This window comes from Suncus etruscus, chromosome 2 (assembly GCF_024139225.1).
Source record: "Suncus etruscus isolate mSunEtr1 chromosome 2, mSunEtr1.pri.cur, whole genome shotgun sequence".
In the NCBI taxonomy this organism is placed as follows: domain Eukaryota; kingdom Metazoa; phylum Chordata; class Mammalia; order Eulipotyphla; family Soricidae; genus Suncus; species Suncus etruscus.
Window position 1 is genome coordinate 129,537,925 of NC_064849.1, and position 144,179 is coordinate 129,682,103.

At 41.0% G+C, this 144,179-nt stretch overlaps 2 protein-coding genes and 1 non-coding gene across 4 annotated transcripts in view; all 3 read left to right on the forward strand.

The window, feature by feature from the left end:
- The first annotated feature begins 12,652 nt into the window (after positions 1-12,652).
- Positions 12,653-106,166, forward strand: FCHO2 (FCH and mu domain containing endocytic adaptor 2). The gene is made up of 25 exons (XM_049768836.1): positions 12,653-12,859; positions 31,939-32,030; positions 33,661-33,735; positions 36,730-36,871; positions 36,959-37,111; positions 41,389-41,493; positions 50,688-50,786; positions 51,348-51,444; positions 61,026-61,070; positions 64,209-64,281; positions 68,352-68,376; positions 70,418-70,475; positions 71,069-71,247; positions 74,806-74,830; positions 77,940-77,976; positions 79,237-79,313; positions 81,327-81,430; positions 84,729-84,858; positions 91,730-91,841; positions 97,052-97,207; positions 97,560-97,692; positions 99,809-100,008; positions 100,858-100,922; positions 103,260-103,424; positions 103,741-106,166. Exons 1-25 carry the CDS (start codon positions 12,653-12,655, stop codon positions 103,761-103,763), a joined length of 2,577 nt encoding a protein of 858 aa, XP_049624793.1. The 3' UTR covers positions 103,764-106,166.
- LOC126003230 (U6 spliceosomal RNA) lies at positions 41,135-41,241 on the forward strand. The gene has a single exon (XR_007493763.1). It is a non-coding gene; the product is annotated as a U6 spliceosomal RNA (small nuclear RNA).
- A 31,370-nt stretch (positions 106,167-137,536) lies between the features above and the next one.
- TMEM171 (transmembrane protein 171) overlaps positions 137,537-144,179 on the forward strand; it is an 11,347-nt gene continuing 4,704 nt past the window's right edge. For both annotated transcript variants that reach the window (XM_049768806.1, XM_049768805.1), the window contains exons 1-2: positions 137,537-138,185; positions 144,162-144,179. The exon at positions 144,162-144,179 is cut by the window's right edge and continues 124 nt beyond it. In XM_049768806.1, coding sequence (XP_049624763.1) covers positions 137,537-138,185; positions 144,162-144,179 — 667 coding nt within the window. The remainder of the gene's footprint in view (positions 138,186-144,161) is intronic.

Consider the following 144,179-nt stretch of genomic DNA (forward strand, 5'->3'; position numbering starts at 1 on the left):
GTATAGTTCCGATAAAATTTAAATTAAAGGGGACCGGAGAGATAGCACAGCGGTGCTTGCCTTGCAAGCAGCCGATCCAGGACCTAAGGTGGTTGGTTTGAATCCCGGCGTCCCATATGGTCCCCCGTGCATGCCAGGAGCTATTTCTGAGCAGATAGCCAGGAGTAATCCCTGAGCACAGCTGGGTATGGCCCCAAAACCAAAAATAAATAAATAAATAAATAAATTAAAAGATGATATTATAAAATACAGTATATAGTTTTCTGTAATAGTAACAAGCTATTCAATGTAAAGGATACTGTAAAGGATATTTCAGTAGGAAACAAAGAGTGAGATTTTACAGAAGGAAATGGTTTAACAGCTTTCTTTTTTGAGAGAAGATATATTTGAAGATAGCTTGAATAAAGTAAAGAAGTGGTTTTAGCTGATATGTGGGATGCGGGAAGAAAAATAGCAAAGATTTTTCTGGCTCTAAATTTAAGAAATAACGGGTGACAGTTTGTTCTTGAAACTTTATTTTTAAAAGTATGCCAAAGCAGTTGGCTTTCAGTGGACTTTTAAGGCTAGAAACAAAGTTGAGTCTCTTCATCTTTGGATATAGCCAGCTTGGCTTCATCTCATTACCACCTGCAAAGAGGTCATCCTATTTTATGGTCTTTTTGAAAGATTTGTTAGAAAACATCGCAATCCTGTCTACTGGCTGATGTGGAAGCCGACTTCCTTCTGCTTGTTTAAAAAAAAAAAAAAAGTAAAGAAAAGAAAAAAGCCCTGTTATTTAATACAATGACCAGATGTCCTGTTTAGGGTGGAACAGCCTTAGATTTTGATTAGAATATGAGTTTTTTTTGACAACTATACTTCTTGCATGTTTTAAAGTTGACTTTGAAGAGAGAAAAAAATGTAAAGGCGATGTAAAATAGTCATTTGATTTCATACATAAGTCACGCTAAAATACTTTTTATTGAGTAAAAGGCAACATATATACAGGGACTTTTAATTACATTGGCATAATTAAATCAACAAAGATAAAGGAACCCTCTTCAGGTGATCCCAGATCTTATGTTTACCAGACTGATGAACTTCCTTTGAAACACAGGTGACCAAAAAAAATAAATAAATAAAATAAAAGGAGCCAGAGAAATAGCATGAAGGTAAGGCATTTGCCTTGCATGCAGAAGGATGGTGGTTCGAACCCCGGCATCCCATATGGTCCCCCGAGCCTGCCAGGAGCAATTTCTGAGCATAGAGCCAGGAGTAGCCCCTGAGCACTGCCAGGTGTGACCCAAAAAAAACAAAACAAAAAACAAACAAAAAGAAACACAGTTGAATCTTCATCTGATTGATAAGACAGAGAAAAGGTATACTCAATATTTAGACAGGCTAAAATAACCAGTTATATGACTAAATAGAAACTTTTCTCACTCCAGTTGGATATGGTGAGTTTCCGTCTCTGAAAGGGTGACTGTAACTATTCAGGTCCAGTCATACCTGTAGGAGCAACAACAGCAAGTGCACTGGCTGTCCTGGATTTACTACTAAAATTCAAGAACTGATCAAACTCATTCAACCACAAACCAATCTTATTTTATTTAATTTATTAATTTATTTGTTTTTTGGGTCACATGAAAGATGGCAGGGGGTTACTCCTGGATCTGCACTTAGAAATTACGTCTGCCAATTTAATTTAAATCATGGCTTTACCCACCAAAAATGATTCAGTCATTCATGATCTGAATTGTACACATTCAAAGTCATGAAACATTTATTTACTTATTTTGGTTACAAATGGTTCATTCTGTACTTAGGAATCACTCCTGGTGTGCTCAGAGAACCATATGAGGTGTCTGGGATCCAACCTGAGTCAGCTGGGCTCTTTGCTCAAGGCAAATGCCCTCCCACTGTACTGCCTCTCCAGGCCCATCGTCAAACCACTTCAAAGTATCAGCACTTGACAAAGCCACCTCCAGCTTGCTGGATCTAATGGTTGTTTCTCTTATTTGTCATTTTGTCATCCATTTACCAGTTCTTTGTTGTTTGGTAGGGGGTCAGCTGGCCATACCATATGGGGTATCAGGGAATGAACCTAGGCCATCTATGTTCAAGGCTCCCAAACTACACTCACACCTACCTACTGTATAATATCTCCAACCACTAATGTTGGGTTTTTTTTTTTTTTTTTTTGTGTTTTTTTTTTGGTTTTTCGGGCCACACCCACTTGTTGCTCAGGGGTTACTCCTGGCTAAGAGCTCAGAAATTGCCCCAGGCTTGGGGGGACCATATGGGACGCCGGGGGATCGAACAGCGGTGGCGATCTTTCCTTGGCTAGCCCTTGCAAGGCAGACATCTTACCTCTAGCGCCACCTCATTGGCCCCCCTGATGTTGGTTTTATGATTGTTTGTTTGTTTTTTGTTTATTTTTGCACAGGGATCTCTCTCTCTCTCTCTCTCTCTCTCTCTCTCTCTCTCTCTCTCTCTCTCTTTCACTCACTCTTGTTTTTATTTGGTTTTTGGGTCATACCCAGCAGTGCTCAGGGGTTATTCCTAGCTCTATGCTCAGAAATCACTCCTGGCAGGCTTGGGGGACCATATGGGATGTCAGGATTCGAACCACCGTCCTTTTGCACGCAAGGCAAATGCCCTACCTCTATACGATCTCTCTGGTCCCTCACAGGGATCTCTTAAGCAGAATTCCAACTACTGTATTCCTTCCTCCCCATCCCATTTTTTTGCACAGAGCTGTCTATATGATCTTTTAAAATATAATCAGACTTTATCTCTGCTGCTTTAAAACCCTCTACTGGCCTCCCCTATCACAGACTATAAACCACCCTCTCTCACCTCACCTCTCATCTTTCCATTTATGATCCTTGCTCTCCATCTATGCTGACCTCTTTTCCATTTATCTCAACAAATCCAGCTTATTGCTCCCACAAGGGCCTTTGCCCTTTATGTGGACCTCTCTGCAGATGTTTGCAATACTGCTACTTTTGCTTCATTCAAATATCTGCTTATGTGGTATTTTCATAGGGACCTTTTAGACCACTCGAGCTAAGGAGCCTCCACACTCCCTGTAAGTGGAAGACCATGATTTACCCAATTGCCCTCCACAGCATATTTCACTGCTCAAGCATCTAAGCTACTTACATGAACTCCTGTGTCATGGAGCAAATGAAGTTGCGTCATTTACCGCTGTCCACTACCCCAGCGTTTGCAAAAGAATCTAACTTGTTACAGGTGTTTTATAAACATTTGTTGGAGCCAGAGAGATAGTACGGGAGATAAGGCTTTTGCCTTACACATGACCAGCCCCACATCTCATATGCTGTCTAAATACTGCAGTATTCATTCCTAAGCACAGTACCAAGAATAACCCCTAAGTGCCATCTGGTGTGGCCCAATTTCTTTTTCTTTCAAGTAGAGCTACAAGCTTCCATTGTGCAAAGTGGTCGATTATTATGTGCTATGTGAAATATAGGAGGAGTTCATGGAAGATGTAATAAGATTTAGGCTGGTGGCATTTGTATTCAAATACAAAGGGGCTGGAGAGATAGCACAGCAGTAGGGCATTTGCCTTGCACACAACCGATCCAGGACAGATGGTGGTTCAAATCCTGGCCTACCGTATGGTCTCCCGTGCCTGCCAGGAGCGATTTCTGAGCACAGAGCCAGGAATAACCCTTGAGTGCTGTCGGGTGTGCCCTCCCCCCCCAAAAAAAAAGCCAAAAAAAAATCCCCCAAAATCAAATACAAACAAAGCCCAAGGCCCGGAAAGCGATTCTAAGTGTTCCCCCAATTCTGCTTGCTGCCACATCCCAGATAGCCCCACACGGGACTTGCATGAACTTCATATGTGCCCCCAGCCTCCAAAGCCACCTGGGGCCAGACCAGCCTTGCATGCAACCACCTGGGTTTGGTCTCCAGAATCCTATATCCCAAATCTCCCAAACACTGCCAGAGAAATTCCTGAATGCAGAGCCAGGAGTAACCTCTGAGCATTGTTGGGCATGGCCCCAAACAAACAAACAAACAAGCAAAACTAACTCCAGAGAATAGTAATTGTTCTTTAACTCACACATTACTTATTAAAATGCAGTTTAAATGTTTAATAATTGTCTTGATGTTATCACCTATACATATATTTTCCCTTTTTTTATTCATATTTAAATACATATTTGACATACTTATAACTTTAATGTAGTTTCTCATAGCATCTTCTGCCATACACACATAACATACATGTCAAACCATTTTTGTTTTCACAATTATCAGCACCTTTATGACACTCTGTAAGTTCATCACTAATTATTTTTATTATTATAGTTTTTGGAGTTTGAGACCACATTTATTATGCTGAGCTTACTTTTGGCTCTGCTGCAAGGGTCACTCCTGGTGGTGCTCAAGGGACCATATAAGGTGCCAGGGATAGAATCCAGGTCAACCATATGTAATATATAATACCATATGCAATACCTGCTGTATTCTTTCTGACCCCCTGTAAGTCCATCATTTTTCTTTCTTATTCCTGAAACCTCTTGTAGGTTTCTTATGGTTGTTTAGTAGTTTAAACCCATAAACAATGTGTTATGTATTTTGGTGCTTTTTCTTCCCTGGCAAGACCCATTTTGGACAAGGAGATGAAGCCACACCAAGATGCAGGCAGGCATTCCTGTGTGACCCACAAGAGAAGGTGTGTCTCCTGAGCTAATCTGAACAGAAAATTGTCTAAGGGTGACATTTAGTTCTATTCAGCAGTTTGATTAACATTTCTCTGCCTCCTGGTCTCAAAGCAGTCTGCCTGGCTACCATCTGCCGCGCATTTGCTTATTCTTTTTGTTTTGCAGGAAGCTTTTGCTTTCAATATGCTGCTGTGAGTAGGAAAAAACAAGGACCTCAGACTGCCTATTTCTCTTTTGCCTCTTAATAGAGCTTAGCCCTTTCCTACTTGCTATTGTCAAGTACAGATAAAAACAGAGAAGGGCCATTGCATTGGACACAGGATGCTACTCTCATGAAATTAGCAGGAAGCAGCAGAGATTTAGAGAAGTTTCTCGTTGGCCATGTTCTTGGAGACAAGAAAGTACATCTGGAATAGAACTAATTTCAAGTGATGAAAAAATAGTTTTTGTGGTGCTGGAGAAATAGTATAGTGGGTAGGGCACTTGCTTTGCATATGGCTGATCCAAGTTCGAATTCCCGGAATCTCATATAGTACAGGGAGCACTGCCAGAAGTAAATCCCGAGTGCAGAGCCAGGAATAACTCCTGAGCATTGCTGGGTGTGGTTCCCCCAAACAAAAACAAACAGAAAAAAGAAATAGCCTTTGTAACTAAATGTTGATAAATGTGCTGGAATCTGTGAGCCCAAGAATAAAAATGGAAGATCAAAATAAGAACTAAAAAGGGGCAATTTTTTGGTGCCTTGCTTTCAAATCTTGGAGACAAACCATCTATGCATACATAAAATATTGTGTGTGTTGTGCTCAGGGCTTCAAATGCAAGGCAAGTGCATCTCCAGCCCAAGACATATTTTGTAAACTGGTGAATTTGTGTTTAGATTATTCTGGCTTCATTTCCCACTCTTACTTGCACACTTATTTATATACTCTTCAAGGTGTATAAGTTTTAGATGTCCAGTTTGCTCTAGTGACTAATGTACATTCCTGAGCTAAAGTTCCTGGTAACTGACTAACTGCCGGAACAGCCAGCAGCACTCTGATGGCAGGTATGAGGGGGAGGGAGGGAGAGAGGGAGGGAGAGGGGGAGAGAGGGAGAGAGAGAGAGAGAGAGAGAGAGAGAGAGAGAGAGAGAGAGAGAGAGAGAGAGAGAGAGAGAGAGAGAGAGAGGGAGAGAGGGAGAGAGGGAGAGAGGGAGAGAGAGATGGAGAAAGGGAGAGAGAGAGGGAGAGAGAGATGGAGAAAGGGAGAGAGAGAGGGAGAGAGAGAAGGAGAGAGGGAGAGAGAGAGGGAGAGAGGGAGAGAGAGGAGAATAGGCATATGATGGCAGGTGATCACAACATTGTAACAGCATCCACCTGCCTAATAGGATATCTCCTGTTTGTATTTGAGGTATTTTAATTTTTTTTTCGGTATTTTAATTTTTTTAAATACAAGAGGTAGAGTTTATTCTTTCAGAAGTATACTTTAGTCTAAGAGAATGTCAAAATAGAATTAAGTAGGACTTTAGTATTTTTTATGGGGAGGGAGAATACTCAACAAGGTTCCTGGTTCTGTGCTAAAGTGTGATCCCTGCTAGTGCTCAAGGATCAGATGTGGTGCTGGAGGTTCAAACTTGGGTCAGCACATGCAAGTCAAAGGCTTGCTGCTGCTCTATCTCCTGCTCTATCTTTCTAACTTCTTCGTTGTCTTCTTCTTCTTCTTTTTTTTTTTTTTTTTGGTTTTTGGGCCACACCCAGCGGTGCTCAGGGGTTACTCCAGGCTGTCTGCTCAGAAATAGCTCCTGGCAGCCACGGAGGACCATATGGGACACCGGGATTCGAACCAACCACCTTTGGTCCTGGATTGGCTGCTTGCAAGGCAAACGCCGCTGTGCTATCTCTCCGGGCTCTCTCTTTTTTTTTTTTTTTTTTTAATCAGAGACCATATCCTGCAATGCTCAGGGTTACTCTTAGCCAAATCTGCACTTAGGAATTACTCATAGAGATGCTCCAGGGACCATACGGGATGCCAGAGATTAAACCTGGGTCAGCTACATGCAAGGCAAATACTCTGGCTGCTGTATGATACTGCTCCTGCCCCTTTTTAGCAACATTTTATATCTTCTAAAAGCTAGCATAATTAAAACTTTGGGTAAAAGAAGAATGGAGTTATTGCATATCCAATGCCTTAATCACCTTGCCATTTCTATGACAGGTTCAGCCAGTCATTTATTATTTCACTGAACATTTGCTGAGTGGCTGTTAAATACCATGTACTAAAGGCAGTGAGTAGGAAATTTACTATCTTTGTTAGCATGAAACATTTTCAGAATTTTTGGATAAGTAAGATCTGAGTGTGGGTGGCACAAGTACTTTAAGGCATGTGAGTTTCGGTTTCAGGGTCTTATCTGCACTCTGCCAGAGAGTATATGCATCTAGGCAAACCTCACTGGGAGAACAGAAGGTGGCTGATACCACCCATATTATTCTTATTTGACACCATCTTGTCAGAAATTTAGTCATTTAATCCCTCAATTTAAATTCCAGGCAATTATAGCACATGGTGTTTTGGCCCTAATGAACTTTCTAAATACCCCAAATACAAAATATATCTTCATGGCAGGTCTACCTCTATAAAATCAGAGGTAAGAGTACAAATGGAGGGCAGTGTACCATATGCAGCTATTTGAGTTCTGTGCTAAAGTGTCTTGTTGGAACCACAAATTGAAACATAAAGAGAAAGAAAATTTGCACTTGGTACCAGTTTGTTTTGCAAAACAATACTTTGTTATGTAAGACCCTATCTTATTGCACTCATTTTAAAAGGACTCTACAAGTTAACTCATTCCTCTTCTTTCTTACCTAAGTACTTTTGCTGCTCAAGGTCTGCCTGAACTCCAAATATCAGTTTATTTCTGCTATGAGTAACCATTAACACCTACAAAATTATTTCTCTGCACCTGGAATTGACTTATGTTTTGAAGACTTTGGGCAAGAAATAGAAAGACATGTTTCCTGAATCGATGCGATAGCAGAGTGGGTAAGGTATTTGCCTTGCCTGTGGCCAGTCTGGGTTCAATCCCCAACACCCAAAATGGTCCTCTGAGCCCCACCAGGAGTGATCACTGAGTACACAGCCAGGGATAAACCCTGAGCACTGCTGGGTGTGTCCAAAAAACCTATAGAAGAAATATGTCAAGAAATGTTTCCTGCCAGGGATATGGCTCAGCAGTAAAGCATGTGCCTTGGGTTTGTTTTCATGCACCACAAAGATGTATTTCTCTAAAGAGTTGTAAGGCTGAACACATGCACTGCATGTTGGAAATTTTTCTCCTTGTGTCCAGTACTGCTGATAGTGACCCTTGAACACAGAGCTGGAAGGGGTCACCTTACTACCACCACCAAGTATGGTCCATCATAATGCCCCCTCTCACCCGTAAGTGTTTCTATGGAGCCTGAATGATGTTTAATGGTCATAGGTTTTTATAGTTGTGACTCAGTGTTCAGAGTCACACAACATGGGAGGCAAAAATATGCCATGCATTTGAAAATAAAGGAATGTGTGTGTTTGTGAGGTGTAAGATCCATTGAAAGAGAGCCCAAGAGAGTGGCCTCTATTGCTTAGGTTTAAGGGATTCAGTGATCAAACTTAAGGCTCCATACATGAAGCATGAACTCATTAACTGAGATTCATTTATTTCTTTTTTTTTTTTTTTTTTTTGGTTTTTGGGCCACACCCGGTAACGCTCAGGGGTTACTCCTGGCTATGCGCTCAGAAGTTGCTCCTGGCTTGGGGGACCATATGGGACACCGGGGGATCGAACCGCGGTCCGTCCAAGGCTAGCGCTGGCAAGGCAGGCACCTTACCTTTAGCGCCACCGCCCGGCCCCGTGAGATTCATTTATTTCTGATATTTAGGAATTTAATGCCGTGCTCACTTGCAGGTTGATCTAGTTATAACAATTTTAACTTCTTGTTATAATTTCTCAGCATCAAGAGAGAGAGCACTAGAGTATGTGAGAGAATTCTAGCATTCCTAAATTTGACTTTCTCTCAAACTAGGTGTAAATAAACAGTACTATATATTTTTAAGTAGGGTAATGTGTTTGTGTGTATTGTTTTGGGGACAAGTGGGGGGGTGATGATGTGGGATCAGAGGTCATTTCCAGTGATGTTCAGCTGGAGGTGTATATTTGATATTTAGTGCTGGGACCATGAATACTTGGGATCCATCAAAGTCACACCCAGACATACTGGTACCAGGGATTAAACTCAGTGCCTCACACATATGCTTAGCATTTAACTCATCTCCTGCGTCCCATGGAGGTATTTGAGAGAAAGAAAACAGGGGCCCCCAATGTGACTCATTGGCAGAGCATTGCAGATAGGAGGTATCTCAGTGGCTCTCAGGCATAGATCTCAGCTGCACTGCTATTGTGATACTGATGCCACAAATGTGTGAGCTCCTGTATACTGCAATCAGTCAAGTGTGTAACCTTGGGGCACTGCCAACAACTGCAACAAAGCAAAGGGAAAATATAAAGACAGTAGTAGGCATAGCCCAACAAGATTACTATGGCAGACATCTTGCTTCCATTCCATGCGCCAACAACTGTCAACTCATGTGCAATATTGTAACATCTATATCCCTACTCAAACTCCTCCTTTAGTAACATTTTATTTTATTATTATTACTTGCTTTTTGAGTCACACCTGATGGCGCTCGGAGTTATACCTGGCTCTGCTCTCAAGATATCGCTCCTGGCAGGCTCGGGGGACCATATGGAATGCTGGGATTTGAACCACCGTCCATCCTGGGTTGGCTGTGTGTAAGGCAAACGCCCCACCACTGTGCTATCTTTATGGCCCCTTTACTAATTTTATATAAATATAATATATATATACATATGTATTGTGGCTATACCCAGTGGTATTCAGAGTTACTCCTGGCTTAGCACTCAGTAATCATTCCTAGCAGGCTCAGGGGACCATATGGGATGTCGGGGATCAAACCCAGATAGGTCATATGTATTATTGCTCCAGCACCCTCATTTGTAAAATCACCCCAGGTGCTGTATATCCAATTTCAGATCAATGAGTCTGAATTAGGTTTGCACATGAAAATATCCAAACTGGGTTGAGGGTGAAACATGGATAGTCTGGCAGTCTTCTTCTTTTTCTTTCTTTCTTTTTTTTTTTTCAGGGGGGGGTGGTTCACACCCGGCAGCACTCAGGGGTTCCTCCTGACTCTATTCTCAGAAATTTCTCCTGGCAGGCTCGGGAGACTATATGGGATGCCGGGATTCGAACCACCATCCTTATGCATGAAAGGCAAATGCCTTATGCTATCTCTCTGGCCCGGTCTGGCAGTGTTCTACCTTGTATCTCCCTCAAGCTGCCTGCCAGAACTATTTTTATTAAATACAGAGCCCACCCCCAGGTGGGACAGTAAAGACATAGTAAAGACAGATAGCTCAGGCTATCCTGAGCCTGTCCATCAAAGTTTATACATGAAACAATCTTTGTTTTGGGTGAAACCAAGTTGTAATCAAACAGATACAAAGAAACCAGGGATGGGAGAAAAAAAAAAAACCAGGGATGATCTTTGTTTTAAGTAAAGTAAGGTGTAACTTAACACTTAGTGACATTTTAACAAATTACGGACTGGAGCATAGTACAGTGGGGAAGGCACTTACCTTGTACATGGCCAATCCTAGTTCAAACTAGCCATCCTATATGGTCCCTCCAGCAGAACAGGTGTAACTCCTGTGTTTCGAGCCAGGAGTCAGCCCTGAGCATTGCCAAGTGTGGCAACCCCACCACCCAAATTTAAAAAAAAAAAGTGACTTTTGAGGGGCTGGAGCGATAACACAGCAGTAGGGCGTTTGTCTTGCAAGCAGCCTATCTGGGCCAACCTTGGTTCAATCCCTCGGCATCCCATATGGTCCCCAGAGCCAGGAGTGATTTTTGAGCATATAGCCAGGACTAACCCCTGGTTAGTGTGACCCCCACCCCCCAAAAATGTGACTTTTGGATTTTGGCTACACCCAGCAAGCCTGGGGGCTACACCAACCAGGCTCAGTGCTGGGGATCACTCCTGGTGATGCCCTGGGGGTTGCAGTGTTGTGTGGGGGACTCAGGACTTTGGCACACTAAGTACATGCTCTCCAGCCCTTGGATATAAGGACTCTTAGTGAATTGCTTAACAAGTAAATCCTAGATGCTTTTCATTCCTCACATACTATATAATATCTAAAAGATGTTCTTGAAACTCCTTAACTACCAATCTACTGTTCCCCGACCACACTTCATTTCATCCCGGTGACAGACAAGATGGAGCATTTCATCCCGGTGACAGACAAGATGGAGGACAAGAGTTCTCATGTGCTGTCTGTCTCCTTGGATGCCATAAAATCTGCTGTGACACTGCATGCATAAAGCCATTTCTACACTTTTTATGGAGCTCGACTTACAGAAGGGTGGATCTGGAAAGACCGGCTTACCCGGTTTTCCCAGTGACAATGAATTTGAGCTCTCCCTACCAGAGTTTTATTTCCCCTCCTTTACTTTGGAAGACCCAGGCGGTGGGAAGGGAATTTGGTTTCGGTTTTACGCAGGAGGCAAGTTTAACCTTTTATGCTCTCCCCCAAAATGTGCCCTTTTGTGGCTATGAGAACCCAGGGTAGTAATCTGAACAGGCACAACTAGCTTCTAGAGCTTTCTTTCCAGGGGTCGGGCTGCGGGCAAAGGCCTGCCTGGGGTGGAGAGGAGAGGTCGGCGCTAGAGGTCAGCGCTCGGTTCGGTCTCGGTGCCCGTTCTCGCAGCTCCCAGCGACTCCAGGGCAGCACCCCTGGGCGTCCGTAACCTCCCTTCCGGCCGCAAGAAAAGTTCTGTTTTGGTTCTTGGTTCCCAGTCAAGCAAAGGCGCCCTGCTGATCCAGAGTCTCCCCTGAGTTGTTCCCCCTATTTCCCCGGTGGCCAGAGGCCGGTCTCTTCCTCCTCCGAGTCCAGACTTTGGTCCCTTCCACGTCCATCCTAGTAAGGCCAGGAGGGTGCGAGCCGGGGCTCAGGAAGGGAGCGGACAGGGCAGCCTGGCGGCCGCCACTGGCCCAACCCCTTCTTGGGCCAGTCTCATTTTTTTTTTTTGTCCTGCAAAGGGTGTGTGTGTGTGGGGGTCTCCTTCTCGGGGACTTCTCCGGGACCCGGTTCCCCACCACCATTCCCAAAAGGGGAGAAAGGGGGGAGAGAGAGAGAGAGAGAGAGAGAGAGAGGAGAGAGAGAGAGAGAGAGAGAGAGAGAGAGAGAGAGAGAGAGAGAGGAGGGGGAGAGTAGGAGAAAGAAGAGAGAAGAGAAGAGAGAGAAGAGAGGAGAGGAAAAAGAGGAGATTGGGAGAGAAAAAGAAAGGAGAGAGGAGAGAGGTGAAAGAAAGGGGGATAGAAAGAGAGAAGGTGGAGAGAGAAAGAGGAGAGAGGAGAGAGGGAAGAGAAAGAGAAAGAAGTGAGGAGAGAGGAGAGGAGAGAGAAAGGGAGAGGAGAAAGGGAGAGGAGAGAGGGGGAGAGAAAAAGAAAGGAGGAGAGAGAAGAGAGGAGAGAGAGGTGAAAGATAGGGAGAAAAAGAGAGAAGAGAGGGGGAGAGAGAAAGGTGGAGGAGAGGGAGAGGGGAAAAGAGGGGAAAGAAAGAGAGGAGAGAAGAGAGGGGAGAGAGAGGAGAGGAGGAGAGGAGGGAGAGAGGAGGAGAGAAAGAGAAAGAAGAGAGAGGAAAGAGAAAGAGAAGAAGAGAGAGGAAAGAGAAAGAGAAGAGAGGAGAGAAGGGGGGAGAGAGGAGAGAGGAGAGAGGGAGAGATAGAAAGAAAAGAGTGAGAAAGAGAGGAGAGGGGAGTGTCAGCTAGTCAGGAAGGAGGGGCGAAAAACCCGGGGAGGGGAGGGGCGGAGAGGGGCGCGGGGCGCATGGCGCGCAGCCTCGAGGCTCGGCCCGAGGCCGCCTCAGCCGCTAGGTGGCGCATGCGCCCTGGAGGGTTGCGTGCGGGGCCGGCCTCCGGGAAGAAGCGGCGGCGGCGGCGAGAGGCGGCGAGAGGCGGCGAGGGCGGGGGGCGCCGCGGGGGGCCGGGCCGTGTTTACACAGCGGCGGGCGGGCGGGCGCAGACGCGGAACCCGGCGGGGCCCGGCGGCGGCAGGATGGTCATGGCGCATTTCGTCGAGAGTTTCTGGGTGAGGGCAGGCGGGCGGGCGGGGGTGCGTGCGGGAGTCGGCTGTCGGCTGTCGGCCCGGCGGCGGCGGCGGCGTGCGTGGCCGCGCGTGAGTGCGGACGCCGCCGCGGGGTCGGGCCGGGTCGGGCTTGCGCGGGCCGGGCTGGCTCTCGCTGTCGCTGTCGCTGTCGCTCTGGCTGTCGCTGGCGGGGCGGGGGGCGGCTGTCAGGCGAGTGGCGCCGGGACGGGCGGGCGGGCGGGCGGGCGGGCGGAGGGCCGCGGGGCCGCGGGGACAAAGCGCCGGATGGGCGGGAGGAGACGGGACGGAGACGGAGACGGAGACGGAGACGGAGACGCAGACGCGCGCTCGCTCGCTCGCTCGCTCGCTCGCTCGGGGTCGCGGCGGACTCCGGCCCGGCCCGAGGCGCCGGCTTGGAGCTCGGGCACTCGCAGGGTGTGTGTGTGTGTGTGAGATTGTGAGTGTGTGCGTTCAGGCACTGTGTGTGTTGTGTGTGTACTGGGTGTATGTGTTCCTGAGCTCAGGCACTGTGTGTGTTCCTGAGCTCAGGCTCTATGTGGTGTGTGTGTGTGTGTGTGTGTGTGTGTGTGTGTCTGTGTCTGTGTTTGAGCTCAGGCACTGGCAGAGAGTGTGTATGTGTGTTCCTGATGTGTGTGTGTGTGCTCAGGCCCTGCGTGAGTGTTGTGTGTGTGTGTGTGTACTGGATATGTGTGTGTGTGTGTGCTCAGACACTGTGTGTGTTCCTGAGCTCAGGCTCTATGTGGTGTGTGTGTGTGTGTGTGTGTATGTGTTCTGGAGCTCAGGCACTCAGTGTGTGTGTGTGTGTGTTCCCTTTTCCTTCAAACACGTTCCTGTGTGTGTGTGTGTGTGTGTGTGTGTTCCCGAGCTCAGGCTCTCAGTGTGTGTATGTGTTCCCTTTTCCTTCAAGCACGTTCCCGTGGTGTGTGTGTGTGTGTGTGTGTGTGCTTGCTCCCCAGTTCCTTCAAGCACGTTCCCCCACCTTTAACCCTCTGCATTTCCTCAGTGTGTGTATGTGTTCCCTTTTCCTTCAAGCACGTTCGTGTGTGTGTATGTGTGTGTGTGTGTATGTGCATGCTCGCTCCCCAGTTCCTTCAAGCACGTTCCCCCACCTTTAACCCTCTGCATTTCCTCTCCACCCCACAGCCCAGCTGCTCCCGGGACTTTGCCTCCTCCAGGCCCATTCCACCCCAGGGACTCAAAAACTGGATTTTCTTTTCTTGAAATAATTTTTATTGGGACCCAAAGTGAATCACAAATCTTTCACATGAAATAGTGAAGGTCTATAGTGACAGTGAATCAGGGCCATTCCCACCGCTGGGGTTGGCCTCCCTCCTCCAACCCTTTTTTTCCAGCCTCTTAAAAGTTGATTTTAATGTTGGAACTGGACTAGAACTGGGCTGAAATTCCTCGCCCTTGCCGACTTCCTCTTGTGTTACCCCGGGCTCCTTCCCCTTCCTCGTTCTTTTCCACACCCCTCCTCTCAACTGCAGATTAGTATTAAGTTCATTCTTTGGAGAATGATTTTCCAAACTCTCCCCCCCCCCCTTCCCCGCAGTTATTATTTGTTGGAATAGAAAAGGGACAGTTTCAAGCCATGCCCGGGACTCAAACCAACGTTAACTCAGGTGTCTTAAGATGAATCTCCTTTTGGAAGTCTCGGCCCCTTTGCAAGTGGCAGAAATTAATTCTCTTTTCGTTTTCAAGATCAGAGCGATTTACAGAGCAATGAATGGTTTGGGGAAGAAGGAGAGTGCCTGGATTTTTCTAAGTGTCTCAAAGCCCAGGCTTGCTTAGTAATCCGATCGGCTTCGTTCGTAGTTGTTTTTAAAGTGTTCCTTGCTTTGCCACAAGCGACGTATAATACCCAGACGTTAAGTTTTTAAAATGACACCACATCTTACTAAGGTAGAGTCACATAGTATATAGTTTGGTGAGTTTCTCCAACGTTATTGCCACAGTAGTTCCTCACCCATAGAATCCTCCTATTGGCACTACCCCTCCCCCTTAGGCACTCATCTTGGATTTTTGCGCCTGGAGGTTTATATAGCATATAAGTGGACATGGCATGTAAGTCGGGGTCATTTGACTAGTTTCTTTTTGTAGCACGTTACTCAGGGTTTCATCCTGAGGAATAGCAAATATTAAGACAGACCTGATTGATGCATCGATAATACTCCATTGTATACTCTGTGCATATTTTTATTTATTTTTTTGCCACTAGTGGACATTTTTGTTCGTTTTCACATTTTGGGCTATTATGAAAAATGCTTGCTGTGAATATTTTTGTGCAGGTTTGGTTTATTTTTTGGGGGGGGGGGCGTCATACCAGCAGTAATCAAGGACTTCGTGCTTGGTCCATGGGGACAGAGGGATGCCAGGGATCCATCCTCTGCTTCTGGCATGCAAAGCAAGCCTTTCATCCCCCCCTTTTTTATATTTTTTATATTTTTATATTTTATTTAAACACCTTGATTACATACATGATTGTGTTTGGGTTTCAGTCATGTGAAGAACACCACCCATCACCAGTGCAACATTCTCATCACCAAAGTCCCAAATCTCCCTCCTCCCCACCCGACCCCTGCCTGTATTCTAGACAGGCTTTCCATTTCCCTCATACATTCTCATTATTAGGACAGTTCAAAATGTAGTTATTTCTGTAACTAAACTCATCACTCTTTGTGGTTAGCTTCCTGAGGTGAGCTGGAACTTCCAGCTCTTTTCTCTTTTGTGTCTGAAAATTATTATTGCAAGAATGTCTTTTATTTTTCTTAAAACCCATAGATGAGTGAGACCATTCTGTGTTTCTCTTTCTGACTTATTTCACTCAGCATAATAGATTCCATGTACATCCATGTGTAGGAGAATTTCATGACTTCATCTCTCCTGACAACTGCATAATATTCCATTGTGTATATGTACCATAGTTTCTTTAGCCATTCGTCTGTTGAAGGGCATCTTGGTTGTTTCCAGAGTCTTGCTATGGTAAATAGTGCTGCAATGAATATAGGTGTAAGAAAGGGGTTTTTGTATTGTATTTTTGTGTTCCTAGGTTATATTCCTAGGAGTGGTATAGCTGGATCGTATGGGAGCTCGATTTCCAGTTTTTGGAGGAATCTGTATATCGCTTGGCCTTTCATCCCTTTAATGCAGATTTTTGTGTGGCTGTGTCTTAGTTTTGGGATGAATGGAATTGGGTCATGTGGTTTAACTTTTTTATTTTTGGCTACACTTGGCTTTGCTCAGGACTTGCTCCTGGGTTTGTGCTCAGGGATCACTCCTGGAAGTGCTGGGGAGACCATATGTGATCTGTAGATCAAATCTGGTCCATTGCATGCAAAGCAATCCTACTTGCTATACGTGTGTCTCAATTCCTAACATCTGGGGCAGGGATCTTCAAACTATGCCCCGCGGGCCACGTATTGTATTTATTCCCATTTTGTTTCTTCACTTCTAAATAAGATATATGCAGTGTGCATAGAAATTTGTTCATAATTTTTGTTTTTACTATAATCTGGCCCTTTAACAGTCTGAAGGACTGTGAACTGGCCCCCTGTTTAAAAAGTTTGAGGACCCCTGAATTCTGGGGAAATGCTAAAGAATACCTTACTGTAATTCCTCCAGCAATATCTGAAGATTCTAATTTTATATGTTGGGCAGTGCTTATTATGTCTTTCTCATTCTTTTGTTTCAGTAGTGGCCATCACTGCAGTGTGTAGGGCCACCAGCATTACATCCAGTGGGACTGGAGAGCAGGGTAAACTGTTCTTGGGATGGAAGTTGATGCTTGTTTGTGCTCTGCTCTTTCTTGAACTATCTCACTGGCATAATTTGTTTTTTACCTCTTCAGTTTTTGGGCTCAGGGCTTCTTTTTGGCTCTGCTTAAGGATCACGCCTGGTAGTGCCCTGGAATTGAATCCGAATGGGATGTTTTGCAAGGCAAGCACTTTACCTGCTATGCTATCTCACCAGCCTGAGTGAGTGAGTGAGTGAGTGAGTGAGTGAGTGAGTGAGTGTTTTTGGGTCAGAGCCTTCAGTTTTTAGGGCCCTTCCTAGCTGAGGAGGAAGAGAAGGTGTCACTTTTGGCAGTGCTCAGGAGTTGATGATGTTGGGGATTGAATCTGAGCCTCCAGCTTCTCCAGCTTATTGATCTCTCTTCCACCCCTCAGTCAGTCAGTCAGTCAGTCAGTCAGTCAGTCAGTCAGTCAGTCAGTCAGTCAGTCTGTCTGTCTGTCTGTCTGTCTGTCTCTTTCTTTTAATAATATCTTTATTTAAGCACCATGATTACAAAAATGATTGTAGTTGGGTTCCAGTCATAAACAGAACACCCCCCCCTTCACCAGTGCAACATTACCACCACCAATGTCACCTATCTCCCTCCTTCCCAACTTCCCTCAGTCTATTTTTATTGTTGATAGATGGTGTGAAGTTGTGTTTCATTGTGATTGTTTTGATTTGCTTTTTCTCTTTATTTTTGGTGTTTGGGCCACATCTAGCAGCGCTCAGGGCTTACTCCTGGCTTGGGATGCTGGGGATTGAATCCGGGTCCGTCCTAGGTCAGCAGCATGCAAGGCAAATGCCCTAACATTGTGCTATCTCTCCAGCCCCTGCTTTTCTCTTAATGGCTAGAGGTGGTATCTTTTTATGTACTTCTTGCTCATTTATGTATTTTTCTTTTCATTTATGTATTTTTCTTCAAAAAGGTGCATTCATATTCATTTTCCCTTTTTAAAATTGGGCTATTTTATATGTTGTGTTTTAAAAATGCCCTTTTTTGTTTTTGTTTTTGGGTCACACCTGGCAGCGCTCAGGGGTTACTACTGGCTCTAAGCTCAGAAATCACTCCTGGCAGGCTCGGGGGACCATATGGGATGCTGGGATTTGAACCACCGTCCTTCTGCGTCTAAGGCAAATCCCTTATTGCTGTGCTATCTCTCCGGCTCCTAAAAATGCCTTTTTTATAGTTTGCATATATGTCTATTATGAGGTGGGTGATTGTTTTGTTTTGTTTTGGGTCACACCCTGTGGTGCCCAGGAGTTTTTCTTGGCTCTGCATTCTGGAATCACTCCTGGTAGGCTTAGGGGGACCAACCATATGGGGTACTGGGGATCAAACCCTGGTGAGGCAAGTGCCCTACCTGCTGTATCAGCACTGTGGGCCGATAGGTGTTTGATTTTTGATCCACACCGGGTGACGCTCAGGGGCTTACTCCTGGCTATGCGCTCAGAAATCGCACCTGGCTTGGGTGACCATATGGGATGCGGGGGGATCGAACCACAGTCAGTCCTAGGTTAGCACTTGAAAGACAGACACCCTACTACTTGTGCCACTGCTTCGGCCCCATGGTGTTTGATTTTGTAAATATTCTCTCCGAATTTTCTGGGTTTTCTTTTTTTACTTTGATGGTACCCTTTGAAGCACAAGATTTTTTTCTTTTTGTTCACACTCGGCAGCGCTCAGGGGATTACTCCTGGCTCTACGCTCAGAAATCGCTCCTGGCAGGATCAGGGGACCATATGGAATGCTGGGATTCGAACCACCCTCCTTCTGCATGCAAGGCAAATGCCCTGCCTCCATGCTAGCTCTCCAGCCCCAAAGCATAAGATTTTAATGCTGATGAGGTTTAGAAGTTTCATTATTTTTCTGTTATCAGTAAGCTTTTGTACTATTCTTAAATACTCAAGTTTATAAAGGTTAATTTTTGTGCAGGAAAGAGGTAAAACTTCATTTCTTCTGCATATGGATATCTTGTCTTAGCCTGTTATTGAAAGGCACTTATCCATTGAGGTTGATCCTAGGTGCATGAATTTGATTTATTTATTTGTTTGTTTGTTTTGGGTCACACCCTGCAGCTCTCAGGGATTATTCCTGCTCAGTGCTCAGAAATTGAGTCCATCCTAAGTCAGCTGCTTACAAAGAAAATGCCCTACTGCTATACTATTGCTCTGGCCCCCAGGTGTATGGAATTTATTCTTAGATTTTCAGTTGTGTCTCAATGTCTACTCTATATGTTATTACTACCTTGTTTTGATTATTATAGCTTTTAGTAAGTTGGGAACCTAGAAATATGAGACTTCAAACTTTGTCTTTATTTTAAAGATTGTTTTGACTATTCTGTGTCTTGTATTTCCATAAAAATTTTAGGTTTTATTTATAAGTTTCAAAGCTTATTTAGGCCTTATAATGGCAGTTTATGAAACTTTTACAACAGTCATTTAGACATTGACATGTTTGGCATTATTTTTGGTTGCATGAGTGTTTTTAAAGTTTGCTGAATTTCAAATTACACTATAATATTTTTGTTTGTTTTTGTTTTAGGGCCACACCCGGCCGTGCTCAGGGATTACTCCTGGCTCTGAGCTCAGATATCGCTCCTGGCATGCTTGGGACCATTTGGGATGCCAGGGATTGAACCTGGGTTTGTCCTGTGTTGGCTACGTGCAAGCCAAACGCTCTGCCGCTGTGCTCTGGCTCTGCCCCCAAATTACACTATAATATTTGGACTTGTTTTCTGTTAATTGAGGTTGATTTTTTTTGGGGGGGGGTCATACCTGGCAGTGCTCAGGGGTTACTCCTGGGTCAATGCTCAGAAATCGCTCCTGGCAGGCTCGGGGGACCATATGGGATGCCAGGATTCAAACCACTGTCCTTCTGCATGCAAGGCAAAAATGCCCAGGTTGATGTTTTTTGTCTGTTATGAAAATGCATCCCTGAGCAGTTTATTTTAATTCAATTTTTGTGTGCCTATTGTTTTAATAGGGGAATAGGAATACATCTTTGTATCTGAATTTAGAATCACATATCTAAATTATTGTTTTTTTAATCTCTCAGCCTTTATTTTCACTTCCAGTATGGGGAATAAATACTTTGGACAGTGTTTTATTTTATTTCCAAGCCTGGAATTGGGATTGAAAGTTAGGGCTTAATTTTTGTGATTTTGATACCTGAATATTATTTCAGGGTCATTAATCAAGTTGTTTCTGCTTTTGTTTTGGTGGGGGTTTGGACTAATCTTGATTATGCTGAGGCCCTACTCCTGGATGTGTCAGAAACTGGTGTCAGGGATTGAACCTGGGATTGCTGCATTTACGGCAAATGTTTTAACTGTTCTGTACTACCTCTCCAGCTCTAAAATACCTTTTTTTTTTTTTTTGTATTGGGTCACATTGTAGCACATTGTAACAGGGGTTACTCCTGGCTCTACACTCAGAAATCGCTCCCAGCAGGCACAGGAGACCATATGAGATGCCGGGATTTGAACCACCATCTTTCTGCATGCAAGGCAAACACCGTACCTCCATGCTATCTCTCCAGCCCCTAAAATAACTTTTGTTTTTGGGCCACATCCAGTGGCACTCAGGGTTATTCCTGGCTCTGCGCTCAAAAAATTGCTCCTGGCAATCTTAAGGGACCATATGGGAAGCAGGGAATCGAACCCGGATCTGTCTTGGGTCGGCTGTTTGCAAGGCAAATGCCCTGTTGCTGTGCTGTTGCTTTGGCCCTGAAAATAACTTCTTAAAACAGAATTTTTAATATTAATTTAACTTTACTTCCCCCAGTATTTGAAGTGATACTGTCAAAACAAAACTTGTCAAAGTGAGTTATGAGGAATATCTAAAGTTTTAGTTTCTAATCAAACAACCCATTTTTTTTTTTACCTATATGTAAAAACACAAACCTTTTTGTTGTTACGTTTCGTTAGAGGAAAGTTTGAATCATTTACATTTTTTTCAAACTATGATGAAAGCAGCACATCCTGCCTTTTTAAAGTATCCTTTATGTAGAACAGTACTTTAAAGAGAAAATTGAATTTTAAAAAATCATATGCCAGATGTTTTGTTGCTGATAAGTCAATTTTTGCTATAAAGTATAGTGCCATTAATAATGGAGTTGAAAATGTTTTTCTTTTTAAAATTTGATGACAAAATAATTTTGATAGCAAAAACTCAAACCATTACCTTCCATATATAAAACTCTTATTAGCCCTCCAGAACATTATGTGACTTTAAAGGTATAGACTAATATTACGAGGGAGCATTTATTTTGCTTTGTACCTTTTCCAGAGTTGAGTACTAGTTTATAATTTTCTTGAAATTAATTACCTTGTCAAGTACTATACTTTAGTAATTAGAATGGCTATGTATATTTTTGGGGGAGGCATACCTTTTAGTGTTGAGACTCTGCTCAGGGCTGACTTCTGACTTTGTGCTCAGGATCACTCCTGGTGGGGCTTAAGGGGCCATTTGGTGCCAGGGCTCAAACCCAGGTCCACAGCATACAAGGAAGAAAACCTTACCTTCTTTCTCTCTAGTCCCCAGAAGTTAATTATTTTTTAAAGACTCGATTTCATAGATTATTAAGTTTGGCGGCCTTTTAAACAGCACTTAGGCCAGGGGTCTACTCCAAGTGGTCCTCAGTCAAATGTATTGGTTTAGCCCAAGGATATGGTTTTGTCTGTACTGCAGTGCTTAGGACTAGGAGGGCCACAGCCTGTGTTGCTTGCTCAGGATGCCCCAGAGGCATGTGCCCATATGTTACATGGAATGAACCCTGTGCTATCTTCCTAGCCCCTATACTTAAAAATTTTTTTTAATATTTTAACATTTTTAATTTTTAATACTTTTAATATTTTATTTAATATTATAATATACATTTTTTAAATCCAGTGGTGTTCAGGGCTTGCTCCTGACTCTTTTTTTTTTTTTTTTTTTTTGGTTTTTGGGCCATACCCAGCGGTGCTCAGGGGTTACTCCTAGCTGTCTGCTCAGAAATAGCTCCTGGCAGGCACGGGGGACCATATGGGACACCGGGATTCGAACCAACCACCTTTGGTCCTGGATCGGCTGCTTGCAAGGCAAACACCGCTGTGCTATCTCTCCGGGCCCTGCTCCTGACTCTTTGCTCATGAATTTCTCCTATGATGCTCAGAGACCATAGAGGATATCTGGGGGAATCAATCCTGGGTAGGCTGTGTGCAAGACAAGCTTCTTACCTACTTCACTACTCTCTCAGTCCTAGCCCATGTTAATTTTTCAAAATGGTTTAGTGATTTATTTAAAATTTGTTTTGTTTTGTTTTGTTTTTGGGACAGACCTGGTGATGCTCCTGGCCCAGCACTCAAGAATTACTACTCACAGTGGTTGGGGGATCATATGGGATACCAGGGACTGAATCTAAGTGGGCTGCATGTAAGGCAAAAAACACCCTACTCATTGTGCAATCTATCCAGTCCCTGGTTCATTGATTTTTATTTATTTTCTCGCTGTTTCCTGCTATTGTTCTAGTAACTTGGGGTCATACACATGCTGAGTTCTGGTTCTCATAGGAGCTCTTGTGCCAGGTTGTATTCCTTGTTCATGTAAGGCTCGCACACTTGAGTCTGCACAGAGAAGGCACAATTGCCCTTCAGAGCCACATACTCTGCTGTGTTTGTTGTCCCAGTCAGTAGGGGGAGGAGGTGTTTGGTCACACCTGCAGTGTTCAAGGGTTACTCCTGGCTCTATGCTCAGAAATTGCACCTGGCAGGCTCAGGGGACCATATGGGATGCTGGGATTTGAACCAATGACCAAATGCCTTACCTCCATGTTATCTCTCTGGCCCCAGTAGGCAATTCTTAAGGGAAAAAAACTTTTGTACAACACATTTGATTTAAATAAATGATTTAAATAAAACTTCATTTTACATAAATCCCAATTTTTATGAAGTAGGAAATGGTTTTTATTGGTATAAGTAGTATTCTCTAGTTTACATCATGCTTTATTGAACTGACATTTTTAGCTTGGTGTTGTTTTCCAAAGATTATTTCCAGCCTGCACATCAAGAATGAATGACCACTGGTTATTTTAGGTATTTTTATCGTCATTTTTCCCCCTATTTCTTTTTTTTTTTTTCGGTTTTTGGGCCACACCCGGTGGTGCTCAGGGATTACTCCTGGCTGTCTGCTCAGAAATAGCTCCTGGCAGGCACGGGGGACCATATGGGATGCTGGGATTCGAACCAACCACCTTTGGTCTGGATCGGCTGCTTGCAAGGCAAACGCCGCTGTGCTATTTCCCCGGGCCCACCCCCCTATTTCTTTTACTTTTAATCATTACATAAGTTTCATTCCATTTGTTGATTTCATTGGTAATGATATACTTTTAAATAAAATTGTTACGTTTGGTCATATATCCAAAATTTGATTTACCCTTACCTGGAAAATTTAGAGGGCTGTTTTTTTTTTTTTAAAATTTGGGGCCAGAGAGATAGTACAGCAGGCAGGACATTTGCCTTGCATGCAACTGACCTGGGTTCAATCCCCTGCATTTCATACGGTTTCCTGAGCCTGCTAGACCGATCTTGTTTGATCCATCTGTAGTTCCGATAGTTCCCTAATCATAGAGTCAAGCATAAATTCTGAGTATCACTGGCTGTGGTCCAAAGGACCACCCTCCTCCACCCTCCCAAAAGAGGACTTTGTACTATAAAAAGTCTAGTTTTGCTTGAGTAAATCTTAATATCCTAGGGTGAAAGGTGTAACAATTATGCAAATACTTTCTCATTTATTCCCATATATATATATATATTTAATAAGACTATCCTCGTGGTTTTTTTTAGGGTGTGATATTCATGGCCCTTTCTGATGATGTGGCTTGATTTGGTCTGGCAGTGTGAACCTCACAGTTCAGCCTTTGGGCAGTAGCCACTAGGACTATTGCTAGCAGTGATCTGGGGGTCACAGAGTAGGCATGTGTGTGCTCTACCACTTGTTATCTCTAGCTCTGTTCATATATCTTTGAGGTAATTTAGCCTTTTTATTTTGTTTTGTTTTGGGTTTTTTATTTTTGGGGGGTACACCTGATGACAGTCAGGGGTTCTCCTGGCTTTGTGCTCAGAAGTTGATCCTGGCAGGCTTGGGATGGGATGCTGGAGATCAAACCCAGGTTGGTTGCATGAAAGGCAAACACCCTATCTGCTATGCTATTGCTCTGGTCCTGAGAGATAATTTAATTATTAAAAATTTATATCTTGAAAAAAGTAGTTGAAGTGATCATAGAAACCCTGAATATAGACCTTTTATTAACTGACATTTCAAACTACTGCAGTTTGGGTTACATGCTTTGAAAAATTATTTGATTAGGGGGCAGGAGCGGTGGTGCAAGTGGTAAGGCACCTGCCTTGTGCGCTAGCTTAGGATGAACCGTGGTTTGATCCCCCAGTGTCCCATGTGGTCCCCCAAGCCAGGAGCGATTTCTGAGTGCATAGCCAGGTGTGGCTGAGAAACCAAAAATAAAAAATAAAAAAGAATATTATCTGATTAGATGATATGCCAGAATTTAAAAACAGCTTACTTATTTGCAATTTATATGATCCACTATCTGAAAGATGTGAAAGGAAATATTGTTAAAAATCTCCTTTTCGGGGCCGGAAAGATGGCATGGAGGTAGGGCATTTGCCTTTCACACTGAAGGACTGTGGTTCGAATCCCTGCATCCCATATGGTCCTCCGAGTCTGCTAGGAGCGATTTCTGAGCATAGAGCCAGGAGTAATCCCTGAGCACTGCCGATGTGACCCAAAAACAAAGACAAAAACAAAAAAAAAGAAAAGAAAAAAAAATCTTTTCATTTATTAGTATTTCTCCAAAGCAGGCACTGTTACCAGTTTCTTTTTTTTGTTACAAATTTCTTTTACAGATTTTCAGATAATGACCTGTGTGTATATATGTAAGCAAGTGATGTCTATAAAATAAAAAGAATACTGTGTAGCTGTTAGCCAGTTAAATCATGCCCAATTTGTTTTTAAGGTCATCTATGATAATGCAAACTGCAGATTTCTTTAACTTGATTCAAGTAATTTTGACTGGCAGATAGATATTACAAAACATTAAATTTTATTGAGAGGCCCTTAGATGTTTTGGGAGGTGGAAGGTGATTTGGATTTTTTTCCTTAGTTGTAGGAAAAAACTTTGACATTGGGAAATTAACAGTGATTTAATTAATTAAGTTCAATTCAGGGAAAGATTTAAGGATATTGATGTAGAAAGGATTTAAATAAATACTGGATTTGTTTCTAGTCTTAGGCACAAAAAATCTTAAATATTCCAATTATTTTAGAACTACTCAAGTTATTTAGTAAAGTCTCGGTAAAATAGATGTGCTTTCTGTCATTCTGCATGATTGGTTAACATTAGCTCTTTGGAAGTAGGTTTTTGTTTTATTTTTAATTATGGAGTTACTTTCTACAGCTAACTATCCTAATAACATAATTCTAGAATAATTATTAGAAGCTCCTTAATATAACTACATAGAAATAAAAGTGCCACAGAGACTTACAAAAGAAAAAGGAATAAGGACTTGGTTTTCAGTTTCCCAAATTTGGAAACTTAAGATAATTTTAGTAGTGATATGATTCATAAAAATATGTCAGATGTAGGAGGAAAGAAAAACAAGACAACATCATGTGTAGCCTGTGAGTATAACTATTGGTTAGTAAAGATGCAAGAGACTTCTTATTGGAATGTCAGAGTTAGAGTATTTCAACTTAGGAAGTTTAGTGAACTGTGTGATGAACTTGAGGTCCATAGACTCATCAGCAGGTACATTGCTGCTGTTAATTTATTTCTGGTATTCTGGGTCACACATGGTGATACTCAGAGGCTCCTCCTTACTTTGTGCTCAGGGAACCATGTGTGGTGCTGGGAATTTGAACCATGTGGCTGCCACAGCTACAGACAAAGCAGGTGCAGTCCTTCCCGTACTGTCTGACCCAGACCTTAATTCTTAGTGGAATTACTGGAGTAAGAGATGCAGAAGATGCACTTTACTTTGGGGAAAAGATCGGAATTTAGAGTAAAAATAATCCAAATCGGCATTGCCAGGAAAGGACTGATGGCCCTTCATCCCTCTTCTCTCCCTTTCTCCCTCCTTTCTCCCTCCCTCCTTCCCTCTCCTTTCTTAATTCCATCTTTCTCTCTTTCTTCCTTTCTCCTCCCTCTTTTTTGCCCCCAAAAAAATAAATAAAAGAAAAAAAATTTTAATCACTGCTGCTGAGGCCTTAAACCTAAGAAGTTTTATTTATTATTTGTTTTGTTTTGTTTTTGGGCCACACCCGGCAGCGCTCAGGGGTTACTCCTGCTCTATGCTCAGAAATCGCTCCTGGCAGGCTCGGGGGACCATATGGATGCACCGTCCTTCTGCGTCTAAGCAAACGCCCTACCACTGTGCTATCTCTCTGGCCCCAAGTTTTAATTGATTAAAACAAGTGAGGAATTATTTCCCTTTTTAATTATAACCATTATTTTGTGATAGATAAAGCAAGAACACAGAAAGAAAATAACTTTTCTATGTACTTTCCCTCTGTCCCTTAGGATTTTCTTTAGAAATATAAAATTCAAATGGGCCCTATGTATAATTATGTTTCTTGTTATTTTATTTATTTATTTATTTGTTTATTTATTTATTTATTTATTTTGGTTTTTGGGTCACACCCAGCCGTGCTCAGGGGTTACTCCTGGCTCTATGCTCAGAAGTCCCTCCTGGCAGGCTCAGGGGATCACATGGGACGCCAGGATTCGAACCACGGGCCTTCTGCATGCAAGGCAAACACTTTACCTCCATGCCATCTCTCCGGCCCCATAACCTGCTGTTATTTTTAAATATTTCTATTTCAAGCCATTTTCTCATATGATTAATAAAATCTTTTCTGGGGATATGTTTGCTCAGTAATTGCACCTAGAGCCTGATACAGCAAAATATGTGCTTCTAGTGAATTATGTTTTAGGTTATTAACCAGTTTTGTTTTTTTCCATTTATGAACTAATGAGGACCAGAATTTTAAATATTAATGTGAACAAGATGCCAGTTTAAGAAGTTATCCTTCTGTGTCTTTGCAAGCACAGATAGGAGATTTTTTTTTTCGTTTTTGGACCACACCCAGCAGTGCTCAGGGGTTACTCCTGCTATCTGCTCAGAAATAGTGCCTGGCAGGCATGGGGAGAACATATGGGACCCCGGGATTCAAACCAACCACCTTAGGTCCTGGATCGGCTGCTTGCAAGGCAAACACCGCTGTGCTATCTCTCCGGCCCCAGATAGGAGATTTTTATAAAAGCTGATAGTTTTGGGGCCAGAATGCTACTATAGTGGAAAGGGTGCTTGCCTTGGATTCAGCTGAATCGTGTTCAATACCCAAGACCACGTATAGTCCCCCTCTGTGCGGTGAGTTCATGATCCCTGAACTGAGAGCCAGGAGTTAAGTCCTGAGCCAGGTGTGGCTCAGAAACCAACTAATCAACCAACAAACCAACCAAACTAACCAAAAACAAACAAACTCTGATAGTTTTTATTTTTTTCACTTATTAAAGTATAGTGTTTTTTTTTTTTTTTTTTTTTTTGGTTTTTGGGCCACACCCTGTGACGCTCAGGGGTTACTCCTGGCTATGCACTCAGAAGTTGCTCCTGGCTTCTTGGGGGACCATATTGGACGCCGGGGGATCGAACCGTGGTCCATCCTAGGCTAGCGCAGGCAAGGCAGGCACCTTACCTCCAGCGCCACCGCCCGGCCCCTGGTTTTTTTTTTTTTTTTTTTTTGCTGACTCTTAAAAATGTGAAAGGTATAGAAAATAAAAATTATCTCAGCTAACATTTTATTGAATCATATAATATCTGTTTAGATGGCTTTAAGGACTTAACTGGAGAAGGTGAGGTATAATTTAAAAGATTAGGAGGGAATATCTAAAGGGTGAGAAAAAATTTTCCCTGTTAGGAAATTTATTTATTTTTTTTGCTTAGCCAGCAGTCTTGTTTTAGTGACTTGTATCAGTACCAAGTAGTTCTTCTGACTGCTGAGCAGTACTCATTTTGTATCTTACAGCTCACTGTTCTGTTTTAACAGAACCTTGTTAATAATTTTACAGGGTGGTTTTAGAGACCAGATATGAAAATTTCAGTGTGTAAACAGGACCTTAATTAAAATGAATTGTTAGCTGGTAGTTGAATGTTCTACTTATAGGTAGACTGTGCAGGCTAGAGGGATAGGACCAGGGGTTAAGGTCCTTGCCTTGGTATATTGCTGAAACTGGTTTGATCTCCATGGCTATGTGGAATAAGGAGTGACCCCTTAGCACAGAGCGAGGAATAGCCTCCGAATGCTGCTAGGCAGGGCCCAAAGTACCCTTACTGTCCAAAGTAAAACGTTTATTATATTTTTTGTTTGCTTTTGTTTTGTTTTGTCATGTTTAATCTATGCCCAGTGGATTTTTCTGGCTTCTGTCTGTTCAGGATCACTCCTGGTGGTGCTCAAGGCTCATATGGTACCCTCACAAGGAGTGCCAGGGATTGAACCCAGGTGGACCAGCACCCACTCACTGTACTATCACTCCAGCCCAGTGTTGCTCAATTATATTTTATTATATGGTTAGAATTCATTTTATCTTTATATTTATTAGTTTGATTGACATTAGGTTTTTCCTAATGTTTGGTTATTCTTGGCTATTATGAATTATCGTATTTTGCCCCTTTTTCACTTTTATATATCTGGGTAGATTTTTTAAATAATACTCAGAAGCCTGTTTTGTGTGTGTGTGTGTGTGTGTGTGTGTGTGTTTACTGCATTCATTTAAAGAAAATGGTTGCATTTCATTGTAGAATATCCTGTTATTTATTTACTAATAATGTTAATGTCTTAGAGTTGTTTCATGATTATAGAGAGCACTGCAATAACTTTTCCCACATTTTCTGTGCCAGACTTCTAAAAGTAGAATTGGTGAATCAAAGGGCATGCATCTAGTTTTAGTAAAATTTTTGAAGACCTGAGAGCCTTAGTTGTAATTTTACTTGATAATAAAGCCTGTTATCAATATATATATATATATATATTTGTATTTAGCCAAGGAAAAGGAAGTTATGCTTACTTTCATTAATAGCAAATAAAATATTTTTGAGTTGAAAATAATAGGATCTTATTTACTTCAAATGCTAGGGTCATAAAATAGTTAAATGTAATTCAGAAATATCTTTAATCTCCTTAGAAATATGTCATTTTTATTTCTCTAATAAACTAGTTTCTTGCTATATTAGCTGACAAAGTTTATTAATGATTTTTTTTCCAACAGAACTGGAAGTTTTTCTGTTTCCTGTTTTTGGCCAACAGGAAGAGTTAGGCTCCAGATTATGTAATACTTGCTTACAATCATCGCTTTTTATTTTCAACAAGTATATTTAGTTTTCATTATTTCATTTTTATTGAAGAAAAATGTTAACTGAAAAATCTTACTATTTTGTGTCTAATATTTACCTAGTTTCTTGTGTGACTTGCAATTTTTTGGGCACTTATTGGCTTAAATAGCTAAAGGTTTTCGAGGATTGTTCTGTCTGGGTCTAATTCTCATTAGTTTCTTTTGTTAAAACTTTACATCCTTTCTCACTTCTCAATTTTATTAAATGACTTATTTGCAACTATAAAGTGTTTGTGGTTTTCAGCATATAATCATGTGATTAGTAATATGTCGTCTTGACTCAAGATTTTATAGTTATTTTTTTCCCTACCGTCCTCTGTAGTGCTCAGAGGTTACTCCTGGCTTGGTACTTAGGGGAACCTAAGTAGGACATTCATTCTCTTATAGGCAAAGCCTGTCTTCCAGCTGATTTCTTCCAGCTTGGTAAAGCCTTTCTGACCCAAGATTTACGGTTTGTGTGTGTTTTGGGGGGCAGGATGTGTTGTAGATTTGGAGCCACATTAGTGTACTGCAGGGGCTATTCCTAATTCTGCTCAGAATTGGTACTTGGTACCATTTGTGGGTGCTGGGGATTTAAACCAGGTTTATGGTCACAGCTGCTGGCAAGTAAAGCTTATTTTGTTTTGTTTTTGTTTTTGGGCCACACCCGGCAGTGCTCTGGAGTTACTCCTGGCTTTACTCTCAGAAATCGCTCCTGGCAGGGGCCGGGTAGGTGGCGCTGGAGGTAAGGTGTCTGCCTTGCAAGCGCTAGCCAAGGAAGGACCGCGGTTCGATCCCCCGGCGTCCCATATGGTCCCCCCCAAGCCAGGGGCGATTTCTGAGCACATAGCCAGGAGTAACCCCTGAGCGTCAAACGGGTGTGGCCCAAAAACCAAAAAAAAAAAAAAAAAAAAAAAAAAAAAAAAAAAAAAAGAAATCGCTCCTGGCAGGCTTGGAGGACCATTTGGGATGCTGGGGATTGATCCTGGGTTGACCAGGTTCAACTGTCCTACCTGCTGTGATTTTGCTCCTTCCCCTGTATCTTTATTTATTTATTTATTTTTTTGGTTTTTGGGTCACACCCGGCAGTGCTCAGGGGTTATTCCTGGCTCCAGGCTCAGAAATTGCTCCTGGCAGGCACGGGGGGACCATATGGGATGCCGGGATTCGAACCGATGACCTCCTGCATGAAAGGCAAACGCTTTACCTCCATGCTATCTCTCCGGCCCCTTTATTTTTTTTTTACCCCCCCTGTATCTTTCTGGCTCCTGATGATTATTTTCCACTGGTAGGTGTGGCCCACAAACTAAAACAAACAAACAAACAAACATAATTTAGGGGTGGGTTTTTGTTTTGTTTTGTGTTTTTTTGGGGTCACACCCGGCACAAGGGAACATATGGGATGCCAGGATTTGAACCAGATTCGAACCACCATCTGTCCTGGATCAGCTGAGTGCAAGGCAAAAGCCCACCACTGTGCTATATCTCAAACCCCTAGGTTTTTTTTTTGTTTGTTTGATTTTTTTTTGGGGGGGGTCATACCCAGCAGCACTCAGGGGTTACTCCTGGCTCTATGCTCAGAAATCGCTCCTGGCAGGCTCGGGGAATCATATGGGATGGCGGGATTCGAAACCACCATTCTTCTGTATGCAAGGCAAATGCCTTAACCTCCATACTATCTCTCCGGCCTCCGGTTTTCTTTTTTTTTTTTTGTGTGTGTGTGTGTGGCCACATTTGTGCCTAGTTTGAGCACTCAGGGATTACCTCTGGCTCTGCAATCAGGGTTTATTCTAGTGAGTTTCTTCTGGTGGGGCACAATATAGGGTGCTGGAGATAAAACCCAGGTGAGCTGCTTGCAAAGAAAGCACCCTACTTGCTGTGCTATCATTCCAACCTTTTGATTCTTTTTTTTTTTTCCGGTTTTTCGGGCCACACCCTTTTGATGCTCCGGGGTTACTCCTGGCTAAACGCTCAGAAATTGCCCCTGGCTTGGGGGGGACCATATGGGACGCTGGGGATTGAACCGCAGTCCTTCCTTGGCTAGCGCTTGCAAGGCAGACACCTTACCTCTAGCGCCACCTCACCTGCTACAACCCTTTGATTCTTAAGAACAGATTTAAGATTTACATAACCAGTAGTTCCACAGTATTTATTTAAAAGAATTAAAATCAGGGGCCGAAGAGATAGCATGGAGGTAAGGCATTTGCCTTGCATGCAGAGGATGGTGGTTCGAATCCCAGCATCCCATATGGTCCCCTGCCAGGAGTGATATCTGAGCGTAGAGCCAGAAGTCACCTGAGAACTGCTGGGTGTGACCCCAAAACCAAAAAAAAAAAGAATTAAAATTAGATTTGGTAATATATTACAGTTTTTATCTTTCTTGAATTTATCTGTATTTTTTTTTTTTTTTGGGCCACACCTGGGGGTGCTCAAGGGTTACTCCTGGCTGTCTGCTCAGAAATAGCTCCTGGCAGGCACAGGGGACCATATGGGACACTGGGATTCGAACCAACCACCTTTGGTCCTGGATTGGCTGCTTGCAAGGCAAACACCACTGTGCTATCTCTCCGGGCCCTGTATTCTTAAAATTTTACCCTATTGTCATTTTATCCATATGTATGGTTATAGAGTATATGTATATTTGTGAGGTTATGTAAGTCTTATAATCACACATGATACAAATAGATTACACATTAATAATCATAAATTTTTATCAAGTTACATTTGTTCCTTTTATTTAACTTAAGTTTATAAATGGGTGACAATGCTTAAAGAAAAACAAATATTGTAAGTAGTTAATGTAGTTAATGTGGGGTTATTTGTAAGTTATTTCTTTTATTTAACTAAAAATATTTTTAACTTTTAGGGTGAAAAAAATAGTGGCTTTGATGTTCTTTACCATAATATGAAACATGGACAGATATCGACAAAAGAACTAGCTGATTTTGTAAGAGAAAGGTATGTATTTTTTAATAAGTGTAAAAATTCACTATAAAGTTAAATTTTAGAATATAAGTAATACATATCAGTTTTTTTTTTTTTTTTTTTTTTTTTGGTTTTTGGGCCACACCCAGTGGTGCTCAGGGGTTACTCCTGGCTGTCTGCTCAGAAATAGCTCCTGGCAGGCACGGGGGACCATATGGGACACCGGGATTCGAACCAACCACCTTTGGTCCTGGATCGGCTGCTGTGCTATCTCTCCGGGCCCACGTAATCAGTTTTTTAAAGTACAATGAATACTTTAAAGGAGTAACAATCATTTACATACTGAGGATTGTTAAACAGTGGTTTCAAGTGATGCTCAGGTGTTACTCCTGGCGATGTGCTCAGCAATTGCTCCTGGCTTGGGGGACCATATGGGACACGGGGATCTAACCCAGGTGTGTCCTGGGTCAGTGCATACAAGGCAAATACCCTACTGCTGTGCTATCGCTTTGGCCCCCTCCTTGGTAATTTTTATTGAACATAGTTAAGATCTTTAACTTGATAATATGAGACTTTTGCTTTTAGCTATATGGTAATTCTTTGTTTTCTTTCACTTATCTCACATCTGTAAGTCTAGATATTTGTCTTGATTGTGGGATTATAGTGTAAAATACAGCTTCTAATTTTAGGAGCTTACAAATTGGTAGGAACATTGAGTAGATTATTTCATGTAATACTAATTCTCTTCTGATGTTTACCCCTCTACATTTTTGGGGGGATGTAGCAGTTCTTAGGGCTTCACTTCTCTACTTTTTTTTTTTTTTGACAGGAACATGTAAAGTTCACATCTTTACTTTAAATTTTGTTTTGTTTCATGGCCACACCCATCAAGGCTCAGGACTTATTCCTGGCTCTGTGCTCAGGGTTCTCTCCTAGTGGGCTCAGGGGACAATGTGGGGTGCCAGGGATCAAATCTTGGTTGACTGTGTGTGCTATTGCTCCAGCTCTTCACCTCTCTACTTTTAAGGGGGAGTCTCAGTGTCATAAGGGCTTTTGTATAACACTATTTCTTCTGGCTTCTGCATCAACGTTGGCAGAAATTGTAGAAAGAAAGCAGGAACCCCAGAACTCTTATCTCCTTGCATGTTCTTTAGCCTTGGCATGACTCCTAGCCTTTCTTTGCCCTGGACTTCTATAGTACTGTATTCCAGACTGATTCAGATGACTTTCCACCTACAATGAATTGAGGGCTCCTTTTTTGTTTCGTTTTGTTTTGGGGCCATACCTAATAATGCGTAGGGCTTACTCCTGGCTCCGATCAGAAATCACTACTGGCATAGGATCAAATCCTTTTTGGCTGCTTGCATGGCAAATGACCACTTCTTTAAATATAGTAAAAATAGGCTAGAAATTCAAGACCACTTACCTACTCACTTAATTTTATTTTTGGATTTTTTGGACTACACCTGGCAGTATTCTAGGAATTGGACACTAATCTATACCTCCTGCATATAAAGCAGGTACTCCAGTTTGTCTTTTCAACTCCTTAATTAATTTTAGCAAATGACTTGGTTATCTTTTTGTCCCTGTACTTTAATTGATAATTTGTGTGTATGTGGTTATCAAGTAAAGGATAATAGTATATGGAAATTTGCTTTTACAGAGCTACAATAGAAGAGGCGTACTCCAGGTCAATGACGAAGCTAGCAAAATCTGCAAGCAATTGTTCACAGCTTGGGTGAGTTGATTTCTTTGAGGATCTCTTTTCAGCCATTGATTTAGGTAAAGTACGTATGTTTATTAAATTTCTATTGAGAAAATAGTAAGTCATAAATAGCTTATCTAGTAAATATAATCTTACCTAAAATGTGTCTAATGTGAGGTTTTTTTGACTGATAGAAATATAATTGAACTAGTTAATTCAATGAATACAAAGTAATAAAACAGATTTTCCCTTTTAGTTAAGCAGAGTCACAGGTAGCTTTTAGAGTTCTATCTTTTGCATGCTGTTCTAGTTTATTACATTTCATTTAAATTATGATGATTAGTAATCCTTAGAAACTCACTAAAATTAATTTTATTGTAGACTGTAGAGATAATACAATAGGTAGGGTGTTTGCCTTGCATGATGAGCTCAATCCCTGGCACCCTATGTGGTCCTTCAAACCCATCTTGAGAGCCAGGCATGAGCATTGCTGTGTGTGGCCCCCAAATAAAACGAAACAGAAATTAATTTTATAAAAATGCTGAAATATATATAATAATATATAAATATATAATGATAGTCTTGCATAGACACCAAACCTTTTTCCCCTCCCTCCCTCCCTCCTTCCCTCCCTCCCTCCCCCCTCCCTCCCCCTTCCTTCCTCCCTCCCTCCCTCCACCCTTCCTTCCTTCCTTCCTCCCTTCCTTCCTCCCTCCCTCCCTCCCTCCCCCCTCTCCCCTCTCCCCTCCCCCTCCTTCCCTCCTCTCCCCCCTTCCTTCCCTCCCCTTTCCCTCCCTCCCTCCCTCCTTCCTTCCTTCCTTCCTTCCTTCCTTCCTTCCTTCCTTCCTTCCTTCCTTCCTTCCTTCCTTCCTTCCTTCCTTCCTTCCTTCCTTCCTTCCTTCCTTCCTTCCGTCTTCTCTCCCTCCTACCCTCCATTCATTTTTGTTTTTTTGTGCCACACCTGGTGTTGCTCAGGGGTTACTCCTGGCTCTGCACTCATAAATAAATAAATAAATAAATAAATAAATAAATAAATAACTTGTGATAGGCTCAGGGGACAAGATGGGATGTCAGGTATCGGACCCTAGTCTGTTGTGTGCAAGGCAAATGCCCTACCCACTATACTATCACTCTGACACCCTAAACATTGCTCTTAAAATTGTTTTTTTTTTTATATCTTATTTAAACACCTTGATTACAAACATGATTGTGGTTGGGTTTCAGTCATGTAAAGAACACTTCCCATCACTAGCACAACATTCCCATCACCAATGTCCCAAATCTCCCTCCTCTTCACCCCACCCCTTAAAATTGTTTTTGAGGGTGCTGGAGTGATAGCACAGTGGTAGAGCGTTTGCCTTGCATGCGGCCAACCCAGGATAGACCTGGGTTCGATCCCCGCCATCCCATATGGCCCCCTGAACCTGCCAGGAGTGATTTCTGAGCGCAGAGCAAGGAGTAATCCTTGAGTGCTGCTGGGTGTGGGCCAAACCCTCCCCCCCAAAAAAAAGTTTTGAGGGGTTAGAGTGATAGCACAGCAGGTAGGTGTTGAATGTGGCTGATTTGGGATCTATTCCTGGCATCCCATATGGTCCCCTGAGTCTGCCAGGTGTGATTTCTGAGTGCAGATTCAGGAGTAGCCACTGAGATCTACTGGATGTGGCCGCAAAACAAAATAAAAAATTGGCTGTGAAAGAAATTTGTTCTTTGATATAAGAATGTTAAACAGTATATTTGAAATGAATTATGCTTGTAGTCAAACAATGCTGGAAAGAAGTAATTATATATAAGCTTATTGGTTTTTTTGTTTGTTTGTTTGTTTTGGGGCACACCCAGTGGTGCTCTTGAGCTACTCCTGGTTCTGTGTTTGAGAGTTATTCCTAGCAGTGCTTAGGGAATTATGCAGTGCCAGGCCGTGGCATGCAAGACATGTACTCAGCCTATTGAGCTATCACTTCGGGTTTGTATACAGATTTAAGCTGTAATAAGTGGAGTGAGTACTTAATTTAATTTTATTATGTAAAATTTGTGAAATGTGGGGCTGAAGAGATAGCATGGAGGTAAGGCATTTGCCTTGTATGCAAAAGGACGGTGGTTCGAATCCAGGCATCCCATATGGTCCCCCGAGCCTGCCAGGAGCGATTTCTGAGCATAGAGCCAGGAGTAACCCCTGAGCGCTGCCGGGTGTGACCCAAAAACCAAAATAAAATAAAATAAAATAATTTGTGAAATGTATTATTATATTTCATGGGGCAAGAGAGAGTACAGTGTGTAAGGTGCTTGCCCCAAATTGGCTAACCCAGGTTCAATCCCCAGCACTGTATATGATCCCACAAACCCACCAGGAGTGATACCTTTGTGTAAAGCAAAATCGAGTATGACCTGAAAACAAACAAAAGTTCAGAAAATGATATGATTTTAGAAGATCTTTGATAAGGAGTCGACCCATTTTTGTATACCAGAGGTAAAAAAATATTTAATATGAAAAATTAAGGGCTGGCATGATAGCACAGCAGTAGGGCATTTGCCTTGTACACTGACGACCCGGGATGGACCTGGGTTCAATCCCCAGCATTTCATATGATCCTCTGAGCCTTCCAAGAGCATTTCTGAACACAGAGCCCAAAATCCAAAAACCCCCAAACTGAAAACAACAACAACAACAACAACAACAACAACACCATAGTTATTTAAGAACCAGTGAGATAGCATGGCAGGAAAGGCACTTGCCTTGCACCTGACTTATCTGGGTTTGTTCTCCAGTATCACATAGGCCCACCAAGCCCTGCCAGGAACAGTCCCTGAGTACAGAATCAGGAGTAAGCCTTGAGCACAACAACTAAACAACCAAACCAAAAATGAAAAAATTAGTGATGTCTTCTAATTTCTTCTTTTGCTTAGCTAACTTGCTGAATATAACAATTTTTTTCTTTGGTTCTGTATTAGTGCCTTAAAAGTGTTTCTTTTAGTAAATTATTATTTTTTTTTTTTTTAGTAAATTATTCTTACGTTTTTTTTTCTCTTTAGAACATTTGCACCAGTGTGGGATGTGTTCAAAACATCTACAGAGAAATTAGCAAATTGTCACTTAGATCTTGTTAGAAAATTACAAGAATTAATAAAAGAAGTTCAGAAATATGGCGAAGAACAAGTAAAGTCCCATAAAAAGGTATCTTCTTTGTTAAAGGATTAATTGATTCAAAATTGAGTGTTTTAAAAGTTTAATTATTTTGGTGATTTATTTTCTATGAAACAGACTAAAGAAGAAGTTGCAGGAACTCTGGAAGCTGTTCAAGCTATTCAGACCATAACTCAGACCCTCCAGAAATCCAAAGAAAATTACAATGCCAAGTGTGTAGAGCAAGAACGTTTGAAAAAGGAAGGAGCTACACAAAGAGAAATAGAAAAGGTAATTGTAATAAAGTAATAATCTTTATGGTTTCAAAGAACTTTATGTACAAGACTGTATCTAATCTTCAAACTCTTCAGAATGATCTCCTATTTAAGACATAAATATCATGCTTCTTCGTATTAGTAATATATCTAAGTGAAACAGGTAGGTTTCAGAATATATAGGGTTAATAGATTAGCCAAGACAAAAAAAGGAATAATTTCTCTATTTCAGTGATATATTTACAGAACATTTTTATAACATTGAATTATTTCTTGGTGTAAGGTTTAGAATGAGGTGAGTCTTTTTGAAATAAGACTTTGATATTTTTGAGGGGCTGGAGCAGAAGGTGCACAGCAGTAAGGCGTTTGCCTTAGACGCAGAAGGACTGTGATTTGAATCCCGGCATCCCATATGGTCCCCTGAGCCTGCCAGGAGCGATTTCTGAGCATAGAGCCAGGAGTAACCCCTGAGTGCTGCCGGGTGTGACCCAAAAACGAAAAATAAAAAGACTGATATTTTTGAAAGACATACATATTTGTTGATAACTTTGAAATATCTGTTGTGGATGATATTGCTGATTTGGAACAAATTTCCATAGTATTGTGGTAAACCACAATCCTTTCACCCAATTTCATATGTTCTCTCCCCCCCCTTTTAAAACAGTTTAAACTAACCACTCACTTATTTGATGTGGTTCATCTCATTTAGGAATAAGCCATAAGGAATGATAATTTTAAAAGTCTTTTAAGTGTGTTTGAAATACCATTAGAAACAAATTATAACTATATTGCAATTAAAATTTATAAAGATGTCTATGGGAAAATACTAGAAAAGAATATGGATAAATCAAAACAGCTGATGCAGTTTGAATAATATAGTTTTTATTTTAATATTTGTAATTAAAAGTTGAGAGGGGAAAGGCCCTGAGAGACTACAGTAGGGCAGGTTATTTGCTTTAGATGTGCCCGACCTGGGTTTAATTCCTGGCAGTGCATTAGTCTCTCAGGCCTTGAGGAGTGCTTTCTTTTTTTTTTTTTTTTTTTTTTTTTGTTTTTGAGCCACACCCAGCGTTGCTCAGGGGTTACTCCTGGCTGTCTGCTCAGAAATAGCTCCTGGCAGGCACGGGGGACCATATGAGACCCCGGGATTTGAACCGATCACCTTTGGTCCTGGATCAGCTGCTTGCAAGGCAAACACCGCTGTGCTATCTCTCCGGCCCGAGGAGTGCTTTCTTGAGTGCAGAGTCTGGAGTATTTCACAATCATCACTGGGGGTGTCTCCAAAACAAAAGCCCTCAAATTGAGGCACAGTAAGTTCACAATTTTTATATTGTACTCCAGAAGCAGCAATTATGAATAAAATATAAAAGGAAAAATAAGCCAAAGTAAGAGGTTCCAGAAAGAAGAATATTAATTTTTGTGACTCAAAAATGAAATATCCAGAACCCTGGGCAAGAGAGAGAGAGCACAACAGTTAGGACGTTTGTCTTGCATTCTTTCATGTGATCTTCCCGGGTTTGATTGCATGTCATATGGTTCCTTAAGAACCATCAGGAATGATCCCTGAACACAAATTTTTTTTGTTTTGTTTTGTTTTTTTTTTGGTTTTTGGGCCACACCCGGCGATGCTCAGGGGTTACTCCTGGCTGTCTGCTCAGAAATATCTCCTGGCAGGCACAGGGGACCATATGGGACACCGGGATTCGAACCAACCACCTTTGGTCCTGGATTGGCTGCTTGCAAGGCAAACGCCACTGTGCTATCTCTTCGGGCCGTGTTTCAAATTTTTATTCTTTTTTTTTTTTTTGGTTTTTGGGACACACCCATGTGACCCTCAGGGGTTACTCCTGGCTATGCGCTCAGAAATTTGCCCCTGGCTTGGGGGGACCATATGGGACACGGAGGATCGAACCGCGGTCTCTCCTACGCTAGGGCTTGCAAGGCAGACACCTTACCTCTAGCGCCACCTTACCAGCCCTCAAATTTTTATTCTTAGACTCCTGGACATAACTGGTTATAATTACATTTTGACTATGTTTGACTTTGTATAAATTTCTTTCTTTTCTTAGATTAGTCCTTAGTATCTCCTAGCAACACTTTTACTCATCTTAGTTATTACTTATTGCGTCTTCCAAAGCCATGATTTTAAACATTTTTATTTATCTGAAGCTGCTACTGCTAACCTATTTAGTAGACCATCTCTTAGGTGGTCAAGAATTCCATCTTCAGAAAAGCATAATTTTGTTTTTGATCTTATTTAAATTCCTGTCTGCGAGGATGCCCCCAGCAGTGTACAGGGACTACCATGGTTCTATGCTCAGAACTTCCTGTGGTTAGCTCTTAATGGGAATTGAACTGTGTTTAGTCACATGCAAGACAAGTACCTTCGCTCTTATGCTATCTTTCTGGCCCCAGTCTTCTATAAATTCTGTTTTTGCTTTTGGGCCACACCTCGTGATTATTTGGGGGTACTCATGACTCTGCACTCAAATTACTGCTGGCAGTGCTCAATATTCTGGGGATTCAACTTGGGTTGGTTGCGTGCAAGGCAAGCACTCTATCCACTATACCATTGCTCTGGCTCTTTAAATTTGTACTTTAATACTGACATTAATCAGAAATGTCAGATATCCAAATTGATCAGTTTCTTTTCTTTTTTTTTCTTTTGGTTTTGGAGCCACACCCGGTGACATTCAGAGGTTACTCCTGGCTATGTACTCAGAAATCACTCCTGGCTTGGGGGACCATATGGGGCGCTGGGGGATCGAACCATGGTCCGTCCTTAGCGCACGCAAGGCAGACACCTTACCGCTTGTGCCACTGCTCTGGCCCTAAGAAATAGTCAAGTTTCTTAATCATATGTCTGCCCTAACCTACAAGTACACATATTTTTCCCATTCTCAAATGTCAATCTTTTGTAGAAGTGGACCAATTCTTAGTTGCTGCTTCTGTATGTTATATTCTTTTAGTTAAGCCTTTGAGAGAAATTTATAATCCTCACTGCCTCATATTGAATGTATTTTACTTCTAAAAATGTTAAATCTTTTTTTAACTTTGGCTGGCTTTAATAATTAATCATATTCATTAGAATATGTCCATGTTGTGGGAGAATGGGAGACTCACAAGGATATAAAAGTGTATAATATGTTCTCATAGTGCTGTTACATTTTTATACATTGAATTCTCTTTAATGTGTATCTGGATCATTATAATGTGGTTTTAAGGCCTTCCTCTGGGAGCCCAGTTCATGGCTCAGTACCAGAAAGCACCTGCCTTACAAATATGAGGCTGTGAATTTGATCTCCAGTGCTGCCTGCTTGCCCAGATTGTAGTTCTTGGTGGCTATGCTGTCTGGGACTCCTGGCACCCAGACACAGTGTGTGATCCTCCAGTGCATCATAGCCAGAAATGTGTGAGCACAAGTCACAAATGTTGTGACTTCCCAGTGGCCACCATAGCCAAAGATGAGCAGGTGCTAAGGTCACATGTGTAATCTTTGTTGCTCATGCCCAATAGTTACAATGTGCAAGAGCTTCACAGCTAAAGGGGTACAATACCTGGAAAGTACCGTGTATGAGTACCATAGCCAGATGTGTGGCACCCAGTAAGCATGATAGCTAAGTGTGCAAAGTGTGTGTGACCCTGGTCATTACAGTACCACCAACAAGAGGAAGGGAAGAGGATGGAGGGGAAAAAAGATAAAACTTATCTCAGGGGCCAGAGCGATATTATGGCAGTAGGTCATTTGGCTTGCACGCAGACAACCTGGGACGGACACGTGTTCAATCCCTGGCATCCCATATGGTCTCCTGAGCCTGCCTGGATCGACTTCTGAGCGCTACTGGGTGTGGCCCAAAATTAAAAAAAAAAAAGTGAGAACAAAAGTGAGAATATTTTCAAGTACTTAAAAAATAAAAATGTATCCTAATTTACCCTGAAAGATTAGCATAGTCTTGTAAGATGAGAAATAGATTTAGCACCAGTTGTCTGTGTTATCATCTTATATAACAGAAATATTGCTAAGAAAACTTGAAGTATTGTGCTCATTTCGACAGCACAGAGACTAAAATTGGAACGATACAGAGAAGATGAGCGTGGCCCCTGCGCAAGGATGACACGCAAATTTGTGAAGTGTTCCATATTTAGAAAAAAAACTTGAAGTATTGAAATTTGTTATTTTGAATTTATTATTTGTCTTGTTTCTTAAAATGCATTATATTATTTCACAGTAAATTCTACCAGAAAAGAAAAGAGATCATTTGTGAGGTTTAAAATGTTTTTATTTTGTTACAGGCAGCCATTAAATCTAAGAAAGCTACAGATACCTATAAACTTTATGTGGAAAAGTATGCATTAGCAAAAGCTGATTTTGAACAGAAAATGACGGAAACAGCTCAGGTTGGTATTTAAAAATATTAAAAGTGAAATTTAGGCACTGTTGTTTATAATACTGGGTTTATATGTATGTTCTAATACACACCTTCCAACAGAGAGTCTCCTTTTGATCCTCCCTGTCTCACCAGTTTCCCCTCTCACCTCCACCATAAAGTTGGCATTTTTAATTTTATTATTATTATTATTATTTTATTTTTATTTTTGTGTTTGGGTTACACCCGGCAGTGCTCAGGTGTTCCTCTTGGCCCTACGCTCAGAAATCACTCCTGGCAGGCTTGGGGACTATATGGGATGCCGGGATTTGAAACACCATCCTTCTGCATGCAAGGCAACTATGCTATCTCTCTGGCCCCTAATTTTTTTTATTTTTTATTTTATTTTTTTATTTTTTTGCATTTTGGGTCACACCTGGCAGCACTCAGAGGTTACTCCTGGCTCTATGCTCAGAAATCGCCCCTGGAAGGCATGGGGGACCATATGGGATGCCGGGATTCGAACCACCGTCCTTCTGCATTAAAGGCAAAACGCCTTACCCTCCATGCTATCTCTCCGGCCTCATTTCCTTTTTTTTTATTATTATTTTTTAAATAGGTACCATTCCCAGGGGAGTTTGACCCAGTGCAATCTGGCATTGCTCTCCTCTAGTTGAGCCTGAGGGTCCATGTGGACCAAACCTGATAGTGCTGGGGTGGGAGTGGGATTAGCCTCAAGATCTTATTTTTGGAAAGCACACTCTGCTGTGCTCAGAGCTTACTCCTGACTCAGCAGCATTCAGGGATCTCATCTGGTGGGATCAGAACACCATATGGAATGCTGGGGATTTAACCTGATAGGCCTAGTGCTAAGTAAGCTCCCTATTCACTGTACTATCCCTCTGACCCCCAAGACTCAACATCTTACACAGACCAGGCATGCTGCAGGGTCTTTGGAGTTTCTAAAGCTTCAAATTTAAAACAGTATTTCTGTGTACTTATAAGGAGTATATTTTTATGACATAATTTTTCAGTATTAGAATGAGACTCAGTGCCTTGAAATTACCTACCTTGTATTTTAGATTGAGGACCAAGTTTTGGATATTTTATGATAAGCAATTCATTCAGGTAGATCAGAAATGGCTTTTTGTTTTGTTTTGCTTTGGTTTTGGTTTTTGGGTCACACCTGGCAGCACTCGGTTTACTCCTGGCTCTGTGCTCAGAAGTCACTCCTGGCAGGCTCGGAGGACCATATGGGATGCTGAGATTTGAACCAGGGTCCATCCTGTGTTGGCCATGTGCAAGGCCTTACCGCTATGCTATTGCTCCGGCCCCAGAAATGTCTTTTAAAGAGAATGGGGAAAATAAGAACAGTGTTAGATGATGAAAACAGTGCTAATTATTAACTTTTATCAGCTGATTGTTAGTTTTAAAACATTGATTTCTGCATAAGAAGAAAACTTGGGATGGATTTAGTGCTGTGGATGTAGCAGTGAACAAAACAGTAAAGAAAAATACTGCTGTTCTCAGAATTTCCAATTTAGTCAGAGAATATAGTAGAAAGATGTCTGTCTCCCATATGCTTGAGATGAATTACTCTTTTAAAATTTTTTAAAAATTTGTTTATTGGAGCTGGAGCCCAATAATACAGTGGGTAGGGTGCTTGCCCTGCATGTGTCTGACTAGCATTCAATCCTCAGAATCCTGTATAGTCCCATGAGCACCGCCAGAAGTGATTCCTGAATTTGGATTTAGGAGTGATCCCTGAGCATTGCCTGATATGCCCCCATCCTCAACTTAAATTTATAAATAAATGCTGAGTATTAAATCCAGGGTAACCACGCTAAAGGGAAGAGCCAACCTGCTGTATCCAAATGTATCAGAATTTGCTGTAGCCCAAATTTTGAATATTTTAAATTTTAGCTGCCTGTGTCCAAATCAGATAGCATATAGGCAGTTTTGGAAGACCTAAGAAATCTAAGGTTGGGTCGGAGAGATAGCATGGAGGTAGGGCATTTGCCTTGCATGCAGAAGGATGGTGGTTTAAATCCTAGTATTCCTTATGGTCCCCTGAGCCTGCCAAGAGCAATTTCTGAGTGTAGAACTAGGAGTAACTCCTGAGCTCTGCCGGGGGTGACTCCCCTCCCCCCTCCCCCAAAAGAAAGAAATCTAAGGTCTACTGTCCACAAATCTTAAATCTGAAAACCCAAGTTTTTTTTGTTTTAGACTATACCTGGAAGCGCTTTGGGGTTACTCCTGTTCCATGCTCAGAAATTGCTCCTGGGGCCCGGAGAGATAGCACAGCGGCCTTTGCCTTGCAAGCAGCCGAACCAGGACCAAAGGTGGTTGGTTCGAATCCAGTGTCCCATATGGTCCCCTGTGCCTGCCAGGAGCTCTTTCTGAGCGGTCAGCCAGGAGTAACCCCTGAGCAACGCTGGGTGTGACCCAAAAACCAAAAAAGAAAAAAAAGAAAAGAAATTGCTCCTGGGAGCAGAATGATAGCACAGCGGTATGGCGTTTGCTTTGCATGGGGCCAACCCAGGACAGACCCTGGTTTGATTTTCGGCATCCCATGTGGTCTCCCAAGTCCCCCAAGCCTGCCAGGGGGCAATTTCTCAGTGCAGAGCCAGGAGTAGCCCCTGAATGCTGCCGAGTGTGACCCAAAAGTCGAAAGAAAAAAAAAAAAAGTAATTGCTCCTGGTAGGCTCTGGGGGCTGTATAAGATGACCAGTATTGAACCTTGCTCAGCCACTTACAAGGCAAAAGCCCTACCCACAAAAAGCTCCATCCCCAAGGTTTTTTTTTTCTTCCCCATAACTTTGGGTAGTATTAGTATTAGATATTTGTATAGATATTTATTAGTATTAGATAGTATTATAGGATTAGTATTAGCCCTGAGTTAATGTGATATTCATAGACTGAATATCCATGTTTTCTTATTAATGCCATTGGTAGTAGGGTGGCACTGCATATCTTTCTGTTGGTGCTATCAAACTAATGATAACATGGCAGTACCACCATATTAACCTTTATTTACAAAATTGTTTTCTCTTTAAAAATAAAAAATTTAAGATATCACCCTTAGTGGTGATTTGGTGATTTGTGGACTTGGAGATCAAACTTGGTTGCCCCATCCCCTCCACTTGGTTGCCCAGCCCCCCAACTATTCGTCATATGATTTACCATGTGAGCCATATCAGAAAGCCTCTCAAATAAAGAACTTTGAATTCAAAACACCGTTAGAATGAATGTCTATGAGCCTGTATAAAAATAGAACCTTTGGTAGTGCACAAAGACTTGATGATTTGACCTTTGCCTAGGGCAAAGAAGAAGACTCAAGCTCTGAGACACTCTTCAAGGCCAGCTCAGTAGATGAAGAGATGCCGAAACCTAAGCAGGAAAAGCTAAAGCAGAAAACAAACCAGGAAGTGTAGTATCTTGGCAGCTGGGAAATGGGTGTTTGAAGAAGGTTATAATTGTGTTAAGTGAAGCTTCAATTGTAGTGACTTAAGTTTCAATTTTTAAAAAAGTTTCAATTTCTGTAGTAACAAGTCCTCTTAGATTTCAGCAAGCATTCTTTTGTCTTTCAGTCATTGGAAACACATATAAGGCAGCTATTGTTTTATTTTGCATTAAAATAATTAGTTTTCTTCAAAGAAAATGTTATTTAGTTTGAAAAAACAGTATCAGAATTTGCTAAAATGATGGTTCTTTTGTCAGTTCTTACCTTTCTGTTTCCTTATATCTGTTTCTCATATTTTCCTCTAAATTGGTTTTGTAGTTGTTTTTCCTATTTCCAAGATGGAAACATTTATTGGAGCAGATGTTCAACCGTATTTAAAAAAATTTAATTACTTTTTGGTTCACACATAATGAAGCTCAGGGACTACTCTGGGCTCTGTGGTTGAGGGGTTCTCCCAGAGATGTTCATAGAACCTGTGCTGGCATTGGAACTTAAGCTTCCTGTATTCATGCAAGCATTCAGTCCATTGAACTGTCTCCTCGACCCCAAAATCATACTTTAAATTAAAGAATATGGTGTATAGCAGGCTAGTTAGTGTTTGTGAGCGTTCTCTGTCCTTGTCTCTTTGTTTCTATCACACACACAACAGGATAGGTTATTGTTCATAATAGAAGGTAGGCTTAATTTGTTATTTAGCAGTAAATTCTATTTCATTCCACTTTCCTTTTCCAAGCCAGACACGCTTAAGGAATGCCATTAGGAAACAACATGTCAGGCTAATGAGAATTCAGAGTAGGTGCTTTTACTAGGTTTGTTTACTAGAGAGCAAAAAAAAAAAAAAAAATATCAGGGCCTCAAGAGTAAATAAAGGTTTACTTGGAATTTACTTGGAATATTTAAGTTTTTTTCCTCTGAGTTGAATGTAACATAAGGTAATATTGTGAGACGTCACCTAAATTCTGTTTTTGTTTTGGGGTCACATCTAGAGATATGCAGGGCTTATTTCTGGGTCTGTTTAAGATCCATCCTGGTGGGGTTCAAGGGACCACATAGTGGGCTATCTGATTGAACCCTAGCCAACTGCATGGAAGGCCAGCCAGCACCCTACCCTTAGTATTTTCTCTTTTTTTGCCTCATGTAATTTTTTTCTTTTGTTTAAAATTTTATTTATTCATTGCTATAGTAATGGAAAATTTTAAATTTATTATCATATATTTTTTTTACAGTCAGCTAATGATATCTGAAAACTTGAAATAAGATTTTTATTTTAAACAAAGAATTTGAGAGGGTTAGATAAGCAATATCCTCAGATGAAGGCTTAAAAAAATTTGGGAGGGGAGGGGCTGGAGAGATAGCACAGTGGTAGAGTGTTTGCCTAGCAAACAGCCGATACAGGATGGATGGTGGTTCGAATCCCTGCATCCCATATGGTCCCTCATGCCTGCCAAGAGCGATTTGGTTTTGTTTGTTTGTTTGTTTGTTTTTGGGTCACACCCAGCAATGCTCAGGAGTTACTCCTGGTCCTATGCTCAGAAATCGCTCCTGGGATTCGAACCACCATCCTTCTGCATGCAAGGTAAATGCTCTATCTCCATGCCATCTCTCCGGCCTGGCCAGGAGCAATTTCTGAGCACAGAGCCAGGAGTAACCCCTGAGTGCTGCTAGGTGTGGCCCCAAAACAAAAACAAAACAAAAATACCCACCTTAGGTTGGGTATTCAAGTGTTACTCCTGATACTGCTCAGAAATCAATCACTCCTGGAAGTGCTCAGGATCCTGAGAGATCAAATCCTGGTCAGCTGTGGTGTGTAGAGCCATCTACTCTCTCTGGTCCAGATTAGAGAGTTTTTAATGTATCTTTATAGTGGCTGGCATGACTTTGGCTTTTTAAAAATGACTATAGTAATACATATTGACACAACAATTTTAAGTTTCAAGGAAAAACATCCAGCTCACTGATTCAGGAAAGTTTGTGTTAATATTCAGAAACAAGACTATTCCCATTACTAAGTTGTTAACTAATTACCAATTGTGAATAATGAAGATATTTATCAGTATACCACTTAATGAAAAAATAAGCTCTTTTTTTTTTTTTTTTTTTTTTTGGTTTTTGGGCCACACCCGGCGGTGCTCAGGGGTTACTCCTGGCTGTCTGCTCAGAAATAGCTCCTGGCAGGCACGGGGGACCATATGGGACACCGGGATTCGAACCAACCACCTTTGGTCCTGGATAGGCTGTTTGCAAGGCAAATGCTGCTGTGCTATCTCCCCGGGCCCTTAAGCTCATTTTATATACCACATTTGAGTGAGGTTATCCTGTCCTTGTCTTTCTCTTTCTGACTCTCTGTGCTTACCCTGACACCTTTTAGTTTTTCTGTTTGTATTAAAGGACACAATTTTATCTTTTTGTTGTTGTTCTTGGGCTACACTGGTGGTGCTTGCGGCTTACTCCTGACTCTATGGTCAGGAATTATGCCTGGAAGATTTAAGGGTCATCTGAGGTGTTGGGGAATGAGCCCAGGTTGACCATGTGTAAATGTCCTATCTGATGTACTATTGCTCTGACCACAAAATTTCATCCCATTTGATAGCTAATTAGTATTCTATTGTGTATATAGACAACAGTATTCTTTTTTTGTTCGTTTGTTTCCACATCTAACTAGTTCTCAGTGGTTATTCCTGGCTCTGCACTGATGAATCACTCCTTCCGGCTTGGGGGACCATATGGGATGCTGGGGATCATACCTGGGTCAGTTGTGTGCAGGCAAGCACTTTACCTGCTCTATTATCACTCTGGCCCCATTTTTTTTTTTTGTTTTGTTTTTTTGTTTTTTGGGGTCACGCCCGTCAGCGCTCAGGGGTTACTTGTGGTTCTACCCTCAGAAATCGCTCCTGGCAAGCCCAGGGGACCATCAGGATGCCAGGATTCGAATCACTGTCCTTCTGCATGCAAGGCAAATGCCTTACCACCATGCTATCTCTCCGGCCCCAATTTTTCCATTTTCTTTGTTTGGATTTTGCACTGTTTTCATGTGTTTAGGTCTTATTTCTGGGTCTTTAGTCAGGATTCACTCTTGTGCTTGGGGAACCATCTGGGGTACTGGGGATTGAAACTGTGTCAGTCATATGTATGGTAAGCTCCCTACCCCACAGTACTAGCAAGCTGTTTTGTGTGTGTGTGTGGGGGGGGGAGGGAGGCTACACTTGGCTTTACCTAGGGTTATTCTTGGCTCTGTACTCAGGGATCACTCCTTGTGGGGCCGAGGGGACAATATTCGATGCCAGGGATGGGATGTTGGGAATCTAACCTGGGTCTGCCTCTGTGCAAGCAAGCTCCCTATCCTATCTCTCCAGCCCCTAAACATAGTCAGCCTTTAAACCAATGTTAACTCAAAAACAAAAAGAAAAAACTCCAGTACTTTTTCAAAATAATAGATATTTTTGATAATTTCATGCTTCACGATATTTTTATATAATCTATAATCAGAAAAAAAAACATTTCAGAAAAAAATGAGAAGAGGGCATAGTTTTCTTGGAATTTGGATTTATATGAAATTAAAGATTGGATTTGGGCATCTCAAAATGAGAAAATATTTTGGGTGTATTTAATTGCTGAAATTTAAGCTCAGACTTACAGTATGAATATAAAATAGAATCATGTTCCTGCTGAATATTTGTTATTGAAATTAATTCAGAATCTTGTGTTGGGGTATGAGATGTGATTCAGCACAAAGAACTTATCTTGCTGGCATAGGACCTGAGTTCAGTCCCTGGCATTATTAAAAAAAAAAATAAATTGAGGGGAAGGCAAAACACACACTATTAGAGTGTTGAATTACTGTATTTTTATGCTTAAATTAGTCAATGACAAGCATTCTATTTCAACTCATTTCCCATAAGTATAATTGATAAAAATTTGTACTGTTAAGATTCAGACCCTTCTACAAATAATGGATATGATTATTTGGCTTAGTGATTTCTGATCATGTAATTCAGTGCTTCAGAAATTTGAATATTAAATAAGGAATGAAGTAATTTATATTATAAAATTAACCAGTCTGGCTGAAAATGGTAATTTGATTTGTGCTATAGAAATGACAAATGGGGCCCGGAGAAACAGCACAGCGGTGTTTGCCTTGCAAGCAGCCGACGCAGGACCAAAGGTGGTTGGTTCGAATCCCCATGTCCCATATGGTCCCCCGTGCCTGCCAGGAGCTATTTCTGAGCAGACAGCCAGGAGTAACCCCTGAGCAATGCTGGGTGTGGCCCAAAAAAAAAAAAATAGAAATGACAAATGTGGGGCCGGAGATAGCATGGAGGTAGGGTGTTTGCCTTGCAAGAAGATGGTGGTTCGAATCCCAGCATCCCATATGGTCCCTCGAGCCTGCCAGGATTAATTTCTGAGCATAGAGCCAGGAGGAACCCCGGAGCGCTGCCGGTGTGACTCAAAAACCCAAAAAAAAAAAAAAAAAAAAAAAAAAAGACAAATGTATTTTGTTTGAAAATGGCTATTTCAGAATTTCTCAGATTCTAATGCATTGTCTTGTGGAATTTTGTTAGATATTCAGAGAAGTAGAAAATCAAAAAAAGGGCCCGGAGCGATAGTGCAACTGTAGGGCATTTGCCCTCCATGCTGCTGACCTAGGGTGGACCTGGTTTTGATTCCCGGTGTCCCATGTGGTCCCCCAAGCCAGGATCGATATCTGAGCTCTTAGCCAGGAGTAACCCATGAGCCTCACCGGGTGTGGCCCAAAAACTGAAAAAAAAAACAAAAACAAAAACGTTTTTGTGGCCAAAGAAACTTGGAAAATACTGGGTTAAGCTGAGTGAAACAAGTTTTGTTATTTTAGTATTAGAGTTTTTGGTATGTTCTTTTTGAGAAGCCAAATGAAGCAAATGGCTTTCTTCCTGTGGAATGAATAAACATTAGAAGATCTGGGAATTTTTTCCAAATAACATTTTTTCTTCTTTTACCCCTGTTCCTCATGTTATATTGGAGGGTTTATGTGTTTTGTAGCTTAAATAATGTTCCCCACATCTACTGAAGCATCCCCATCTTCAGTTGAAAACTGCTGAGTTAATAGTATAAGGCTCCCAAATTTCTTTGTCATAGATTTCTATTTGGTAAATTATGTATTGACATTTTAGAACATGAAAATGAGTTTGAGAGTTTATGGACAAGTATGTAAAAATCTTTTGATCTCTAAAAGTAAACATTTTTTAATTTTTTAATTTTTTTGTTTTTTTTCTGGAGGGCAGTACCTGGTGATGTTCAGGGTTTACCCTGGCTCTATGTTTAAGATCACTCCTGGCAGTGCTAGGAGGACCAATGGGGGAGCCGGGGATAGAGTCTGGGTTGGCCATATGCAAGGCAAGTGCTACCCACTGTAGCTCTCTCTCTTCAGCCCCCCAAAAGTAAACTTTTTAATTTTTGCTCTACAGTTTGCACTTTCAGTTTTCAAAACATGAAAATTTGAAACTGTGACACTAGGTCTTCTAATTTTCTGACCATTATCTTTCAAATGCTGAGAAAGATTTAATTTTTGGAAGTGGCATAACAAAACAGCGTGATTTTTTTTCTTAGTGTTAATGTGTGTGCTGGATACATTTGTCTGGTGGCTTTGTTGAACATTGCATAATTATGGATTCCTTGCTAAATTTGGGCAGCAGCTGTATTAAGTGATTGGTAAAAAAAGAGGGCTTTTGATTTCAGGCTCTGTATGTTGTGTATTTATATATAAAACTTTTGTATTTGTTATCTAGAAATTTCAAGATATTGAAGAAACTCATCTCATTCACATAAAGGAAATTATAGGATCCTTGTCAAATGCCATAAAGGAAATTCATTTACAAATAGGCCAGGTAAACTTCTTTTGAACTGATACTTGAAGATTTTTATGTTCACTTATGACATTTAAGAAAATTTAAAATTTAGGCTTAGGGAAGATAAAACTCAGATGATAATTTATACTTTTATATAAAAGTATGTTAATACTTTTTAAATTTGAAGAACTGCTTCAATAAGTTGTAGGAATTATATTTATAAATTTTTTAAAAATATGAAAGAGGCTAAAAATATAAAAGAGGCTTTGTTAACTATTTGTATTGGAATACAAATAGAAGATGTTGAAATCTGTTATTTATTCAGGATCAAATGCTATTTTCATTGTCTATGTGCTTTATTTGTCATAAGAACTATGTCTCTGAAATATTCAAAGATGGAAATAGAAAGCGAAGCTGTCTTGACTTCAGCAATTCTACCACATCTTATGGCACTTATGTAGACAATATATCTATTGATACTTAAGTGAGAAGTTTTTTTAAAAAATAAATACTTTGGCCTAATGAATTTTAATTGCTATGTGACATTTTTGTCTGAAATATGAGTATGGTTACTTTAAAATCATTATCTCATTTTAATAGGTTCATGAAGAATTTATAAATAATATGGCTAACACTACAGTTGAAAGCTTGATTCAAAAATTTGCTGAGTCAAAAGGCACTGGGAAAGAAAGACCTGGTAAGTTGATGAACTCTGCAAGGAAATGTTTTCAATCTCCTATCTGTTGATGAGTGTTTGTGTTGTTAAATCCCCAAACTGCAGAATGAAAGTCTGTAAAATTCAGATGTCATTTATGTCCAGTGACATGTTTGTTTGAGATTATTTTCTTCCCATGGTTACTGAAAATGATCATTTAGACTCTTAATCACTATATTGTGGCTTATACTTTTGCAAATAAAATTATCAGAAGGTATCTTAGTAAGAGTGGGAGAGAACATTGAATTATTAGACCACTGAAAGTAGTGATGTGCTACAATCAGTGTTAATTAAACCACATTCAAGTTTGAGACATTTGCCAGTTAATAGTTTTTAATTTTTCCCCCCTTTTTTTTGTTTTTGTTTTTTTCTGTTTGTTTTGGTTTTTGGGCCACATCTGGTGGTGCTACAGGATAACTCCTACTTTAGCACTCAGGGATTACTCCTGGCATTGAGGCCCATATGGGTTAGCTGGGGATCGAACCCTGGTTGGCTTTTTGCAAGGCAAGCGCCCTGCCCGTTGTACTCTCTCTTCAGCCTGTTTCCAGCACTCTTGACTGAAGCCATCATGAATGTGTCTGTTTTCCAGTACATAGGCTCCCTCATATCCCCCTTTTTTTATGTGTTTGGTATCTTAGTTATTCTTATGCCCTTACTCTGAAAATGTTATAGTCTTTATTTTTTCTATTTCGTGTGTTTGCATTTGTTTCTAAAGAATAAGCTCTTGAAGAGCCAGATCAGGTGTTATTATTACTACTATTAAAAGTGCTTGAGAATTTTAACTGTTTTTTTTTGGGGGAGGGAGGGAGGGTCACACCAGCAGCGCTCAGGGGCTACTCCTGCCTCTATGCTCAGAAATCGCCCCTGGCAGGCTCGGGGGTGGGGGGTGGGGAAACATATGGGATGCAGGGATTCGAACCACCATCCTTCTGCATGCAAGGCAAACGCCTTACCGCTGTGCTATCTCTCTAGCCCCCTTTTTTTCTTTTAAGGAAGAGGGCATTATTTGTTATTTATCTTAAATTGTGTACTCACGGGGCCGGAGAGATAGCATGGAGGTAAGGTGTTTGCCTTTCATGCAGAAGGTCATCGGTTCGAATCCTGGCACCCATATGGTCCCCCGAGCCTGCCAGGAGTGATTTCTGAGCATAGAGCCAGGAGTAACCCCTGAGCGCTGCCGGGTGTGACCCAAAAACTAAAAAAAAAAAAAAAAAAAAAAAAAAAAAAAAAAAAAAAAAAAAAAAAAAAATTGTGTACTCACTAAGTAAAGTTTTCTCTTTGATATATGTGTGTTTCTTCTATGAATGTAAATACTGTATTTTTGTTGAAAGAGCAAATTGGCGTAATTTTCAAATCAGTTTAATATAATCTTATCTTTGGGATGGTAAGGCCAAGATATTAGAGATATAAACATGGATGACTTCCTGTTAAATAGTTTGAGGGGCTGGAGTGATAGTACAGTTAGTAAGGCATTTATTTATTTTTTTTTTTTTTTTTTTTTTTTTTTTTTTTTTTTGGTTTTTGGGCCACACCCTGTGACACTCAGGGGTTACTCCTGGCTATGCGCTCAGAAGTTGCTCCTGGCTTCTTGGGGGACCATATGGGACGCCGGGGGATCGAACCGCGGTCCATCCTAGGCTAGCGCAGGCAAGGCAGGCACCTTACCTCCAGCGCCACCGCCCGGCCCCTGCATTTATTTATTTACCTTGCACATAGCCTACATGGATTTGATCCCCCAAGCTCACCAGAAGTAATCCCTGAACAGAGCCAGGAGTAAGCCCTGAGCACTACCACATGTGCTCTCCCTCAAAACAAACAAACAAAAATTAAAAAGACTTGATATGGCAGTAATAAACAATTATGATTGAAGCACTGTTCTATGAAAGCCAATGTACAGGCTCACTTAGATCATCAATTTTTTTTTTTTTTTTTGGTTTTTGGGTCACACCCGGCAGTGCTCAGGGGTTACTCCTGGCTGTCTGCTCAGAAATAGCTCCTGGCAGGCACGGGGGGGTGGGGTGGGGGTGGGGGGGGGTGGGGGGGTGGGGGAACGACCATTATGGGACACCGGGATTCGAACCAACCACCTTTGGTCCTGGATTGGCTGCTTGTAAGGCAAACGCCACTGTGCTATCTCTCAGGGCCCCTATCAATTTTAATTAAATAACTCCCTCTTATAGGTGAGGGAAATGTTGAGAGGCTCAATCATTCGCCTGAGCTGTTACAACGCTGAATTGTGATTAAATTCCAGAATTCTTACCAGCTGTTCATGTTTTAGATAATATTAGAATATAACTAAGTTTACATGAATTGAGGAAACAAGGACTTAAAGTTAATGTACAGAGATTATAAGACAAGACCAGTTGAAAGGTAGAAACAATTGGTAAGCAAATAGGATGCTTTTGTAAGGCAGTTAGAAATTTTGAGTAAATAAAAAAGAATTGTGGAGGATACAGTGAAAGGGCTTAATACTACTTTTGTGACTAACTTACTGTTGGTGTCTAGTTAGCTGGAGGTCCAGTGTAGTGATGAAAAAGATTTGTATTTCTCAGAAAACAACAATCAAAATCTTAAACAACAGAACCCTTTACTTCATGATTATGTGAAATTATGAACTAAAGGTTTTTTTTTTTTTATAAAATGTAGTTATTGTCATATTGGTATTGGTTTGTTTTTTTTTTTTTGGTCAGTCATTTAAAAATGATTTGCTTACTGTACTTTGTAAGTTACTTAGTATTCTTATTTCTCCTGTTTTGTAAGAGCCCCCTCTGTCGGACTAATTTCTGCCTAAATTGTTTCTAGCCTCATGTATACTTTTAAACAGAAAGAGTCCCAATACATTAGTAAATACTGAAGTTAAAATTTAGCCTGTTCCTCAGAAAAAATATCACTTTTCTTTAGCCTTTTTCTTTCCTTTGACAGATATAATTTATAATTTTACCTCCAGTTTTTTCTAAGTCAATTGTTTTGAGAGTATTGAAGTTTTTTCCTACTCATTGTGACTCTTGTGTACTGCTCTTTTTTTTTTGGGGGGGGTCCCCACACCCAGTGGCGCTCAGGGGCTACTCCTAGTTACTCCTGGCTCTTCGCTCAGAAATCGCTTCTGGTGGGGTGGGGGGGGGAACGGACGGACCATATGAAATGCTGGGATTCGAACCATTGTTGGTCCTGGGTCAGCTGCTAGTTGCTAGGCAAATGCCCTACCACTGTGCTATCTCTCCGGCCTCCTTGTGCACTGCTTTTGATATACAGTGACATTTTAAATGAGTTTGTGTTGGAATATAATTGGCATATCATGGATTAGTGTATTGTCTGCTGCGTAATTATTTTATGTAAGTTGGTATTACAAAAGGACTTAACGTCTAGTCACGTATAGTTAAATTTATATATTTTTTAATTTTGATATAGTCATTTCTTTTTTTAAAATTTATATTAATTTTTTACCTTAAATTATGAGAACAAAGATGCAAAAAAAATTTATTTTCTTTTTATATGAACTTCTAAGATTTAGTTTAAAGAACTTTCAACAATATTGCCTTTTTGTTTTGTTTTGTTTTTGATTTTGGGTCACACCTGGCGTTGCTCAGCTCCGGGGTTACTCCTGGCTCTGTGCTCAGAAATCACCCTTGGCAGGCTCGGGGGACCATATGGAATGCCGGGATTCGAACCACAGTCCAACCTGTGTTGGTCGGGTACAAGGCAAATACTTTACCCTTGTGCTATTTCTTTGGCCCCATATTGCCGTATTGTTAACTAGACTCACCAAAGCGTAGTACATCTTCAGATTTTATAAGTGTACATTTTTACCCTTAAACACCATTACTCATTTGTTTTGTTTTGTTTTTGTATCACACCTGGCTCTATGCTCAGAAATTGCTGCTGGCAGGTTCGGGGGACCTTATGGGATGCCGGGATCCAAACCACCATCCTTTCGTGTGCAAGGCAAAACACCTTACCTCCATGCTATCTCTTCAGCCCCACCAATACTCATTTTGTCTTTCTCCTAATTTATGCCTTGGTCAACCATTTGTTCTTAGTATTTTTTTTTTTTTTGGTTTTGGGTTTTTGCACCACACCCGTTTGACGCTCAGGGGTTACTCCTGGCTATGTGCTCAGAAATCGCTCCTGGCTTGGGGGAACCATATGGGATGCCGGGGATCTAACCTTGGTCCGTCCTACGCTAGTGCTTGCAAGGCAGACACCTTACCTCTAGCGCCACCTTCCCGGCCCCTGTTCTTAGTATTTTTACAAATTCATTTTCTACAGAGGTTTCCTCATAGACTGTAACAAGTAGACTGTAAAGTATTTGTCTTTCTCCCACAGCTACCTTCAAGTTCCAACTTGACATAAATGGTAGAATTCTTTTTATGGCTGAATAGTATACCATTTTATATATCAACCCAATTTTCTTTCTTCTTTTTTATGCTTGCCTGCTTGTTAGATTATTTTGGCTGCATCAGCTGTGTTCAGGATTTGCTTCTTCTGGCATTATTCCTGGAGTGCTGGGAAACCTTCATTGTGCCACATGTAGGGCAAACACCTTACCAGGGGTCTCAAATGACTTGCAGCCATTGGCGGCCCTCCCTACAACATTTTGTGGCCCTGCCCTAGAGGAATCTTTTTTTGTTCTGTTTTGTTTTAGTTGTTTGGGTCACACCCCCCACTGTTCAAGGCTTGCCACTGATTTTGCACTCAAGGATCACCCTGACTTTGCCTCCTGCGGTCCCCAGGTAAATTGAGTTTGAGACCCCTGCCTCCTATATTTGCTTTCCAGCCCCAGCAGTCTTTTCAAGTTAGTGGTTTTGTTTTCTTCAGCTACCTGCCAGGAGTGGAATGATAGGACATATGTTTTTGATAATTGGAAATTTTGTTTTTAATTTTTGAGGAATCTCCATACTGTTTTGTTAGAACTTTTTGTTTATTTGTTTCTGGACCTCACCTGGTAGTGCTTAGGGCTTACTCTCAATTGTATTCAGGAGACCATATGTGGTATAAGGGATTGAGTCCAGATCAGCTGTCTGCAAAGTAAGTGCCTTACCCCTCTGTACTATCTCTCTGGCCTCTATTCCTTTTTTTTTTTTTTTTTTTTGCAGGGTGGGGGCACACCTGGTGACGCTCTGGGGTTACTCCTGGCTATATGCTCAGAAATCACTCCTGGCTTGGGGGAACATATGGGACTGGGGAGAGGGGGAGAAGGGGATTGAACCTGGGTCCATCCTAGGTTAGCGCAGCATGCAAGGCAAATGCCCTACCCCTTCTTCCACCACTCCAGCCCCTGTTATTTTTTTTTTTTTTTTTTTTGGTTTTTGGGCCACACACGGCAGTGCTCAGGGGTTACTCCTGGCTGTCTGCTCAGAAATAGCTCCTGGCAGGCACGGGGGACCATGTGGGACACCGGGATTCGAACCAACCACCTTTGGTCCTGGATCGGCTGCTTGCAAGGCAAACGCTGCTGTGCTATCTCTCCGGGCCGAGCCCCTGTTATTTTTAAGTGTAGTATTGCCTTGAGTCATTTGTAGAGGCTTTCAGTATCAGATTTGTGATATGAGAGGCTACAAATCAATAATAGTTTACTAATATTGAGGTAAACTCCCCACCCCTCTCCTTTCTCCTCCCCATGCCTCCTCCCTTCCATCCCTGAGGCAAATGCCCTCCCTCTGCACCTCTGCACTCTCTAGGTGTTTTTTTTGTTTTTTACAAATCTTTTCATTAAATACTTATGTGCTGCTGGGAATGTAGCTCAGTTGTAGGAGAGACCCTGTATTTGAACTTGTAGGAGAGACCCTGTATTTGAACTCAATAGATTTCAATACATAAGTGATTAATTAAATTAAAAAATATATTAGTACTCCTAAAATAAAGTGAGTTAACTTGGATATCACAAGTTTCAAATGATTTAGTAAATGAAAGAAAAACAAACAAACCATGTTCAAGGGTATGTATAATAAGAGAAAGAGAATGAAAACATGTAAAAGGGAGCCAGAGTCAAAGCTCAGTAGGCCAAATGCACACTTTTCATGGCACAATGGAACCACCTAGTTTGCCTAGTACTGTTGGGAATGACTTCCAAGAACTGAGCCAGCTCCTGAGCACCACTGGGTGTGGCCCAAAAAGCAGTAAAAAAGCCAAATAAGATATTGTTGTCATATCACCACAGAATTCTTAAAAATTTGACCTGTGTTCAAGAAGAGTAGATCACAGTAATCAGCCAGCAGACAAGTGGCAAAACCAGAACTTGAACCTCTGTGACCTTTGCATAACTCCTCAAGCTGGAATTAGATGCTCTCCTCTGGTAGCTTACCTGGTCCCTTGTCTCAGCATCTAGGAATGTGGCTCTGTTACATTCCATAGGCTCAGGAGCAAACTTGAAAATGAAGTCATTGACTTGGCCCATTGTTACAAGTTCCCTCCTTTCTGTTTTCTCCCCACTACACCCCATTCATTTTCAGCTTTATTTTTATGAGGATTTGGGGTTAAGGCATGTTAATATGTTTTTGTTGTTGTTGTTGTTGCTGTTGTTGTTGCTTGTTTTTTTGGGCCACATACAGTGACTTGCTGGTTACTTCTGGCTCTGCACTCAGAAATGGCTCCTGGCTTGGGGTACCATATGGGATGCTGGGAATCAAACCCAGGTTCGTCCTCGGTCAGCCACGTGCAAGGCAAACGCCCTACCACTGTGCTATCGCTCCAGCCCTAACGTGTTAAACTTTGTCTTCTAATTAGAACCAAGTGTTTGGTGGCTTTAGTTGGGCTTATGCAGAAATATTCTTTTTTTTTTTTTTGTGGTTTTTGGGTCACACCCGGCAGTGCTCAGGGGTTACTCCTGGCTTCATGCTCAGAAATTTGCTCCTGGCAGGCACGGAGGACCATATGGGACGCCTGGATTTGAACCGATGACCTTCTGCATGAAAGGCAAACGCCTTACCTCCTTGCTATCTCTTCGGCCCCAGAAATATTCTTGATTTGAGTACTTCAAACTTATTATTTTAGTTTGTCCTTAATGTTTATCTTTTGGGGAAGGGGTGGGGTGGGGGAACTCCCAATTCCGAGCTCAAGGGTAACTCCTGGAGGGGTTTGGGGACCTTATGGGATTGAACCTGGTCAGCTAGCTGCTTGTAAACCTTTCAATAGTAGTAGTAGTAGTAAACCTGCTCCCGCCCAGGTTTTGTTTTTGTTTTTTTTTTGTACCACAAGTGGCACTCAGGTTACTACTGTCTATGTGCCTAGAAATTACTCCTGGCACACCGTGGGGGGGGGGGCGCATATGGGAGATCAAAACTGGGTCCACAAATGCCATACCCAGTGTGCTATTGTGTCAGCACCTCCTGTCTTTTTTTTTTTTGGTTTTTTTGGCCACATCTGGTGACACTCGGGTTACTCCTGGCTATGCGCTCAGAAATCGCTCCTGGCTTGTGGGACCATATGGGATACCAGGGGATCAAACCGAGGTCTGTCCTAGGCTAGCTTGGACAAGGCAGATGCCTTACCACTAGCACCACCTCTCCAGCCCCCCCCCCCTTATTGGTTTTTCCTCTTGCTCATTTTTTTTTCTCTTGCTCATTTTTAAGTTTTGTTTTGTTTTGTTTTTGGCCCACACCCGGTGACGCTCAGGGATTACTCCTGGCTATGCGCTAAGAAATCACTCCTGGCTTAGGGGACTATATGGGATGCCAAGGAATAAACCGAGGTCTGAGGATCGAACCGAGGTCCGTCCTGGATCAGCAGCATGAAAGGCAAATGCCCTACCTTCGCGCTATTGTTCTGGCCCCTCCTGCTCATTCTTTTAATTTAAATTTTCCTTTACTGAAATTCTCAACTATGGGCTGGTCAAGATTGCCTCAGTGCAAGGTCAGCAGTGGGGATTACGTTCAGGTACATATGCCTGCCCTGAACACTTCCTAAACCACTGAGCTATCACCTAGACTCTTTCTTGTTGGGTGTGTATCATAAATTGTGGAACTATGAACTATCTCAGATTGTGCAGGTGATACTAGAGTTTAAACTTGAGGCTCTTCACCTGCCATTGACTCATCTTTGCGGCCCCTTTATTTGAGTTTTGAAACCTATTTTGAACTAGACAATGCTGTGAATTTTCTTAATTAACTGAGATTTAAAATTAGTTCCCAAACAGTGGAAATATTTAATAATTTATTTAATACTCTCATTTTACAAAACACTTTGTGATGGCTAAAGGTTACAGCTAGCTGCATCTTTTCCTACAACATTTTCTTAAAATTTGACAGAAATTAAGGGCTGGAGCATTGGCGCAAGCTATAAGGCATCTCTGCCTAGGACCGACTGCGTCCCATATGATTCCCCCAAGCCAGGCGCGACTTCTGAGCGCATAGCCAAGAGTAACCTCTGAGCGTCACCGGGTGTGACTGAAAAACCAAAAAAAAAAAAAAAAAAAATGATACAAATTAGATTTGTTTTTTTGGGCCACACCTGGTGATCAAGGTTGCTCTTGGCACTGCATTCAGGAATCACTGCTGGGTGGGGCTTAGGGGACCATTTTGGAAGATCAAACCTTGTTTGGCCATATACCAGACAAACACTCTACTCACTGTACTTTCTCTTCAACTCTTAAGAGAATATTTGAATATAAGAATAGTTTATGCTTCTTCCACTCCCTTTAAAAAATTGGTATTTCACATACATGGGATATCCCATATTTTGTGACATTTAAGACAAGTCAAATTAACTTCATTTGAGGACTGTTTTGTTTTTCAACTGATTTCTGTTTGATCATCTCTATAATCAATCATACAGTGCTAAATTACTTTGCTGTGTATCTTTTACCTCTCACGTTAAAACTTCCCATTTCTTGCAAGCCATTATTTAGATTCCTTGTTCTGCTTTGGTAGGTTAGTGCGATCTGGGTCAGAATTCTAGAGTCACTACTTAGTATACAATTAATAAATTTATTTACTCAGCAGGTATATATTGAAGACATACTATTTGCCAGTCAAGAGATAGAGATAGACTCCAAGCTTATATCCTAATCATATTTATTATCTAGATCTTCCTGTCCTGTCCAGGAACACAGCCAAGGATTTAGTAACTGCCTCTTTTGATGCTTATTTTCATTCTACTGTATTACAAAATCTTTGAAAGTAGAAGCACCATGTTAGAACTCTGTTATTTGGTATAATGTAAAGTGTTTTCAATAACTTGTGACTCTTATAAGTCTTTTTTTAACTGTTGTAATTTTTTTAAAAATTATTACTCATATTTTATACTTAAGATATGTATCGCATTTCAGAACATTAAAAATATTCAATCAGATCTGAACTATTGTATTTTTATTTACTTATTTATTTATTTTTGGTTTTTGGGTCATACCTGGCAGTCTCAGGGGTTACTCCTGGCTCTACGCTCAGAAATCACTCCTGGCTCGCTTGGGAGACCGTATGGGATGCCAGGATTTGAACCACCATCCTTCTGCATGCAAGGCAAATGCCTCACCTCCATGCAATCTCTCCGGCCTTGTACTATTGTATTTTTACAACCAGATTTTTCCTTTTTAAGCTAACAGTTATTCATTTTATCATTTTATTTTTTAGGCCTTATTGAATTTGAAGAATGTGACCCTACAAGTGCAGTTGAAGGTAAATAGACTTATATAGCAAGCAACTAATCTTTACTGTGTATTTAATAAATAAAGAGGGGCTACTTTCCAGCCTCTTTACTTGGTATGAACTGATGTAAAAAATGGGAAAGTAGTTTAAGGTACACAGATACGAATTATTACTTTAAAAAATATGTGACAGATGTACTCAAAGGAATATTTGTATGTTGGAATATAAATTAGATAAATGCTAAATTAGATATTATCACCTATTTGTTTTTAAATATACAGAGATTAACAACAGTATCTATTCTAACATACACATGTGACTTTACATTCATGTATAATTCATATTCTATAGTGGATTACTTTTTAGTAATTAATGAATTTATGCATTAATACTAATAGTACATACCATCATTTCATGAAAGTGATGTTTTATTTGTGATGTAGAAGGAATTTATGATCTCTTTTAAATGTTTTATTTATTATTTATTATTTAGTTATTTACTTTAGTCACACCCGGTAGCACTCAGGGGTAACTCCTGGCTCTATGCTCAAAAATTGCTCCTGGCAGGTTCGGGGGACCATATGGGATGCCGGGATTCAAACCACCGTCCTTCTGCATGCAAGGCAAACACCCTATCTCCATGCTATCTCTCTGGCCCCATTTTTTATTTTTATATGAAGCTTAGGAAATGCTTGTTGTGTTTCTAGCTGTTAGAAATAATTTGAATACACTTTTTTCAAGATCTGTATAGAAAATTAGATAAGTGGTTTGTTGTGTGTATATTTGATGCTATTGGAGTAGTCAGCCCTGAGATACAAACTTCTTAAGAGTTTTATAAGTTTTTATGAATTTCTTAGCCTTCTTGCAATTTTTCTGAGAAGTATTTAATTTTTATGAACCAAATATACTTGAGTATAAACCGATCCCCCTAATTTTACCCTAAAAAACTGCGAAAACTTAGTGACTCGAGTGTAAGCCGAGGCAGAAAATGCAGCAGCCACTGGTAAATTTCAAAAAATAAAAATATATACCAAACTATTACAATAATTGAGGAATCAATTGGTTATGTAAATGTTTTTCAGTATTTATTTCTAAAGAAAAACTGTAAACTAGCAACAATAACTTTAAAACTTTAAAGTGCAGAAAGACCATAGCTTAATAGGTAATCAAGCTAAATTACAAAGATTAAAATCCTTCAAAGCTGGATTTCTCCTACTCATCATCTGTATGTCCAAACAGAGCTTCAGCTGTATCTGATGTGAGGGTATCAGCATAAGTGAGTACATACCAGGCCTATACAGCAGGACTGAGTATAAAATAAAGAGAATGACCTGCACTGTCAGAATCTCACTGGATTTGCTCTGTAGATTTGAAGGGAAATATATGAGAAGAGGAAGCCCTACTATATCAGGATAAATCAGATGATATTTACTTCTCATTTATGGATTCATTTATGATTGGTTAAATATGAGATAACATAGACAAGAGAATGCCATGATATGTCATCACACATAGATGAAAGACATTTTAAGTAACTACAGATTATATATGGTGGTGTCCTGGTGTATGTATGATGTAGCTTTGGTATGTAGTAGATTATACCATCTCAGTTTATGTCACTACCCTTTTTAGTTGCGTACATGAAGATAATCGCTTACCAATATATTCCTCAGAAAGTAACCTCATTAAGTGATGAATGACTGTTGGATTTCTGTTATTAGGAAAAATAATTGCCACTTCTGGTTGTACTCAGAGCTTACTCCTTGCTCCATGCTCAAGGATCACTCCTTGTGGGGCTTGCAGGATCAACACTTGGTGCCAGGGATTCAACAGGGTCAGCCCTACCTGTGTTTTTGGCATTCATATTATTCTCTTAATGGGTGGTTGTGTGAGTTTTTGAGAGGAGGGCACTCCTAATGCGGTTCAGGGGACATTCCTGGCAGTGCTTGAGGAACCCAGTGCTAGGGATTGAACCCAGGGGTCTCACATGCAAGATATGTGCTCTAGTCCTGTTGCCTCTCTTGCCCTGTGTCATATTTTTATTTAAACAGCACATTTATATTTTGGGATTCTCTAGACAAGAAACCTGCTTAACCTCCATTTATAACAAAACCTTATGCTACGGGGCCGGGCGGTGGCGCAAGAGGTAAGGTGCCTGCCTTGCCTGCGCTAGCCTTGGATGGACCACAGTTCGATCCCCCGGCGTCCCATATGGTCCCCCAAGCCAGGAGCAACTTCTGAGCACATAGCCAGGAGTAACCCCTGAGCGTTACCGGGTGTGGCCCAAAAACCAAAAAAAAAAAAAACAAACAAAAAAAAAACCTTATGCTGCAAAGAATGCACCACCTTTGAATTTTAAAAATAATTGCAAATGCTTATTTTACTTGAAGTAACTTATTGGTGGTCTAGGAGAAGATCAAAGGAATGCTTTATATTCTTTTGGTGAATAGTTGACCAAATAAACAAGAAAAAAGAAAAATATAAATATTTGAGGCTAAAACTATAGTGCAATGGTAGGGCATTTGCCTTGCACATGGCTGACCCAGGATGGACCTCGGTTCCATCCCCTGCATCCCATATGGTCCCCCCAAGCCAGGAGCGATTTCTGAGCACATAGTCAGGAGTAACCTCTGAGTGTCACTGGGTGTGGGCTCCCCCCAAAAAAAGAAAAATTATAAATATTCTTTTTTTCGGGGGCCACACCAGTTTGATGCTCAGGGGTTACTCCTGGCTATGCACTCAGAAATCTCTGACTTGGGGGCACCATATGGGATGCTGGGGGAATCGAACTGTGGTCTATCCAAGGCTAGCGCTTGCAAGGCAGACACCTTAACTCTAGTGCCACCTCTGGCCCCCCAAAATTATAAATAATCTTGTTCTGATATAAATGTTAAGCTTAGCAGGCTGTTGATTTTTCTTTTGTCCAACTTTAGTATTAATAATGCTCAGAAAATTAGGTATCAAGACACAGGATGTATTTGTAATTTTAATACATTTACCAGGAAGTAATATAGCTTATATAATAAGCTGTTGGCTAGTTTGATAGTTTTTCACTCATAATTTTTATGCAGAGTAAAAAGTTTCTAATTATATATGCCAATGAATTATTTTTTAATATTTCTTTCTGTTGTGATATTATATTTATATATATATATATGTTTATTTTAGGTATAAAGCCAAGGAAAAGAAAGACTTTTGGTTTACCAGGAATAATTAAGAAGGAAAAGGATGCAGAGTCAGTGTAAGTATATTAAATATTGTTTAAATTTTTCCTAATATAAAAATAAGGTTTTGGGGCCGGAGCGGTGGCACAAGTGGTAAGGAGTCTGCCTTGCACATGCTAGCCTAGGATGGACCATGGTTCGATCCTTGGTGTCCCAGAAGGTCTCCCAAGCCAGGAGCGATTTCTGAGCGCATAGCTAGGTGTAAGTAACCCCTGAGTGTCACCAGGTGTGGCCCAAAAACCAAAAAAAAAAGTTTTTTATTTAGAGAAATTCTAAAATAACTAAGAAGTACGAATATATTGGAAGTGTGAAAAATAAATTTTCCAAATAAATCCACAGTCCCAGTTTTAGGTATGTTACTTTTTCTTAAAATTTTAAGACAAAGGTCCATTGAGATAGTATAGAGGTCAAGTAGCTTGTGTTGCATGCTGGCTCGATCACAGCATATGATCCCCTGAGCACTACCCAGAATAATCTCTGGTTGCAGAGCCAAGAGTAAGAGCTAAGAGTAAGCCCCAGGCACCATCAGGTATGGCCTCCAAATTCCCCTTCAAAAGGTTTTAACCTCATCTCCCCCTCATTATTCTCCCCATTGCCTTTTAAAAAATATTAAGATGAAAGCATTTGTATTTTGAATTAAAAACATTAAAGATGCCTTTTTATAAAACATACATATAAAAATTAAAAGTGCAAAGAAAACTAAAAATTCTTCTGATTATTAACCCTAAAAGAAACTTAATAGTCAACAATTTTTTTTTTATTTTTTCAGGCCATACCCGTTTGATATCAGGGGTTACTCCTGACTAAGTGTTCAGATATTGCCCCTGGCTGGAGGGGATCATATGGGACGCGGGGGGATCGAACCACGGTGCTATCTTTCCTTGGCTAGTGCTTGCAAGGCAGACACCTTACCTTTAGCGCCACCTCACTGGCCCTTTTTTCTTTTTCTTTCTTTCTTTTTTTTTTTTTTTTTTGGAATAGTCAACAATTTAAGGACATTTCTTTGAGACAATTTTGAGCGTGTAGGAGTATAATGGTATAAGTAAAAATAAATGGAAAATATTACTAAATGGTGGGAATAATAATAAGCCCTATCACTTTTGTTTGTTTGTTTGTTTGATTTTTGGGCCATACCCAGCGATGCTTAGGAGTCACTCCTGGCTCTCTGCTCAGAAATAGCTCCTGGCAGGCATGGGGGACCATATGGGACACCAGGATTCGAACCAACCACCTTTGGTCCTGGAGCGGCTGCTTGCAAGGCAAACACCGCTGTGCTATCTCTCTGGCCCCAGCCCTATCACCTTTTATCTATAGTAGTAGGTCATCATTGTTAGAGGATGGAATATAAAATTAGTTTACCTTCCATAAAAATATAAAATTATTATAAAACCTAAATGGGGTTTTCTTCTTTGCCTTAGAACTTCCTGAGAAATTAAATATATTTATTTGTTTAATTAATTAATATTTGTTTATTCTCATCTCAAATGTGTGATACTAAATTCATCAGGCATAAGGTCTCAGAATTGTTTGTTTCACTTAGATGAATAAGGGAATTGGTGTTTTGTTTTGTTTGGGGGCCATACCCACTTGTGCTGAGGAGTTATTTCTGGCTCTGCACTCAGGAATTTCTGTGGGATACCTGGGATCAAACTCTGGTTGGTTGCACGCGAGATAAATACTCTGCAACTATAGCTGCTCTAACCCTGGAACTGTTTTTCTAAATTTAAGATATTTTACTGACTGCTTTGAGGGTGAAAGGACACTTGGGTTTTGCATTTATCCAGATTCACTTATGCTTTGAACTACAATCATAGTTAACTTCTTTTTCCCTGTATGTTTCAAATGATTTCTTCCTATTTTTAGACAATTTTCAGTTTATGCTCACTATTTTGGTTTATGCTCACTATTTTAGGTAGATGGAGATTACCTTTATTTTATAAATGAATCTAGTGTTTTTTTAAAATAATGGTTCATTTTATATAACTGTACCTAATGCCTGTGTTTTTATTAATATTAATAGTTTGTTATTAAAGTGCCAACATCTTGGCAGAGTGATAGTAAAGTAGGTAAGGTGCTTGTCTTGCATATGGCTGACCAGGGTTTACTCTCCAGCACTGCATATGGTCCTCTGAGCCCCATCAAGAGTAGTTCCTGAGCACAGAGCCACGGGTAGGAAGCCTTGAGCATGGCGAGTGTTGTCAAAAAGCAAAAATAAATAAGTAGACATTAATAAAATAAAGTTACAAAACCTTGTAGTATGCACTAACTGCCTCAAGCCAAAGAATATGTACGTAATTCAAATGTCTTTTAAGTATGGACTCTTAGGGGGATGAAGAGATAGCACAACTGTAAGGCGTTTGCCGTGCTAGCAGCCAATCGAGGACGAACAGTAGTTCAAATTCCAGCATCCCATCTGGCATCTGGTCCCCTGAGCCTGCCAGGGGCGACTTCTGAGCTCAGAGCCAGGAGTAACCCCTGAGCGCTGTGGGATATGACCCCAAAACAGAAAAACAAATATGGACTCTATTGTGAATTTGTTTAGAGTCTATGTATGAAAGGCTACTAACGTTATTCCTTAAGACATTAATTCTTTGTGGGTTTTTTTTTTTTTTTTTTTTTTTGATTTTTGGGTCACACCCGGCAGTGCTCAGGGGTTACTCTTGGCTATCTGCTCAGAAATAGCTCCTGGCAGGCACGGGGGACCATATGGGACACTGGGATTTGAACCAACCACCTTAGGTCCTGGATCGGCTGCTTGCAAGGCAAACACTGCTGTGCTATCTCTCCGGGCCCAAGACGTTAATTCTTAAGATGTTATTCCTTATGCCTTAATATCTTTAATTTTACAAGTTTAAATCTTTTTTTTGGGGGGGGGGTTGGGCCACACCTGGCCACACTCAGGGGTTTCTCCTGGCTCTCTGCTCAGAAATTGCTCCTGGCAGGCACGAGGAACCATATGGGATGCCAGGATTCGAACCACTGTTGGTCCTGGGTCCTGGGCGCTTGCAAGGCAAACACCCTACCACTTTGCTATCTCTCTGGCCCCAACAAGTTTAAATCTTTAACTGGTTTATTGACAATATGTTGGTCTCATTTTAATTTTATCTAAACTCACATTTGTCTGTTAAGTGAAATAGCCATTTCTCAACTGTATTTTACATTAACTGGGAAGCTATTCAAATTGGAAGTCTGAATTGTTCATTTAATATTTGTAGAAAATTATTTTTTACCTTCATATGTACTAAATCATGGAAAGTACTTCAAATGAGACAATTTTTGAGATGTCGTAAAAGTACTGTTATCATTTACTAATAAATATACATGTAGATGGTATGTTTCAAGCATATTTCTTTGAGGGAAGTTTTTTAGTTTTTACTTTCTCTACCTGAAAAATTAAAAACTGCTAGAAATTTATTGCAGGCATAAGCTTTCTTTGTTTTTTGTTTTGTTTTGTTTTGGGCCATACCTGGCAGCGCTCAGGGGTTACTCATGGCTCTGTTCTTAGAAATTGCTTCTGGCAGGCTTGGGGAACCATATGGGATGCTGGGAATCGAACCCAGGTTTGTCCTGGGTCAGCTGCATGCAAGACAAACTCCCTACTGCTGTGTTATCTCTCTGGCTCTGGCATAAGCTTTCTTGAGATGATTTATGAGTTTATTATTTTGAAAGTATTCTGATTTTTGGGCAGCTACTGACAATGCTAGGGCTTACTTCTGGCTCTGTGCCCAGGAGTCACTCCTGGTAGTACTTTAGGGATACATAAGCAGTTTTGGGGATTGAGGGACCAAAGTAGGTTAGCCAGATATAAGGCAGGTGCCTTTCCCTGTATTCATTCTCTCTCTCTCTCTCTCTCTCTCTCTCTCTCTCTCTCTCTCTCTCTCTCTCTCTCTCTCTCTCTCTCTCTCTCTCTCTCTCTCTCATTCTCTTCAGTATATTTTAATCTTTCTGATTTAATCTACTACTCTCAAGTTTTTGGTAGAGTTTAAATAAAATTGTTTTGATACCATGATAAAAAAAATTTCAGTATAGTTTAACAATCAGACTGAGTAGTTGGATATTTTTAATACTCTTGTTTTTAAATCTACAGGGAAAGCCCTGATGCAGATTCATTGGTAAGTAGAATTTACCTAGGATCTAAACAATTTTGATAAATAGCAATTTCATGTCAAGTTGCTTACAAATATTCTCAAGAAAAATATTAATTTGTCATTTTAAATTCACTATTATAATTATTTTAGCAGATGCATATGGTTTTGCATTTTAAAATGCAAAGAAAAGTTAATTTAGAAAAGTTAATTAGTTGTTTAGAATGATCTAAATTAGCTATTTAGAAAAGTTAATTCTTACTATCTTTGAAAAATGGATATTTTACTTTCAGAAAAGTTGGAGTGACAATAGCATGTTGCTTTTTCTTTGGGCAGTACACCAGATCTGAAATATTTACTTATGGTATTTTTTTTTTTTTTTTTTTTTATGAGGGGAACACTTGACTTGATACTTGGGAATCATTCCTAGGAAGTGCTGGATACCCACATAACACTGCACCTTTTTGGGCTCTATTTCTGACCCCTTCACTTTATTTATAAATTTTCCCCAATTACAAAGACCTTTAAGCAAGCATCAGAAAATTCACATAATATCTCTGCTAAGGTAGGCTATTGATGTTTCTTTTTATTTTATTTTATTTATTTTGTTTTTTTGAGCCACACCCGGTGACACTCAGGGGTTACTCTTGGCTATGTGCTCAGAAATCGCTCCTGGCTCTGGGGACCATATGGAACACCGGGGATTGAACCCAGGTTCGTCCTGGGTCAGCTGTGTGCAAGGCAAATGCCCTACTGCTGTGCTAACACTCTGGCCTCTATTGATGTTTCTTTCTTTTTTTTTTTTTTTTTTGGTTTTTGGGTTACACCCGGCAGCGTTCAGGGGCTACTCTTGGCTCTACACTCAGAAATCGCCCCTGGCAGGCTCCGGGGAACCTTATGGGATGCCGTCCTTCTGCACGCAAGGCAAACACCTTACTTCTATGCTATCTCTCTGGCCCCCTATTGATGTTTCTTAATTAACCAGACTATCGTAAGTGAGAGGTTATACATAAATAACTCATTAGATAAAAGGGAACAATACATACTGAGGGTTTCCTTTGTCCTCTGAGCACCACTGCCAAACTTCTTCCTGAACCTAACAGCAAGGGTCTTGGAGTTCATTCTTTCTTAAAATAGAATATTTATTTCTTTATTTAGCCAAAGATCAAACTCAGGGCCTCATATATATACCGTATTTGCCGGCGTATAAGATGACTGGGCATATAATTTTGCAGTTAAAACATAGGTTTAGGCCTATATTCACTGTATCAGACAGGATGTTCCTGTGCTGCAACTGTATGTACCACAGTGAGCCAATCACAATAAGCAAAGGTTCAAAGGTTATACTGTCATAGACTTCCTCTCTGACTCTGACCGATTTGAGCAGGCTTTTGACAGTGTAGATTCGGGTCCAGAACATTGTCTAATTTGCATGCATAAAAAGCCTGCTTGGATTGGAGAGGCCGTCTGAGCAGCCTTGCAGTGATTGGTGCAGGATTGAGTTGGAAAATTTGTTTTGTGGCAATATTCAGACAATTTTCGTTTAGTAGCAGTATAAGACGACCCCCGATTTTCGGTTGACTTTTTTTTTTTTTTCAAAAGTCATCTTATACGCCGGAAAATACGGTAGTGTCATTCACCTGATTTCACCACTTCTTTTCACCAGACCTCTACCATCAATTCACAGAAATCTTGGTACATTAATAAAATGGCTGGCATTCTTACGACTGAGCACCTATTTTTTTTGTTTGTTTTTGTTTTTGTTTTGTTTTTGATTTTTGGGGCCACACCCGTTTGATGCTCAGGGGTTACTCCTGACTAAGTGCTCAGAAATTGCCCCTGGCTTGGGGGGACCATATGGGATGCAGGGGGATCGAACCACGGTCCTTCCTTGGCTAGTGCTTGCAAGGCAGACACCTTACCTCTAGCACCACCTCACTGGCCCCAACTGTTGATATTCTTATAAATGGTACAACTCTTTGCTAGAAGATACAGTTATTTGGCTTGTCATGACTGTTTTTATAATTGAAGTTGTCATTACAGTAGATTCTTTTCTTATTTCTCATAGAACATTCCAGATGTAGATGAAGAAGGCTATAGTATAAAACCAGAAGCCAATCAGAATGATATCCTTTTACCTGCTTATTCTTATGGGTTTTGTTCATATAAAATAGACATAACAAAATGATCTCTTTAACAAAAATTCCTAAATCTTTGCTAATCATAGTAAAATATGATTTTTTTTATTTTGTGTTTTCTTAATAGTTACTACATTAATGACTTTGTTTCTTTTTCTTTTTTTCTTTTTTCTTTTTTTTTTTTTTTTTTGGTTTTTGGGTCACACCCGGCAGTGCTCAGGGGCTACTCCTGGCTCTACACTCAGGAATTGCTCTTGCAGGCTTGGGGGACTATATGGGATGCCGGGATTCGAACCACCGTCCTTCTGCATGCGAGGCAAATGCCTTACTTCCATACTATCTCTCTAGCTGACTTTCTTTTTATAAATGTGTGGAAAACATTAAGATTATTAAGATAATTTAGAAATTTAAAATATTTTTTCTTTTTGTGCTGCATTTGGTGGTGCTCAGGAGTCACTCTTGGTAGTGCCTCATGTGGGATGCCAGGACATTGAACCCAGATTAGCCATGTGCAAAGCAAGCTACCTATCTCCTGTATTGTCACTTGGCACCCGAAATCAATTTCTTTAACTGACACTTACATACCAAAGAAAACCATTTCTACTCATCTAGCGATTCTGATTCTGAAGACGAAGAGCCAAAGAAGTACCGGATAGAAATCAAACCTGTGCATCCAAATAACTCACATCATACGATGGCTTCCTTGGATGAATTGAAAGTATCGATAGGAAATATATCACTCCCCTGCCCAGCAATAAATGTAAGTAAGAACATGAGTCCTGCCATATGCCTTATTCTATGTAGATGCTGTCATGTACTTTTAGTCTGGGCTACTTACGTGTGGTTATCTTAGGAAGAAGTAAAACATATCTTAATAGCTTAGCACATTGGATGAGAAAATACATAGCTTAGACTTTGTTAAGCTTTGCTATTTGTTTAGTATTATAGAGATACAAGTGTGAATTTTTACTTGTTTCTTTTTTAGAGTTTTATAAGGAAGTGAAAAAAATTTTTTAAACTTTATTGATTGATTGGTTTTTGAGCCACACCCAGCAGTGCCCAGGGGTTAATCCTGGCTCTGCACTCAGAAAATGCCCCTGGCAGGCTGGGGGACCATTTGGGATGCTCAGAATTGAACCAGGTCCCTCCCAGGTCTATTGCATTGCAAGGCAAACACCCTACTCCTGTGCTATCTCTCTGGTCCCAGGAAGTGAAAAATTTTAAGTGAAAATTCTATTTTAAAAAGTTTTATAAGGTAATAAAAATTCCCATGATTTCTGCCATGTTTATTTTTATAAACAATTCTTTTTCTAAATTCTGAGTTTCTAAATTGGCTGAGTTAATCTTTTTTTTTTTTTTTTTTTTTTGGGTTTTTGGGTTTTTGGGTCACACCCGCAAGCGCTCAGGGGTTACTCCTGGCTCTATGCTCAGAAATTGCTCCTGGCAGGTTATGGAGACTATATGGGATGCCGGGATTTGAATCGATTACCTTCTGTATGAAAGGCCTTACCTCCTCCATGCTATCTCTCCGGCCCCTTGAGTTAATCTTCACTCATCTTTTTTAAGCCTTATATAAAAGTGAATTTCATTAAAATAATTTTAAAGATTGAACTTTATTTTTGCACTAGTGGAATGGCTCTTACAGTTATACATACTTTTTATATAAGGACAGGAAAGATAAGTATTTTTAGTGATAATGATTGATCTTTTAGTCTTAATACTGTACCTTAATTAGCTTTTGAGGGAAAAAACCCGTAGTAATAAAGTCACTTACATTTATGTCATATGCTAAAGTGAGATATGCTAAACTATTGGGGAAAAACATTAGAATGACAATAGTTTGTCTATACATGCTCAGTGTGATTAATAATAAACCAGTTTTTCTTGGTAATGTAAAATTTTAAATATCTCAATAATTAAATGTTATTTGTATGAATTTTTTAGGAAAATTACTTTCTCTTTGAAATGCATCCAGAATTTTAATGAGGATAAGTTATTTTAGAGGTTACCCCCAATGTTAATAAGGGATCAGTAAGGCCATCTCCAGCATTACAGGTGTGGAGTGGGACACAGTTCCTGGTGCAGGAATTAAGCTGAGTTCATTTCACATGTTCAGCATGTGCTCTACCGCTTGTGCTATCTTCAACTTTAGAAGTTGAATTTAGAGATATTTTTCCATTCTAAACTGGAATTCTTATTAAACATGACTACATATTATTAAGATTAACGATATTAAGTGATGGTGTATAGCTGTATAATGCATTATTATGCACATATATGAAGTAGGAGGTTATGAAATCTTAAGCATTTTTATTGTGTAAGAGCATAACTAATTTGAATTATGTATACACATAAAATTAAAGCCTTGAGTAATATATATATACAAGGTTTTTTTTTTTTTTTTTTTTTGGTTTTTGGGCCACACCCGTTTGACGCTCAGGGGTTACTCCTGGCTATGCGCTCAGAAATCACCCCTGGCTTGGGGGACCATATGGGACACCGGGGGATCGAACCAAGGTCCATCCGCTTGCAAGGCAGACACCTAACCTGTAGCGCCACCTTCCCGGCCCATTATATATACAAGTTTTAATAAACATCTGTTTCTCTATAGTGTGTTCATTGATATTTTTAAATTTTCTCCTTTAGGTTATATTTTTCTTTAAAGAAGTGTTGAATGTGTAATAATATTGTATTCAGAAATGAATATCAGTAAAGTCTTTAATAGGTAATAAGATTTTTGAAAAATGGATATTGTGAGTATATTTTGCTGCCTAGTTTGCTGTATGTAACTCCTCATCCCATTAAAAATAGCTGTTTTGGAAACTAGCGAGATGGTATAGTGAATAGAGAGGGCACTTACTTACCTTGCTTGCATGTAGCTTACTTGGGTTTGATCCCCAGCTCCCCATATGGTGTCTTTCAGGCACCACCATGAGTAATCTATTTGTGAGCGTAGAGCAAGGAGTAAAGCCTGATCACCAGTGGATGTAGCCCAAAAACCAATTGGGGTGCGCATATATATACACAAATAAAAAAAACACCCTTTTTTTAAGACCCATTACTATAGGGGTTAGGTGCTTGCCGTGCATGCTCCAACCAAGTTTGATCTCTGGCACTGCATATAGGCTCCTGAATCCTGCCAATTTTGGCTCCTGTGTACAGAAGCAGGTATAAGCCCTGAGCACAGCTAAGGGGAACCAAATCCACCTTCACCCACACCAAAAAGAATTATTATTTTTTAATATAATTTTTATTTTAATCATAGTGGCTTACATATCTTTCACAGCAATATTTTAGGTACATATTAACATTGAATCAGGGGAATTCCCATCACCGAATTGTCCTCCCTCCACCCTGGTTCCCATCCTGCCTCCCATATCCCCCATCCTCACCCCTTGGCTGCTAGAATGAGTGGTCCTCTCTGTGTCTAGCTTACTACTTAGTGATCATACAACTGTTTGGTCTTGGTACCCTCCATTATTTCCCCTCTATTTAAGGTCTATCTATTTTAATGATGATTCTTACGGGGATTGACCGATTAAAAGAAAATAAAATTAACATTCTAAAATTAACACTATGCCTTTTTTCTCCCATGTGTACTGCTTAGAGAAACAGTTCAATAAATGTAAGATTTTATATTTTTGCCTGTTGACTTTTACACTTAATGTAATGTGCTAACACTGATTTAGAAATATTTTATTTATTTATTTATTTTGGTTTTTGGGCAACATCTGGCTTTGCTTGGGATTTACTCCTGCCTCTGCATGTAGGAATCACTCCTGGAAGACTTAAGTGGGGATCAAACACTGGTTAGCCACTTGATAGGCAAGCACCTTACTCACTGTAATATTTTTCTGGTTACTGATTGTAAAATACACGCGTTAAAAATATTTTATTTAGGGGCTGGAGAGGTGGCGCTAGAGGTAAGGTGGTTGCCTTGCAAGCGCTAGCCAAGGAAGGACCGCGATCCCCCGGCATACCATCTGGTCCTCCCAAGCCAGGGGCGATTTCTGAGCGCTTAGCCAGGAGTAACCCCTGAGCATCAAATGGGTGTGGCCCCCCCAAAATTTTTTTTTTAATTACCAAGTCATTTTATATCTAGATTTTAATATCTTTGAATATTTTGTTTACTAAAAGACATATTTTTACTATAATAAAACAGAAAAGCTGTGGTAAGTTTATTCTTTTTATGTATGTACAATTTACAACAAATATATACACAAAAAACTAGAGTTCTGGTACTAACATTGTACTAAATATTTATTACCAAATTGAAATTTTTTAAAAATGGCATTTGCTTTTTGCATTTCTGTTCTAGATGCAGATGAATCGGAATTCATCTAGTAAGTTTGATATTTAAATTGATTACTTTATATGTGTTAAATTTTATTGTGTAACTTACTACTTTGGTAATAGTTTTACACATGTAGTGATTAAAATAAATGGTCTTTTCTTGTGAGCCTTTAAGAATAGACTAGGAGGATATTTTAATCTTTTTCCTCTCTACCTAGAAGGATACTTTTATGAAGTAGAAAATAATTGATCAGAATTATTTCTTTTAGCTTTAACACTTGCCTTAAACTTTAATATACCACTATATACTATAGCACTTTTCAAAAATCAGTAAAGTCAAAGTATAACTTCTGATTAAAAAATATTAAATTGGTCAATTGACATAACTCTACCTCAAGAGCAGTACAGTATGAGTAAGATGATAAAGAGTACAGTATGAGTACAAATGAGTAAGAATTAGCTATACTTAAAAATCATATTACAAATGACAGTTTCTTTGATAGTTTAAAAGTAACAAGTCCCATGGGGAGAAAAACTGATGCAGCCCATTAAAAAACTCTGAAATTGGGCCCGGAGAGATAGCACAGCGGCGTTTGCCTTGCAAGCAGCCAATCCAGGACCAAAGGTAGTTGGTTCAAATCCCAGTGTCCTATATGGTCCCCTGTGCCTGCCAGGAGCTATTTCTGAGCAGACAGCCAGGAGTAATCCCTGAGCACCGCTGGGGTGTGGCCCCCCCCCCCAAAAAAAAACCAAAACTCTGAAATTTTGTAAACACAGGCTTAAAATCTCTAACATCAACAAATTTTGTTTGTTTGGTTTTTTTTTTTTGTGGGGGGGGGGTTCACACCAAAAAAGTTTAGGGCTTACTCCTGGCTCTGCACTCAGGAATTACTTCTGGCAGGTTCTGGGGACCATATACCATATTTGCTGCCGTATAAGATGACTGGGTATATAAGACAACCCCCTAATTTTCCAGTTAAAACATAGGTTTAGGCCTATATTCACTGTATCAGACAGAACGTTCCTGTGCTGCAACTGTGTGTACCACAGTGAGCCAATCACAACAAGCAAAGGTTCAAAAGTTATTCTGTAATAGACTTCCTCTCTGACTCTGGCCAATCTGAGCAGGCTTTTTACAGTGTAGATTTGGGTCCAGAACATTGTTTAATTTGCATGCATAAAAAGCCTGCTTAGATTGGCTGAGCTAGAGAGGCGATCTGAGCAGCCTTGCAGTGATTGGTGTGGGATCGAGTTGGAAAATTTGTTTTGTGGCAATATTCAGACAATTTTCGTTCAGCAGCATATTGAAACATTTTTCGAGATATACTCGGTGTATAAGACGATCCTCGATTTTCGGTTGACTTTTTTTTTTTTTTCAAAAGTCATCTTAGACGCCGGAAGGTTCGAACCTGGTTGACAGCATGCAACTACACATTTTACTATCATTCTGGCCCCTCTTCAATCTTAAAGTTGTTGTATAATTCAGAAGAATTATATTAATTATATGAGTAATTAAATTAACACTAAATATCAAACAAAACATTTAGTTTATAACAGAATTGAAATAGCTTTATGTTAGGGAATACAAAGAAAATGAGTATATAGAATATTAAGAGTTATAGGAGATAAGGGTAAAAGCAGAAAAGTGGAAAACAACACAGTACATATTTGGAGGTAAAATAAGTTGTTGACAGAGCCAAGTGGGAGAATGTGTGTAAATAAGCATACAATGTATTATATGTTTTGCTGCAGTTACTTGATAAATTTCATATTTATTAGTATTGCTAACTGTTACATGTAGATAAAGAAAAACTGCTTATGATCCAATTTTACTTGCATTGGTGATGTTGTTTGCTTGTATACCTGTTGCTTATGAAGTGACTCACATTACAAATACAAAAAATAGCAAAATAAACTATCCTATAGAGTGACAGTTGTTTTTTTGTTTTTTTTTTGTTTTTTGGGCCACACCCGTTTGACGCTCAGGGGTTACTCCTGGCTATGTGCTCAGAAATCACCCCTGGCTTGGGGGGACCATATGGGACGCCGGGGGATGGAACCGCGATCCGTTCCTTGGCTAGCGCTTGTAAGGCAGACACCTTACCTCTAGCGCCACCTTCCTGGCCCTAGAGTGACAGTTGTTTTAGATTAATTTTTTTTTACGTTTCACAATTAAGATGCATCTTCAGAGTTAATAATTCAGAATTATAAAGTAATTTTTCTAGAACTTGAACAATGCTTCCATGATACATCAATTAAAATTCTTGAGTAATACTTAAACACTTCCAATTTAAAAAATGGTAGCCCATAGTTTTTCTCTTGTAAACAGTAATTTTTACTTTATTTTGTTTTGGTGCCACATTTGGCAGTGCTCAGAGGTTACTCCTGGCTTTGTGCTCACTCTTGGCAGGTTTGGGGGACCATATGGGATGCTGGAGATTGAACCCAGGTGGTCACGTGCAAGGCAAATGCTTTACTTGCTCCTATCTATCTGGCTCCTTAAACAGTAATTTTATATTAATGATTATTTTGGGGGGAGTTTGGGCCACTCTCAGAGGCGCTCAGAGGCTCAATTTCTGGTTCTTTACAGAAATTGCTCCTGGCAGGCTCAAGGGACCATATGGGATACCAAAAATTGAACCTGGTTCCTTCCTGGGTCAGCTGAATGCAAGGCAAATGCCCAACTGCTGAGCTATCACTCCGGCCCATCATGTTAAAGCTTCTTAAGTCATTTCTTACCAAAGGTGTTAGAAGAAATTAAAATGTAGCAGAAATTCAGTTATTTTAATATTCTTTGTTTTGTTTTGTTTTTTTGTTTTTGTTTTTTTTGGGTCTCACCTGGCAGTGCTCAGGGGTTACTCCTGGCTCCATGCTCAGAAATTGCTCCTGGCAAGCACGGGGGACCATATGGGACGCCGGGATTCGAACCGATGACCTTCTGCATGAAGGGCAAACGCCTTACCTCCATGCTATCTCTCCAGCCCCTATTTTAATATTCTTAACATAGAAAATTTATTGAGAGCTTATTTTATCTTTTCTTCACAATTCTAAAGTTTATGGTACAGAATTTAAATTTTTTATAGTAATGATATATGTATATATAACATTTACATTAAAATTTTATTACTCAAATCGTATTGTTTCCAATATTTTAATTAGGTGAAGAATTAGCAAAATCGAGACCTGTATCTAATGAGTAAGTTCTATGTTTACTTTTTAAAAAAATTTAATTGGTGGTTAGGGTCAGGTACTTTAGGATCTTAGAGATTAGGCATCTGTTTTGTTAGTTTGTTTTTAGACCATCTCCAGCAATAACCACTGTAGGTAGTGTTAGGCAGTCCTTGCTGTGGGTGGGGGAATGGGTCCTTATGTTCCTGAGTAACACAGCATGTGTTCTGGCCTTCTGAGCCATCTCCCCAACCTCATATTAGACATCTTAAGGGAGGGGGCACAACTGAAATTAAATAAAAAACATTCACATGATAATTTTATTAAAAAATGGGAGAGATCAGTGGAGAAAAGTCTCATTTTGCAGTCTGTTGAATCTTTTGAAACTAGAATTTTGATGATTTTTGTCCATGTACTTTGCTTCTTCCCACTCATATAAAGTCATGTGTACCCAACCATTTGCCACACTGCTTTCAATGACTCTTCAGAGAAAATCTATACCCATATGATTTTCAGTCATCAGCTCTTTGAAGTTTATCATAGGAGTTGGACTTAATCTACTTTTCTGTATTTGAGAACCACCTTTTTAAGTATGCCCTTATAAAAAAATTTTTTTTGGGCCACACCCAGCAGCACTCAGGGGTTATTCCTGACTCTGCATTTAGAAATTAATCTTGCCAGGCTCAGGGGACCTTAGGGATGTCAGGAATCAAACCTGGGTCTGTCCCGGGTTGGCCGCTTTTAAGGCAAATGCCCTACTGCTGTGCTACTGCTGTGCTACAGATGCCCTACTCAGGCCCTGCCCTTATAAAATTTCTATTGTATTGCATCCTACATCAGAGTGTTCTGACTAAGCCTAGTGCCAAACTGAATGAGCAATCTGACAGTGTTCCAGAATTAAATATTTTTGTGTTCTAAGGTGTTCAGACATTTAGACATTTTGTGCTGCTTTTTGTTTGTAAAGCTCAAATCATTATTCTAGTTCTATCTGTTTCTAGAAGTGCTAACACCCAATTATGTGCCAAATGTTAGCATGGGTTTTGCTTCTAGCAGATAGCAAATGTTTAAACATGTTCTATTGGCAGAATATTCAGCCCCCCCTCCCCCAGTGATAGTGCCAGTGGTTGATCCCAGAATCTTATGCATGTGAGGCATTTGCTCCGCAATTGAGCCATATCCCTGTATATGTTTGACTGTGTTAGAGTTCTATGAAATAAAAAGAAATGACTAAACTGGATGCTAATTAGACTCCTTTATTAAAGCTCTCATTTTTAAAATGTCATGGTAGGAAAGGGACCAGTGATCTACTTGCTTGGGACCCCCTGTTTGGACCATCTCTTGACTCCTCTTTAGCTTCCTCATCAGGTAAATATAAACATACATATTATTTGGGGGTCATACCCTTTAGTTCTTAGGGGCTACTCTTGGCTTGGTGCTCTGAGATCCCTGTGTTCCCTGAGATCTTCCTAGTTCATTTAGCCATTTCCCTGGCTATATTTTTTTCTTCTGGTTTTTGGTTCATACCCAGCAGTGCTCTGGACTTACTCCTGTCTTTGTGCTCAGGAATTATTCCTAGTGGGCTCAGGGAACCATATGGGTTGCTGGGGATTAAACCTGGGTTGGCCTTATGTAAGGTAAACACCCTTCCTGCTGTTCTATCACTCCAGATCTAAACCAGTGCTTAGGGGACACATTCTTGGGATGCCAAGAATCAAATCCAGGTTTGCTGTGTGCAAGGCTACTACCGCCCTACTCACGTAGTACTACTCTGCCCCTCACTTTTATTTATATTCTTCATTCTCTGAATTACATCCACATTGTTTAATATCTAACAGATTGATTTAAAAGATAATAAATTCATTTGAACATAATTTTAATTTTTTGCTTCCATTCTTCACTCTTGATTTTATGCTTTTTATTGATTATTGAAACATTCAGGACATCTTATGTCATGTACTTGAGTTTTGTTAGTTTCTACCATGATGAGTGTTTTTTGTTTTTGTTTTTGTTTTTATTTTTGGGCCACACCCGGTGATGCTCAGAGGTACTCCTGGCTCTACACTCAAAAATCGCTCCTGGCTTGGGGAACCATATGGGATGTCAGGGGATCGAGCCGCAGTCCATCCTGGTTCAGCCCTACCATTTCCCTGACTCTGGCCCCTGAGTTGTTTTTAATTCAGAATACTGAAGTTTCCTTCCTATGCTCCTTCTCTTCTTTCCTTCCTTTCTTCCCCAAAGAACAAGTCTCTGCCTCCTGCATACAGTTTGTTCTAAGACTTTGAGTTATGTTACCAGCCCCTGAAGTTATTAGTAAGTTAGCATTTCTCATTATGAAATTGTTAAGTTGACCCAGTTGTGTGCTTTGGTTAGTACTTTGGATTTTGACTTATAAAAATGTTAGATTATTATTAAATAACAGTAAAAAGTAGTGAATGTCAGGGGCTATGAAAGGGCTGGCATGCACAGATGTTCTGTGCTATCACCCGAGTTTGATACTGCCCCACGTTCCTTTGGGGATAGCCAAGGGTCTGAGTCCTCAGACCTGTACACCCAGACCCTGTAGTGCTGGCAGTGGCCTACAGAACCCCTGAATGCTTTTGGACCACCCCCTAAGGAAAAAGCAATGCATATTAAATACAAAAGAATTGGGAAAAATTAAAATATTTGACCTCATAAATAACTTGTAATGATTTGTAGAAATTTTAGTATACTAACATGATATTCCTTTAAATGATTACAAAGTTAACATTGTGATTCAACTTAAAATCAAATTGCTAGCTTAATTAAGGTGTTTAAATTTATTTTGAGAGGATTTTAGCTGTCTCAAAGTGTAAACTTCTTAGACTTGGTCTACACTGTTATCTGTGAAGTATATGTATTTTCAGTAAAGACTTTAGACTTTAAAATTGGTGCTTCATCAGTTACTGAATTTTATTTTTATGTGTCTAAATTATTTATTTATTTTTGTTTTGAGGCCACATCTGATGATGCTCAGGGGTAACTCCTGGCTCTGCACTCAGAAATCACTCCTGGCAGGCTCAGGGGGCCATATGGTATGCTGGGAATTGAACCTGCATACCAGTTGGCTGCGTGCAATCTGTATTTGCTTGCAAAACTGCTGTGCTATCGCTCTGTCTCCTGTGTCTAAATAATTTAAACAAGAATATAAATATTTATAATGTGCACCAATTTTATTGAAAAGTAATGATTTTGGGGAGTATTATTATTGACCTCAAAAAGAGCATAAATTTGATAGTGTCTTAGTTTCAAAATCCCTGAGAAATGAACTGTGAATCCTCTGCAGTAGATTGTTTTAATATATGGATTATTGCATATTAATGATTTTTTTCAAACTCTCTATTTTTTCCCCCGCACCAGCCCGGCCTACAACTCCTCTTTCTTTAGGTACCATTGTCCCACCTCCAAGGCCTACTTCCAGACCAAAGCTTACTTCAAGCAAACTCAGTGGGATAAATGAAATAGTATGTACTCAGGTGTTACTATTTTTGTTTAATTATGGATGTATTGATTTAAGGTGTGAATGGTATTTTTCTACATGCCCCTTTAAATATTTAAATATCAATATATTTTAAATAAATATTTAAATATTTAAAGTTAAATATTTGACAATTACTGCTCAGGCTCTCAAAGTATAAAAAAATTTCCAACTGACACTTTCTTTAACTTTTTTTTTTTTTGGTTTTTCAGGCCACACCTGTTTGATGCTCAGGGGTTAATCCTGGCTACGCATTCAGAAATTGCCCCTGGCTTGGGGTCCCATATGGGATGCCGGGGGATTGAGCCATCCATGGTCCTTTCCTTGGCTAGCGCTTGCAAGGCAGACACCTTACCTCTAGCGCCACCTCGCTGGCCCCTTTCTTTAATTTTTATTTTACCTTAGTATCCATATCTGTCATAGAGCATTATTGGGTGGAAAGAGGTTTGGCATATTATAAAAATATCTTGGTAGTTGGAGTGATAGTACAGCAGGGTAAGGTTTTTGCCTTGCATGTGCCTTCCTCCATCCTGTTGTCTCTCGCCCCAGGACACTTTTTAAAAATCAGTACTATTGGGGCCGGAGAGAGAGCATGAAGGTAGGGCATTTGCCTTGTATACAGAAGGACAGTGGTTTGAGTCCCAGCATCCGATATGGTTACTCCAGCCTCCCAGGAACGATTTCTGAGCGTAGTCAGGAGTAACCCCTGAGCGCTGCCGGGTGTGACCCAAAACCAAAACCAAAACAAAACGAACAAAAAAAAACAATCAGTACTATTCAAGCAACAGATAGAATTTCTAACTTTCTAATAGTTACATTAGGAAAATAGAAATAGTAAAATATTTTATCCATGAGTATATAAAATAGCATCATTTTAGCATGTACCTACTACATTCTGTATGCTAAGTCTTTAACATTTACTGTGTATTTTATATACTTAAGAGTCCATCTCAAATTCGACTAGCCCCTATTCCTTATTCTAGAGGTACCATTCTAAAATAAGAGAACCAATTTGAGGAAGAGCTGTCACTACCTTTTCCTAAAAAAAATTGTAAAACAAAGGCCAGAGAGATAGTAGGTGGTAGGGCATTTGCCTTGCACACAGCCAATTCAGGACTGATGATGGTTCGAATCCCAGCATCCCATATGGTCTCCGGTGCCTGCCAGGAGCGATTTCTGAGCACAGAGTCAGGAGTGACCCCTGAGCACCGCCAGGTGTTACCCTGCCCCAATTGTAAAACAGAATTTTAAATTTTGTAAATTCTAAAAGCCTATATTACCCTAGAGGAAATGCCTCCAGCTGGTTGATTTCCAGGCTTTTCCAAATTTGTAAGTTACAGATCATTTGTAGAATTTGTTGAACTTTATGCATTACCCATCTCTGTTGTTACATATACACAGCACACATAATTTGTACATAATTGGAACTAGTATTTTAACGAATAGTTAACTCTGGAAAATAGCTAGTAAGAAAATACTAAGTATGTATAAGCACAGATAAATGTATATCTATAAAGTTTGCAGTGAACTGTTAACTGATTTTATTGTCCAAATTCATAGGGTTTTGCTCTTGTCTGTGTTTTTCTTTTGTTGTTATTGTTTTGGTTTTGGGTCACATTAGCAGTGTTCCGTGACTCACTGCTCAGTGGTCACTTTTGGTGGGGCATGGAGGCTGATGGGTTTTGAACCCAGATCAGCCACGTGCAATAGCCCTACCTGCTATTCTATCATTTTCATGTTTCTCAGATAACTGAAGACAAGCATAGTTGTTATTTTACTCAATGCTTTGGAATATGATATCTAATTCTTGGCTTGACAGATTGTAGCCATTAAATAATATATATACTAATATTTTTATAAGCAGGAAATGCTTTTTATTAAGCTAGATACATATTGCCTAAAAAAAGAGAAACACAGAAGGACATGTTGCCCATGAAAAAAAATCAGGAATTGAGAAGAAAAAGGTGAATTAGGATCTTTCGGGGAAAATTGGAAGATAATAGCATTAAGATATCTTTCTCTGTTTAAATAAAGAAAAAAATGGAAAAAAAAAGAAAAGGAAAAAAGTGCATGATGCCTAAATAGAAAAAAAAAGTTTTCTTTCTCTGTGTAGGTTAAGTTCTCAGTGAGGAAACTTTCATTTTCAAAATCCCTAAATGAATGAATATGTAGATAAACCAAAAGTAAAGAGCAAGCAATATTTAGAGAAAGTAGTTGCAGCAGATACAGTGAAAAGTTAGTGAAGCACAAATAATACAAGCTCTTCCAAAATTAAATCAGACAAAGCTCATACAGACAATTCATAAAGGAGAAAATGCAAATTTCATCAGTCAGATTAGCTCGAAGTTAATTCCCACCCATTCACCCCCTTTTAGTGGTTTTTTCATTTTAACAAAACTGGAGAGAAATCTTAATCTTTATAGGTTGTAAGGTTATAAGGTAAAGTGAATAATCCATTAGAGAAGCAATTTAGTAGTATGTATGAAAAACCTTCATATGCCTAATGATTTAACATGTCAGAAAAATTTTAAACATACTTTTGAAATACAGTGTTTTATGTATTTATTTTGAAATACAATGTTTTATATATAAAATTTCTTGAGACTGGAGAGATAGTACAGTAGGTAATCTACTTGCCTTAATGACAACAAAAACAAATCAAAATTAAAAAAACCCAACAGCCTTCTCACCTTTTTAATGCTTTTTTGTTTGTTTTTGGGCTACATCAGGCAGCACTTAGGGCTTATTACTTCTGGCTCTGTAGTCAGAGGTTACTCCTTGGAGCTCAGGGGACTATATGAGGTGCCAGGAATCAAACCTGGGTTTGCTGCATACAAGGCAAGTGCCCTACCAATTGCCCTACTGTTGTTCTGGCCTCATCACCTTTAAATACTTGAATGTGTTTTGATCTATAGCACTTCTATACTGAATTATAAGAAACTCCTACAAAAAAAACCTCCCACAATAAATTTGGCTGGCATATTAAAATAAATGTAAGCTGAAATCTACAAGTCTTCTGATACTAAGGGATTTATTTTTCAAGAATTTTAACGAGGGCCCGAAGAGATAGCACAGCGCTGTTTGCCTTGCAAGCAGCTGATCCAGGACCTAAGGTGGTTGGTTCGAATCCTGGTGTCCCATATGGTCCCCCGTGCCTGCCAGGAGCTATTTCTGAGCAGACAGCCAAGAGTAATCCCTGAGCACCGCCAGGTGTGGCCCAAAAACCAAAAACAAACAAACAAACAAAAAAAAGAATTTTAACGAATAACTTTTTTGTTTTTAAGCCTAGGCCTTTCAGTCCGCCTGTAACTTCCAATACTAGCCCACCTCCTACTGCTCCATTAGCTCGGGCTGAAAGTTCTTCCTCTATCTCATCTTCTGCTTCATTAAGTGCTGCCAATACTCCAACAATAGGTAAGTGATTGTCATTGATTGCATGTAAAAGCCACTGTTCAAAGCTTGAGTGAGCTATTTGGGAAGTTTTAAAATGAAATCATAAACAGTTGAATATGGAACTTGGGTTTTTGAGGCATGTTATCAAGTTAGCTACTTTTTTCTTTGCCTTTTTCATATTTGATATTATTGAAACAGGAGAATTTCAGCCATATTTAATTCTGTTAAGAATGTATCAAATGTGAGTCTTTTGTCCAGAACTGCCATCTTCCAACACCCCTTTATAGTGACCACCACAGAAGGAAAGAGGAGAGGCACTCACTGTATGTTCTCTAGATCTTTTAGAAAACATGGAGTTGTTCCTTTGGCTACCGATGGCTTTTCATGAAAGAAGGGAATGGACACTTCAGATAGGGGTTCCCACCAGTCTTTCCCTGACAGGACTGGAAAAGTCTACACATTACCCAGCATTCTTTTGGCATATCATAAATAAACAAAGCCAGGATTCTTGCCATGAGAACTACTTTTCATATTGAGCATATTAAACACTTGTTAAAGTAGCGATAGCAGAGATAGCACCAGGTATGGTTATCTGAGTACTGCCAGGAATGAATCCTAAGTACCACTATTGTGGTCCAAAAATACACACACATAAAAGTGATTTCACATTTGGACAGTGGAGCTAGCTAAAGTGGCCGAAAACATGCCTAGTATTTTCAGAGCCCTGAGTTTGATACCTGGCACTGCTTACTTCCTGATAGCTCTGGTGTATCCTTGAAGGTGCCATGAGCACTTCACCTGAACAGCCAAGTAGGAGTAGTTTACTCCCTCTTCTGACCTCCATCATCAAGCACTACTGGGAATGGCCTTTATTGGGGGGAATTGAAAAGGGATACAATCCGGAGAAATATTATAGTGATTACATTATAATTAAGTGTATTAACTATAGTTAAGGCATTTGCCGTGTGTGTCGCTAATACTGGTTCCATTCTGATAATGGCCCCTTGAGCACCACCAGAGGTCACTGTTTAGTGTGGCTCAACACCACCCTCCTCCCAGATGATTTTCTTTTGAGGCTCATACCAGAAGGCTATGCCACATATGGTACCCTGAGCTCTTCCAGGAGTGATTCATGAAGTGATTCCTGGCACAGAGCTAGTAATAAACTCTGAGCACCACCAGGTTTGGTCCAAACTCTTTCAACCCCTGAAAAATAGAATGTGTCACATTTATTATGTATTACACGTATTTCTAATAAGGCAAAGTACAGGAGCGATTCTGAGTGCTTAGCTAGGAGTAACTCCTGAGCATCACTGGGTGTGGTTCCCCCCACCAAAATAAAAAAGTTGTAACTGGCTTAGCCTTGTTAATGTAAATCACTGATTTGTAGTGAGCATAATTTAGTGTTGCTCAGATCGTAATCCTTGGGCTTGAACATGTATGCATATCACTTGGGAACTTAACAGAAATGTAACCCTCCTAAATGAGAAACTCTGGGAATGGAGACTAATAGTCATTGAACAACCTTGCCAGGCAATTCTGATGCATGCTAAGTTTGAGAATCAGAGCTTCAAGTAAGCATATTCAATAATATATATACTAATTTGTCAAAGCCCATATAGTAGAAATTCAATTGTCTGTAAAAAAAGGTGCATATAGGTTGAAATGAGATTTTTTTTTTAAATGGGATAGATGTTAAAAGTGGAATTGCTGGGTCAAATGGAAGCTTAATTTTTAGTATTTTGAGTTTCTGGGTTTGTTTTGTTTTGCTTGTTTTGGGGGCACACCCTCCTAAACTTAGGGACCATATGGGATGCTGGGACTTGAACCTGGATTATCTATATTCAAAACAAGTACTTTACCCACTGTCATGTCTCTCCAGCCCCAATTCCTAGTTTTTTGAGAAGTATCTAAATTGCTTTCTAAAAAGGTTGGACCAGTTGACAATTTCACCAGCAGTGAATGAAGGTCCCTCTTCCCCTAAGATTTCATTCTGTGGGCTGCAATATGTAGCTCAGTAGCAGAGAACATGTTTCCTTTGCTTATCCCTAGGCTCAGTACTCCCTACCTCAGAAAAAAAAATATTATGTTGCTTATTCAGTTTTTTGTAGATTTGTTTTTGGTTCTTTTTGTTCTTGTGCCTTGAAAATACTTCCTTTCCTGCAATATTTTGTTTTATTTAAATATGATAGAAGATGATAATTTGATTGGAACACTCTCTGAAATTGAAAAGCACTGTGAGACATCACAAGGTATTGTATCAAAAGCAAATGTATGTGTTGACTAATGATCTTAAAATGTATCTAAAATACTTTTATCTAAATTTTCTTTTTCCAGAAGTGTATGATATGTCAGAAATCAAGAATAACCCTTAAGGCTTAACTATCTCAGTTTTGTACTAATCATGTGAAGTTTCTGTACAAGATACATTATACCAAATCCCCAGTTACAAAAACATTCATTCTTTCTGTGTCATCTTTCATCTCCCATTTTATTATTCAGCATTACAAACTATCAATTTTAATTTCAAAGTTATTGAACCAGATAAGTGATTAGAAAAGAAGCAGAAAGATCACCAGTTAAAAAAACATAATACCTAAACTATCAGGGTAGAGACTGACATATGAGAACATAAATTTTGTGAGTTAAAGTTCTAGATACAGAGATAGATAGTAGCTGGGATGAGCCTTCATTTTCATTCTTGAGCTGAAAAAAAAATTACACAGAAATAACTAGTGTTACTATTATAGGAAGGTGCCCCTTAATTTATAAGCTCTTTGCATTTTCAAAACATGAAATTGTGGGGCCAGACAGATAGCACAGTGGTAGGGTGTTTGCCTTGTATGTGGCTAACCAACGAGGGACCTGGTTTGATCCCCAGCATCCCATATTATACCTCGGCCTGCTAGGGGCGATTTCTGAGTGCAGCGTCAGGAGTGGCCCTTGAGGCTGCTGGGTGTGGCCCAAGAACCAGTCAGTCAGTCAATAAGGTTAAAAAAAACATGAAATTGTTTAAATAGGGAATACTTAAATATATATACCAAAATGTTCAGTGGATTTTGAGGTTTTGTTTCCTATATTTCAGTGTATTTTCTCTACTTGCCATATTCTGAGAATGAGTTTAACAATTTGTAGAGAATTCGTTTCTAGAATTCTCGCTTCATATGCCTAAACTAGGTAGTTGAAAAGAATAACTTCTCTGGAATGCAAAAGCTATAATAAACCATTGTTACCTATTGCTGTAGATAAATATCTTTTGTGTAGGTTGTGTAGGGGGAAAGGTTAACTTCATACTTAAGAACTTATAGGTTTTTTTTTTAATTTTTCATTTTATTTTATTTTATTTTTTTGGTTTTTGGGCCACACCCTGTGACGCTCAGGGGTTACTCCTGGCTATGCGCTCAGAAGTTGCTCCTGGCTTCTTGGGGGACCATATGGGATGCCGGGGGATCGAACCGCGGTCCGTCCTAGGCTAGCGCAGGCAAGGCAGGCACCTTACCTCCAGCGCCACCGCCCGGCCCCTATTTTATTTTTTAATATTGTTATTAAATACCTTAATTATAAACATGATTATGGTTGGGTTTCAGTCATGTAAAGAACATCCCCCCCCCCTTCACCAGTGCAACATTCCCGTCACCAATGTCCCAAATCTCCCTCCTCCCCACCCCAACCCCGCCTGTACTCTAGATAGGCTTTCTACGTCCCTCGTTTATTCTCAGTTAGGATAGTTCTTAATGTAGTTATTTCTCTAACTACACTCATCACTCTTTGTGGTGAGCTTCAGGAAGTGAGCTGGAACTTCCAGCCCTCCTCTCTTTTGTCTCTGAAAATTATTGCAAGAATGTCTTTCATTTTTCTTAAAACCCATATATGGGTGAGACTATTCTGCATCTTTCTCTCTCCCTCTGACTTACTTCACTCAGCAGAATAGATTCCATGTACATCCATGTATGGGAAAATTTCTTATAGTTTTTTTTTTTTTTTTTTTTTTTTTTTTTTTTTGGTTTTTGGGCCACACCCAGCGGTGCTCAGGGGTTACTCCTGGCTGTCTGCTCAGAAATAGCTCCTGGCAGGCACGGGGGACCAATGGGACACCGGGATTTGAACCAACCACCTTTGGTCCCGGATCGGCTGCTTGCAAGGCAAATGCCGCTGTGCTATCTCTCCGGGCCCCAATTTCTTACAGTTTTAAAGTGAAAAGATTACAGCTTTCAGATTTCTCTGACAATACAAACTCTAAAATGACCCTCCAGAACAATATGTTAAAAGTTGATTTAACTAAGGTTTACAGTGAAATTTTGGTAGTGCTGTATTTAAAAATATTTTGTAAAATGCATACTTTGTAATCAGTGAATTTACACTTAATTGTTTTTTTCACTTCCCTTTTTCTATGTACATCCCCAGAAGCACTACTCCTTGTTTATATCCTTATCTTTAATTTAATCATCTCACACCTAGATAATAAAGGGGTTAAGGTAGCATACCTTGGATGTGGCCCACTAATTCAAAGACACCACATATGTTCTCCTGATTCCTGAACCCCTGAGAACAGAACCAGGAGTAAGCCTTAAGAACTAGGTGTAGGGGCCGGTGAGGTGGCGCTAGAGGTAAAGTATCTGCCTTGCAAGCGCTAGCCAGGGACCGCGGTTCGATCCCCCACTGTCCTATATGGTCCCCCCAAGCCAGGGGCGATTTCTGAGCCCTTAGCCAGGAGTAACCCCTGAGCATCAGACGGGTGTGGCCCAAAACACCAAAAAACAAACAAACAAAAAAAAAGATGTAGGTGTAGCCCACAAACCAAAAAGAAAGTCGTCTTTCACCTAATTTAAACTTGGATCTTCACAGCAATCCTATCTTTCTTTAATTCAAAATGTAGTCTGTGTTTAAAGTGCTCTTCCTACACAAAAAGCCCAATCATATTTCTGTTAAACAGTTTAAGTTTTTCACTGCTACAAAGCTTCATCCCCTTAGATCTTTTCCAGATTCATCCTCAAGTCCTTTATTATCCCATCTCATCCCTTATCTTCAAGTGTTATCATGCCTTGCAGAACGTTCTACTTGTGATTCAAAAATTCACATTTTCTTTCCCCACACTTTTGGAACTGTGTGTCTGGAGCACATATTCGTGTTTAGTAATAACTGTTGTGATTTTGTGAGTAAAGCTTCATATACTGAGCTTAAACTTTAATATGAAACTTTATATCAGGGGTCTCAAACTCGCGGCCCGCGGCCCTCCGTACAACATTTTGTGGCCCTGCCCTAGAGGAATCTTGTTTTGTTTTGTTTTGTTTTAGTTGTTTGGGTCACGCCCCCTAATGTTCAAGGCTTACTATTGACTTTGTACTCAAGGAGGATCACCCCAACCTTGCCTCTTGCGGCCCCCAGGTAAATTGAGTTTGAGACCCCTGCATATAGTTTTGTTTGGGGGTAGGGATTTACTTTTTCCATTGTCTAGAAGTAGCAGCTTTTATCTCTATTTTTAGTTACTGAACTCTTTGAAGAACCTTCTAAATAAATATTTCTTCAAAATCTCAAGTTCCACATAATCTTTTTCTTAAAGCCAACTGAAGATCTTTTTTGATTGTTTAGATACCTGGTTAGATTGAGTCAGGAAGGTAATTTATAATCTAGGTATCTCAAACTTAATTCATTTTTTCTTTCAGGGTTCTATCTGAAAAACATCTTGTGGTGGGCTGTGAGATAACATAGTTAGGAAAGTCCCCTTCTCCCCCAGTATCTAATGGCTATGAACTCTGGGTAACATTTATTGGACTTTGAGATTTCAGAGATATCTGTTGACACAGCTTATTCATATATTTAACTAGGAACAAATAATCAGTTATTTTGTTGGCTTATTTTTTTATAAAATTGCACCAAATATTGTATATTTCATGAAGTGCTCTGCATTTCAAACAGTCGCAATATTATTAAGGCATAGATGGAAAAAATACATTGTGAAGAAAGACAAAAGAAGTATATTATTTGAGAGTCTGTTATGAAGTAAACCAGATACTTTAAGTCAAAAAAATCTCGGGGCCGAGAGAGATAGCACAGCGGCGTTTGCCTTGCAAACAGCTGACCCAGGACCTAAGGTGGTTGGTTTGAATCCCAGTGTCCCATATGGTCCCCCGTGCATACCAGGAGCTATTTCTGAGCAGATAGCCAGGAGTAACCCCTGAGTGCCGCTGGGTGTGGCCCCAAAACCAAAAAAAAAGTCTGAACATTTGCATAAATTATATTTGCTGACATTCTATTCTGTTCATAAAACACTAATCTAAGACTTGACTCTAAAGGTGTCTTTATCTGAGTGAACTTTATGTCAGGAATGTTCTGTAATATTAGGCATATTGGCATCTTTGTTGGGATAAGAGGAATGTGGGGATATAACACAGTAATTAGACAAAGAAGTAAAACAGAAGAATGAATAGTAAATAAAACATAATAGCAGTCAGAAGTAGCTGATGGCTAGAAAGAGCCTGCAGACAAGCAACATGTTACTAACACCCTGAAGTTTGTGATTGGGGGGACTTTAAAGAATATAGTACCTGAGTGTATTTGAAACTATGTTTTATATTTAGTAAGTCAACTCTTCAGCTACAGGACCTTTTCTTCTGATGTTTTTTAACCCTGCCCTTCCTTGTCATTTTATTGAAAATATAAAAGTCATTGTGACATGTTTTGTAATTTTCTCTGTCCTTTGTATTATGCTCCAGTTTGTTTTATGCTGTACTTTTTTTTTTTATATGCTGTACTTCTTAATTCCAGATTTATACTTGCAGCATCATTGAAACCAGTAATAATCTTTTTTTTTTTTTTTAACAAACTAACATTTGTCTTGGTAGCTAATAAAGATCTTACTTTAGCATTTAGCTCTGTGTTGTATGGATTCCAGGTGTGTCACGAGGTCCCAGCCCTGTCAGCCTTGGAAATCAAGACACCTTACCTGTGGCTGTTGCCCTCACAGAGTCCGTCAGTGCCTACTTTAAAGGAGCAGATCCTACCAAGTTAGTATTAAAAGATGCATGATGTGGGGTGGTGGTGAATCTGATGGAGACTATTAAGCTGATTTTGTACAGATTAAGGTTTGTTGTTTTGTTTATTTCTTGCTGCTATGAATGTAGTGATTTAGAAATTGTCCTTTTGTTTTGTTTTGTTTTGTTTTGTTTTTGAGCTACACCCAGTGGTGCTCAGGGATTACTCCTGGCAGGGTCAGGGGATCATATGGGGTTCTGGGGATTGAACCTGGGTCTGTCTCGGGTCATCTGTGTGTAAGGCAAACATTCTCTGCTGTGCTCTTACTTTGGCCCTTTTACCAAATGAAAAATGTTATCAATATTTTTTATAAAAACTATAATGTGCAATAGCAGTACTTTCCATGTTTGCCCAGACTTTGTCACCAGTGTGATGCCTAGTGGTTATTCCTGACATTGTACTCAGGGGTATGGCTCAGGTAACCATATGAGATGCTGGAGATCAAACCTGTGTTGGCCATGTGCAAGGCAAGCTCCCTATCCATGGTATTATCACTCCAGTCCCAAGTCCAACATTCCATAGAGTAGAACAGTGAGCAGCTATCTTAAAATGGGATGGAACTCTCTGTTTTGACCTACTGTATTTCTTTTTTTTTTTTTTTTTTTTTTTGGGTCACACCCGGCGGTGCTCAGGGGTTACTCCTGGCTGTCTGCTCAGAAATAGCTCCTGGCAGGCACGAGGGACCATATGGGACACCGGGATTCGAACCAACCACCTTTGGTCCTGGATCAGCTGCTTGCAAGGCAAACGCCGCTGTGCTATCTCTCCGGGCCCTACCTACTGTATTTCTTGGGTGGAAATAAGACATTTGTAAGGGAGACCCTGAATGCTTGCTTGCTATTTTATTAGTGCATTATGGTTTATAATGGTTTTAATGTTTTTTGGTATATAGTGTTAATTCACCACAACCTCCATCAAATTTGTAACATATTTACTTAAGTGTACACACAAGCTAAGAATACAAATTTCTTATCTTATCCTGACCTCTGATCAGATAGGAATATGAGTTACCTAGATTGTGTAAAAGACTTTGGTTGAAGCTGTAGTGGCAGGTTGAAGAAATCTTGAGGAAACATGTAGCTACATAGGAATCAACAAGGAGGATTTCAGAAATAGAGGATGTAGATTGTGCATTACAGACTGTAGGAGTTTAGAATTTATTTGGATTAAGATGTGAAGACTACGGGCCGGGAAGGTGGCGCTACAGGTTAGGTGTCTGCCTTGCAAGCGGATGGACCGCGGTTCGATTCCCCGGTGTCCCATATGGTCCCCCAAGCCAGGGGTGATTTCTGAGCGCATAGCCAGGAGTAACCCCTGAGCGTCAAATGGGTGTGGCCCAAAAACCAAAAAAAAAAAAAAGATGTGAAGACTTGAGATGTGAAGACAATGACGATCTGAATATTTTGGAGGTATATTTGCTGCTTTTGTGAAACTAAAATGGAAGGATTCAAAATAGATGCAAAGACTGATAAACTTCCCCATAAGTCCAAATGATGGTGGCTCATAAGGGTATTTGTAGAGATGTTGAGAAGAAGATTCTGTATATATTTTGAAAACTGTTGTCAAGATTTGCTGATGTAGTAGATTACTAAGTTTGATGTTAGTAAAATGACTTAGAGGAAATAGTGAATTTGTAGTTGAATTTGTGATTCTGGAGGTCAGGATATAGACCAGGTTAGATATAAAGTATTAATTAGTTGCGATTAAATATAAGTCAGGAACCTAAAGAGGTAAAGATATCTTATGAGAACTAAGAAAAGAACAGGCAGGTGCATTTCAGCAAAGGGCTTGGGATGCATATAACAGAAAAGATAAGGACAGTAGAGCAATGTCCCCAAATCCAAGTGAACACACTTTTTCATAAAGTCGTGTAAGATATTATAGTTGATGTTAATGACTGGCTGAAGAAATTGATCACTGGGTCTAAGAGGTGGCTCAAAGGATTGGGCTGCATGTTTTGCATATGGAAAACTGAGCTCCATCCCCAGCACCAACTGTTTCCTTCTTCATCCAAGCAAAAACTGACATTTACAATATTGAAGGTCATTAGAACAAGAACAATTTCAGCTAAGTGGTTAAATGGAAGCCTGCCTGGAGGATATTTAGAGGATATATAAATACAGACTAATGTATTTAAGGAAAATAAATGCAGGAAATTATTTTATGATTTCTTTTCAGAGCTAGTATATTTTTGTTGAGTTTCAGACAGGGCAGTTTTGAGGTCTCCCATAATTATTGTGTTGTTATTGATATCTTTTTCAGATTTGTCAACAATTGTATTAAATACTTTGCTGGTCCTTCATTGGGTGTGTATATATGTTTAGGAGTGCGATTTCTTTCTGTTGTGCATATCCCTTGATTAGTGCAAAATGTCCATCTTCGTCCCTTATAACTTTTCTGAGTGTAAAGTTTGCGTTGTCTGATATTAGTATGGCCACTCCAGCTTTTTTTCTTTTTTTTTGCTTGGAATATTTTCCTCCATCTTTTGATTTTGAGTTTATGTTTGTTTCGACTATTCTGGTGTGTTTCTTGTAGGCAGCAGAAGGTTGGATTCAGTTTTTTGATCCATTAGCTACTCTGTCTTTTAACCGGTGCATTTAGTCCATTGACATTGAGAGAGATAATTGTTTTGGGATTTAGTGCCATCTCTGTGTAGAAGTTTGGTGTGTCTGTTGGTGAGTCTTGTCTTAAAGCAGACCTTTCAGTTTTTCTTCTAAGGCAGGTTTTTAGTGGAAATTATTTTATGATTTCTGGTGCAAGAGAAAGTAAAGAGATGAAATGGTAATGGGAGAGTTAGTAGAATCTGAGGAGAGTTTTACTTCAGTGTTTATATCTTTAAGATGATATACATTTCAAATAGCCAGAATCTGAAAACAGCCTAGATGCCTGACAACAGATGAGTAGTGAAAGAAACTGGTACATATACACAGTGGAATACTATGCATCTGTCAGGAAAAATGAAGCCATGAAACTCTCCTATTCCTGGATAGACATGGAAACTTTTATGCTGAGTGAAGTAAGAGGGAGAGAGATAGATACAGAATAGTCTAAATAACTCATCTGTGGGATTTAAGAAAAATAAAAGATAGTATGTTAATAATACCCAGAGTCTACAGAGATGAGGTTTGAAAGGAGCAGCCACAAAGATTGGTGAGTACAGTTAGAGAAATAACTACACCAACAACTATCATAATGATAGTGAGTGAGAGAAATAGAATGCTTGTCTTGAAGACAGGCAGGGGCTGGGGGTGGAAGTAGATGGGGGGGTCATTGGTGGTGGGAAGGTTACACTGGTGAAGGGGGTATACTTTTTTTTTGGCTATACCTGATGCTCCGGTTACTCCTGGCTATGTGCTCAGAAATTGCTCCTGGCTTCGAGGACCATATGGTAAGCCAGGGGCTTCCATTCTAGACTAGTTTGTGCAAGGCAGGCGCCTTACGACTCATGTCATGGCTCCTGGGGGGGGGTATACTTTTTTATGACTGAAACCCAACTACAAACATGTTTGTAATCATGGTGCTTAAATAAATATATTAATAAAAAAGATAATACACATTTCAGTGTGATGTCAATGGGAATATCTATGAAAATATTGAATATGTAGGAAAGATGATAACTGCATGTTAAAGTCCTTCAGTATGTGAGAGATGATAAGTCCATGCACAAGTGGCAGGATAGGCTTTGATAAAGCACATATACTGATCATCTGTCTAAACAGAAGGGAAGCAAAAACCATAATTAGGTCAGTTAGGAATTTGGTAGTGAGACTATGAAAGAGTTCTGCTCTGACTTTATTTCCTCAGTAAAATTTATTATTTTTATTATTTTTTTGGATTTTGGGTCACATTTGGCGGTGCTTAGGGTTATATTCCTGGCTCTGTACTCAGAAATTGCTCCTGGCAGGCACAGGGGACCATAAGGGATGCCGGGACTTGAACCACCATCCATCCTGGGTCTGCTATGTGCAAAGCAAATGTCCTACTGCTTTGCCCCCTCAGTAGAATTTAAAGTAGGAGTATTTCATGCCAGAGGAGAAAGAAGATCTGAAAAATATCTGGGGAATATAAGGAAATTTCCAGGGAACTTCAAAGGAGCCCAATTGAGAATTTTGTCTATGATTATAGGGTATTTTTGCTAGTTATTTTTTTAAATAAAGGTTCTAACTGAATCACCATGAAATATAGTTACATAGTTGTTCATGATTGCATTTCAGTCATAAAATGTCCAACACATGACCCTTCATACCAGTGCACATTTCCCACCACCAGTGTTCCCAGTTTTCCTCCTGCCTCTTTGGCAGATATTTTTCTTTTTTGGGGTGGTGGTGGTGGTTCTTTTTATTAATTGCTTTATTTAAGCACTATTGTTACATAATTGTTCATTGTTGGGTTTCATTCATACGATGTACAACATCCTTCACCAGTGCACCATTCCCACCACCACTGTCCCGTCCCATCCCCCCCACATTTCCCTTCCACTCCTGCCCCCCCTCCCCCTCTCTCTCTCCCCCACCCTCCTCCCCATTGTAGTTATGGCAAGTATTTTTCTTTTCTCTCCTCTCTCTCCCCCCTCTCCCTGTCTTCCTCACTCCCAAGGACAAAAGGGAAAATAGCGGAAAAGCTGTAGAAACTGTGAAGTGTGGAGATTTTGATGAACTTGGAGATGTGTTAAGACAGAAGGATCTGTGGGGCCGGAGGGATAGCATGGAGGTAGAGACTTTGCCTTGCATGCAGAAGGACGGTAGTTCAAATCCCAGCATCCCATATGGTTCCCTGAGCGCTGCCATGTGTGACCCAAAAACCAAAAAAAAAAGAAGGATCTGGAGAAAGAGGAATTGGCTATTAGATGAATGAGGAGCCTAAAATTGAATTATAAAGAGGCAATCAGGATAGTGAGGGGATGATTTCAGCAAATTACTTGTTAACTTGTGTGCTTGAATTTATGTTTGGAATTTAATCCTAGGAAAATAGATTTTTTTTAAGGAAATGTTTTAAATAATAATGTGAAGTAATATTTTAATTCAATGAAAATATTATTTTGTATAGAATACATTTTTATAATTGATAGAAGTTTTCATAATAACAATGGAAGCTAATAAGTTCTTTGTAAATAAAAAATGCTTTGATTAGAGTTTGAATCACTGTATGTAAAATATTTACAATTTATAATATCCAATTTCAGATGCATTGTGAAGATCACTGGTGATATGACAATATCATTTCCAAGTGGAATTATTAAAGTTTTCACCTGCAATCCATCTCCAGCTGTCCTCTGTTTCCGAGTGAAAAATATCAGCAGGCTAGAGCAAATCCTTCCGAATGCACAACTTGTATTCAGGTATTTGTGTACTTTTATTATGAAAATAAAATTTCTAAAGAATCTTTCCCCCTTTTTTAAAGTAGTACTAATTCTGTCAAAATTACTTGAAGATTATAAAAATCACTGTGACTAAGCAGCCTTCTGGGGTTATTTTTGTTTGTTTTATTTTTGGAGTCATGCTACTGGTTGCTATTAAATCCTTCTCCTCTCTCCCCTTACCTTTCATCAGTCTTCTGCTGTGTTCCTTTCTTTCTCCAATAAGTTTAGTTTTGCTTCATCTTACCTTTTAATTCATTTATTACAGTCTTTCCTCAGTTATCGTACAAAAATACAATCAAATCAAAATAACAAATACTTCTTGTATGTACAGTGATCCTTCACAGTGTGATGCTAATACCAGAGATTATTGGATGAACATGCAAGCTGTTACTGTCTACCTCAAGAAGCTATCAGAGCAAAATCCAGCTGCTTCTTACTATAATGTAGATGTGTTAAAGTATCAGGTGAGAGTCATGTCACTTAGAAGTTCCAAGTTAACAGTCCCATATTCACAAGTAGACTTCTGAGAACAATAAAGGAATTACTTTAGGACACCCCACAATAATAAAAATTATGTTATAGAAATGTTTTAAATAATGTGGAGTTAATATTTTCATTTTAATGAAAAACTTAATTTAAGGTGACACATTGCAAGTGGTTTTTCACTAACACAATAGGTGGGCCAGATGAATGGAACAAACTATTTGGAAATAAGCTAAGAATAAATAGAGACTTGTTTACATAGTGATAGAGCATTTGTAAGATGCTCTGTCATGAAGAATGATATATTCTTCATTAAGTATTTTTATGACAGTGGGCTAAAAATTTAGGGGGGGGAAATGAAGTTGATCCCTAACTTAGACCCTGAGACAAAATAAAATCCACATATACCAAAGGTAAAAAAAAATAAAACACTGGGCTAGTGAAATAGTATAGTGGGTAAGGTGTTTTCCTTGCATGCAGCCAACCTGGCTTCATTTCCTGCATTGCATAGTTTTCCCTAAGCACAAGAAGTAATTGGTGTGTGTAGAGTCAGGAGTAACCCCTGAACATGTTGTATATGGTCCAAAATCGGAAACAAAAAGATAAAAAACATAGGTGAAAATAGGAGTACCTATTGTACATATGTTTATTTCTATTTTAATCTTGAACTGAGAAAGACTATTCTCAGTGATATAGAATCTAGAATTTGCTATAAAAATTAATATGTCTATGGCATATCCCATTAAAACAAACTTTCAGGGCCAGAGCAATAGTACAGCTGGTAAGTTGCTTACCTTACACACTGCTGATTCAGGTTTGATCCCCAACACTTCATAAGGAACCCCAAGCACTACTTCTAGGAATGATTCCTGCATGCAGAGCCAGGAGTAAACCCTGAGCATCACTGGATATAGCAATAAGACAAACAAAAACACCCCCAAAACAAACTTTAAAATAGAGCCAAGATTAAATTAGAAAAAATATTTAATATAGGTCGAAAGGCTTTTTAAAGAGTATTAAGAACAATGAGTTATTGATAAAAATGAAAGATTGCTTTATTAAGAGAAACATGGTCTTTCATTAAGAGGAGTACAGGTTAATAGAACTTTTAGAATACAATTCTAATTGATTGTTGAATAAATGAAACCTGTAATTTAACAACTTCACTTCCTGAAATCTATTCTTCCAAAATCACACAAATGGGGGGAATAAAGATCCAAGTACAAAGGATATTGCATTATTGTTAGGAAACTATCTGTAAGTCAACATTATTAGTAAAGGAAGTTATTAAAGAAGTGCAACCATTAAGAATGGCAAGATCCTGGCTGGAGCAATAGTACAGAATGTAGGGTATATGCCTTGCAACAGCCAAACCAGGTTTGAGCTTCAGGACCCCATGTATGGTTATCTGAGCTCTCCAGGAGTAAGTTCTGAGAACTGGGGTGTAGTCCCAAGCGAAAATAAAAGAGCAGGAATGTGGGTGACTGTTTGCATATACCTTAATTACCTAGACGGCATTTAATATTGGGCAGTCAGGAATAAGGATAAACTTCCCATTTCTTATATTTCTTTATTGTGTATATTTTAAATAATAAATAGAGGGACCAACACAGTTTTAGGGCATTTGCCTTGACCTGTAATCTTTTGAGCTCTGGGTACAGAGCCAGGAGTAACCCATGAACACTACTGGGTGTGCCCACCAAAGGAATAATGTAGAAACATGTACATTTAAATTGACTGAAAATTTTTTCCATGTATTCAACTTTTTATTCGTTGAATAGATATTCTGAGCTTGCTTAATTGATAGATGTTAGTGGTGAGATGGACAGTAAATATAGATAAATGATAATTGTTGAAATAAGGGGCATGAATGGAGAAAGGGAGAAGTGTAATGGGTAAGATATGATGGGTGAAAATCAGTTTCCAGTGTAAATCAGACAGCTCCAAAGTGAGGCAGATCGGATCTGCCCCTAGCATTGGACAGACAACAACTTCCTGATCTACTATTGATTCTGGTAAATTTTGTGTTCAGGTATACTTATCATTATTATGACTTGTTTACTTTTCAATGCTAAGACAATTGTATTCTCTTTAAAGGTATCATCCAACGGTATTCAGTCCACGCCTCTAAATCTCGCAACATATTGGAAATGTACTGCTGGCACCACGGATCTTAGAGTGGATTATAAATACAACCCAGAGTCTATGGTGGCACCCAGTGTGCTCTCCAACATACAGGTGGTGGTGCCAGTGGATGGAGGTGTCACAAATATGCAGTCTCTTCCTCTAGCAGTATGGTAATTTCAGTAGATATCTGAATTCCCGCTAAATTTCTATTATAAGTTCCAGCATTGAGACCCTAAGTTGTGAAAATGTTCTTACAGATGTGAAAGGTTTTAGTGCTAAATGTTTTAACATAAAAACAATATGCAAGACTATTCAGGGCCAGAGAGATTATGCCAAAATGTTGAGTGCATATGAGAAGCCCGAGTTTAATAGCCAGTACCATGTGGTCCTCTGAGCAAAATACCTAGAAGGACCACAAAGTCAGGAGTAGCCCAAGCACAACCACCCCCCACCAAAAGAATCTGTTCATTTTATTGATCAAACTTGGTTTTGCTGTCATCATCCAGACTTGAATGATTACTAGTTTAAAAAAAAAAACTTAAGAAAATGATTTAACTTCTCTAACCTTATATAAAAGAAAAATTTATAAACTTAAGTATAGTATTTGGCATAGCTATGGAAGTACCTATCTGATTAGTATGTAATAGTCTTACTTTGATATTTACCTTTCTTGGCCCTTCTATTGTTATTGGTAGATACTAACTAACCTTTATATTTGCTTCACCATTTAACAATAAAGTGTTTTCCCTGATTATTAAATGTCCTAAAAATCATCTCCTTTATCTGACCAGTAGAAATGAAACTTATATAACTACATAATAATGAACATATCCACTAATTGAGAAATTGCATTAATTTCCAAACATTTTTTACCAGATAAAACTGAGGTAATTTTAGTTTTGTTGAAGTAAATTTATATCTTCTAGTGAGACATTTAAAATGGATTTATTTATTGAATGTTTACATTATTGAGTGCTTATGTAAGATACTTAATTTGAAAATATTTGTTTTCATTATAGGAATGCAGAGCAGATGAAAGCACTTTGGAAACTGTCTGGTATTTCAGAAAAATCAGAGAATGGAGGTAAGGAGCTGCTTTGTTTAATGTTATCACCTAAAACTCATTGGGGAGGGGGATATACACTTTCAGTTTTTATTTCACTTAGAGTTCCCAAATTGGCCACTAGGGGAAGTTAGTACCTTAAATAATAGTGGGCATTTGCAAATCAACATGTTTCTTTTCCCTCTAGAGTACACTACATGTGCTTTCTCTAAGAAAAATTTTTGTTTTGTGATTTTATAAGTATTATGTGAATGTTTAGGAGAAATTTCTCCTGATAAATTTGAAGAAGTAGCACTCTTCCAGCTAGGAAACCTGAGAATGAATGGGGTCTTTCTGGTTTCCCAGAAGTCATAGAGAGGCATCCAGCCATTTATTTATTTATTTATTTATTTATTTATTTATTTATTTATTTATTTATTTATCTATCTATCTATCTATTTATTTATTTATTTATTTATTTATTTATTTGGTTTTGGGGCCATAACTTGCAGCATTTGGGTTATTCCTGGCTCTGCATTCAGGAATTGCTCCTGACAGGTTCTAGGGATCATATGGGGTTTGGTCCTAGGTTGGCTGAAAGGCAAGGCAAACACCCTATAGTGTGCTATTGCTCTGGCCCTAAAACATGGACTAGTGGGGCTGGGGCAGTGATAATTCAGTGGGGAGGGTGTTTGCCTTGCATTCAGTTGACCAGATTTCGAGCCCTGACATCTCATATGGGTCTCTGAACACTGCCAGGAGTAATTATGAGTGCAGAGCTAGGAAAAATACCTAATGTGGCACCCCACCCCCTAATAAATCAACAAATCTTATATCTAGCTATTTTGTAGTTTCCTCGTGTTGTTCAGGTATTACTAGCTCTATGTATGGAAAAAAATCTATAAGAAGACATTGCTGCCACTCTAGAATAATTTTACATTGTAGTTTTGAAAAAAAATAGCCAAGTTGGAATATTAATTAAAATAGAAATCTGTTACTATTTTGTTTGTATGCCTAACAGAGGTGGGAACAAGAAATAATTCTAAAGCATAAGGACAGATAAAGCATCTACTGGTAGCCAGTGGCAATGCTCTCACACAGTAAAATTGCTTATGAAGTATTACGAACATTTGTGCTTGATGGTTAAGAATTGAACATTCAGACTTGATCAGTAGTTAGGAATTAGGCAGTCCACTTTTCCACTGATCATCAACCATCAGCACAATCATATAGAATAGATCGGTGTTACCAGTTGGTTCAGGGGTTCACAGAATGGCACATTTCCTGCCCAGCAGTTCAACCCATTTTCCTAACTAGAAGCCTGTGACCCTTCCAAGCTTCCTCCTTTCTCATCTCTTGATCCCAGCTCCTAAGTAACTTTCAACTGCATTCCCTTCTTTCTTTTCCCTAGTCTGATCCACTTTTTCTCTCACTTAGAGTCCTAGACTTTGGACTCGTCTTCCTATCTTGCATTTTCCTTCTCTGTAAAACTAATCTGTCGTATCTTTGCTTTCCATATTTTGGTGGCTTCTTGTGGTTATGCTGTAAATTTCTTACAGTGATATTTAGAACTTATTCCTTGCTTCTACTCTATATAGTTTACTCTCCTGAAATTGCTCACCACTCATTGTTATTTAGGTATTTTGGAATAAATGCTATTCTCTTAAATACATCCTAGTCCCTCTTACCTCTGTACCTCTAGTCAACCCCTGGCTGAACCCTCACCATCACATCACAGCTATTGTTTGTGCTTTCATGCGCATAGCCCAGGAGACTTTTTTGTGGCACTTATCATCACCATTATTTGATTTACTGTTTTTTCTTATGCTGCTGGTCTAAGGTATGTTGAATAAATGGTCAAATCAAAGAAAAGTATCTCAGATATATTTGTTTAGCATGATATTAGGCTAATATTTATGAAGGTGACTAGACCATAGTAAACTCTTCTCAGTCTTAGCTTTCTTTCCTCTGCTCCCTCCCACCCCTATACAGCTGTGTTTAGTATTATTTCCTTTTGGCTTTATTTCTGTTTACCTATCTGAGGACGCCCCTTAGAGTTGTCCTTCACTGATTCCTCCCCCCTCTTGACTCACTCCAAAATACATCTAGCGGTTAGAATCAAAATAGTAAATAGCACTAAAGGTTGATATGAAAATTTTAAAAAACCTAATTAAGATGACTATGTAATGAAAATTTAGATTCATTTTATTTATTTTGTTTTGTTTTGGGGCTACACCTGATGATGCTCAGGGTCTTCTTTGGGAAAAGAATGATGATATCATAACTGTAGCATAGAACTGACAATATAGCTTACTTGCTCATTTGATTTCTTTTTTGTATGAAATTGCACATTCCCTGTATAATTTTTTTTTCTTGTAGGTTCTGGGTCCCTCAGAGCAAAATTTGATCTTTCAGAGGGACCAAGCAAGCCCACAACACTTGCAGTGCAGTTTCTGAGTGAGGGTAGTACCCTGTCAGGAGTAGACATTGAACTCGTTGGCACTGGCTATCGGCTGTCTTTAGTAAAGAAGCGGTTTGCTACTGGTAAGTTGGGAGACTCAGAGCTTCTTAAATGCCTGGGAAGCTTTTGTACTATGAAACTAAACTACTCTCAAGCTGTTTATAATCAAAAGCAGATATGTAACCTTTGCTTCAAGGTGCCAGCCAGGTATTCACACAGCTGGGAAAGCAAGCACACACACTCAAATGTGGTCTTTATAGCTGATCACCTGTGGTGGGACTCTGCTGTCCTGTTACCAGCAGGTGGCAGCTGTGCTTCTGTGTCTGTCACCACATGTGTCTGCCCTCCTTTGAGTCTGTTGGAAATGGTAACCACAGGGGTCTCCTTGGTGTTTTTCAGGACGCTATTTGGCTGATTGTTGATGGACCTGGACAGTGGCTGCTGGAGGGAGTAGCACAGAGCTGCCATTCTGCATTATCTGTTCTTTCCAAACACTATTCTAACTTGTGTTGTGTCTTTGAAACTTACACATATTTGAAAGCTGACTAAAAACAGTTAATTGCACTTTTGAAGTGAGTCATTGAAAGAAGTAGCACTGAAGTGATTTTCAACGCTGGAAATGATCAACTGCAATATTCAGGGAGCACATTTATTCAGATTCTTGGTAAAATGAAGCTTGTACAGGCTTATTAAAGTTCCCTTCAGTGTCTGTTTAAAAAGGTTAAATGTAATATCAGGCCTAAAATTTCAGGAGAGCAAGCACAAAATAATTTAGCTTTCCATAAATTTTTAGAGTCAGCTTTGAAATTAGTAAGCTTGATTTTGAATGGCTACAAAGAGAATGTGAATTCCAAGTTTTAGATAATGTTAATCTAGCATACTCAATCCAATTGAGTTCTGTGCCATAAAATTAATCAGACCAGATTTTCAGTTGTATGCACAAAGTTTAATCTGATTCTCGTGTAAACATTAATAAAGTGTAAATGATACTTTATATGATTCTTTAAATCCTCAAGTGCAATGTGTTTTAAAATAAGCTTGCAAAAGACAGCAGAGAAACCTACTTCTGCAGCTAGTTAACTTTATAGAAGTCATGATTGTTTTGGTGAATTAATGCTATAGATTTAATTTATTTTTATATGGGTTTGCCTAATGTGTGCCTTTTAAAACTAACAAAAACCAGAAATGTGCCTATCCAGTTTGTGTTCATTAATGTGCCTCACTTTTATTCCACAGTCGGAATCCTATTCAGAATCTTACTGTGGTCAAGCCTTTGGGCTTTTTCTTCATTTTGTACAAGATTTGCAATTTCTGTAACTCTCCTTTGGCTGCAGTAGGAGGGAATTCAGAGTAAGGATAATCATACTCAAAGACCCTCGCTCTCTTCTTCAGTAATGATGTTACTCTGTCGCCACTAGAAAGAAATAGACCTCTGGCATATATTTACGTGGGGGGTGGGAAGTCTTTCAGGTGTTTGGACCTTGATCTCCTTAAAAGTATTTCATTCTTGAAGCAAATCAATTGTGTGTGGGGAAGAACTATAATATTAATTGTAATCGGTATTTTTAACGATTACTTCCCTTCACTCTGTCATTGGAAATTTATCCATTATTTACTGAATGTGTTGAGAGCATGACTTACTTTGTAAGGTAGACATACATTTTAGAAAAGAGTTGGCATTAGAGAAGTACCATCATTTGTTTTCATTTCAACCACTGGAAAAAAGAACAGTTTGTATGTTTTTATTCTTTCCAATGCTAAAAATAGAGTATTTTAAGTGTTGGGTGAAGTAGTTGTTAAACTAATATTAAGTAGTAAAAATAAACCTAACTTTATAGCAAGTCCCCAGTCATTGAAGAGACTAAATATTTGGACAAAGTTACAATTTACAAATGGTAATTTTATATATAAGGATTAATATCAATGTCCTTCAGTTTCCATAGTAGAAGTAACACATTTGTCATATACAATGATTTATATAAAACCACTAATGTTCTGTTAAGCTTTCAGAAAATAAAATCCATACTAGACATTTACATAATGTCTTACAATACTGAAACAGCAGAAAATCTACTCATTAGCAATATCTTAACGTAATATATACTTTCTATATATGCAGTGTTCGCCCAATTCTAAATTTAGATTTGACTAAAGGAACTTAAAGATAATTTGCTAAACTACTCTTCTTAACTAAATAGTAAAATTAGAATTTCTAACTTTTATATTGTGCTCTTTCAAATGCCAATAACAATCCTTTACTGGAATCTTAACTGTACTGCTTTGCAGTCATACTGCTTTTTATTAGGCAGTTAATATTTTATTATTGGAATTTAGATACCATTATACTCACCATGTTTGTTTTTAATCAAGTATTACCCCCAAAATGTACACATCAGTGAAATGGTTAAACTCTGCACTTTTAATTACCACCATCTTCATAACCTAGGGGTGATGCATAAATTTGCCTTGGGTGTAGGTTATAATTCTGGAGCCATATGAAGCCATATAAGTTTATATTGATTTCTTTTCCATTTAAAAATCCACTAATGGTGTAAAAACGACCAGTCGATTTTCAATGAAGATTTTTTTAGCAAGCTGGTTCTTGCTTTTTGTATAGTGATAAACTTTGTAGCTGCCTCTTTAACCAAGAATTTATAAACACAAAACTCTAACAAATGTGAGTTTTTAAGAATTGTTATTTACTACTTTGAGTTGTAATTAGAACAAATTTATCTTACAAATTTTGTAAATATTTTTGATTTTTTCATAAGTGTAAATTTTACATAAAAGTTGTGTCCCTTAATAAACATGTAATATATAATTTATCAGTTGATTTGTCTTTGTACTTTGTTGTTATAGTGATATCATGGACCATGGATGTTAATGAAAGGTAAGATAGGTGACAGAGGAATGACTGGTTTTGAGCTTTATATTGGACAGATATAGATTAGTTTTAGTTTGTCTTTAAGAAAACATTGTTTTGCATATTTACCTACATTATTTAACATTTTTTTTATTTCTATATATATATTTTTTTGTTTTTGTTTTTGTTTTTGTTTTTGGGTCACACCCGGCAGTGCTCAGGGGTTACTCCTGGCTGTCTGCTCAGAAATAGCTCCTGGCAGGCACGGGGGACCATATGGGACACCGGGATTCGAACCAACCACCTTTGGTCCTGGATCGGCTGCTTGCAAGGCAAACACCGCTGTGCTATCTCTCCGGGCCCTTATTTCTATATTTAAGTGACATTAACTTTAGCAAAAACATTTGTTTTCCTCATCAGTTGTTGCTTTGACACAATCTTAAATACAACTTTTTTTTTTTGTGGTTTTTGGGTCACACCCGGCAGTGCTCAGGGTTTACTCCTGGCTCCATTCTCAGAAATTGCTCCTGGCAGGCACGGGGGACCATATGGGACACCAGGATTCGAAACGATGACCTGCATGAAAGGCAAACGCCTTACCTCCATGCTATCTCTCCAGCCCCATTAAATACAACTTTTAATCTTAAATTAAAATGTTTTGTTTTCTTTTGGAGTCAATGGTGGTGCTCAGGGTTTAGTCCTGGCTCTGTGCTCAGAAATCACTCCTGGAAGGCTCAGAGGACCATATGGGATGCTGGGGATTGAACCAGGTAGGCTATGTGCAAGGCAAATGCCCTTTCTGCTGTGCTATCATGTCAGCCCCATTAGATTACAATTAGATTACCATTTTAAAACCATGCTGTAAGCAACCTAAAAACATGAAGTCTCTTATAAACCAGTGGATTTCAGAGAGAAATTGTAGCAGGTAGGATATTGCTTTGCATGCGACCAATTTAAATTCTGATTCCATTCCCTGAACTCCATGTGGCCTCCCAAACCCATCAGGAGTGATCATCTCTGAAGTCAGAGTGAGGTGTAAGGCCTGAGCACAGATGGGTATGACTCCAAAACCAAAACAAACCAATCTGAATTTAGAAAGGATGAAAAGGAAATGAAAAAATGTCTACCCTAAGTACTGTGAAGTTTGTTAATTGAGTTCAGAATTGATGAACATGTGGAAAAAGTAGGTGGAACTCTACCACATGCTCATCTTTTTACATAAAGCTTTCTCTCCTCACCGCTGTGTCCTCACAGAGTAGATGATGCTAGTAAGAAGGCTGAAGGAGGAGCTCTGCTCCTGACAGGAACTCTGGACTGTGATTCAGCTCAACATTTGCTGTTGGCCCCTAAATTGAAGAAAACAGAAAGGATTATCTGATAGTTTGTTGTAACTGGTGGAAAATTAGAAGCATCCCCCCTTAGTTCATATTTCTTTGGCATGGATTTGATCTGTGCTTTCAACTAACTGCAAAGAAAGATGATAATTTCTTTTCTTACTAGGAAAAGAGGGTTTTGATAAACACATCAATCCATTGCCATATACTCACACCTCCATTTTAATGTTTCCCTTTCTCAAGTGTGTGTTTAATGTAGTAAAGATCTGTTCCATCATTCCCTAATATATATTCCTGTTTTAAAATAACATCTCACTTCCACACATCTTAAAATTTATTTGTTTGTTTAGGTTTTTGGGATACACCCAGTTGCACTCAATTTTCTGCACTCAGATACCACTCTTGGCAGACTTGGGGGACCATAGTGGGTTCCAGGGATCAAACCCGCGTCGGTCCTGTGTCTGCTGCTTGTAAGGCAAACGTCCTACCTGTTGTGCTCTCTCTCTGGCCTCTCACTTCACTTCCACACTTCAGATGATCATTTAGTATAACACAAACCATAGCCTATCTTTGTCATGCAGTGTTTTCTCTGTTACCTCTAACAGAAAACAAAACTAAGAATGGTTTAAATGGAGGAAAATTTTTTTTTTTTTTTTTTTTTTTTTTGGTTTTTGGGCCACACCCGGTAACGCTCAGGGGTTACTCCTGGCTATGTGCTCAGAGGGTGCTCCTGGCTTGGGGGACCATATGGGACACCGGGGGATCGAACCGCGGGTCCGTCCAAGTCTAGCGCAGGCAAGGGCAGGCACCTTACCTTTAGCGCCACCTAACAAGCCCGGACCCCAAGAGGAAAATTTTTATATTCTGAAATCTGCAAATTGATCTATCAGAACAAATGATTCTTCTAGCCTTTTCCTTATGGTTATAATAAGGCCGCCATGAATCCAAATTGTATGTTTACTAAAATTAGAGGAAGGAGCCATCCCCAGTATTTGTTGCTTTTTGTTAGGAAAGTAAAAGCTTTTCCAGATGCGAAGAGCACCATTTCTCTTTATCCTATATTGGTCAGATTTCTATAAGAAGCAGAGAAAGCAAGTATTCTTTATCTTGAAAATAAATAAAGGAGAAGAGGCTATGGGAATGACTGAAGTTAAGTTGGTCAACATATCAGCCAGAATTTATGATGGGGATATTTCCTTAGAGCCTATTGCCAGCCAACTCAATTATTGGCCCATCCAGTCAACTTGACATTCCCCCGACCCTTTTTTGGGAGGGGTCACATACTCCTGGCTCTACGCTCAGAAATTGCTTCCGGCAGGCTCGGGGGACCATATGGGATGCCGGGATTCGAACCACCGTCCTTCTGCATGCAAGGAAAATGCCCTACCTTCATGCTATCTCTCTAGCCCCGATTCCCCCATCCCCCATTTTTAATAGTGTGAGCCCAGCAATGAGTATAGTGATTAGAAAATAACTTTGGGGGGGTCACATTCAGCAGCACTCAGAGGTTATTCTTGGCTCAGCTTAGAAATCACTCGTGACAGGCTTGGGGGAGACTGGGATGCCAGGGATTGAACCTGGTTCGACCTCGTGCAAGGCAAACACCCTACCCGATGTGCTGTTCTCCCGCCTCTGAAAATAACTTTGGAAACTTAGTTTTAGAAATAGATTGTACATTGAATTTCATGTTGAAAGTTTTCATGATGAATTATTTTTTAGAGTGTGAAAAGCAATTTGAGCCCATTTCTGGCCAACTTCCTTGGCTCACTTGAGCTTATTTTAGTGAGCATTTGACCAGAGAACCCAAACAAACCAAGCTGAGGTTGTTGTTCAAGGTAAGACTTTACATAGTCACTGGAGCATTCTCTTAGCTTAGCTTCTTCTGATCTCTTTAGTAACACCTACATTCAGATGTGATGAGCATTAGGCAGATTCTGTTCAGGCTGATCGGGGCTAAACTCAGTGGGCAGCTCAGAACATTCCTTTGAACTCTGCAAAATAACTGATCTGATGTCTTCTGTAGCTAAGTGTTCCAGAAACTAGGAATGTTTGGAAACTAGTACGGTAGCTCAATAAAAACTGATTCATACCTATAATTTTTTACTCTTCTGAAGAAAAAATCATTGTATGAAATATGCAAAATAGAAATTGCTAAGAACAGAAAAATGAGTTGTTTAGGGCCCAGAACAGTAGTGTGCTAACCTACCACTCCATATGTTCTTCTGAACCCTGCCAGGAGTGTTGAGCTACCAATAAGCCTTGAACACAGCCAGGTGTGGCAAAAAGAAAAATACGAGTTTAGTTTATAGGAAAACTATGAGGAAGGGCGATAAGACATTACTTACTGCCAAAGTTCAGTAATTAACCAGAAATAGTCTGTCAAGCATTCTGAAGCATGCATATTTTATATGGATTTAATAAATATTCTAGATATTATCTCCTTTGCTATAAAAGTCCTAGAAATGTCAACTTCTGTTGTGGTTTTTTTTTTTTCTTTTTAGATGTTAACTGCAAACTTTGTATCCTCTGTAATTGCTTAGAGCAGTCAAGGAAAAATATCATACTGTATCATCAATGTCTTTGAGGTCAGCTTCCCAAAAGTAAACCCTGGAGAATACCTGTTTTCTTAATGAGGTGTTAAATTGCTTGCCAGCCGGTGAGGCCGGATCCCATACTTCCGCCTCTTAAGCACCAAGATATGGTGGTCAATAGGTACTCATCAGTGCCTCATGGAGATTCCACTGAAAAAGTCACGTTAAACTATTCAAGTATTCTCTGCCCTCACAGGTTGGCTTTTTATAATCCTGTTAATTTTCAACTTTAAACCTTGTTCCTCCTTTCAGTTACCAAAAATGCTACTTCCTGTATCCCCCAGCTAAGATGACAGGAACGTTCTCTGCTATTTGGCTGGGGCCCTGTGCTTCTAGAAATAGAGTCTTAATAATTTTCTGGAGGCTCAGGCCTCTGTGAGCTCCTGGGATTGAGGCCCAGAGCCCACAGTTAGTGCATATCTGACAGGTGAAGGGACTGTCTCATCATCGTACTGGTGATCCTCACTCCACTCATAAGATTCACTGCTCGATGTTATGGTTCATGTTGTGATGTTAGTACTAAACAGGCCTGATGTTGGGTCATTTCCAATTTGGGGATATGGATACTTAGTCTCTTTCTGCATTTAGCACCGGATATGAAATGGGTTCTAGGTCACTGATTCCACACTCAACCATTTTTGAAATTTCCTGACCTGGTGAAGTTAGCAGTTTCCCCAGGTAGAGCCAGGAGCTATCTTGCAGGTTAGCAGAGGCAGGCAAGAGCCTGTGTGTGTGTGTGTGTGTGTGTGTGTGTGTGTGTGTGTGTGTGTGTGTGTGTGTGTGTGTGCCTATCTTGCAGGTTAGCAGAGGCAGGCAAGAGCCTGTGTGTGTGTGTGTGTGTGTGTGTGTGTGTGTGTGTGTGCCAAGACCCTCACTGAGGGAGGCAGCTCTGTCCTGTTTGCACGGTTCATTGTGTGTGTGTGTGTGTGTGTGTGTGTGTGTGTGTGTGTGTGTGTGTGTGTGTGTGCCAAGACCCTCACTGAGGGAGGCAGCTCTTTCCTGTTTGCACGGTTCATTGTGCTGTTGGTAATTTGTTCTCATTCATCTGTGTCTAGTGCTCAAGCATGAATTCTATGTAATTTACTATTTTTGTTTTTGTTTTGGGGCCACGCCCAGCAAAACTTGGATTATTGCTGGCCCCAGTCTTTTAAAGAAACTGGTTTCCTCTCCTGAAAGTGTTACTTTTTTTTTTCCTTTGGTTTTTGGGTCACACCTGGAGGTGCTCAGGGGTTACCCCTGGCTCTGAGCTCAGAAATTGCTCCTGGCAGGCTGGGGGTGGGGGTGGGGGTGGGTTACCATATGAGATGTCAGGATTCAAACCACTGTCCTGGGTCAGCTGCATGCAAGACAAATGCCCTACCGATGTGCTAATTCCACTAGTTTCAATGGATTAAAAAAAAAATAGAAATGTCATCAAAAGGGGCCAGAGAGAGAGCACAGCGGTAGGGTGTTTGCTTTGTAAGCAGCCGATCCAGGATCAATGGTGGTTCGAATCCTGGCATCCCATATGGTCCCTCGTGCCTGTCAGGAGTGATTTCTGAACACAGAGCCAGGAGTAACCCCTAAGCGCCACCAGGTGTGGCCCAAACCCAAAAAACAGAACAAATAAAAAACAAGAAATGTCATCAAAAAATATTTAGCACTATTTTACAAGTAGATAATGAACTCATTTGTTAAAAAAAAAATCCTACAATCCCTGACAGCACCCAATATGGTGGTCCTCCAAACCCATTAGAAATGGGCCTTGAGTGTAGAGCCAGGTGTGGCCCCCCCAAAAACCCAACAAAATTATAGGGAATTTTTAACTCCTGGGAAGAAAGCAGAGGGGAAGATGAAGACACTATAGGAGGAAGAGTAAGAAACAGGTTGCAGGAGGCAATTCATAGAGTTCAGATGAGGTCATATCTGACAGGGAGACGCCCCTTCAGGGTCTTTAGAAACCCCACCCATTAAAATCCACATTTTTATTTTGTTCTTTTTGGGTCACACCCGGTGGTGCTCAGGAGTTATTCCTGGGAACTATATGGGATGCAGTAATCAAACCTGAGTCAGCTGCATGCAAAGCAAATCCCCATGTGCTGTGCTGTTGCTTTGGCCCTTGGAATCTAGGCATTTTATGAGTTTAAGTAGGGTCAGAATGAACTGCGTATGATCATTACTTTAAAATAAGTCAAAATATAGGGTCTGAAACGAGAATACAAAGCTAAGATGCCTACCTAGCATGTGCCAACCTTGCACCATGTTTCCCAAACATTGTCAGGAATCAGTCCTAAGTACAGAGCCAGGAATCGCCCCTAAGCAACTCTGACCCCCCCCAAATATATATGGTTGTCCAATTAACATAATCTATTAGTATTCTAACATAGTATTTTTATAAGACTAATATGTCATTTTCAATTTCCTATCCTCATAAGGTGTAATGTTCATCATGAGCACAATAGGCTAAATACATCAGCTAGTATAAAACCTATTTTTTCAGCCCTAATTTTTCAGCATTTTCAGCCCTAGTAGTTGAGAGGGCAATCACTACTACTTATAGCAATTATTACCTGTGGTATTGATTGCATAGAATTTCAATATACTGATGCTGGGATCATTGGTGGAAAGGGGATTGTGAGGTGATGACATTGAAATGGGAACTCTATGCCTGACACCCTTTTATAAATAACTTTTTAATGTCTACATTAAATCAGACAAACAAAATCTTCAGTCTGGGGGTCACAGGGCTGATACCAGCAATCTTGTACATCATCTCTGTATTTTAACCAGGAGAATACACATTCCATTTAAAATATTAGAGAAAATATCTTCCAATTCTTAGACATTTCCTCAACCTTCAGCAAGCAAGAAATCATACTATTATTTAATCAGAAAATGTATTGCCAAAATTTATTTTCCTTTTCAAACAATATCAATGCTAATTTCAAACCTTAAAAGGTGTAATTAAATAATATTTCTTTTCTTCTTACCATTAGCTTTACACCTAATTCTTTCTAATTCCCATGAGAAACTTTATGGAAGTACCTGGACTTATTTGTCATATTTAATTTTTTTTTCAGAAAATAAAATAGAATGGGACCCCATTGGCCATTGGAGATCAAATTTTTATTTTTATTTTTTATTTTCTTTTGGTTTCTGGGCCACATGCGGTGATGCTCAGGGGTTACTCCTGGCTATGCACTCAGAAATCGCTTCTGGCTTGGGGAACCATATGGGACACTGTGGGATCAAACCGAGGTCCATCCTAGACTAATGCGTGCAAGGCAGAGACGCCTTACACCCTGTACCATCACTCTGGGCCCCAGAAATCTATTTCTTTTAAGGAAACAAACAGCCTTCTCCCTAAACCCTGTCCCAAAATTTAACCAGAGTCTATAACTGCCCCTATAATTTCAGGCCACGAGGGGGGGGAAGTATCACCCTCTTTAAGAAACTGCTCTGATACAACCAGGACACCAAAAATCAGCTATCAGTTAATTCCTACCACTAGTCAAATTCCTTCTTTATAAGGCGTCTGTGCCCATAGCCTCGTCAAAACAAAAACAAAAAGCCAACTCAGGATCTTCAGTATCATACTCAACTGCCAGTGTTACAAGCATCGAAATCGTCCTGGTTGGAAAAAGTTTTTCCACTTCTATGATCTAATCTACTACTTAAACACAATCTCTAACTCAGCATTCCAACAAACATAAAACTACTATAGTCTATATGAGCAACCCCCAAAGAAGTTGTCTTAAGAGGCCCAGAGAAACAGCACTGAGGCTCAGGTTGCCTACCATGCATAAGGCCAACTATCATTTTCTGGCACCTCATGGTCCCCTGAACACAGCTAGGATTAAGTCTTGACTATGTGTGGGCCCCAAACCAAAAAATACATGCACATGAAAATACGTATCTAAGAAAGCTTTATAGTTGAAACTCAAACCCAAGAAATCTTTAGTAACCATAACTAACCAACACTACCAGCATTTCTTTCAAATAATTTAAAATTTTAAACTTGGGCCCGGAGAGATAGCACAGTGGTGTTTGCCTTGCAAGCAGCCGATCCAGGACCAAAGGTGGTTGATTCGAATCTCAGTGTCCCATATGGTCCCCCGTGCCTGCCAGGAGCTATTTCTGAGCAGATAGCCAGGAGTCACCCCTGAGCACCACCGGGTGTGGCCCAAAAAAACAAAAACAAAAAATAAAAATCACAAAACTTTAAACTTAAGAACCCACCAAATTTTACTACAGTACCATAACCAGTTCTATCACTTATCAACCCTAATCCACCACAAATAGGGACCAATTTACAATTATGCCATTATTCTCTTGGAAATCAGCCATGTTTGAGACCATAAAAACAATGCAGGGCTGGAGAAATAGCATGGAGGTAAAGCGTTTGCCTTGTGTGCAGAAGGTTGGCGTTTCGAATCCTGGCATCCCATATGGTCCACCAAGCCTGCCAGGAGCAATTTCTGAGCATAGAGCCAGGAGTAACCCCTGAGCACTGCCGGTGGGACCAAAAAACAAAACAAACAAACAAGCAATTAATGAATTTCAACTGAGAATATCAATGACCAATATCTATAAATCCTATCACTAATTAAAATAATTCATTCTTGGAACCAGAGCGATGGCCCAGCAGTGGGGCTTTTGTTTTGCACGTGGCTGAACCAAGATGGACCTTGGTTTGATCCCTGCCATCCCATATGGTCTCCCAAGCCATGAGCGATTTCTGAACGCATAGTCAGGAGTAACCCCTGAACGTCACTGGTGTGCCCTCCCCTACAATTCATTCTTTTACTGGCCACATCAAATATTTTATCATGATGAAATTTGACTTTCTTTAAGATTCTGCTTCGGTTTTTTTCTTTCCTTTTTTTTTTTCCTGTTTGATTTTGTGCCACGCTCAGTGATGCTCACATGTTACTTCTGGCTCTGCATTCAGAAATTTTCCTGGCAGTGCTCGGGGGACAATATGGGGTGCTGGGGATCTGACTTGGCTTGACTGTATGCAAGGCAAGCAGTCTACCTGCCCTACTATTGTTCCAGCCCTCTGCTTTTTTATTTTTAATGAAGTATAGGACTATTCCTAGCCTTTCATATGTCAGGATATGTCAAAAACTTCATTTTCTATAATCTGCACTAACTGCATTCTCCATAATCTGTGATAACAGAGATAATTTATTCATACCTTTCCTATAGATGAATTATTCATATCTACATTGCTAGCAGAGCTTTCCTATTTAGATACTATTGATTCAGGTAGAATAAATCTGTCCTGAGGATCTCACACCTTCCTAGGAACATGAGACATTAAAATTATTATCCACAACAATAGCTATAACATCTACAGACTACACTCTATCATGATTTCATTATTCTGAGTTACAACATTTATTACAAAAATCTCAGCCATTCTTTCTATTGACTAGTCAAAGGGATCTCAGTTGACAAAGCTACATTCATTTGATCCTTTGCCTTTCAGTTCTTCCTTCCTCCTGCCTTCATCCTCCCCCATTTATAATTCCAGCCCTAGTAATTATTATTTACTTTCTCTGAACAGGATCAGAAGTCCATTTGAAATTTCATCTGACATAACTAAATTTCACTTCACTCTTACTATGCAGTCAAGAGGGCTTCTAGTCCTATCCATACTTGTTCTAGTCTTGCCCAATTTACTAAAAGATGTGACTCCTTCCCTCCCCCATTGTCTCCAGAACTCCCTAAAATCTGCTCCAATTGTATCTCAGCCACAGTAAACTCACAGGTTCTGTTGCCTTTCACTTTTAGTTTTTCCCTTACTGTGTGCTTCTTTATTTTCCTCATATGAGAGATCACTGCGTTCACTCAGATTCTACACATAGTGGCAAATTGCATGATTTCATCTTTCCTTATAGCCAAGTACTACTTCACACATACCACAGCTTTTTTTCCTTCCTTCCTCCTTTTTCTCCCTCCATCTCGCCCTTTTCCCTTCTTCCCTCCTCTTCATTTCTTCCTTTCACTCTCCCTTCTCTCCCTCCTTCCCCCCTTCCTTCCTCACCTCCCTCCCTCCTTCCCTCCCTTCCTTCCACCTTTCCTTTTTCCCTCCCTTCATTCCTCCCTTCCTTCTTCCCTCCTTTCCTTCTTCCCTCCATCCTTCTTTTCCTCCCTTCCTCTCACTCTCCCCTTCTCCCACAGTTTCTTTATTGAACCATCTGTTTTTAGGTGTTTGGATTATTTCCAAATCTGGGCTACTGTGAATAGTGCTGCACTGAATATAGGAGTGCAAATGTGTTTCTGAATCAAGTTTTGGAGCCCTTGAGGCAGATGCCCCAAAGTGGAATCACTGGGTCTTCAGGAAGCTCAGTTATTAGTATTTTGAGATGTGTTCATAGAATTTTCCCCCAAAATTGAGCCAGTTGATATTAGTGGATGAGAATTTTCTTTTTTTCCACACCCATGCCAACACCTGTTCTTTTTCATGTGTACCAGTCTTATTGGTAGTTTATATCTCAATGTCATGTTTGTTTTTTGTGTTTTGGTTTTGGGGCTTGTACACATGATGCTCAGTGCTTACTTCTGGCTCTGCACTCAGTGATCACTCCTGGCAGGTCTCAGGAGAACATAAGTAGTGCAGAGGATTAAACCTGGGTCTGCAGCAGGCAATGCTAGCATACTACCCTCTGTACTATCTCTCCAACCCCAGAACATGAGAGTTTTATACATTCAAATGTATTTATGAAATGAAAATCAGCTTAGCAAGCTCCTTTAATTCTCCCATAGTCCTTAAGCTATATTAACTATCTTAACAAATCCTCCAAACAGGATTAAAATTCCACTACTTAAAAATCTTTTTATCCCATTCTGTAATGCATGTTGAAATCATAACTTAAACTAGCCATTTAGCCAAAATCCTTAACCAAAAGAAAGTTTCAAACACCCCAAATTCTAGCTTAAAAGACTTCTAATACTTATGATAATGTAATTTAAAGTCACAAAATTTTAGTGGATGGAGATTCCCTAGATGGCATACGTTAACATAATTAATAAATAAAGGCACTGAAACAACCAAGATTAATTTACAAACTCCATAAACACAGGGTCTGGCCCCAGCCTTTCTGCCAATTCTTTTTTTTTTTAACTTTCTGCCAATTTTTAACAAGATTATCTGCATAAATATTTTCATTCCAGGGAGAATGCTAATCGAGATTTATAGAAGCTGATATTGCATGCATCAGTCTGTTCTAGCTCATCAACCCCCAAGGAAAACAGCAGCAACAAAATATTGTCATAAACAGAAGGTCTATTAAGTCCCTGGGGCTGTTAACTTTTTTCCAGGCATCACTGTCACCCTATAACCCCAATTAGTGAACATCTTGGGGTGTAAAGTAAATTAAATGCATTCACATAATAAGGCCAAGATTGAGTCTAAAAATCTAAACCACAATTAAATTACAAGTAAGGTATGAAAAGGATTTTACCTGATGACATGATAGCTAAGACCAAACTGGGGTTAGCATTTCAGTGTGCTTAGCCTTGAATACAAATCATTCACCATAGTATTATTGCTGAGTATTAATAGAACTCAAGTCAAATAACTGAAACGCAAAACAGTTAATAGCATATAATGCTTTTATTCTAGAGCAGGATGGGGAATCTTTTTCTCTGCCATGGGCCATGTGGATATTTATACACAATTTAGGGGCCTGATGATATAGGTAGGTGAGCTGTGGACAGCCAAGAAGCCCGAGTCTGTCCAGTAATGCACCAGGGCCAGACTGAAGGATTTCCAGAGGCCTGTGGGCGAACATTCCCCAACCATGCTAGAGCCTAGTTTCTTAACTTAAGGGTCATGATCCCACATGGGGTAATGTAACAACCTGGAGATCATTTTACTTATTTGTTTGTTGATTTATTTTGAACATAACCAGCTCAGAGCTTACTCCTGGCTCTGCACTTGGGGTTCACTCCTGGTTGGTTAGCCAGGTGCAAGGCAAGTGCCCTACCTGCTGCCCCTCATTTCAGAAAAATATTTTTTTGTTTTTGAGACCACACCCAGTAGCATTCAGGGGTTATTTCTGGCTCTGCGCTCAGAAATCACTCCTGGCAGGCTCAGGGGACGTTATGGGATGCTGGAAATCGAATCAGGGTTCATCCTGGGTTGGCAGTGTACAAATCAAATACCCCAAAATTTGTGCTATCACCCCAAAATAAATTTTTTTATCATGTAACATCAGTAGATGTTTGATGTATAGATCTATTTTTTATACTAGAAAACCCAGGGTCAAACTTTCTTAGTCAGAACTAAGTTGCAAGTGGAAAGATGTTAAGACATCCTGGATGAGAGGAGCTTGTTTCATAATCAGTGACCACTAATCCTTCCAACACTGTAAACTCAGCCCAAATACCACCACTCTCTTCAAACCTTGAAAAGGTAGTGCAGGAAAGTCAGGATCTGCATGAAAATGTCAGGTCAAGGTAGAAAGAAATGGGTGCCATCTTCTATTGTATGTACCTTACCTTCATGCTAACGTATGAAGTGAAAAACAAATACCTCTTACCTGCCTCAGATACCAATGACCTCTGATCTGTTAAATGCTTACTTAGAAATATTTTACAGCTGGGTGAAACAAAAGCCTAACAAGGTATGCAGACTAGAAAGAGTGCATGGAGAAGTGTAAGCATGGCTTAACATTTACACACAGGAGATTTCATCTGTTTGGGGGCTCCCATTAGTGAGCTGAGAGATGGAGCCCACTACATTCCAGTGCTGCTGGGGACAAAGTTCCTGAGTACATAGAGCAGTTGCTCTATGTAAGCAAGCAGAAAATAGCACAATCTAATAACACTTCAATGCACCACATCCCATAATCATCTCTGATAGATAATTAATATAGAGCCTTTAAAGACAACACAATGAACCCATTGGTAGACATATACAGAAGAATTTCCATTCAAAAGCAGATGACATCCTTCTCAGGAAGTGCACCTGAAACATTGATAGGAACAGATCATATGTGGGGCCACCAAACAAGTCTCTGTAAAACTAAGAAGGCTGTAGTCATAGCAAACATCTCTTCTCCAACCAAACTATATAAAGCTGAAAATGAATTACAAGGAAAAAAATGTGTTTATTTTTCACATTTTAAAAATAACTTCATTTCATGTGAGTTTTATTATCAGTTCATCTTATTTTCTTGGTTTTGGAGCCACACCTGGAAGTATTCAGGGGTTACTCCTAGTTCTGGGCTCAGAAATCACTCCTGGCAGGCTCAGGGAACCATATGAAATGCTGAGAATTAAACCTGGTTCAACTGTGGGCAAAGCAAATGCCCTACTTGTTGTGCTATTACTCTGGTCCCTCCACATCTTTTTTTATTTTACAACATGCTATGGAAGGAATTCTGGGGCAATGAAGAAATCAAAGAAGAAGTAGAAAAGACTAGATTCAAATGGAAATGGAAAGATGACAGACCAAAAATCAAAGAAGAAATAGAAAAATCTAGAATCAAATGAAAATGCAAAGATGACAGACTGAAAATCTAGAAGATGTAGTAAAAGAGGAAAGTCAGGCAATCCAGACAACCTCAAGAAACAAGAAAGGCCTTGGGCAAGGTTCAGCAGGCTGGAGCACTAGCTCTGCATGAGGAGTTGTAAGCTCCATCCCTGGTGCCACATGACCCTCAAGCACTGCCCAGAGTTACTTTGAGCACTGTGAGGTGTACTCCAAAAAGAAAAAGAAACAAACAAGCCAAAAAAAGCCCCCTCAGTTTAAACCTAATATAACTAGAAAAAGAACAAAACAAAGGACAATAGTAAGATTAAAACTAAAATAAATGAAATGGAGATTAAAAAATAACAATAGAGGGGCCGGGTGGTGGCGCTAAAGGTAAGGTGCCTGCCTTGCCTGCGCTAGCCTTGGATGGACCGCGGTTCGATCCCCTGGTGTCCCATATGGTCCCCCAAGCCAGGAGCAACTTCTGAGCACATAGCCAGGAGTAACCCCTGAGTGTTACCGGGTGTGGCCCAAAAAAAACCAAAAAAAAAAAAATGACAATAGAAAAGATCAATGAAACTAAGGTCTGGGTCTCTGCAAAGATAAAAATATACAAACCTTTATCTAGATTCACTAAGGAGAGAGAGAAGAGAAAGAAAGAGATGTGGGGACATGGCTAAGCATGTGTGAGACCCTGGGTTTGATCCTTGGTGTTGCAAAAGCAAAAATTGAGATGAAAAATAAAGTCAAAGGACTTTGATTGAATATTCATTAGCATCTGTAAAAATATATATAATATAATATAATATATTTTAGTTTTTGGGCCATATCTGGTGTGGCTTTAGGACTTACTCCTGGCTCTGTGCTCTGGGATCATTCCTGGTGGAGTTCAGGGAACCCAATGGAACCCAGATCAGCTGCATGCATGCAAGGCAAACACCCTACCCACTGTACTCTCACTGGCCCTTCATCTATAAAATATTGAGCATTGAACTTTCAATACTGAACGCTCAATCTCTATCATCAGGCAAGGAACCTACCCTGCAGACTGCACTGTGCTTATGTCTACCTCTTTAGTCTCTTTCAATCTTTGGATGTTGAGAGGAAGGAATATAATTATGGAAAGTGTAGAGAATTGAGGGTAGATTTTTTTTCTTTTGACTATAAGCAGTGAAAGACTGGAGGAAAATAAATCTCAGACTACAACTCCAGGGTGGGGAATGGGAAGTCAAGATTGCTAATGATCTGTGAAGTTCTACAATTATTTCCAAGATGCTTTTTTCCATCTCCCAGGCCTCCTGGTTGGAGTCATAAACTTCACAGTTGGCTAGGCAGTATTATCAGAAATTGGCCTTATTTTATTGGCCCGCAGACCAGTGAGATAGCAGCATCTGATACAAACACCAGCCTATCAGCAGAAAGTGTTCTTGGCTGAAGTTACCACATTTTTGACCCAGTCAATTCCATTTCTACCCGGTCAGGAATTACTTTAGGAGGACTGAATCCCCAGGATTGGAGGGGGTGGTCCCAGTCCTTCGGCAGCTAGGGACTCTGTCCATAGAGAATGGGTGAAACGTGCTGGCTGAAGAAACACACTGGCTCCCTGTATTATAAACACAGCTCTGGCCCTGGACTTTCTAGTATCTGACAGACAGTCAATGGCTTGTAGCAGAATTTGAACCTGCTCTCCCAGAGCCTTTTGGATCCCCTGTTCTACATGCACCCTCGGCACCAGTGGGGATGGCTGTGGTGGCCCCAGCAACACTGGAAAGCTCCACCCCCTAGTGTCTATACAATAGTAGGTTAGATGTGACCTGAGCCAGGCAGGTACTTTGTAAGGTAGTTGAAGTTTGGTGGTAGGAATATATTTAGATAAGTGCCTCCATTTGTGGTGTCAATGATTTAATAAGGCACAAAATGAAGCACAACGTTGTTTTGTGAAGGGCTATGGGTATAGTAAAAATGGTTTGTTTTGGGGCCACATCCAGCTGTACTTAGGCTTACTCCTGGCTCTATGTCCAGGGATCCTTTCTGGTGGTGCTTGTTGGAACCATCTGTGATATCTGAGAGGATCATGCCTGGGCTGAGACAGGAATAGCCCCTGAGTGCCACTGGGTGTGGCCCCCAAACCCAAACCAAAATAAATAAAATAAGATTTCAGCAGAATAAAATAAAATAGAAGCAAGACTCGGACATAGGAGCCATTGCCCAGCATTATTTGGCCAAGGGCACACTGTTGGTGCTTGTGCCTCAATACAGGTTTGCTGGGAGTCACCAGGGCTACACCCTGGGATGCTCAGGGACCACCCAGAGCGCTTGCTCTCTCTCTCTCTCTCTCTCTCTCTCTCTCTCTCTCTCTCTCTCTCTCTCTCTCTCTCTCTCTCTCTCTCTCTCTCCTCTCTCTCTCCTCTCTCCTCTCTCTCCTCTCTCTCTCTCTCTCTCTCTCCTCTCTCTCTCTCTCTCTCTCTCTCTCCTCTCTCCTCTCTCTCTCCTCTCCTTTCTCTCCTCTCTCTCATTCTCTCTCTCTCTCTCTCTCTCTCTCTCTCTCTCTCTCTCTCTCTCTCTCACACACACACACACACACACACACACACACACACACACGCACACACACACCGCAAAACTCTCCCCTGAAGTGTGACAGTGGGAGAGAGCTTCTTAGGTTTAACTCATCTTGGCATAAGCTGAAAGCACACATTTGGTGTGGGGGTCTGGCCTGGGGGTTGGACAGGGGTTTCCCTCGCATTCTTCTGCCTCAGGCTCCTTGGCCCAGGGTCTGTGAGTTGCATAAACTGTGGCTTGTAAACTGGTGTGCTAAGCACTAACCCCGGGGGTGTTTTTTTTTTTTTGTTTGTTTGTTTTTTTTTTGGGTCACACCCGGCATTGCTCAGGGGTTACTCCTGGCTGTCTGCTCAGAAATAGCTCCTGGCAGGCACGGGGGACCATATGGGACACCGGGATTCGGATTCGAACCAACCACCTTTGGTCCTGGATCTGCCGTTTGCAAGGCAAACACCACTGTGCTATCTCTCCGGGCCCCCGGGGTGTTTTTTGGGAGTGAGAGGTATTCCAGATCTCTGGGCTGCTGAGCTAAACTAAACCCAACTGAATCAAGGCACCTCTCAGGTCATTTTTTCAGTAGCTGCCAAAGATGTTGGAAGTCAGCAAGGCTGGTCAGTCCCCAGAGGTATCCCTTATCTCACCCCATCTGGAGTGCAGTGTGGGCACTGTGCCCTCAGCAGAGGGCTCCTGGGGTTTAGATCCTGGTCCATGGACTCCTTGACTGAGAGCAATTTCACACCTGTCTAAGAACCTGGTTCTGGACCTGCGCAGTGTCAGCTCACTGCAATGGGCCTTGTTTGCTAACTCAGAGAGGATCCCTGACTTGGAAGGGTGAGCTAGATGGGAAGCTGCCTAGGGGGGTAGTCTCCCTTCCTGACTTCATATCTTGGGCAGCTACTGACTGTGACTTGAGAAGCACCACGGATTCAACTGGGATTAGCTTGGTTCATGCATTAAATCACAATCTATTTATAAAGGTGCTACTTTTGCATCTGATAGTCTCACATTTTACAGGTCTTTTTCTTTTCTTCCTCTTTTTTTTTTTTTTTTTTTTTTTTTTTTTGGTTTTTGGGTAGCACCCAGCAGTGCTCAGGGGTTACTTCTGGCTTCACGCTCAGAAATCACTCCTGGCACACTCAGGGGACCATACGGGATGCCCGGATTCGAACCAATGACCTTCTGCTTGAAAGGCAAACTATTTACCTCCATGCTATCTCTCCAGCCCCACAGGTCTTTTTCTTATTATACATTTCTTTTTTGGAGGTTGTTGGATTATTTATATAAAACTTTCCTCCTTCCCTTTTTTACTATCATTGCTCCTGCCTGATACTGCACACTTTTTGGCAGAGTTCACACACATTTGCTGAGATCTACATACTTTCAGTTGCCAGGTGTATATGCACACAACTGTGTGAAAGACAACCCACACACCACACTCCACACACTTCGCACACACCACACATTTCTCACATTGCACATACCACACATTCCACACACCACACTCCACACATACCACAGACACCACAATACCACACACTCCACAATATATACTTCACACACCAAAAGTCCACACACAAAAAAAGAATCCAGACTGTTATAAGATGAATGGAGAAAAACAAGGCCTCTGTGTCATTATCAACAATGAGATATTCGTTAAACAGTCAAACAAAGAAGGAAGTACAATAGATGCTGGTAAGAAACTTTAGAACGAAAAAAAAAAACTTTAGAACGAAATGACAAGTGCAAGTTGAGAATCTTAAAATCATTTGTATTCCCACACTTTTATTTCCTAATAAAATGTAAGAAAAGTTAAAAAAAAAAGAATGCATGAGATCTCAGTGTCCATGAGTAAGATGTGACAGAAGATGCATAACTGTAATAGAAGCACAATGGTTTGCAGACTACATTAGCTGTGTGACCACCTCCTGCAACACTTTGCCAACTCACTCTTAGGGCTCTGAAGGGTGGGCAGCTGAATGTGTCTCCTCAAATAGGCTGCTTAGGGCCTGGGGCTGTGACTCAGCACTAGAGCACTTGCATTGCATGAGTGAGGCCTTGAGCTTCATATCTCTCTCTCTCTCTCTCTCTCTCTCTCTCTCTTTCTCTCTCTCTCTCACACACACACACACACTGCTGCTGCTTTGGCATACTAATAATTTTGAACTATGGCATTTCCCCCTTTTGGTGGGAGACTTCCACAAAGTGCTCAAGACCTGTAGCCCCACCAGCAATTCTCTGCCAGCTGAGCCCACAATTAATGCAAGGGCCTGAGGATGAGTCCTCCAGTTATAGGGCCACCTGGGCCACCCCAGCTGTGCTCCAGGACCTTCAGGACTACACCCTGCACTGATCAGAGGGTGCCAAGAACCAATGCAAGTTGGGTGCATGCTATTGATGTGCCTCTAACTTCCCTACTACCTCCTGGCCTGCTCCAGGCTTTTTGTAAACAACATGGGCAGTGATAGACTTCCTCTGAATCCTCCAGTTCCTGCAGTAGCCTGGACTCCCTGCCAGGTCAATTGAGGGTTCATCTTCCCTTGGAAGATGACTTCCCCATCCTTACCTTGCTAGGGTGCTACCTGAGTGGGGTAGGATCTCCCTGGACTTTGGATTTTCTAAAACAGTCATGTAGAAACCTGACCTCGGGTGAGGCAAGGTGCAAGTGAGGGCCACTGGGGTTCTTCACTTCCGCCTTCTTTTGCAGGAAATGACTGACTGTCCCAGGCAGTTCTTACCCACCTGGCTCTGAAAGTCTGGGCAGCAATGCATAGGCCTGTGTTGACAAGGCATGAGTTTGGGAAGTTGGAAATCAGAAGCAGCGCTGCTGCAGGAGCAAAACTCTTTCAGGAAGGGGGCCCAAGAGATGGTATAGCTGCTAGGGCACTTGCCAGTTCTGATCTCCAAGCCCAGCAGGGTGTGGCTCCAAAACCAAAAAAAAAAAAAATCACAAAGGTAAAGCATGAGAGAAACAGAATGGGCGAGGTGAAAGGTCACCCACAGTTGGCAGCTGCTACAAGAATGTTTGGAGTGGGGTGGAGATAATCCTCCGGGACCAGCTCAGGCAGAAGGCACAGTTTCTGTCCTCACTGGCCCAATGAGATGCTGATTCAGCTTAGAGACAGGAAGGACTGATGTCAGCTGGAGTGTGCATGCGAGGGCTAGAAGTATCCCCACAAAGGCAAGACTTGCAATGGAAGACACTTGAGCTCCAGGTGTTAAAACCTGGAAACCTTTGAGACCTGACAGCCACAAGTCATCACTGACAGTGACAGGAGGGGCTGAAGCATTCATAGAGGTTTGAGCAGTACTAAATGAGGGCTAGGGGGAGTCTGCGGGAGCTAAGGAGTACCCTGTACTGAGAAAGTGACCTGCATGAGCAATAGCAGAGACTCAGAGGATTCAGGGCTGTAGGATGCTGCAGGCTAAAGTGCAGAAAACTCTGCGGTGGACTGACATTTCCTTGGTGAATTTGAGAGTGAAAGGATGGTGCTTGCCAGAGCTCCTTCTGAGGTGCATGGGAAAGAGGAAACTTGGACAGTGCTTCAGGCTTGTTTGAGGGCAGCAGAGGTTTTGAGTCCTCAGAGGCTCTGCTCTCCTCTCTGGGTATCTGTAATGTGAGGGAGCACAGTATTGGCCTTAGAGACTTGCTCTGAAGTGCATGAGTTGGATGTGCCTGCACAGAGTTCACCAGGTAGTTACTAGTCTCAGGAGGCTGAATTAGGCTGTGATGGAAGAGAAATGCTCCTGAATTTATCCTGCAGGAAGAGAGCCCCGGGGTTGCACTTGCTCTCCAGCCTAACACTTGCCCTGTTTTAATTCCAAAATTGAGATAATCAATCAGTGTGTGTGTGGTAGTGGGTGACAAAGCAAACTTGGGGTGACACTGAGACAGGCGTGGATGGTCTCGGGCATTTTTATGGTGGTAAAATTATATCATGCTCATCAAAACCATGCAAGCAAATGCTATTGTAACCACATTGAAAGTAATAAATTAAACAAAACAAAACAAAAACCAACTTATAAAGTTGGTTAAAACAAAGGGAGGTAGGGAAAAGGCAAAGGCGGCTTTCTTTTTCTTCTTTTGGAATCAACCCTGCCCAGCCCTGGCTGGTGGCCTCTGTGCCTGTGACAAGAAGCCTTTTGTTGAAATCCAGGGCACGCGGGCCGGTTTCCTGCCAAATCGCCTTTTATGTCCCAGAGTCCTAGATCTCAGGTGCTCTCAGGTGTTTATAGCTAAACGTTTTAGGCCAGAAGTTGCTGGGGGAGAAGCCAAGGGTTGAAGTGGGGAATGCTGAGGAGGCGAGCAGGTCCAGCAACTGCTTTGAAGCCTTTTCTGGAATCCTCTTTGGCAATCAAATTGGGGGCAAGTCCCCAAGGTGGAGTGAGGGGTTTGAGATATGTAGGTAAGCACTGGAGAACTTTGAGCCCTGACTGGTTGAAGAACTCCTGTATCTGAGCCCCAAACCTCTCCCTCAGAGACACCAATGAAAGCAAAGAACTTTCTGGAAATGATAGTGACTGCAGAGGGTGGTGGAGTGAGTTAGAAAAGGGGCCATGAGCATAGTTAAGCATGGGAAACACTGGACTGGTCTCTTTCCTCGAGATCCCATGAAATGAGTTGGAGGACACTTAAAAATGATGGGACCTGGGGCCAGAGAGATGCACAGTGGTGGGGCATTTGCTTTGCATGCAGCCAATCCTGGAGGGACCCATTTCAGTTCCTGACATTCCATATGGTCCCCCATATGGTCTGCCAGGGGCAATTTATGAGTGCAGAGTCAGGAGTGACCCCTGAGCACCACTGGGTATGGCCCATAAACCAATCAATCAATCAATTTAAAAAATGATGGGACTGTGTGCTGTGGGACCAATGAGCTGAGCTGACCAGGCTCAGACTACTGCAGATGGAGCATATGTGGTCAGCATGCTGCACCTTGCTCTCATGTTATGTCCCCTCCCCCTGTTCATTTCTTCTTTTGGGGCATAGGGAAGATCCCAATCAGCAGTTAGGAAGCCAGAGTCACTCCCACTTATACTTGGTCAACCTTGGGTCATAGTTGGGGGTCATATTTGGTCATACTTGGGTCAGTTATCCAAGCCTGACAATGCATAGATGGGCCCCCAGGATGACTATGGGGTCAGGGAGCTGCTGCATGCCACAGAGCCAACTTGGGTCCCTGTGTTTCACAGTCTGCACCCCTGGCTCCTGAGCTAGCTCTGCACCCCCCTTTATCTCTTTTTTTTCCTCCTAAGTTTTCCCATCAGCTTTCCTATAGATAGACTGTGGAAGAGAAGACATATCTGGAAATGAGGCAGCCATGGAAGCTAAAGAAATTCCCCAGGATGTGCCTTGCACCAACAAGACACACTTTAAGGCAGCCTTTGCCACAGATGGATTATTCCCATTTTACAAGACCTGGACTCGGATGAGACACAGTTTACTTGCCATCTTCATAGCTGTAAAGGTGTAAAATAAGGAACTAAGTCAGGCCCTCATTTCCTTTATACAGGCAGGGGAGAAAGAATACCTTCTTTGAGACTGGGATGATAGTACAGTGCATATGGCCCTTACCTTGCACTTACCAGGTTTGGTTCCTGGTAACACCTATCCTGAGATCCATCAGGAATGATGACTGAGTGCAGAGCCCAGAGTAAGTCTAGAGACTGCTGGGTATTCTCCCTCCCTCCCTCACACACACAAAAAGGTCTTGGGGGTTGAAAGAGTAAATGTAAGATACAGGAGACCAGACATCTCCTTGCCCACACACTGGTTCCTCCAACTTTTCCCTCAATGATCAGAGGCCTCTACTGCCAACATCACATGCACCCCAGACAGTTCCCCACTGTCTCCTGAACAACTGACTTCCCTTGGCTGTCAAAGTTCCACACACAGACTGAAGTTGCTATATAATCCATTAAATCAACAGCACTACTCAGCACAGCAAAGTCACTTTGAAAAGACTATGTTTGCTCTAGGCCACATGGTGATGGTGTGTGGTGGGGTGTGGTAGATATCTGAGGGGCCCAATCTAAACTGTCAGCTCAGACTTGCTGGATCAGTCCCACCCTGGACCTATCTCTTAGGCTGCCAGGTCTAAGTCCAACAGAGGAACAGGAAACAAAGGAAAACTCTCCAGGATGCTGTTTCCACCCTGCCTGGCCTATTCCCCACCCCTTCAGCAAGAAGTCTGCAGCAGTTGCAGATTAGGCCAATTGGGGCCCATTGGGTTCAGGGGCATTGTAGGGCATCTTGAAACTTGGACCTAAGGCTGAGTGTGCATGAACAAATTCCTTCAGTAGCACAAGCAGACTCAGTGAATGCCCAGGATAGGAGGAGAGTGAGGCCTGCTTTGGACACTGGAGTTCATTGCAGGCGAAGCAGAAACATCTGAAAAGACTTGATGGACTGATTTGGGGGATGAGCCTTCAAAAAGCCTTTCCATGCATCTTCAACAACAGCATAGCCATGAGCTTATTTTTTTTTTTTTTTTGGTTTTTGGGTCACACCCGGCAGTGCTCAGGGTTATTCCTGACTCCAGGCTCAGAAATTGCTCCTGGCAGGCACGGGGGACCATATGGGGCGCCGGGACTCGAACCGATGACCTCCTGCATGAAAGGCAAACACCTTACCTCCATGCTATCTCTCCGGCCCCGAGCCTATTCTTTAGGCTGGGACTTTGTAATTCTCCTGACATGTGGTGAGAGCAAAGGGGTGTGTTCCCAAGAGCAACTCCTGGAGAGTAAGGCCACAAAATCCTGCACCTATGGGAATTCAGTATCCCTCAATACCCTCTACCCACTGGAAATTCCCAACATTCCCCTCTCAGAGGAACCAGTTTGCAGGGTGTCTCCAAATATGGGTTATTCCTAATCAGGGCTCCTCACAGGGACAATCCTCTAGAAGAGGAACCCAACCTTCTTAATTTTGTAGTAAGCACTTCTAAATGACCAGGGAGATGGTACAAAAGACTGGAGCACATGCTTTGCAGGAAGCCTGGGTTTGATCCCCAACAGGCCGTGGTCCACTAAGCATCACGGAGCACAAACTGGTTCCCTGTACTGAGCTGGTACTGGTCTCCAAGCACTGTCAAATGTAGCTCCAAAACAAAACAAAACAAAAAACTGACCAGACAGACAGCAGGTAGGGCACTTGCTTGCATGTAGATGACCTGATTTTCAATCTCCAGCACCCTTTATGGTCCCCCAAGATAGGAGTAATACATAAGGACAAAGCCAGGAGCCCCCTTCCCAAAGCAAAAACAAAAAAATACATGCCAAAAAACACCAACCACCTCATATTAAACCAAAACTTATGAAAACCCACCATCAATGGGCCATAAGAAGTAAAATTCCTTCTTGCAGAATTCCTGAACTCAAGGTTTGTAAACTCCACTGTCTTCTCCATTCCCTACTCAGCTCACATGTCCCAATCTGAAATTTGAGCTTTTCATCAAACATGTTTTCTTTTTAGCCTTCCCTATGTTGGTTGATCCCAGAATATTCTTTTCAGCTCCTCAGGTCCCAAGCCATGTAGACATACCTACATCTCTCCAAGGGAAACTCTGTAAACTTGCTTTTCAGCACACGTGGATCTGACCTACCAGCTCCACACACAAGACCAAGCACACCCAGAGCTCATTATGTCAATGGCCCTATTTATTTATTCACTTATTTATTATCAATTCATTTAGTTTGGGTTTTGAGCCACTCCCAGGGTATTCAGGGCTTACTACTGACTCTACTCAGAAATCATACCTGGTGATGCTTGGAGGACTTTATGGTACCTGGGATTGAAGCAGGATTGGTCCATATTCAAAGGAAGCACATTAACCCTTTATCATATCTCTGGTCTGTTTGCTTTCTTTTTAAATGTTAGATCCTTCATATTTCAATAGCTTTTTTCTTTGTGTTTTTGGGCCACAGTCAGCAGCACTTAGGGGTTACTCCTGGCTTTGTACTCAGAAATTACTCCTGGCATGCTCAGGGACCAAATAGGATTCTGGGGACTGAACCTGGGTTGGCTACGGGCAAGGCAAATAACCTACCTGCTGTGTATCACTCTGGGCCCCTCAGCCAACAATTTTTGCTACAAAGGCTTCCCAGCTTACTTTAAGCATTTACAATAACTGCCAAGCCCGGCTCACAACACCTGGCCCTGCTCTCTGACCTTTTCCTTTTTTCCCTTGGCCTAGCTGCTCCTGCCACCCTGGATTCTCTATCTTCCCGGAACACTCCAGGCATGTGCCAACCTCAGGGCCTTGGCACTTGCTCTCTCCTCTGCCTGAAAGCTCTTCCTTCTCCTCCTGTGTCTCTGTAGTTCTTTGTAATAGCTGGAAAACATGTTGACAAATTAGTTTCTAGACTTGAAATTAAAACAGGTTTTATTTAGAAATTCTGAGGAAGGGAAGGAAGAGAATAAAAAATAGAAGAACTCAAGGTTCAGGGGTGAATGGCTAATGTCTGATCTTCTGAAGCCCAAGCCTAGTTACTATAACAAGTATTCAGGGTATAAGGCCCCTGCAATATAAAATATATGTGTTCCTATCTCTATTAGATAAGAACTTATTTGCACACATAAGTTTTCCCCATTTTTAATGTACCAATGCAAAAAGAAACAATGCCACATAGTACTAATGGTGCATATGAGGGTAAAAATAACAAGTCGAAAAATCTCAATATCCTGGTTCTAACATGAACTCGGAGCACAAGAGGGACTTATGTACTTGAATTTTCTACTATACAGATCCAAAAAAGGAATCAGGAAAACTGCCGCTGCATAGGATGCATTTTGGGTCCATTGGTCGAGGGAGGCTGACACTGGTGGTGGGAAGGGCCCTGATTCATTGTATATCTCAAATTTAATTATGAAAGATTCTGTTGATCACAACTGCTTCAATAAAAGAAAAGAAAAAAAAAAGAAATAGAAGGAGGAGCTGGAGCAATAGCACAGTGGTTAGGGCTGACCTGGGGTTGATCCCCAGCATCCCATATTGTCCCTTGACCCTGCCAGGAGTAACTTCTGAGTACTGCCATGTATGGCCCAAAAACAAACAAACAAGCAAAAGAAACAGAAGCAGAAGGAATAATGTCCTCAAGGGAGAACATGGGCTTCTCCAAAGGCAGAGTCCCATACCTGACCCTGCATGAAAGTAGGAAAGTCCACACTCTGAAGAGAAGATGCAGGTGACAGACATGTGCTCAGGTACCATATGTCTAGACAGCACATGTACCTGTACATAAATTCTGGTATGCTGGCCTCTGCAGAAGTGAGAAACAAGATGGAGCCCAATTCTTCTGCTCTTGGCTTCATGACTCAAGTCTAAGGAATAGGATCCAGAAGAAGGATCAGAATATACAGAAAATCCACAAGAATAGGATCAGAAGGCTGGGCCTTCAGACACTGTTGGGAAAGGCCCTTCCTCTTGGTTCACTTCCTCTCGGGAGAGAGGGACGTAGGGCTGGAGGTCCCAGAGAGTCAGGGTTGTGTGATCTGCCAGCCACACTCAGACCTATAGCAGAAGCAGCCCCAGGGTAATTGCTAGAAGGAGCCTCTTAGAGCCTGTGCTGAACTGCTCCCAAATTTCTGACTCTGAGAAATTGAGAGAGAAAAAAAAACAAACCTGTTGTTTAAGCATCTAAGTTCGGGAACAATTGGTGCTGCCACATGGGAATCTGTGCTGCTTTCCTTAGTTCAGTCACCTTCCTGCTACCCTGTTCTTTTGGTCTGTCATCCACGAGAGGCCAATGGAATGGGCATCTCCACGGTCCTTCCTTCTGGGGCTTCTTTTTTGTACAGAACTTCCTGCTTCCTACTCAGTAGATGTCACCTTTCTCAGTGATCTTTCTCATCTCTCCTTACTGAAATAGAAATTCCATTAGGCAGAAGACTTTTTTTTTTTAATGGGATGGGGGAATGTAGAAGGAACTAGTTTGGACCACACCTAAGGTGCTCAGGAATCACTCCTGGTGATACTTGTGGAAATTTGTGGAGTGCTGAGGATTGAACCCTGGTAGCTGTGTACAAGGCAAGTACCTTAATTTCTCTGGCTCCTGACATGATTTTTTTCCCCTTGGTTCTTGGACCTCACCCAGCTAGACTCAGGGGCTATTCCTGGCTCTACACTTAGTAATAATTCCTGCTGAGTTTAGGGCACCATATAGGGTAACAAGGTTGAATCCAAATTAGCCCTATGTAAGCCAAATGCCCTCCCTACCTTACATACTGCCACTCCAGTCCCTCCTAACACTTTTTCTTTGAAGGATCCAATGAAGGCTTATCTTTTATTATGATCAGAGACTAACAAAGGTATTAGATGGTTGTCCTTCAGAAAAGGTTTGCAGTGGCAAAGAGAAGCACCTGAAAGTCTGGGTATATATTTCCCGTATTGATGAATGGTTTCCAAAGTGGTTACTTTCATCCAAAGGGCTCCAGAAGACAAAGTCCAGGCAGCAGATATCCCAAGTGGAGGCTAATCTGATTGTCCTTGGTGGCAGTACATTCAAGTCCGTCATGTGTGGCCAGCCTGCAGTCATGTGGCACCACAGGGACAGCTGTATCAACAGGCCCCTTGCAGGCCCGCACACAACACGGCCAGAGATTGAGTTTCACCCTTGGAGAGGGAGAGGAGGAGGAGGAGGGAAGGAGACGGGGTCTCAGAATAAGAGAGTTGGGGGGCAGGCCTGAGTGGAGAGGGTGAGCAGAGTAGGACGGGAGTTCTTAGAAAGTCCAGGGCTGGCTGTTCTTGTGCAATGGTCACTGCTGCTCATCAGCTGGGTGTCCTGGGAGGACCTTTCAAAGGTGGTAAATCTGACACTGGCCAGGATAGAACCACCCTGGACGCAGCATTTTAGCAGTGTCCTGGGACATAGCAGCTGTACTGTTCCCATGCGCAAATGCCCTGGACCGGAAAAGCCATTTCCTGAGCTGATGGTGCTATGGGTGCTCCGGTGACAGGTGTTCCCAGGAGGAGTGAGGCACGGCCAGGATCTCTGATCCCTACTCATCAGTGGTGAAGGCTACGTTGCATCTTTGGGCTTCAACATCTTCACCTGAAAAATAACTTTTCTATTCTGCCAATCCCTTGCTAGCTCCAACCTCTGTGTCCTAGAGCCTCTTGTTACTCCACCCTGGATTTACGTGTAGATAGGGCATGAATAAAGCTGATGGTTCCTGATGCCTGCCTGTGAGTGAGTCTTCATTACGCCGTTCACCTGGGCCTGGGACCCGCCGGCTGGATGGGGTTGCTGAACCACGTGGCCTGGGATGGCAAAGAGAAATCCACCTCCATCCTTCACCATCCAGCTCCATCGTTAATTATTTAATACAACAACTGGCGTTAATTATTTGATACTACACCTCTTAGTAAAGAACCAGACAAAGTACAAACTCAGAAGCTGGCTGAGAGCAGGGCATCTCAATGTTACTATTATCATTAACAGTATTATCAAGGGTGATAGCTTACCGGTATTTAGGGGCAGAGATCCACAGAGGCCAGGAGCCCACAATGGGAAAGGGGAGCTGGATTGGAGAATCGAGAGCTGGTGCCCTGAAGGCCTCCAGAGTGCCACCAGGCAGAGCGCTACCTCTTGGTGAGCAGTCTATCCAACAGTTCCTATTGATGGGTTGACCAAAGATCTCCATGAGCATGGAGAGGGACTCCAAGAGTCCATCTTTACCTCTTCCCCTCCTAAAAATAGGGAGAGATTCTCCTTTGGATCCTGATAGAAATTAGTGCTATCTATCTATCTATCTATCTATCTATCTATCTATCTATCTATCTATCTATCTATCTTTTTACTAATGCCAATGGCTGCAATTTATCCAGTCTACAGCCCCCCTAATCCCCACACCTCACCCACCGCAGCCCACCTTCCCTCTTTACCTATGTAACCTGGTGAGAGCACCAGGGCAACCAACCGCTCAGCCAGGTATGTGAAGTTATGTGAAGTGTTCACACTCTCCAAAGGTTAATGCAATTAACTCTTGCCAGGCTGCCAGGCGGCAGGCCCAGTGGACCAGAAGCCAGGGAGAAGTGCACAGGGCTGGGGAAGTCCCCGGGGCTCTGGGCGCTGAGCCCTTGACTCACCTTGCCCCTGCCATGCCCTGACCTCTGGGGTGGAAACTGGCGGGTGTCGGGCCCGCGTCACGTGCTCCGCAGGGGCAGGTTACAAATAGCACGGGGATTAGTAAACCCATCTCGAAACTCCCAGTTCAAGGGCAGGGAAAGTTACCAGTTTAATTCCGGCAACGCTCAGGCGCCTTTCTATCCAGAGGCGCTGCGCGGTGCCCGGGAGAGTCCGGCGCCCTAGGTGCAGTGCTTGCAGGAGGTTGAACCGAGTGGAGTCCCTGGTCGGCCGAAACTGGCCACAGAGCCCCAGAGCTCTGACCTCCAGCCTGGAACTAAGAGGACCCCATCTCCTAGCAATTTAATGGAGAGCCTTTCCATGCCTGGTGTCTTCTTCCCTGGTTTGCTGAGAAGCTAGAAGCGGGACGTTGCGCTCAGTCAAACCCCCCAAACCCCAGCAGCAGGAGGCCCCAAGAGGCCTCTGGTCTAGTTGGCACCAAAGTCTACAAGGTGGGGACTCGAGGACCTGCACCCGTGTCCCTGAAGGAGGAGACCGAGGAGGCGCCGCTCTTGCTCTCCTTCTCCCTCCCGAATATTCTGAGGCTTAAGCCCCCCAACTCTTAAGGAAAGTGGCTCCTCTTCGGAGACCGGGATCAAAGTGGGAGCTGCTGGCGCTTTGGAGAGGACGAAGGCGAACTTGAACCCGCCGCGCATCTCCCCCGAAGGGTGCGCATTCATTCATTCATTCCTGGGGCGCACGAGCCGCTGCGGCAGCGCCCGAAGCTGCCCAGGCCTGCGCCCCGAGGCTGCCCCGCGCTGCCCACTCCCTATCTGGGCGCGCCCCGGGCCTCTTCGAAGGACAGCACCCGGCGGCGGCCAGATCCCGCCAGTCTGCCCAGCCCGCCGGGCCCCGCCGGGACCGCCTCTTTCGGTAAATACGGCCGAGGCCCGCCCTCCGCGCGCGGACGCGCAGGTGGAGAGTGCGGTGCGCACCGGGCGGCTCAAGCCGAGACCGCGTGCGGGTCCCAGGTCGGCCAAGAGCGCACCCCCGAGGTCCGCCCTAGGCTCCCGGGGTGCGCTCCGTACTTGCTGGACCAGGATCTTGACCAGGTAAGCGGTTCGAGGGACTGAGGTTTTTTTTTGGTGGCGCCGCAGAGGGGACACCAGCTCTGACTGTCCCTCCTGGAGCCTTGCGTGGATCGGCGCTGGAGCCAGGGACCCCCTCGACTCTCAGCTTGCACGGATCGGGGCCTTTCTGTGGTTGCTCTCTGGGTTCCGAAAACCCACGGTGTTGTGGCTGGTGCAAGAGTTCTTTGCCTCTCTTTGCCCGGATTCCCACGCGCGGACACCAAAGCACGGGTGGTGCCCAGGTGCTGCTGCTGCTGATTTGGAAATTGTGCTTTAGGGGAAGAAGCAATGTTTGGGGGAGGCGGTTGGGGCTTTGGGAAATCAAGTGTCAGTTAGTTTGGCCTTTGGGAAAGATTGGTTTGTGTGTGGTTTGTGTGCGGCGATTTATAGCTTTAGAGAGAGAGACACACACACCTGCTACCCAGACACTCTAGGGATCTGAAGCGTGCCTTCCTTAGTCCACTATTCTGGGCAGAAGAAAAGTTCAAATCTAGTTTTTAATCTTTGTTTATTGGGATATTTGGGGACATGAATTAAGACAGTAGAGGCTTTATGAGTCACTTCAAAGTTGAAGGTATCAATGGACTTCCTGATAGAACTTAATAGCAGAGAAGCACTCTTATCTCTGAAACCAGTAAAAGGGATTATGTAATGATGATTTCCCCCCTCCCCACGAGTGCAGTACTTTGTCTCAGCTCAGTTGCCTCTTCATAAATGTAATTTGTCCAAGTGTCAACTGGAAACTTATTTCCCTTCTCTATTTCCTTCTTTTACCCCAACTGATACTCTCAAGCGTTATTTTTTTCCTGGAAAAGTACTTCCTAGTCAGAGCAGCCATTGGTTTCTTTTCCGTACCCAGCACCATTGGGGAGTTACTCCCACCTTGGCGAGTAGCTGATGGTCAGGTACTTGGCTTCAGTGTTGCTCAGGGGGTCTCCAGGACTATCCTAGTGAACTGGGGACACATATGTGCTGAGGCTTGAACTTGGGGCCTTGTACATGTTCAATATACACTCTTATCACTGGAACTTCACTCTTAACTCTTCTTTGTACTGTTCTGTTTTGTTCGTTTGTTTTTGTGGGGGACTGTACTTGGCATTGCTTAAGGACTACTCCTGGATCATTATTTAAGGGTCATTCTTCCTGGTAGCGTTCAGTGACCATTGAGATGCTGAGGATTGAACTGTGTTTGTCTCACGCAAGACAAACAGTGGTTCTGCTCTCAGAAATCACTCCTGGAAGGCTTGGAGGACCATATGGGACACTGAAGATGGAACCTGGGTCAGCTGCATGCAACGCATATACCCAACCCGCTGTACTATTGCTCAAGCCCCCTGTACTAAATATTTTTTAACTGTATTCCATCTTTTTGGTAGCATAGGGTCACTGCAGGGGATGGTGAACTGGAGATCACTTTTGCACCATGAGAACCAGATTCTTCCTGCCTACCCTTTCAGACCCTCTAATCTTTCCTGGATCAAGCAACTGGGCTCCCAGAATTCAGGTCAGCACAGCCCAGACTGTTTGTTTGAGGACTCAAACACATTTTGAGTAAATTACTGAAACCTCACCAACCCCTGAGTGGTCCTGAGTGCCTTTCCATTCAGTCCAAACAGTTGAGTTTGGGCCATTGATACGGCCTTGGAAAAAAGGCACGAAATGGAAAGTTGCCACACTCTAAAACAGGAAATGGAAAATTAGTTTCAGAACAGAAATGGACAGACCTGGAAATGCTCAGAGCAGCTGTGATGAAATGCAGGCTGCCTATAAATCAGAATTGACCCCCTTTTTTCCCTCCTTTGTCATTGTTTTTTTTTTTTTTCTTTTTCTTTTCTTGGTCCAGGGAAATGATTTCATTAGCCTCCTAATAGGAAAAGTCGAGACTCAGTCATTCTTGTTGTACAGTTTGTGATTGTTTTCCAAAAAGATCTGCTTGAATATCTTCATCAGATCACACATTCAGGAGTTTCTAAATGTCCATTCTCCTGAGTCATAAGCTGTGTTACTGTTTCAGGGCAGCCATTGTCTAAAGTTCCAGTCCTAGTGCGATTTCTGAATCCATCAGCGAGAAGAACAGGGCAGGTCAGGAACACCTGTGCCTACTTTCATCTCTTGGGTTCTGTTTGCAGAGCTATTGAAACAACTGGAGGGAAGGACGCAGGGCCCATCTGGGCTGGCTGCCTCTGGCCATGTCTCCTGCTGCTGCTGCTGCTGCTGCTGAGCTGGATGAGGATCAGCAAGATAGCCGTGTCAGCAAGCTCATTTTCTTCTTCTTCATCTTTGGTGCCATCCTGTTGTGTGTGGGGGTCTTGCTGTCCATCTTCGGGTACCAGGCCTGCCACTACGAGAACCTTCCAGACTGCAGTGTGGTGCTGAAGGTGGCTGGTCCCGCATGTGCTGTGGTGGGCCTCGGGGCTGTGATCCTGGCCCGCTCTCGTGCTCGGCTTCAGCTCCAGGAGAGGAGGCGGCGAGGCATCCAACAGGACCCTGACCGGGCCTTCCTCTGTGGGGAGAGCCGCCAGTTTGCCCAGTGCCTTATCTTTGGGTTTCTGTTCTTGACCAGTGGCATGCTCATCAGCGTCCTGGGCATCTGGGTGCCAGGATGCGGCTCGGCCTGGGAACAGGAATCCATGAATGAGACAGACACTGCTGAGACGGAGCCCCAGATCTGTGGGTTTCTGTCCCTGCAGATCATGGGGCCTTTGGTGGTGCTCGTGGGATTGTGTTTCTTCGTGGTTGCCCATATTAAGAAGAAAAACAACTTGAATGTGGACCATGAAGCCTCCGAAAATGAAGAGAGGCAGGCCCAGAGTACAGAGCCTGTGCAGGTCACAGTGGGTAGGTGGCGCTTTTCATTACAGTGCAGCATGTATAGCAGTGGCCCTACTTCACAGCTTCACTGCACTGCCTGGGCTGTGGCCAACATTCTCTCTCTCTCTCTCTCTCTCTCTCTCTCTCTCTCTCTCTCTCTCTCTCTCTCTCTCTCTCTCTCTCTCTCTCTCCTTCAAATACACACACACACACACACACACTGTGCTGTTGCTACTCTAAATCCCATAGGAATCCTCATACACTTCATTACCCACACACCCACAATAGCAAACACATTAGGATAGTCAGTAGTAACCTTGACAGAGGTTACAGAGCAAATTAAGAGGAAAGGAGGAAAGTGAGAAGCACTGTGCAGAACACCTTGGAACCTCTGGAACCTACTGGATCTGCCAGGGGACCTAGGGTTCACTGTTATTTTATACCTTTTGGAACTTTGCGTACTTGACAGGGGTTCTCATCCTTGGCGGGCACTGCTGGCTGCCCTTGTCCATGTACAATTTTTCTAGATCTCAGTTTGCACAGTTATAGAATGAGCATTGAATTTCTCAGTCCTTCCAGTGTCTGCATCCTGGGATTTCAAGTTGAGTACATCTCATTGCATAATCACCACAAATTTTTAGGCCCCATTTTTATTTTATTTTATTTTATTACAAAAAGTGAAGAGCAGCTATTATGTGATGTTTAAAGGGACCTTAAAAAGTTTGGGAAGTTGGAGTCCAGGGAGATAGTATAGTGGATAGGGTGCTTGTCTTGCATGAGGTTGACCCAGGTTTGATTCTAGGCACCTCACTGAGTCCCCCAAGCCCTGCCAGGAATGATCTGTAAAATATATCTAGAAGTCAGCATGAGTACCAAAAGATGTAGTCCCTAAAAGAAACACAAACAACCAAATGATAGGATTATGTATTATCAGTAATTCTACAGTGAAATAGGGTATAAAAAAACTCTGTGGCCTGCTGGTTGAGAGTGGGCCTTCTGCATGTGGGTCTTTTGCACCTTGTTCTTCATTTCCTGGCCTTCAGCCTCGATGCAAGGCTTGGAAGCAATGGTATAGATCAAGATGAAATGTAGCAACACCAATCTCTCCTTTCTGAGTAGAGTGACTGGAAACTAGTTTTGGTCCCCAGTGTTTGCAGTAGAACTGGATTATGATCTCCCAGAGTCAGACTTTTCAGAACATCTGCGTCTTTGCTTTCACACAGCCAAGGAAAAACCACACTGTTGATCCTGGTTTTATTTGTAAATGTTGTTTCTGACCTTTGAAGGGTTAAAACCTTTGAGCTACAGGATTGGCAAAGGGCAGATTGCATAGTGACAGACTGTGTGTGATTCAAGGGAATTCATTATGAATTTCATCAACATCTTCATCCACTACAGCTCACACTGTCATAGACTCTTGTTACAAAAGTTGAAAGCAAGGCACCAGGATATCAAATGACATGCCCAGGCTCACCAAGTGGTAGAGCCAGTATATGAATTCCAACGTGAGTGCATACAGTACAGTTCACTGGGCACTGGGTCGTGAGCAATTGTCTGACTGAGTTAGCTGTCCTCTTCCCCCTCTAACCTTCTGAGCAGTGTCATTTAACAAAAGCTTCACCCCAGTTTCTAGATATCTCCAGCCCTATGCAGGAGCACATTGGGATATGAGCATCTGATGTTTTTTGAACACCAGACTGCCACTTAGTTGGATGTATTTCAAGTGTGTTGCTTTTTTGGGTCTAGGCATCCTGACTTCCACCTGATGTCTGAAATCACAGTAATGCAGGGACAGGGCCACTCCTGGAGATGCTGTTTTGTTTAAAATCCTTCACACTTAGGGACTGGAGTGATAGTACAGTAGTTAAGGTGCTTGCCTTGACTTGCACGTGGCTGGCTTGGAATTGATCTCAGACACCCCATTTGCTCCCCTGAGCCCTGCTAGAAATTATCCCCGAGTACAGATAGAAGTCAGGTCTGAGTAGTGTTGGGTGTGGAACCAAAAACCAACCAACCAAACAACCAACCAACCAACCAACCAACCAACCAACCAACCAACCAAAAAATCCATTCTACCTATCCCTTTAAATACTACCAAACCTGTGAAAATTTGAAGCCCTTATTCTTTGGTTTTTGAGGGCAGCACTTATATGGAAAGAAATAACACCCTGTTTTGTTTTTAAGCACCATTGTCATGTTGTAGTGGGTTCTACCTTCCAATTGGAAATTGGGGTCGTTTTAGGTTTGAATTTAGCTGAATGACACAGACTGCTCCAACTCACCCCCATAGAGCAGATAATCAAGAAGCCTGAATCCCCACATGGCCTGCTCCACACTAGCTCTGGAACCCCAAGCTGAGGGGCCCCCTGGGAGGTGTCTGCCCCATGTCCACTCATAGGCAGCACTAAGACCAGGTGAAAAAGAAAATATGAGGAATAGGTGTGAGTGCTTTGGGAGCATGTGGACATGGCAGAGAGGTCCCAGAAAAACTGGTGATACTATTTGTTTCACTGTTGTCCTGTTTGTTCAATGGGTGACTGGCTTCCCCACAGACTAATTTCTGCATCTTTTTTCCTAAGGAGTTATTAAAGTGAACTCTCACCCCTAATTCCTCTGCCCTACCTCAGCCTTCCAAAACATTAATTGGGGGCCCTAGACAAGCTTGTGCTTTATCTAATTAAGTGAGTCCATTCTAGCAGATGCAATTTCCATCTCATGATGGTAGAGACAGTGTTGCTACATTTTTTTTAAAATTCTTATTTATTTTTATATTATAATATCTTCACTTAAACACCCTGATTGCAAACATGATTGTAGTTGGGTTTCAGTCATAAAAAGAACACCCCCGCCCCCTTCACCAGTTCAGCATTCCCACCACCAATGTTCCCCATCTCCCTCCTGGGGCTACCAGACAAATCAGTGTCTTGAAAATCAGAGCCATTTGCTGATAGGAAGTGAGGAAGCTCCCCAGTGGGGCTGTGTGGATATAGTGCCAGCTGAAAGGGTAAGTAGGGTTCAGCACTGTTTTCCCCAATGCACAAAAGCCTTCAGCACCTCCTGCATGTGAAGCAGGCACACTGAGGGCCTTTAGTTAGCAAGGGCATTGGCCGAGGTCGGCATCCTTGTTTGTAGCCATTCTGGTGCAGCCATTCTGGACTGGTCACTAGCAACTGGATCCCGAAGACCTAGAGAATCCTGTCCCTGCTTGGGCAAGTGTCAGATCTGGCATGGGGACAGTCACATCACCCCCTTCAGGAAGTCAGGTGCTTTCCCCTTTGTTCAAACACCTCTGTCCAGTGTGTTGCAATCCTCTGGACAGCTCATGTTTTATAATGAAAACTGAGCATGACTTAAAGTGTCTCATCCCTCTTGTCTTCTCCCATGAGTACTAGCATATTTTGGGGTGAACAGTAGCATCAGGAATACAGCTAATCCACCAAGCTTTCAGAATTTGACTTTTTTGTTTGTTTGTTTGTTTGTTTGTTTTTGAGTCACACTTGGCAGTGCTCAGGGGTCACTCTTGGCTCCATGCTCAGAAATCACTCCTGGCAGGCATGGGGGATCCTATGGGATGCCAGGATTTGAACCACCATCCTTCTGCATGAAAGACAAATACCTTACCTCCATGCTATTTCGCCGCCCCCCCCCCTTTTTTTTATAAAGTTTGTAGGAAAGGTAGAGGAGACTTGATAGGAGCATAAGGTACAACAATGGTAGGGATAAAGAATGGCTATTCTGTGCTGTTTTGTCTTTTGCCCAGAGATGGAACTGTATATAAAGATCACATCACTTTCTCCAACAGTGGATTCTCAAGCCCAGTCCCCCATGCAAAGCAAGTGCTCTGAGCTGGGCTGGGCCACACTCCCCACCCCTTCAATGACAAACTTTCTTTTATAAATTTTGACTTTTGGTTTTGAGCCACACCTGTGAGTAATCAGAGCCCTATGCTTGGGAATCACTTTCTGTAGTTGTTGAGGACCAGGGGGTAGCAGACATAGAACACTGGACTCCTGCATGTAATGTATGTATTCCAGTCATTTTTGTCATCTCCCCAGCCAACCAGTGAACTTTTGATAAATTAAAATGTTAAGTGGAGGGACAGGAGTTATAGTACAGCAGGTAGGGCACTTGTCTTGCATGTAGCTGGCACAGGTTTGATCCCCGGCATCTCATATGGTCCCCTGATCCTGCCAGGAATTCTTTCTGAGTGCAGAGCCAGGAATTAACTCTTAGTACTGCAAGGTGTAACCCAAGTAAACAAAAACAAAACAAACAAAATTTAAACTATAAATGGGAAGAGCTTTGTTGTCAGGAGACAACCCAGAATAGGCCAGGCAACATACTAGATGCTTTACAGAAATGCTTTAACTCAAGCTTACTATAAAATAGTGGTCCAATGAAAACATGGTGGTTGACTACATGAAACATCAAAGTTATCATTTAATTTTTAAATAAAATTTAAATTTAATTAATTGATTTAATTTTAAAATTAAAATTAAATTAAATTAATTTTAAAGAAAACAGGTAGGAAATACAACCAGTAGCCCTAGAAGATAGTTTGGGTTATTTCTGAGATGCTCAGCCAGGTGGTCTGGTGATCAAACTTTCCTGTGCTTAGAGGTTTTCAGGGTTCAACCCAGGAGTGTTCAGGGGGCCAAACAGTGCCAGGGATCTACTCAGGACCTAGCACATGGTAGGCTCAAGCTCTAGGAATTGAACCATCTTGCTGGCTTCATGGGACTATTTTATTTTTTTCTGGCCTTGTATTTTTCTTTCCACAAACATGAAGTCGGACATTGTATTAAAAAACCTCCAATTCCTTGGGCCAGAGTGGTGGCACAGCAGTAGGGCATTTGCCTTGCTAGCAGCTAACCTAGGATAAACCACTGTTCAATCCCCTGGCATCCCATATGGTCCCCCAAGTCAGGAGCAATTTCTTAGTGCATAGCCAGGAGTAACCCCTGAGCATCACCGGTTGTGGCCCCAAAACAAATAAAAAACTTCTCCAATTCCTTTTAATGATAAAATGACAGAAATTAATATATGATTTATGATGTAAATTTTTACTTACAGATTCTTTCAACACATATAGCCAGTAAAGTAACATATGTATGTAAGTATGTATATACACATATATGTATATATGTGCATACACACAATGACTTAAAATTATGCATCCAGGACAGAGATATAGTACTGGGTTTGAAGGTACTTTCCTGGCACGTGGCAGCTTACCAAAATTCAATTCCTAATACTGTATATGGCCTTCTAAGCATAGCCAGAAGTGATTCCTGAGCGTAGAGCCCAGAGCACTTGCCAAGTGTGGCCCCCAAAATAATCTGTATGCTTGTAGCTATGAAACACCTCAGAATTTTGTTGTAATGTCAGCTCACTAGAATTATAGGAAATTTGATGGGAAAGTTATATAGTAATCTACCAAACTCAGTGAGCCTAAACAGTAGCACAGAAGGCTCAACTAATTCTAATCCTAGCCGAGTAAGTCCTTAGACACTGACTTTAGTAACCCTTTCATGGAACTGTTTTTAAGTGAATTGTGGCATTTAGTACATTCACAATTTTGTGCAATCATCACCACTATAAATTATCAGGGTTTTTTTTTTTTGTGGGGTGGGGTGTTAGAGCTGTGCTCAGGGGTTACTCCTGACTCTGAACTAAGAAATTACTCCTGGCAGCCTTGGGAACCATATGGGATGCTGCGGATTGAACCTGAAGCAGCTACATGCAAGGCAAACACCCTACTCACTGTGCTATTGCTCCAGCCCCTCCCAGGACCTTTTATCATTCCATTCTGAAACTCAGTTCTCACTGAATAATAATTGCAGTTCTTCTTATCCCTGACCCCTAGAAATCTTTACCTCTGTCTCTCTAAAACGTATGGACCTTTATGTTGGTGGGCCAAATAGGAAATAGAAATACTTTCCTTTGGGTAACTTACTGATGTTTGTTGGTCGTTTGTTTCAATTTGATGTCATGTTTTTGTAGGTGATGCAGTGATAATAT

Excerpts from the sequence above, each read along its gene's own strand:
- FCHO2 (XM_049768836.1), top strand. The coding sequence starts at position 12,653 with ATGCGCCCTGGAGGGTTGCGTGCGGGGCCGGCCTCCGGGAAGAAGCGG. Across the intron at positions 41,494-50,687 it reads AAATGACGGAAACAGCTCAG|AAATTTCAAGATATTGAAGA; the intron begins GTTGGTATTTAA and ends TTTGTTATCTAG. Across the intron at positions 70,476-71,068 it reads ACCAGAAGCCAATCAGAATG|ATACCAAAGAAAACCATTTC; the intron begins ATATCCTTTTAC and ends ACTGACACTTAC.